General features: G+C 40.1%; 1 protein-coding gene across 24 annotated transcripts; it reads right to left on the bottom strand.

Moving 5' to 3' along the window:
- Positions 1-49,336: 49,336 nt before the first annotated feature.
- Positions 49,337-113,860, bottom strand: USP26 (ubiquitin specific peptidase 26). Of its 24 annotated transcripts, XM_087427133.1 has the most exons (10): positions 113,632-113,860; positions 112,062-112,185; positions 110,615-110,701; positions 109,061-109,078; positions 98,653-98,722; positions 97,641-97,744; positions 96,999-97,043; positions 94,578-94,634; positions 93,615-93,677; positions 49,337-54,642 (listed from the first exon to the last, which is right to left on the bottom strand). In XM_087427133.1, exon 10 carries the CDS (start codon positions 54,349-54,351, stop codon positions 51,583-51,585), a length of 2,769 nt encoding a protein of 922 aa, XP_087283259.1. In that variant the 5' UTR covers positions 54,352-54,642; positions 93,615-93,677; positions 94,578-94,634; positions 96,999-97,043; positions 97,641-97,744; positions 98,653-98,722; positions 109,061-109,078; positions 110,615-110,701; positions 112,062-112,185; positions 113,632-113,860; the 3' UTR covers positions 49,337-51,582. The 24 variants fall into 24 exon arrangements, with proteins under 24 accessions (XP_087283259.1, XP_087283261.1, XP_087283273.1 ...); XM_087427135.1 differs by lacking the exon at positions 110,615-110,701; XM_087427147.1 differs by lacking the exons at positions 98,653-98,722; positions 109,061-109,078; positions 110,615-110,701; positions 112,062-112,185 and adding exons at positions 96,873-96,932; positions 97,128-97,163; positions 101,133-101,242 and having other exon boundaries at positions 97,641-97,748.
- Between the last annotated feature and the right edge of the window lie 30,319 nt (positions 113,861-144,179).

The raw sequence follows: 144,179 nt of genomic DNA, 5'->3' as shown, positions 1-144,179 counted from the left end.
CCTTTTTGACCATCTGGGTCACTGTGAGGACGACCTTTGGTCAATTCCAAATGCGAGGCTGTGTTTAGCTGCCCTCTAAGTTCAGATGTGCCAACTGAGTCACAGGCCAATTAAGGAACGGGCCCTTCTCAGGCGATTTCACAGCTGTGCCCCCTGCCCCGACCTCTGCTCGGACTTCCAAGTCCTAGCTGAACATCCATGTGTTCCCAAACCTACTGGGGACAGTGACCCTTTGTCTGGCTGCAGGCATGAGGGATTTGGGGGAGTCCTGCATTTCAGGTATTTCACCTGCCCCAGGGCTCCAGGGGGACACTCTGACTGATGAACTTGTATTAAAGAGCCCGATGCAGCAACTTACAAGGTAGACCTCTTGACTTCCGCGAGAGCTTCCCTGATCCCCCGAGGCTTGTAGGATATGCTTGCTCCCCCTGGGGGCGGGTGAGGGTGTGAGCCGGGGGACTGAGAAGCCATGGGGGTGGCCCAGGAGCTCAGCTTCCCAGCTGTCTCTGCCTTCTCCTTGGCCACCTGCAGTCAACGTCTTTAGTCTGTCCAGTAGGTGGCTCTCCTCATGGTGCCGTATGAGGAGCCCTCTGCCGTTACACCATTATAATGGCATTTAGTGGGTCCCCAGAAAAACACTTCTGGAACAGGTGGGTCACACATTCATGTCCCCAGCAACTAACTCTGGAGTTTCTACTCTAAGTGGGTTTAGTGGGATTGGAATATGGGAAACGGACTTGGGTGGCGGTGGGGGGTGGTAACCAGTACAGGGAACAATCAGAATGTACTCATTTAGGTCATGAAAAGGAACACATACGCACCTGGGTGTGTACACACCTGCACACACACTCACAGCCCAACTCTCAGAGAAAGGGGCAGTCAGGTTGGTAGTTGCAGAGCAAAAGAAGGTACAAGATGGAGCTGTAAAGTCCAGTTTCTGAGCTCTAATATGTCACTAACATTCTGGTGTGAATACGTCCACCAGCTCACTGGAGGACATTTGCATTTCCAAGCCTTTCTTCTCCCCCGCCCCCGTGCTGTAAGAAAAAGAAAGAAATGAAAGTCTCATGATGTATTTCATGTATCACATTTCCACTTTTAGGGTTCCTAAAAGTGGAAAAAAAACTGTCTTTGGGGAGAGCAGGGGATCCCACAAGTCTCAGAGGAGCCCTGCTTGGGTGAAGAGACGCTAAGAAGAGGGAAAGGGAATTCTTCCTACGCGTGTCCCAAGAGCCATGTTCTCCTGAGGCCAGGCCTGGGCCTTGGCAGGAAGTTCCAAGGCCTCTTGCAGTCCTGCACTGGGCCACCTCCTGGGAGCTGGTTCCTCTCAGGAACTGAGTAACCAAGGTCCTCACACTCTATAAATCAGCCCGATTTTGGAGATTGGGGAAGGGGGCAAAAGAGGAAGAGAACTGGCTGAATTGTCAGGCCTTTGGTTTTCCATCTCCTTATTTCTTAGACCAACCTGAGTTGCTGCTTGTATATATATTTGGGATTCAGTACTTGGAAGATGAGGACTCTGCAGTCTGAGCAGGGCTTCTGGTTGTCTCCAAAGTGTGTTACACTTTTCTTTATTTTTCCAGAACCATCTTTCCATGGTTCCCACAAATGGTTGATGATTCTGGGAGCATAAAGGTCAGCCTGGCTCGCATACTAAGCAGTGTACCCTCAGACACACATTTGGTGCTGTAGTCTGAGGAGAGCAGGAGGTAGCTGAAAAAGCACCAGCGCCAGCCTGCAAGTCCAGAGACCTGGGTTGTTGTCTCGACTCTGCCACTGATGAGACCCTGCATGACTGTGCGGAAGGCATTTGCTCACTCTTGGGCTCAGCGGCCCTATTTGTAAGAAGGCAAAGTTGATGTTGTGATTCAAAGGGTACTTTCCTCTTCTAATATTCTAAGTCACGTGCTTTCTCGTCTTCCTCAAGGGCCAAAGTGCTGCCAAGCCCTCCACACCTCATCGTGGGGGAAAACCATAGGCCTAGTCGTTGATGCTTTCTGTGACACTCACATCGTTGGGTCCCACCAGGCAATCAGCAGCTGAACTTGTTCGGGACCAATGTTACAGGGGTGACAGCAGGGTCCCCTGTTCAAACTGGAACAGAAACAGTGAAAACTTGATGTCAAAGAAAGTGCTGGCACTCTTTATATAAAGCATAAAACACTAAGGAAATATGCTCTTCTGCTTATCCTGAGCATTCTCCGCAACCCTGTCTTTCCAGCTGTTGCTAATTTTTTTTAAATGCCCATACTCTCAATAATAGGTGAGTTTTATCACAAAGATTGAAGGCATGCAAACTATCGAGTAAATTCGTTTCTGTTTTTATGTGTCTCTAAACTGAATGAGCAGAAGTATTTAATGAAAGCACAGTTCTGAAATGCAAGCTTTAATATTATAAACAGGTGGAGTGTGTTATACATATCACTCTCAACAGTCATCTATTTTCCTCCCACAAAACATTGAGTTTTATTTGTTTAACCTTACAAAACATGGGGCTCAAGAAATTGAAAGAGGAGAATAACATCGGGGTGATGTGTATACTAAATGAATGTATGCTGCAAAGGCAAGATAAGCCCTTCTCCTGATGAGGGACTCCCACCATTTCACTGACAGGGAACCTCCCACTTCTCGCTGCTGGTGAAAGGAGGGATTTTCAAGCGATGGTAAGCCGAGACCTGGCAACCATAAGCAGCAGGCCAGACTCTGGTCCTGTGACAGTCACTTCAGTTTCTGCTCTTATAAAATTGCCTGACTGGGTACCTTCCAAAAGCTGGTTTAGGGGTAAAGAGGAATCCAGGCTCCAATGAGTTTTTTGAAAAAGGAGAGAGCATAGGTTTGGAAAGCACATCACTCTGGGATTTAAACAGGGCTCTGTGAGTTCTCTCAGACCCTCAGTTTTCTCATCCATGAAAATGGGTCTAATGATAGCTACCTCATGGCTTGTGATGCGAGTTAACTAAAATAATCTACTGAGAGCGCTTAGTCTAGTTGCTGGAAAAGTAGACCTTTGGTAAATGTTCATTTTTCTTCCCTTTTGAATTGAATATCTTTGATTTGAGCTTTGTTATGTTTCCCACAATAGCAACATACACATATTTAATGAGAGGTGGCTGGCCACGGGCCTAATTGTGAGCTAGGCTGGCTTTGCCCCCATTCCATTTCTTTATCCACTTTCTTTCCTTACTCTTCCTCCGCACCTCTCCAGTGCTCTCCTGGTGGGGGTCCCTTGGAAGAGGAAAACCTCTGATCCATTTAGTCACATTGAGGAGTGGGACATGTCCACGTGACCTCTCCCAGAAGAAACCTGTAAGAGAGGAGGAAGAGGACAGTGTTTAACCCTAACGAATGATACCAGCAATGAGATGCTATGAATCATGTATAACAGGGCAGTGGCGGAGATGCTTGGAGAGCTGAGGTGGAGAGTGGAAGAGAGTTAGAAGCAAGTGGAGAACTTACAGGGCCAGCCCCACTCTAAACTATAGACACTAAATTTCAGCTCCATTCATTACAAACGGTAGTGGTTGATCTGGCCAGAGCACTTTCGGTTTGATCAGCTGGTCAAACCACAGCAGTGGGATTGAAAAACAGGCTCAGTTTTGCATTAATCCTGCATCAGCCAGAGCAGGGCGGGCCCATCTGTCAGCTAAGCCCTGGGCCAGCAGCACCAGTTCACTGTGCCAGAGGAGGAAAAGCACCAAACTGGATGCCAAGAAAACGATGTTTGAGTCTCAATTCTGCCTCTAGCTCACTGTGTGACCCTGAGCTAGTCACTTGACATCTCTGGGATTTAGTTGCTGACCTTGGTGAACTGAGGGGGTGCATTCGATGACCCTGAAGACCCATCCCAGCAGGAGCTTTCTATGATCTAGGTTATGCTAGCTAATGAGAAGAGCTGGGGAGGGACACCACACTTCCTAGCCTTTGTGTCGGCAAAGATGCACTACCAAAGATGACCCTCCAGCTAGGAGCTGAGTGAGAAAAGCAGAACAAAGACTTAAACGAGGAGCAAGCTTTCTTAGCTCACGTGGCTATGACAGAAACTTGAAAATAAGCCTTCTGGGCCTCTGCTGACTTGGATGGTAAAGTCAAAACTGAAAGATTGGGAAAATGGGTTCAGAAGTGACCTCCCACTGACACAAAAGCCCTAGGTAGGTTTTAATAATGATAATAATAAAAATAAGAATGGCCTTGCCTGGCCCACAGTCTCCCATTTGTTTTTGTACTCTGGGATCTTAGCAAGAGAGGAGCACACCTATTGCTGATCTCCTGACTGGTCTCCATGGGAGTTCTAGTTTTGAATAATAAAATACAAAAGCTGGAAATTATATCTCAGAGCAACATGAAGGATTTGGAGGAAGCTAGCCTCGAGGCCAAAGTTGCTCCCAGGAAAAGGGTTTCTTTGTCACTCAAATGAGCTTGAAGGGGAATTGCTTATAACAACCCTGGAAAAGAGAAAATTAGTGTAGAGAAATCATGAATATCACAGTCTAAATAAAAATTAATTTTTAGTAAGAGAACCAGATTAGAGGCTACTAAAGCCCTTAACTGGGCTTGGTAGCAAAACCTGGAAAAGGCCTTAGTTTTTATGTACATGTTTTCAAAATCCACATTTCATTAAATGACGTTAGAAAGCAGAAAGCTACAACATTAGAGCGGCAGGGGGAAATGAACTTGGTAAAAGACACTTTGAACATTCATCTTCACTGAAGGAAGTTGCCGTAGTGGGTATCATCCTGTAAAAGATTTAGCTGAAGCAGAAGACAGTATTCAAATCCCCAATGAGAAGAGACAAAAATGCAGTTGGTAGGGCTGAATGGAAGGTTAGAAATGTAACTGGGGGAAGTTGAGGGGAGGGCAACATGTTGTCAAAGATGCCAACTCCAATGCTCTGCGCAGGGATCAAGGATGTCTGGGCATGAGCTGGAGAATATGAGACATCCTGTCCCAAAACGGAATGTCAAGAGACTTAGATAGTCCTCAGCCTAGGCAGGAGAGCTGGACAGAGACAGATCATGGTGTGTGTGTGTGTGTGTGTGTGTGTGTGCGCGTGTGTGTATGTGCATGTACATGCATGTTCATGCACATGCTCTGAGAGCACTGAAGGAGATACAGGGCAGAGGCAAGAGCCTGAATTTTAGTAGAGAGGGAAGCAGAGATGGAGACATGGATGACTGGACAACCCAACACATGCACAACCTTGGGACGTCACCCACATTATCTGATCTCATTATTTTTTGGAAGTGTCGTAAGCAACTTTGTCTACTCTACTAAGCAAGAACCTCCTGGAAGGCTAGGACCTTGGCTTCCTTCATTTCTAAAAATTCCCCATAGTGCCCAATAACAATAATATTTGGTCTAAGACCTCTCAGTTTCCCAAATACTCTCACAGACAGTGACTGGACCTTCACAACAGCTCTGCAAGGCGCTGTTATTGTCCTCACTTTGTATATGAGGAAATGGAGTCTCTGAGGGCTGGAGGAACTCGGCCAAGACACACAGCTTGTATGGAGTTGCCACTGTTGACCACTCCCTTAATCCCCCCAAGCACACATGCCAACACGAGGTAATGCCAAAGCACCTCACAAAGGATCTGGCACGGAGTAGGTGCTCAAGAGATGTTAGTTTTCCCCTTACTTGACAATTTATGACTAAAAAATGTTGTTTTCTTTCCACTAACTATCCTACTGGGTACCGCAATATCTTCAACAGAGACCGGTCCATGTTCTCAGAGAACTTACTATGGACGTAAGGAAATATAGCTAATATGCATAAACCCAAGGATAGCGAATGACTAACTAATCTGTGGCACTGGCTCTAATGCAATGAAAATTCAGAGGATGCTCCACAGTGGGCTGGAATGGTCAGCAAAGTTTTCCTAGCAAACACTGGAGGGGCCTGGAAAAACCAATCCATCCACTCTCCCCTCCTTTTTGTCTTGGTCCCAGAAAGAAGAACATGTGCTGACAGAAACTGTTTTGATTGCCTATCCTTGTGCTTAGCGCACCAGTTCCCCTCCTTGTTGATGAGGTTGTATAAAAAGTGTCCTAGCTCTCCCCAACTACAAACCCCACCCTCAATCTGCGGCGCCAAGAGCATGACACTGTGGGGTCTTTCATCAAGACAGCAGCGTGTGGCCTCACAAGCACAGTACAGTCTGTGTCAGCATCACAACCCCATTGGAAAACGAATAGTTGATTTTTTAAGGATTTTATTTATTTTATTTTTTCCCCCCAAAGCCCCAGTAGATAGTTGTATGTCATAGCTGCACATCCCTCTAGTTGCTGTATGTGGGACTCGGCCTCAGGATGGACGGAGAAGTGGTGCCTCGATGCGCACCCGGGATCCGAACCCGGGCCACCAGCATTGCAGCGCGCGCACTTAACCACCAAGCCACAGGGCCGGCCCTAGTTGATTTTTTAGACCAAGTCAACAAGCTGCTTTTTGCAGGGAGAAGAGAGAGCAGGAGAGACACAATTTCAGTAAAATAAAAGACACTGCATTTCACCCTAAATGTTTCCATAGTTCCAGATCTTGACGCTGGTTTGGTAGCAAGTCAAAGCAGAAACTGACATTTGGTGTTCCAGAGTCTTCTGGAAGAGAGCCAGATAATGAATTACCAAATGAACAGTTTCTGGCTCTCTTATCAAGGACAAATCTTATACCAGCTTCAATACTACGATGCTGTGGCAATAGCAAACTAACAACAACAACAATTTGCCAGGACAAGGCCAGTCCAGAATGTAGGATCCACTATTTTCTTTGTTGGCTGCAATCTGGAGCTATGTGACTTATCGTCCACATTAGACGCTTGTACCATGACATCCTAAACAGAGACATTTTACGTTGGATAGCAACTGAAAACTTTTTTATTCAACACTAATTTCACCAAAAACTGGATAGCTGAGATAGATTTCGTTGATGAGGGAGAATTAATATGATATAAAACATTCACTGTAAAGAAGTTATTTTATTCTCCAGGCCTCCCTTGTGCTGTGTTATACACTAGAGTTTGTAGCTTAATACTCAGATAAAAAACTGAGAGTAGGAGATTCAGGCTGAATTGTGCACCCCCCTGCCCCACCCCCCACCCCCCGCCAAAACTCCCCAAACTAGTCTGGAATGACAGGGCAGGACTCCCTTTTAGAAATATTTGCAGATCATTCTTCGTGTAAAAGAACATAAGAACTGTCAAAAAGCCACAGAAAGAGAGTGCTCTGAGCAGGTCCTTCTCCTGCCCTCGCCTTCTCAGAAGGCCACTGTAAAGGCTCTCTATCAGTGCTGCAGGCCGCTCTTTCATCTCAGTAATCTGAGTGCCTTTGCAGAGCAGGCCTCAGGTCAGGTGTCAGGCTCACTCTCCGGCATTCAGTGAATTCCGAGTCAAGTCCAGGCTGGAGTCAGCTGCCTCCATTGTAAGTCTTTTGCAATTCGATGGATGTCTTGAGGATTGGAATCTCCTGGGCAGGGATTGGATTTCACTTTCCACGTCTACAGTGCTTGCACCAAGGTTATTAATATAGTCTATACAGGGAATCATATTGAGAGCAAGCTGGAATCCACATAATAAAGCCTGCAGCTTGAAGCTAGGCTGAAGCAAGCCCCCAGGAAGAGACTGGGGCACCCTAGGCAGCCAGCCACCCCTGAGGAACTTTGAGAATTATTCAAGTCAACCCTGTCTGGGACACAGCATCTCTCTTTCTATATCAGCCCCGCTCTCCCAGACTTCCCACACATGCCAGGAGGTGCTCTTCAGCACCTATGGGAAAAGAAAGTAACCCAAGGAACACATCAGGTGTTACCTCCGCCAAGGTGTTAGGGACTCAGAGGATTCCCTTCCCTAAAGCACAGTTTAAAATGAATGAATGAATCATAGTACAGTGACCTATACCAGCCTAAGAATCAATAAGACCACTGGAGGAGCAGACAACTATAGTGGAAAGAACACACTCTCTGAAGCCAGACCAGGATTGGGATCTCAGTCCTGCTCCTTACTAGCTGTGTGGCCTTAGGCAAGTTCTTAGCCTTCTAGAGCCTCACTTCCTCCTCTGTACAATGGGGATGATACTAATCAGCTATCTTGTAAGGTATGTGTGAGAACTGAGAGAGAGAACGTGCATAAAGTGTCTTTTATGAGACCTGGCAGAGATAGGTATCCAGCAAATGGCAGCGATTGTTACTGAACAAGGCAGGAGAGATGGCCGGCTCCTTCAGATCCTGGGTGAATGTCTGTATCCACTCTGGGCAAGAATTACTCTGCTCAAGTAAGTCATTGGATCTCCACATATGCTTTACTATTTCTTCTACCTGCATGTTTTTAATTACCCAAATAATTCATGACTGAAAAGTATAAAAGCTCAAATATCATAGAAAACACAAAAATTCTCTTGGCCCCCATACAATTCCATTCCCTTCCCCTTAGGTAATCACTGTTTTCAGTTCGTTTTGTATGTTGCGGGCTTTTTTGTAAGCAAGTGCACATATGAAAACACATATAAAAATACATAGTCTTGTTTTGTGTGGGTTTTTAAAAAAGCAAAATGTATGTTTTGTATGTCTATTTTAATATTTTATTCAAGTATAATAAGCATATGGGAAAGTGAACACAGGATAAGTGTGCAGCTTGATGAATTTTCACAAACTGAACACACATGTGTAATCAATATCAAGAAACATTGCCATCACCCCAAGAGCCTCTCTTGTGCTCCTTTCCAGTCAAGAAACCCCTAACAGTGCCCACTATTCTGACTTACATCAGCATAGATTGGTTTTGCCTGCTTTTGTACTTTGTGTAAACTGAATCATACAATGTATTAGATTTATATTGCTGTGTAACAAATTACCACAAACACCACAGCTTAAGACAACACAAACCTATCATGCCACAGTTTCTGTAGGTCAAAAATCCAGGCATAGTGTGGCTGGGTTCTCTTCTCAGGGCCTCAGGGGGCTGCAGTCAAGGTGTTAGCCAGGTGGGGTCTCCTCTGGGGCGTGGGGTCCTCTTCGAAGCTCACTGGTTGTTGGCAGAACACATTTCCTTATGAATTCCATAATTCATTTCCTGAGGTTCCCGTTTTCTTGCTGGCTGTCAAAAAGGGATCATTCTCAGCAACTAGACGCCACCTATATTCCTTGTCACAAGGCCTCCTCCACCTCTAAACCGGCAACAGAGACCTTCTCTCATGTCAATCTCCCTCATGCTTCAAGTCTCTCATTTCCTCTTCTGCAAGCCACCAAAGAGCATGCTCTGCTTTTAAAGAACTCATTTGATTAAATCAGTCAGGCCTACCTGGATAATCTCCCTATCTTAAGGTTCACTGATTTGGGACTTTAATTAAATCCACGAAATTCCCTGCAGCAGGACCTAGATTAGTGTTTGACTGAATAACTAAGAGAAAGTATGTGTACACCAGGCTCCAGGAATCTTGGAGGGTCATGTTAGAATTCTCCCTACCACAGGCAATATTTACTCTTTTATGTCTGGCTTTTTTCACTTAACATTATGTTTGTGAAATTCATCTATATTGTGAGGAACAGGTCTTTTGGTGGACATGTGTACCTATAGAAATAAATATTTTTTGTTACAAGGCACGAAGATTTTAGAGTTCTTTGTTACCACAAAATAGCCCAGCTTAACCTCCCTGATATAGAAATCTGGAAGTGGAATTGCCATGACCAAGGGTGATGGACACTGTCATATCACCCTCCAATAAGGCAATCCCACGAACATTGTATGAGAATACTCTGCTTGCCATATCCTTATCAACACATGTTATGACATAAGTGTGTGTGTATAAGTGAATTTTGGCCAACCTGGGTCTTATTTTGTACACCTATAAAATAAGGATTTTACCCTATGTAAGGATCCAGGCAAGCATGCCTAACCCCCCTGCCTGCCCAAACCACTAACATTGTCACCAAGCACTGTGGATGTCCCTTACTGTGCTCTATTTTTTCCTGGGACTTATCACTCCCACATATTCCGTATATTTACAGTACTAACTTATGATGTTCATTGTTTGCTTTCTATCTCCACCCACTAGGATATAAGCTTCTGCAGGGCAAGGACCTTTATTAGTTTGTTGATATATCCCAAAGGCCTAGAAGAGTGCCTGACACATAGCAGGTGCTTAAAAATATTTCTGGAGTGAAAAAATAAATATTAACCCAAGATATGAACTTTGGATTATTATTATTAATCATAATAAATTAATTTTACAGTTATAGTGATTATGTTTTCTAAATTAAACAATTAGGACACTGTCTAAAAAGTGTTTTCTGGATTTAAATGTGGGAAAAGATTTAACTACGCATTTACATCCATTGAAACTCCTTTGTCCCACTTCCTCTACCTCATTTTTTATTTGACTTTATATGGTTGTATTAGACATTTTTTTAGAATACTCTAAATTCTTTCTGGATATGCTTGTAAAATTGAGACTGCTGCAGAAAACCAGAGATGTTAAAGATGCTCTCTTCATAGAGCATTGTACCATACCAAAACCATGAATGTTTGTCCCTGTAAATTCTCTCCTAAAACACCTTCGCTTTTCACTGCAACCAATCGATATGCTGCTCCTCCTTCAAGATCAGATTCAGCTGGGGTCTAGAGCAGAGCTCTCAAAGAGAGCTTTCTGCAATGATGGAAATATTCTTCATCTGCACTCTCTGATACCATAGCCACTAGCTATCTGTGGCTACTAAGCACTTGAAATGTGGCTAGTATGACTGAGGAATTAAGTTTTAATCCAACTTAATTATAAGTCATTTTTGTTAATTTGATTTTAAGTAAGTTAAATTTAAATGGCCACATGTGGCTAGTGGCTACCATATTGAACAGCACAGCTCAAGAGGAAAGAGATAGAAGCGTTGAATCCTTTTTTGATCCTTTGATTATGGCAGCTAGAAGAATCCTGAGACTCAGGTGAGAGAAGAAGGTGCCAGGTCCTTTCTTCACATACCCTCCCCCAAGTGATGGAGAAGAAGGAATAGAGCACTCTTACCCTCTCTTTTTAGGTAGTGAGCTTGGGCTGGGGAGACAGAAGGACTCATTCCCTTGTATTCATTACACATCACTTTGACTAGTTCCTTCATGTGGTCATTGGCTTAGGCTGTGTCTACACAGGCCCACTGACTCAAGCTGGACCTCTGGATGTGAAATGGGAATTGTGGAGGCATGAATTTCACAGCTCACACACAGTTCCCCTGCTCATATTACACTTTGTGCAGCTTACCCTGGGGGCAGAGAGGCACTCAATCTACCTGCTGGAGGATTGGACATTTTAGAGCAGGTGGTAATTACTGAAGCAGGTAATGGATCATAAGGAAGTAAAGTCTAGATAGGTTATCCAATAAGGAAAATAACCAGACCCGGGGTTTCAAAAGAGCAAAGAAAAAGAATATTACCTAATTTGAGTTACTTCTTGGAGCAGAGAATATCTGGCTCTACTACGCTGTTATGAAATTAATTTGAAGTTGAGAAACTGTAATATATTACAGCTATCAGTCTCTCTGGACGGTTTTACAATCAACATGTAGGATATGAAAAAAGAAAGATGCCAATAACATATTAATGTGGTATTCGGTGTTCAATCTTCTTTATGCAGCAGAATATTACAGCTGAGCAAAAAATGATCAAAAAGTTGGTTCTCTTTTATACAAAGAAACAGAAGAAGGAAACTTGAACTTTAAATTATCCCATCTGTCACTTTCCATTGATTGAGTCTTGCTCATTAAGATAAATTCCAAGCTAGAATATCATTTTTATCCTTTGAGCTCTCCAGAATGTATGACTTTCAGCTACCTTAGTTTCTTTCTTTTTTTTCATTCTTTCTTTGTTTTGCTTTTTTCCTCCATATTGGCAGCTGCCAAACAGGAATGGAACACTTTACCTCATGGTGTTTCCCTTCTTATTTGAGTTCTTCTGGAAATATGTGTACCTGCGGTTCAACACCTGACGTCCACCTACAGAGATGCCCAAGCAAAGTCAGACGCCCCCTTTTCTCTCTTTTGCACGCCCTGTTGGTACAAGAAAGGCGTGTGGCTTCTCCCAGATAGAAGAGAACCCAAACTCAGCTCTCATAAACTAGCTGTGGGCTCCTGGGGAGTCGTTCACCCTGATTCTCAGCGTCCACATCTGTTGAAAGGGAGACACTAATGAGGAGGACAGGAGGGCTACACGAGCTTACCTTAGAATCTGGGCTGCTTCTCACTAACTCCCTTCTTCTGACTTAGTTTCTCTTCTCTCCAGCATGCCGTGGCTCTGCTCAGTGAGTTGTATCAGTCCTCTCCCACAGCTAATGCTGATGTGATGTGGACTGTCCTGGTAACTTGCGGCTAGCAGGCGCTCCATAAACATGAGTTCTTCCCCCCTTCCCCTCTGTTTTCAACAAAGCAGGTAGAGCTGGATGTTAAACAGCGGCCCCTTGTTCTTCCCCCTGCCCTTCGTTGCCAGGGATAAAGTCAAGGGACAAAAGAGGAAGCGCTCATGATTGCGACATGCCTATAACTGATAACCCAGTTCCAAATGGACCCTGTGCAAAAGTGGAACATCAGAAGTTAATGTCCAGTTGCCTCACCCCACTCCCCACCTCCACACCCCTCTGGCTCTACTTCCCTACTGCCTCTACTTGTGGGCTCAGTATCTTCCTTTTCTCTTCTCTCGCCCTCCCAAAACCCACTCTCAGATCCTTTGCTCAGACTACAGTATAGGTGAGGGATAATCCTCCTCGCTGCATGTACATTTGCACATGGATCAAATTCTTCAGTTAAAATGGATTGTTCTCTGAGTGTAAAATCTTGGGCATTGAGCAGTTGGAGGATATCCTCCATTTCAAAGGCCTTTTCTGGAGTTCTGGAAATAAAGCCGTGTAATTACATGCCCACAGGGGTGAGCCTACACCACAGTGCCTTCTTGAATCACAGGAACGGCCAACTATTTTCCCCGTGGAGATTGCCCAAGTAATTACCCACACGGAAGAAATCTTCCTAGGTCCCTGTCAGTTTGACAGGGGGCAGCAGAGAGCAGTTTGCCAGAGCCACGGGAGCAGAATAAGCATGGTTGAATAAAACGCTACAGTTTGAAGAGAGGTTTGTGAGAAGGCAGGTTGGAGATGGGAGCAACGTTGATGCCAACAGAACAAACAGAACCAGGGGAATAGGTCTAGGCTTGAACAGACAGCCTTGGGGCTAGAGGTAGAGAATGATGAAGGGATCTGTATCTCCAAATAAAGTCTCCAGGGAGGAAGCAAATGATCTTCAAGAGACTAGAGCAGATTTTCTCAACTTTTTGTGGGTTATGGAAGAACCCAGATTTGAAAATCTGATGAAATCCAAGGGCTTTCTCTGGAGAAAAATAAATACAAACATAAATTTTACAATCAAACTCAAAGAGTTTTCAGCTCCCAGCCCAAACCCGCGCATGGACTCCAGGTCCAAACTTAATCTAGGTTCTCAGAGACAGTAAAAGCGAGGCCATTTGGTCATTCAGGTTTCTTGTCCTCTTGGATGTGTAGACCTGGGACTGCCTTCTCACTCAGGAAGGGGCCTGGGTCTGTTTTCACGTGACTCATGTTTGTATTGGTTCTAAACAATCCCAAAGTAGCCTTGGGCTCTAGAGGTTATTAAGGATCCACATATAAGATTTGGGGGTTCTGCCGCTCGTCTCTACCTCCTTCCACTAGCTAACATATTGAGATATTCCTAAGTGCTACGGACGTTGCATTCCTTGCCTAAATATAGTCTCAACAACAATAAAGTGACTCTTATTATCCCCATTTTATAAATGACAAAACTGAGGTTAAATCACTTGCCAGGTTCACAAAGCCAGCCAGTTACAGAGCTGGGATGGGCATCCAGCACACTCTGAGCCTGCACTCTGGGTGATCAACATTGTCTATGCTGATCATCAGATCCAGCTCAGGCTTCAGAGCCTTTAGAACAACATTTAAACATTGCTCTTGGCAGGAACATTGTTCAAAAGTTTTTGAACTTTTGTTTTTGTTGGAACTTGAGTTTTTGAACTCAAGTCTTTGCTTTTCTGATGGATACTGAAGATCAGATCCCAGTCGTTGGGATTCTTGTCCAATATTTGGTTAGGCAGATGAGCCCCCCCGCCTGGGGGTGAATGGGACCTGTGATACTCACTTTCTCTATACCCTCAGTTCACTTGCTGCTTCTTTAAAGATAGGACCCCCAGATAACTGCATAGGTTTGTGAACGCAAAAACATTTCTGCTCCAGAAATCCATACAACTTGTTGAATTTTGTAGAGATAAGTTGTTTTCTTCCTTTTTATTGTCATGTTCTCTTGGATTTTAGTTGATAAAGTATATCTGTTAAAAGAGGGAATATGTTTTAGCAAGAAGTTGCAGAGCCCCCAGTGGTGTGGGAAGCTTCCTCTCCACTTGATGACAGAGGTTTAGATCTCTTAGGTGATTATGTGAAAAAGTAGCAATAAGACATGGGTTCAATACCTACTGTAGTAGTTGGTCTGTAAAAAAAAAATCAATTTCCTTAAATAATTTTTTTCAAAAACATCACATTTGTTAACTTACTTTCTGAACAACCACACAGAACATAAAATAGATATGATCACAAATAGCAGGCATTTTACAGAATGATGAAGTCAGACACTGCATCATATAAATAACAGATTCCTGTGGGTTTATTCAACTTGTCTTTATACAAAAAATTCAACTACCTTCCCTATTGTTTAATCCGCTGTCATCTTAGATGTATGAGGCTTTTCACCAGCTTTATAAATAAATTGGATCAAAGCTTCCTCCAAGAAAATGCAAAATAATCAAAAATGATGTGTTTCTCAACTTCCCTGCAGTGGCATGGTATTATGGCTGATATCCATGAAATATGCAATGTGCTGGGTTTTGCTCTATTTCCCATAGAGACTTTTCTTTCTTACACCTACCTGGAATAACGAGAGCACCCAGTCACCCACTCTCTGATGTTTTAGCTCTAAGTTATGCTTTTCCAAGGAGGAAAAGAAATTTTAATTAACGTGATCTCCCCCCATGCTTCTGAAGGATACGGCGGTCTCACAAATAACACACTCTGCTTTGACATGCAATATGGTAAAGCACTTACCTGTACAGGGGGTTGCTCCCTGCAAAACGGTAGAAAAGGAGGAAGAGAATTGGGAAGAGCAAGAGAAAGGGGGAAAGAGGAGAGAAGGAAGAAGTGGAGGAGAAGGAGAGAAGGAGGGAGGAAAAGGAGGAGGAGGAGGAGTGCTGGAGAACATTCTTGAGAGTTAAGAGCAGCCCTGCTCTTGAACTTTGAATAGACTGAGTTGAAATGCAGAAGCAAATGAGTAATTAATTACCCAAAAGAGATTAAGTTTTGAACCAGAAAATAGTGAATCATCTTAAAGGGGCAAGGTTTAGTAATTTCCTGCATCAGTGGAAATGAGGGCTCACAAGCAGGTTGAGATCAATTACAGAGAAAAAAAGGAAGTTACATTTCTGCACTGGTGAGTTGCATAAAATCACAAATCTGCTAGAAGGTGCCAACTCCCACAAAATTTCCAAGTGGCACCAAAATGCTTGCATGTTCCTTGGGAAGTTTCTTTTAATCTATAGCTGAACTCCATGGAATGGTAGTTTCACGATACCTTATCAGCTATTACAGGAAAGGAAGTGCTCCATGGTCAAATGAATGTAGGAAAAGCTGAATTAAAGAAAATGAATAGGTATTTGTAATGGCAGGGGCTTCTTAGACTCTCTAAGTGCTGATTGCCACTGTACGTCTCCCATAGATACAGATATACATCCATAGCACATCATAAAGAGTTTCCCAAACGTACTTGTCAGGGAGTGCATTGTTCACAAAATGCCTATTAATATCTCATTGATCTAGAGTTCCCTGAAAGACTTTGGGAAACATAGCTCATTAATTTAAGGTGGTTTCCAGGGTATCTGGGCCTAGGATACAGAAGAGAAAAGATAAGGGTGCCTAAAAGATGGGAGTCTCTAAAGGATGGGCAGAGAAACTCCAAAGACAAACTTGCCCTTCTTCTTAAGTTTGCCTTGACTGGCCCTGGGTTGGCATGATAAGAACTCACTTCTTGGTTTCTCTGAGGGTAGTGGACAAACCTATGGGCCCCACATAAGTACAGCTTCTTTCCAAGCTTCCTCTGTAGGTCTAGCTATGAACAGGGATTATGCTGGGTCTAGCCCAACTTCTAGAATGAATTCAGAGGGCAAACAGCTGGAGTCCTCCAAATCACCAGGGGACTCTAGTCATTTATATAATACGCAAAGACTGCAGCCTGAATCTGTCATAGTGCTGGCATTTCACCAATAATCGATGATTGGTGGCACTGGGGGAAGGGGAGAAACAGAGCCAATGAAAATGGCAAAGAAAGGATTTGTCAATTCTGCAGTTAAGAGGCATGGCTGTTGGAATATTTTATTTTATTTTTACCATAAGAATGATGCCCAGGTTCAAGAATTTCAACAGAGTTCTAAGATGTTGGCTGAGAGATCAAAAACAGAAGAATTCTGCCATTTCACACTTCCATGATCTTAACTCACCCACGTATTATCTGGAAAGTGACATTCACTCTAAAGCCCTTTTATTGCACCTTTCATGAATGTGGAATGTCATGCTTTCCTGGAACAACTAAGTTTCTGTCAAAACTCTAAAAGATGGGAAGTTTGGTAATGGAGTGTTAGGTTAGTGAAATGTAATCTTTCTGCCCTACTTCTGAAGCTCTCTGATGTTTCCCATGTAATTGTCTTTGACATTTAATTGAAAGCACCATGTTTTTTACTAAGCAACCCATTTAAGACCTAGTTCATTGCCGTCTGGCACTCATCCGAAGCCAAGATTGTGTAGTAAATGCATGGTTCAGCTCCATCTGCTGCAGTCATCTATTGATCTTGTGGTTCTTGGGGAAGTGGTGTCTTATTCATATTTTCAAGTAGTATCTTATAATGAAGGTTTTTTGGCTTCCCATGGTTTCATAGCTGTGAAATCAATTATGACTTCAGCAGCACTGACAATGTATTATATTTGTGAAAAGAAAATTGAAAAATTATTACCTGATGGATGAGAAATGGTTTTGACATTTAAAAATAGAAAATGCTTCTCCATATCTCTTCTAAATGATGTCTGATGTTGACATTAGCATTTATGTAATTCATCCAATTATGGGAACCATCATGTACTAATTGTTAATAGCAGTAAAACCTATTACAATTGGGAATAATGTTCCTTCAGAAGGCTTCATTCCAGCCTTCTTCTTCTAGGCCCATCATATCAACTCCATAACAATTAACTTATTTTGCTGTAATTCTGCTGCAGCAAACCATGAGGAAGTCATAATGAGGCACCTAGAATTAAAGTTGAAGTGGATGGGCAATAGGCCTTAGTCCAAACAAAGGTTTGCATTCATTCAGGAAAGACTTAGTGGGCAAGATTAAAGATTGAAAGGTATCAGCTCTTTCTTTTTCTCGTTTATTTTTTTTTTGTAATGAGGGCCAAATCTTCCCTTAATTATCCGAAGGCAGTTTTGATAACAAGAGAAACAAAATGTAGGGCTTATATTTGGGGCAATCTTAATAGAAAATTATAATCTGCCTACCTATGATGTGGAAATATCATTCTCCCTCAGTTTCCCCAGAGTGGTTGGCTTTGGAAGGCTGAAAACAAAGGGGTTCAAAATTTCTACAGATGGAAGTGAGTACATGTTTAGGAGCCATCTCTCCAGGGAAAAGTCCTAGGCATCAGGACCACATGGCATCAGGTCAGTCAGAAGACAGAGTATGGGCCATGCTCACTGAGCTCACCAACCTGTGTCTGTGGCCGGGGGACATAGTGGCAGCTCCAGAGTGCTTCGTGGGTGGTTGCTAAGCTGTCCTCTCTTGCTCTGGGTACTAGATTGACAAGGCTCCCCTTGCCAAGCTGAAAACAGAGAGATGAGCATTGCAGGTGATGGGAACAGTACATGCAAAGGAAAAGAACTGTGAAAGAATATGTTCTGGAAATACTAAGAGAAGTTCAGTGAGGCAAAGAGTATGTGACTAAAAGGGTCCCATAGGCAGTCTGGGACCATATTTTAAAGAGCTTCTTGTGCCGCACTGAATTTGGACTTGATTTTAGAGAAAGATAAATCCTAGGGCAGTGAGAACAGTCTATAAATGGGGAAGGATTGACAAAGTGTCCTTCTTCCTCTTCTTTCCTTGGGGACTCCAATTCATCAGTACAGACTTAGCTCAAACACCACCACCACACAATCTCTGTGAGACTCTCCCACCAATCCTACTCTATACACACACACACACACCATAGGTAATACTTCCTCCTCAATTCCCCCATTTCACCTTGTAATTGCCTTTATCCTGGCCCCAGCATCATCTAGTGAATGAACTTCTATACATATCTGCTTCCTCAACTCAAACATGCCATCTTCTCAAGAGCAGACAATGTGTTTTATCCATCTCTGTACATTGCCTGACACATAGTGGGAATTCAATATATGTTTGCTGGATGAAAGAAATTGCTATTCTATTCAGAAAACACAGCAGGCTCAGAGTTTGATTCTGCTCCTATAAAGAGGGTGTGGTGTTAAGATTTTCCTCCTTAACATGTTGGGAGGATATCACACTTGCTGCTCACAACCATTGATTTATCTTCAATTGAGATTTGTACAAAACCTACTAAGGGGGAGTTATGCTTATTGTTTACAGTACATTACAGCTAATGCTTTGGTATTGAAAATGCACTATACTTTTGTCTCATTTACTTCTGAAGGAGAAGTCAAGAGATATTCTTTCCCCTTTAAGTAATGGACATGGTAAGCCAACAAAAATACATTTAAAGACACATGCTTTCACTTTTCATTTGTCTTAGATCAAAATTAGATGTTTCTCCTCCATTATCTCATAAAAGTGCATGATTTATGAAAGAAACTGAAGCGAGTGTCATTAAAACTGATTGCTCCAAGTGAATAGCGATGTATATGTGGGTATGCAATTGTGATTATGATGTTAGAGAAAGTAATCTAATGATCAGTGGGATAATGTGATTTTGTGGTGTTGGTAAAAGAATAAAAGCAGAAGCACTTGGTGAAATCGCACCTGCTAATATGAAATAGGCCCTGAATGATGACCAAGAGGATATTTGTCTTTGACTCCACCCACTGACACCTGATGGACAGTGCCCTCGGGCTGCCCCAGACCTCAGTGACAGTTCTGAGCCCTGCTGTCTTATCCAGAACCCGGGAGACCTAAGGAAGCGCACAGCAGGAAGGGGAAGGAGCGTTCTCGCAGGGAGGAAGAGCTCCGTCGGGCACACCTTTCCACAGATGCTCCCAGTCCCCACCCGAATAACTGCTTGCTCCTTCCTCTGCTCGGCGTGCCCTGATCTCTCCCTGTCCCACCTGCTCTGGGTCTTGCATCAAGGATCCTCCTCCTTCTTGCACATCATCTCTTTCTCACTCAACAGTCGATCCTCCACCCCTCAGAGCTTCTCAACCTTGAGAAATCCTTCCTCTCTCCCTACATTCCCCAACCGAATGGCTGGGAAATGCACCGTCATTGCTCCCTTTCCTTCCTCACTGCCCCCTGACTCCTCACTCCTCTGAGCCTGGATCTGATCCCCGCACTGTACTGGCCTGCACTCAAATAACAAGCGAACATCTCACTATTAAATGCCACTGCTTCTTAATTCTCCATCACATCTGACCTCTCAGGAGCAGTTGATGACTTCTTGAAATGCTCTCTGCACTTAGCGTCCCCAATATTTACCTCTCCTGGCCTCCTCTTACTCTCTAACAAACCCTTCTCCATCTCCTGCTGCCTACAGGTGGGCATCTTCAAGACTCTGTCCTCACCTTTCCTCTCCTCTCCTTCAGAGCTGTCTTCTTTTCCCATGACTTAGATAACCACCACTCTGTGGCTGATTCTCAAATCTATGACTCTAGCCAACCATGCTGCCCCTTGCTCCCTGCTCCCACTGGCACACAGACAAACTTCCCTCTTCTCCATTTGCCGTCTGCCCCTGTGGCATGGTTCACCGTAGTGCTAGGCATTTTACCGTTACAGTCCAAAGTCAGAGAGTCAGATAAAACCAGGCTCAACATCCAGCTCTGCCACATACTTCCTGTCTGACCTTAGACAGTTTTTCAAACAGTCTGAGCCTTAGTTTCCCCCTCTAGAATCCCCCTTTAGAATCAAAGATAATAAGTCATCCTTGCCTCATTTGGTTGTTGTGAGAATTAAAAGAATTCATGCAAATCACCTGGCCCATAATAATTATTCCTTAGGTTTTAGCTGTTACTATTAACATACCCAGTAAATGTTTGTTGACTGAAGGGATGAATTGTGAGGATGCTTCAGGCACTGTAGCAGAAAGGTGGGAAGGGGACATGAGGTTTGAAAACTTTTGAGTCCCCTCGCATCCTACAACATGGAGTGCAGCCCAATGAAGATGACTAACTTTTACAAAATATCACTTATTTTGTTTTATATTTGCTGCTAAAGAAAGCATATCGGTAACATAGTTATCTTTCAGCTGAAGTTGTTTATCCACTTTAGCCTACTGTATATAAACACCACTGTGAGGTTACTCCAGTTTCTGTTGATTACTTAAATGGAAAACAATTGCCTCAGTGAAAATTGTACAAACAGAATGTGCTATCAAAGAAGAAAATCACCATTTGATTATCCTGAAATTAAAGCACCCTCTCCTCCCCAACTCAGCCAGGTTACCTTCTGGAATATAACAGGCTTTTCCTCCCAAGTAACTTTCTCACACAAATCAAGCAGTCATCTTCCTAAAGGATTTTTCCCCCAGGGTGAGAAGGAATCAGTACTTTGATTAGCAATTTGTCTTTGCTTCATTGACTGCTCTGGTTTGTTCTTAACTATTTTTTCTTTTTTTTTTTTTTTTTGAAGTGCCACATGTTGTTTTTTATTTCTGAATATTTTAATTCCCAATAGAAAAGTAACAATCTTCTTGAGTTTGTCTTCATAATTCTCTGTTCCAAATAGACCACTGCTCTTTGTTTATTTTTTTTAAGAGTACTTTTTAAGTAAACTTCTCATTTTGGAATAATTTTAGATTTACAGAGAAGTTGCAGAGATCCTGGACACCTGTCATCTAGTTCTCCCTAATGTTAGCATCTTACACAACAATGGTACATTTGTCAAACCAAGAAATTAACACTGGTAAATTACTATTAATTAAACTACAGACCTTATTCAGATTTCACTAACTTTTCCACTAGTATCTTTCTTCTATTCCAGGATCCAATTCAGGATACCATATTGCATTTAGTCATCATGTCATTTTAATAAATATTCCATTGATATTGAATAATGCCGGATAATTACTGTCAAAAGGTTCTCTGTCCCACAAAAGTATATAAAACCTGTGAAATTCAGTGTAGGATAGGAAAAGCTGACTAAAATGGAATTTAGGACAGTCATCCGAATAAGCAAAATTAGTTGGAAAAAAAATTTTTAGATAGTATCATAGCGAAACGTTAAACACTTTGTTTCTTCCTCCTCCCCTCATCTCAGAACTTTCTCTCGTTTTGTCTCTCCTGAAAGGCCGTGCTTCTGACTACACCTTCACATTCAAGGTTTGACTGTTTTGCAACTACCTCATCTATCATCAAATCGGAGAAAACAGAGAATTGTTTTAATCTCCACTGGAAACACAACTGTGTGACCTTGAGCAAGTCCATTCAGCCTCTCTTGGCCTCACTTTCCCCATCTGCACAATTTGTGTGTGGTTTGTCCATGGCTGCCAAGGGCTGGTGTGTGGATCTGTTGTATCAGAATCACCTAGAAAGCTTGTTGCAATGCTAATTTGCAGGTCCTGCCCCACTTATGAAGATGCGGGCAGTTGGGAATGGGGATCTGTATTCTCACACGCACACACACTCACCCAAGGTGGATACAGAGCAGGGTCTGGGACACACTGGGTTAAACAAGCTGCATGCTTCCTTGGGTTCAGAGGCAAAACGTCCCTAGGAAGTGCCCTCTAACAGAAGGCCAGGAAAAGGGATCAGCCTCCAGGTCTAGTGCTTCCTGGGGCTCCCAAGGCTGTCTTGTTAAGAGACAGCTCCCCGCTTTGCCAGGCTTCTGTTGCACTCCACCTAGACATTCATTGGGAAATGTGTATTTAGCCTACATAGTCAAAGGACTGGCTTTCTGTGCAGTCTAGTTAAATCAATTTTGGGGGAAAGTAGCTAAAGAAGACAAGAGAGATGAATGAAAGTTTTACAAAGACATTGGAATTTTAGTAAATGACAACTTATCTTTGTTATATTTGAAGTTTCTACATTTATTACTTTTCATTCCTTACTTGGGAGTGCATAAAAAAGAAAATGAAATGATTTCACATGATATAGTAAGTTAATCCACTTATTTTACCTGCACTCTACTTTTTAAGAAATTCTCTTAAAAATATTCTGATAGCCAAAATGTAGTATGGAAATATTAGCAAGTTGATTTTGTCTGTAATTGCTACAACTTTTTCCATTTTAATTCATAGAACCTCAGAGCTGAAAAAAAGCTTAGAGATCACATAATCAAAACAATTATAGATCAAATAATTCTATTAAACGGGGGAAACTGAAAAAAGTCAAAATGCAGACAAAGGACAATAACATATGACATTTCGACTGAATTAATAATTAGTCAATTCACATCACAACCTTTTAAAGCACCCATTATTTCTATATTTTACAGATGAAGAAACTAAGGCTCAAATACACAAGGTCACACACAGCTAGCAGGCGAAACAGGAATTCAACAATTCTGAGGCCTCCAATGCCATGCTCTGCAGATGTTCATAGCAGCCTTACTTATAGCAAGAATGGGTTGGAAAAAGTAAAGAAGTGCTTAAATGATATATTGTACATCTACTCCATGTATGCAGTCGTCAAAATAGACAATCTTCTATCCTGCAGATGGAAGAATAAATTGATACAACCATTCCTGAAAGCAATTTAGCAATATGCATGAAGTGTCTTTTCAAAGTTCATACTCTTTAGCCCAGTAATTCACTGTCTAGGATCCTATCCTAAGGTAATAATCAGAAACTTAGGACAAGGCTTATTTGAAAAAGTACTTATTGAAATAATACTTTAAAATTTTTTTAAAAACTAGAAGAAAACTAAAGGTTCAAAATTAGATAATGAGTTAACTAAATGATGATTATGTGCTGTAGTGTCACACAAGCATTAAAAATGGTGTTTTAATGACGTAGGAAACTGTTATATTAAGTCAAAGAAAGCATGATCAAAATATTGTATGTACTTTACGAGTCTAAGTTTGTTGAAAGAAAAACGTGTGCATGTGTAAAGAAAAACAAGACTGAAAGGAAATATATCAAAATACTTAAAAGTGTCTTAAAAATGAAAAAAAATTCAAGTGGTTCTCTCTGCATGGTGAAATTACAGTTCATTCTTTATTATAGTCTTTGTACCTTTCTGAGTTTTGATTTCTCTGTAGTAAAAAACAAACCACTTTTATAATCAGAAAGAATACAGTGCTATTTTTTAAAAGAAATGAAAAATTCAGATTACAAAAATAAATAACATAGAGAATGCTACGATATGTTGAGTGAAAACACAGAAAAATTGCATACACGGTAGAGTTTATGAAAGTACATAAATAATTATAACTGCAAAGGAAGGACTAGATGAAAATATAACAAAATATTAAAAGTATTTGGGTTTAGATGACAAAAATAAAGTAGATTTCGTCTATCCCTTTTTATTTTCAAAACTCTCATTAATTAACATGATTTTTAAAATAATGTTTAAAAATTCCTCCATCTACCCCCGCCCCGAGCCGGCCCGGAATACGTCCCATGTCAACCTAAGGGGCTGTGTGAGTCAGAACACACAAGCTGTATAACCGGACACACGTATGCTCCAGTCTGGCTCTGAAATTTACTAGCTCTGTGTCCTTAGGCAATTAGCTTAATTTCTCTGAAAAACAAGATGGCACCTAGCTCCTCAGATTACCATGAGCATGAAGGGAGAAGATGGATGCTAATTATTTATCATAGAGCCCGTCAGAGTCCACCAGAAGGGCTTTCTGGCCATTAGTGTAGGGAACATGACGAGTTTGGGGTTTTCACTAGCGTGTCTTCAGCCTCACTCTTGGTTTTACTTCTCCAGGCCTCAGAAAGGTGGGAGTAAAACTGGCAGGTCTTCTGGACCCTGTGCGTAGCAAGAGGAAAGTACTCAACAGTATGGACAGGGGAACTTGGAGGAAAATGTGTTCTTCCCAGTCCTGCTAATGATCTAACCCACACTGGATGTCTCTGTAGTTGGTAGCTTTCTTGCCAGTAAATTCTCACTTTGGTCAGTGCGCTCAACCTCCAGTTAATAAACTTCAACTCAAAGATGTGCTTGTTTGTTTGTTTTTTATTAGTGTCTGCCCCTCTTCTGTATAAATGTGACTTTAAGGAATAAGGATGGGTGCTCAGACAGGTCATGGAGAAGCACACACACAGACACATACAGGGATACACTCCAATAGCTTCCTGCTGGCCTTCTCTGCTGATGACCCATAATTAAATTCAGTCCTTTGGGTCAACTTCACGCTCTCCTAAAATGGAGTATTTACTGTTATACTCAATCACATGTCAATGTCATAAATTTGTTAGAGACTTCCTCTAATCAGATACCTGGGAACAAGGTCTAAGGTAAAGTGAGTTTTGAAGACAAAAGATAATTTCAAAATTAGGGACACTTGGCTGAGTATAGCCTAAGTGTAGAGTCAAAGGTAGGGAGGTGAGGGACTCAAGGAAACTGCCTAGCTCTGTGATGGGGAAGAACAGCAACCCCGGTATTCATTGCCTTCATCTCTAAAATGGCCCAGAGGTTCAGGTCTTTTCCACCTGCTGAAACCATCATCTTGTTTTTAGAATCAGAAGAAACTAGTGGTTCAGGGCATGGAGACTGGGTCAGTCACACATGGACTCCAAGTTAGAATCTGCGTCTTAGCTGTGAAACCTCAAAGAATATTACTTGAGATGATGATATCTTCTACCAACAGGTGATGTAATGATTAAGTGAGATGCTACAAATAGTGAACAGCACAGAACCTGGCACCAAAAAAAGCCCTCAATAAACGGGAACCATTATTACTCTATACCTTGAGGTCATATTCCTAAAGACTTCTCCAGTTCCAAAATTCCTTGCTCTCATGGAAAACAAAGACGCAAAATTCTGCCTGATCTGTGGAAGTTGACAATGCATAGAAATACTAGCAGGAGCAATTCTCGTCTCATTGTGCCCCTGGCTTTCTCAGACCATGGTTACTTGAACTCACATAACTCTCATGGAGTCAGGCCAAGGGAAGACATCATAACTTGGCCAACTTCCCCTATCTGCTGGGGGCCAGTGGAACTGGGCATTACAAGCTTTATCTGAATTGTGACAAAGATTCATTACCAGGCTCTCGTTACGAACTTGAGAAGGTGTTCTGAAATGGAGTCAGGTTAATCGCAATACCCCAAATGTCACTGGCCATCTGCTCACCTAACCCCTCAGTCCCTCATAAAATCCCCACTACCCAGGACAGAATTTCAGATAATTTCTGGAGAGAGGGGCACGCACTATGGGGATACTATGCTGGGTGGTACATAAGTGAGTGTAGCTGGATAGGAGTGGCTCACAGCCCAATGGGCAGCACATTCTTTAACACAGAAAGGGTAATAATATGGATATAACTAAAGTTCCAGCTGCTATAGGCGACCAGGGGAGGTTCTTTGAGCTCTGCGTGCTGAGGAATCCCTCAGGCAGGACATGAGATGCTACAGCTTGGGCCCCTCTCGACTGGACGGCATGAATAGAGGTGCTGACATCTGCAGCCCAAGATCTTTCTGAAATCCCAGGGGGAGACCTGAGCCCAGCCACCCAGCATGGCACCTCTTCAGATGGGACAGACTGCCACAGTCTTGCTCTCCTTTCCCATGCGGGGAAATTTTAATCACCACGATGGTAAGGCTATTTGATGAATGTTTAAACCATGGTAAGCTGTACAGAGAACATGCAATTTTAGTTCACTGGATATTTTATACAAGCAGTAGAAAGAGTATTAAAGTTTTAAGGAACAAGCAATGCTAAAAATAATCTTTCACTAGCTTGCCTCTTTGGGTTGTGCCCTCGCTATGATTTTACAAGACCAGGTGGTGTGGTATAACGAGAAACGCTTTAGACTCAAGGGACCAACATTTGACTGCAGGCTCGATCAGGAGTTAACTGTGTGCCCATTGCTTCCAGGTTACATTGTCACGACTTCTGGCCTGATCTTCTGCAGTGCCACGTGGATCTGCTATCCCCCTAACAGGGGCAAAAGATGCCACTATCACCCCTGCAATCCCCAAATATGTATTTGTGGCCTTCATGAAGTGACCAAAAAGCTCACTTCTCATAGGGAAGTATTGGATTGCTACTAACTTTTTTACCTTAACAAAGGACATAACTTCAATCCTGGCCTGGAGATCCCACACCTTGCCATCAAATCTCTGTCTACAATGCATCAGTTTATATAACTCAGAGCTCTGCCCTGGAACACTGGATGACGTACTTGGCAGAACCACAAGCTTCCTTGATCATGCTTGAATTCATTGTGAATACTAAAAATCTACAAGTGGGAGCTTCACAACAACAATAAAAAATCATTGGAAAAACATTAGTATTCTATAAAATACAAAAAAACCAAAGCAACAAACATGCTTCACCGGCACAGAAACAAGGGGAGCTCGCGAGAATTCAGCAGGAGGTCTTCTAAATAGTGTTCTCAGTAATAAAAGAGTGTTAATGAGACTTAGTAGGCTATCACTCAATCTTGTGGTCTAGTTCCAAGTTCCAAAATTAATAGGACAAACGCTGAGATTGGTTCTACTAGGATAAGCTGACAAACAGCAAACCAAGTAGCTATGGCCTGGAAACTCAGTGACACAGAAAACAGAAAGGTGTGGGAAGGTCTCAGAGAAAAGGTGCCTGCTGGAGAGACCAATCAGTCTGAGACCACTGCTTTCCACTATGTAGGATACAAATACAGTATATACACATTTTAAAATCTCCCCATAAGTAAGATTCCAAGTTCCTTGTGTAAACAAAAGTTCACATATTATAAACAATGAAAACAACCCCATGTCCAAGCCAAGGGGCACAGCACCCCAAGGATTGATGACATGGGGCCTCTTTGAATTGAAGTCTTCTAGGTGAAGTTCATGGCTTCTGTAGAACTGCTGTGATTCTTCGAGATTCAGAAACCTATGGACTAAAGGTTAACTTTAAACACCACCAATGAACAATATTGCATACAAATTGAAGAATCAAGGCAAAACAATTATGTAGAAGCTGTAATTGGCATATCCCATTTCCTCTAGTAGAAACATTCTTGCCCTTGAGTTCTACAATCTAAAAACATTTGAGGGGGACCGTTCATCCGTAATCATGGGAGGTTCAATTCTCACATCTAACCCCAAGTTCCGAAATCCATCTAGTCTGGGCCCTAGAGCAGAAGCACAGTTATCTGGTTCCTGGCTAACACCATATTCTGCATCCTGTAGCTCAGCACTCTGATTGTACAACCTGTAGTCTCCAAGCTGATACTGGAGTGGAGTCTACGACAGGCCTTTCCAGCATTCCATAAGGCCTGTTGTATCTGACTGATGATGCAGATTGAGAAAATCAGTGAATCTCATGGGCATCAGGCCACTGCTGTTCTTTGGTCAAGGCAATAAGAAGCAGTACAGGACTTCTCAACATTTCAAGTTGATAAGAAGTAGCAAGTTGATGAGAAGTGAATATGAATGTGAAGGAAGAGGAAAGAGAAGCTCAGAAATCCAACCCAAATCCAAAATATTAGGTGGCCCGCCTAGCAGCAGTCAGTAATTCTTATACTGTGATATTGGAATAAGCACAATGGGCTGAGAGGGAAAACCCGAATCCAGAGGCGTCTAGAATAGATCATTCTAATTGCCATTCTATGTCACATGCAGGGAAAGCAATTAAATTATCCCTACATCAGCCATCCTACAGCCCACTAAGGGCCTCAATGATGTTGAATTAGTTCATAAGCCAATAAAATGCACAAATACAACAAATCCTGTCCAGTAGTAACCCATGAAATTACCCCAAAGTCATTTCATCAGTTGAGTCAGAGCTTGAGGTAAATTTGAAGTAGTTCATGAATAGATAAGAGCACATGGAAAAAACAAATTACATATCAAAATCATGGAGGAATCCCACTTATAATTTTTTCCTTTTAACTACTGACACAAGCACTCTGAAATTGGCTCAGGATTGTAGAGATATCTAGGTGCCCCTCCATGGGCAGCCCAGCAGCACAGGCCATGTGACAAAGAAGAAAATTGGTCTCCTCCAAGAAGGAGCATCAAAGTAAACAGAAGACCAGCACACAACATGGTAACGGTCACACTGCCCACTTTAGACGCAGGACCTCTGCTCACATTCAAGAGGGAAAGAGAGCCGCCATGGCTTTTACTTGACCTCCCTATCATGGTGGCCTTTGTTCCATGGGTCAGGAAGCCAGGGAGAATTTTGACAAATGCTTTATATGCACTCACTTGTTTGTTTCTGTTATGCCTTAGATTATATTAATGAACAATAGATTACAATAAATATGAAAAATATTTGGAGGAACCTCAAACTCCCTCCAGGTAAGTGATTCTAAACGTGCTTTGGGTCTTGTATTCCTCGACAGTCAGATATATGTGAAAAGAACTTCAACCCAGAAAAATTCACAAATGCAAACAATTGCATATAGTGTATAAAACTCCAGAATAAGAGCCCAAGATCTACAGATTGTTTACTCAATCACTTCCTATATCTCTCAATGCCATAAATTCTAGGAACAGTGTGTAATATCCTCTTCCTTGCAAAAAAATTAAATAAATAAGAAAACACAAAAAATAGGAGTGACACTTTTTTAACCTCTTTTAATAAACTTCATTTCAGTTTGTGTGCATGGTGTCCAAAGTCTTTGCATGGATTAAACACCATGTGCCAACTTCCCAAATTTTACATTCCTTGCTGCTGCAAACTCTCACCACAGAGAATATGAAAAACTACCTAGTTGCTGATAAAAAATTAAAACCCTCAATTTAAAGCAAAGTGACCAATATAAATTTCTCCACATATAAATTGAGATCATCAAAGACGTATATTCACAAGTTAAGAAATGTATCATAAACTGTAAAACGAGACAAAGAAGGGCATTACATAATGATCAAGGGAACAATCCAACAAGAGGATATAACACTTGTAAATATCTACGCACCCAATGTAGGTGCACCTAAATATATAAAGCAATTATTAACAGACATAAAAACAGAAATAGACAGTAACACAATAATAGTAGGGGACTTTAACACTCCACTTACACCAACGGATAGATCATCCAAACAGAAGATCAATAAGGAAACATTGGCCTTAAACGACACACTAGAACAGATGGACCTAGTAGATATATACAGAGCATTCCATCCAAAAACCGAAGAATACACGTTCTTTTCAAATGCACATGGAACGTTCTCCAGGATTGATCACATATTAGGCCACAAAACAAGTCTCCATAAATTTAAGAAGATTGAAATAATACCAAGCATCTTTTCTGACCACAAAGGTATGAAACTAGAAATCAACTATAGGAAGAAAATCAGAAAAGCCACAAATACATGGAGATTAAACAAAATGCTACTGAACAACGACTGGGTTAATGAAGAAATCAAAGAAGAAATCAAAAATACCTGGAAACAAATGAAAATGAAAATACGACATGCCAGAATTTATGGGATACAGCAAAAGCGGTTCTAAGAGGGAAGTTTATAGCAATACAGGCCTATCTCAACAAACAAGAAAAATCTCAAATAAACAATCTAACAATGCACCTAAAGGAACTGGAAAAAGAAGAACAAACAAAGCCCAAAATCAGTAGAAGAAGGGAAATAATAAAAATCAGAGCAGAAATAAATGAAATAGAGACCAAAAAAACAATAGAAAAAATTAATAAAACCAAGAGCTGGTTCTTTGAAAAGATCAACAAAATAGACAAACCTTTAGCTAGACTCACCAAGAAAAAAAGAGAGAAGGCGCAAATAAGTAAAATCAGAAATGAAAGAGGAGAGGTTACAACAACACCTCAGAAATACAAAAGATTATAAGAGAATACTATGAAAAACTATATGCCAACCAATTCGACAATCTGGAAGAAATGGATAAATTCTTAGAATCATACAACCTTCCAAAACTGGATCAAGAAGAAGTAGAGAATTTGAATAGACCAATCACCAGTAAGGAGATCGAAACAGTAATCAAAAACCTCCCCAAAAATCAAAGTCCAGGACCAGACGGCTTCCCTGGTGAATTCTACCAAACATTCAAAGAAGACTTAATACCTATCTTTCTCAAACTCTTCCAAAAAATTGAGGAGGGGGGAAGCTCCCTAACTCATTCTGTGAAGCCGACATTACCCTGATACCAAAACCAGACAAGGACAACACAAAAAAAGAAAATTACAGGCCAATATCACTGATGAACATCGATGCGAAAATCCTCAACAAAATACTAGCAAATCGCATACAACAATACGTTAAAAAGATTATACACCATGATCAAGTGGGATTTATTCCAGGTATGCAGGGATGGTTTAACATTCGCAAATCAATCAACGTAATACACCACATTAATAAAATGAAGAACAAAAATCACATGATCATCTCAATAGATGCAGAGAAAGCATTTGACAAGATCCAGCATCCATTTATGATAAAAACTCTGAATAAAATGGGTATAGAAGGAAAGTACCTCAACATAATAAAGACCATATATGAGAAACCCACAGCTAATATCATCCTCAATGGTGAAAAACTGAAAGCTATCCCTCTAAGAACAGGAACCAGACAAGGATGCCCACTGTCACCACTCCTATTTAACATAGTATTGGAAGTCCTAGCCAGAGCAATCAGGCAAGAGAAAGAAATAAAAGGGATCCAAATTGGAAAGGAAGAAGTGAAACTGTCACTATTTGCAGATGCCATGATTTTATATATAGAAAACCCTAAAGAATCCACCAGAAAACTTTTAGAAGTAATAAACGAATATGGGAAAGTTGCAGGATACAAAATCAACATACAAAAATCAGTTGCATTTCTGTACACTAACAACGAAGTAGCAGAGAGAGAAATTAAGAATACCATCCCATTTACAATTGCAACAAAAAGAATAAAATACCTAGGAATAAACTTAACCAAAGAGGTGAAAGAGCTGTCCCCCGCAAACTATAAACCATTTCTGAAAGAACTTGAAGAAGACACAAAGAAATGGAAAGATATTCCGTGCTCTTGGATTGGAAGAATTAACATAGTTAAGATGTCCATACTTCCTAAAGCCATCTATAGATTCAATGCAATCCCTATCAAAGTTCCAACAACATTTTTCACAGAAATAGAACAAAGAATCCTAAAATTTATATGGAACAACAAAAGACCCTGAATAGCTAAAGGAATCCTGAGAAAAAGAACAAACCTGGAGGTATCACACTCCCTGATTTCAAAATATACTACAAAGCTATAGTAACCAAAACAGCATGGTACTGGCACAAAAACAGACACACAGATCAATGGAATAGAATCGAAAGCCCAGAAATAAACCCACACATCTATGGACAGCTAATCTTTGACAAAGGAGCCAAGAACATACAATGGGGAAAAGAAAGTCTCTTCAACAAATGGTGTTGGGAAAACTGGATAGCCATATGCAAAAAATGAAAGTAGACTCTTACCTTACACCATACACAAAAATTAACTCCAAATGGATTAAAGACTTGAATGTAAGACCTGAAACTGTGAAAGTTCTAGAAGAAAACATAGGCAGTACGCTCTTCGACATCAGTCTTAGCAACATCTTTTCAAACACCACATCTGACCGGGCAAGAGAAACAATAGAAAAAATAAACAAATGGGACTACATCAAACTAAAAGCTTCTGCACAGCAAAGGAAACCATCAACAAAACGAAAAGACAACCTAACAATTGGGAGAAGATATTTGCAAACCATACATCTGATAAGGGCTTAATCTCCAAAATATATAAAGAACTCATGCATCTCAACAACAAAAAAACTACCAACCCAATTAAAAAATGGGCAAAAGACCTGAACAGACATTTCTCCAAAGAAGATATACAGATGGCCAACAGACACATGAAAAGATGTTCAAAATCACTAACTATCAGGGAAATGCAAATCAAAACTACAATGAGATATCACCTCACGCCCGTCAGAATGGCTATAATTAACAAGACAGGAAACAACATGTGTTGGAGAGGTTGTGGAGAGAAGGGAACTCTCATACACTGCTGGTGGGAGTGCAAACTGGTGCAGCCACTATGGAAAACAGTATGGAGATTCCTCACAAAATCCACGATAGAACTACCATATGATCCAGCTATTCCACTGTTGGGTATTTATCCAAAGAACTTGCAAACACCAATTTGCAAAGGTACATGCACCCCTGTGTTCATTGCAGCCTTATTCACGATAGCCAAGACTTGGAAGCAACCTAAGTGCCCATCAAGGGACGAATGGATAAAAAGCTGTGGTATATATACACAATGGAATACAACTCAGCCATAAGAAACGATGAAATCCAGCCATTTGTGACAACATGGATGGACATTGAGGGCATGATGCAAAGTGAAATAAGTCAGAGGGAGAAGGTCAAATACCGTATGATTTCCTTCATTAAGTAGTAGATAATAACAACAATAAACAAACACATAGGGACAGAGATTGGATTGGTGGTTACCAGAGGGGAAGGGGGAGGGAGGAGGGTGAAAGGGATAATTGGGTACATGTGTGTGGTGATGGGTTGTAATTAGTATTTTGGTGGTGAACATGATGTAATCTATGCAGAAATAGAAGTACAATGATGTACACCTGAAATTTTTACAATGTTATAAACCAATGTTACTGCAATAAAAAAAAATTAAAAGAAAACAAAAAAAAAAAAAAAAAAAAAGAAATGTATCATATTTGAACAATTTATATTTTGATTTTCATATACCCTCCCACAAAGTGAGTCTTTACTTACACTAGATTGTAAAAACTTCAGTTGATGAGTTCCAAGGAAAGAAAGAAAGGACATGAACTGTTTTTTAGCTCATCTTCAATATTTTTAAATTTTTTCAAAGTTTGGAATTTTTCAATACTTTTAAATATTGGGGATCTTCAATATAGCCAAGTTGATTTCCAAATAATACTATGATTTCATAATGGCAATACAAAGTCACATTATCACAAAATGTAGACAGTAGAAAGTAAAAGACTCCTAGAAATGACTACTGTTATTATGTTGCTGTGTTCTTTTCCAGACTGTTTTCTACACATATACTAGATTTTTACTAAAATAGGATCATACTATACTAGCTGTTCTACACCTTCCTGTTTTCATTTGATACTCCTTAAACATTTTTCAGTAACTTTAGGTATAGATTTGCCTCGATCTTACCTGCAAAGTAGTTTTCCATTTTCTGGCTGTACTGAAATTTATGGCTGTACCTATTAAATAATGGCTGCAAGCAGCTAGAGCTCAAGAAGTGCCAATCTCTGGTCTCCATAACCCAACAAGTTTCTTATTTTAGAAGCTCAGTCACTTCTAATGTTGAAGCCAATCAAAGCATTCTACCAGTCTTTGAAAACATCTTCAACTCTCTCCAGTCCCTGGTTGTCACTTGCTCTTTCTCATCCTTCAGATATTTTTGAAACCTAAATTATTATGTTCCTAAGGTCAGCTTCTCCATTCCCTTTTTCCTATAAATCTCAATTATTCTCTTACTCTGAAGTGCTTTACTGTACATGCCAAACACTCTGAATTGAAAGAGACATGGCCAATTTATTTTAAAGAAAAGCATCAGAATTTTTTCTCTTTCCTCTCCTTTTCCACAGTTAGGAGGGAGGATGTTGCTTCTCACCCCAGTGCCTCTATATGTATCCCCTAGTCCCTCCCATCTCTCCATGAAGAGAGGAGGTTGGTAAGCACTTAACAAATGTACTGATGATTGCAAGAATGCCACCAACTGCATAATTTAACCACAACTAGACATAGTACTCCATTCACCTTACTTACTCGAAGAAATTTGACAAATATTTTGTAATAGATGCCTGAGCCAGCCAGATGCCTATAAAACATGCCACCCTACCCACAGCTCAAACTGATTCCTGTTGCTCTGATTTGGCTACTGAACCCAGATTTTAATTACCTGAATCCTGTATCTTGGACAGGTCCCTTCATATTTTTATTATGGATGCACTGTCTATCTGTCTGGCTTCTGATTCGAGTTTCTGGCTTAGGCAGTGCCAATGGGCTTATTCTCATCTCTACACGTAGAGCAGATGGGCCACAGTGCCTTATCCCAGGTATCGACACCAAGTCCCCATGCCCCAACCTGAAGCAGCCTGCCCCTAGAGGGCAGGCTTTTTTTGGAGGACAACTAGGATGCCATTTACCATGTACAAAATACTGTTTTAGTACCATCTGATAAACCATTCAGTCTCTGCTTCGAGGAGTTCATAGTTGAGTAAAATCAAACTATGAAGTGTATGTATAGCTCTAATCATAAAACAGATAAGAAGGTATCTATTTAGTATTTTCTCTGTTCTCTTAGCTATGTCTACATAACCATAATCTCAATCATTAATGATGGTCAAAAGACACTATTAAGCCCCTCCCCTTGACTAAGCTTTTCTAGTTTTATCAATTATCTTTGAGAAAGATAGTTACTACGCTTCATGCTTCTAGAGAAGAAGTGTCACAACACTTCTCACTAGGAAAGACCTGGCAGGTGGTTTCATTTTCAGTGAACATGGACCCTTTTCCTTTCTTTACTTGCTTCAGTAAAGCATTGCTGGCAGTGAAACAGCTACATTCGTGAACTGGTTGCAAAGCCAAGAACAGCCTGCTCCTGGTAACCTAGGCAGCCAACTGATCAGCCTTCAAATGGGAAGCTGGAGTAAGACTTTCAGTTGTACCTGGACAAGAGCTGGGTTGTTAGACAGGGTCATTAGAAAGGAAATAGGAAAGAGCTGCACAACACGAAAAAGCCTCGAATCCAACTGTTGCTACGGCACTTGAACTCACATTGGCACGTACATGTCTTGAGTAGAAAACAGGTACACAAATGGGAATGAGTTGCTGGGAGAGAAAGAAGAAAAGGAGGGAACAGGTTCCAGTGCCATCCTCTGAGATAAGATCCTCTGGTTGCTTTCTGGCAATAAACCATATATGTCAGTAGCTGGCCTGTTACTATCTATTTCATTTTGGAATAGAGCAGAAAGTCTTAATGCTGCAAAGAAATATTAGAGTCAATCTAGTTCAACACCCTTATTTGACACGAGAAGAAATAAGCCCAAAGGGGCTGGGTGGTTCAGCCAAGGGCCCACTACTTAGTGAAAATCAGAACCAGATCTGAATGGGGTTCAAGTCTCCTGACATCTACTCTAGAGCACTTTCTCTGTAAAATTCTATCTTTCAAGAAAATCATTTGGTTCATGTAATCTATAGAATAATTAGAAAGAAATATCAATTCAAAGATTTTTTCTTTTTAGATACAACTCTTCTGGCAGCAAATCTTTTACCTTCTGAAACTAAATAGCATCGACTTTCATTTAACTGAAATCAAATCACCAGAGAACTCATATTTGCATATGCATATTGCATATATAATTTAAATAGATTTCTATCTTCCTGTTTTTGTTTTAGCTTGACGTTTCAACTTGGCTGTACTTATCTGTAAGCACCAACTAGCAGGAAATGCTGGACTGATGGACAGGATACACCATGTACTACAAGCAGTCTGGAGCCATGGCATCCTAGGTACCTAACTCCATACCAAGCACAAAGAGGCTCTAAATAAAATTCTATTTCTCATTCGTGATTACCTTGGCAGCCACAGCAGACAGAGGCCCCTCATCTCTTACTGTGTCATCAAATCAGACCTTACCTAAAGACTGCTCTATTCTAGAAACTCCTCTGGATGAGAATGTGATCAAGTATCAACATAAGTAACTCAAGACAAAGAAAAAGGGAGCTACTGCAAAACAGATAATTGTCCCTCCCAAGTATGCACGCTGCGAAAGTGCCAAATGTCCTTCCCTCACGTAGGCAGTTTTCTATGGGTAAATGAACTCAGTTCCAGTTTTGTAAATGGTGTAGTATACTCCAAAATACAAAAGCCATGACAGACCACAGCTGAAGTGTAAGGAAAATGGCATCATGGGTACATGGGCATTTGTGAACTTGTCTGAGTGCAGAAGCCCTAGGTGAACAATGTGTTTGTGGAAATAGGAATCTTCTGTTGAGCAGCAATAAGGTATAAACACCTGCCCTCACTGGCCTCCTTCTTAACTCCCATTCTTAACTCGGGCTGCAAGTCCCCGAGACCACTGTACACACAGGAAAATGAAATTATCTCTCACCCTCCAGGAGAGCTGCATCCCCCATTCCCAAGAGCAGGATAGGCTGACCATTTTGAATGCTGGGTGTTTGTATGTCAGAAAGTACCTATATTCATTTCAGCTTCCTGAAGCGTTTATGAACATAGGTTAGTCATATTTTAGCCACAATATGGGAAATAAGACAGGCAGGAGATCTCATAAGTAGGTTGTGAGCAATAAATAATGAAAAAGCACTTTGCAAACTATGAAGTAAAATCCTAACGCTCACTAGCATAAGATCCTTTACTTGACCGTTAGCCTACTTCATCACAAGCTGCCTGGGAGGAAGGCAAACGCTAGGCGTCATCAGCACGGCCTCCAGTTACGGCTTAGGACAGAGAACGAAGGAACTGGCTGGAGCCGTTTCATCTCAAATGAAACCAGGTCACTGCATTTTTCCAGAAGACACCCAGTTCTTGGGGTCTTATGACCCCCATTCACTGTTCAAAGCTAAACTTTGTAATAAGGTAAAAGCTGATTTAATCCATTCATTTCATCTGAAAAAACACTACCAACAATGTATTGATTTTTTTCCTTCATAAAGAGGGCAACTTCTTACCAGATACTCGAGCTTAGGGTAGTCTAATAAAAGAGGCAGAATACAGAGTCAGAATTATAAATAAAGGCCCCATACTTGCAATTCATTTTTCAATACCAAAGCCCAGAAACGAACACCATTTTGAAACATTGGTATATAACAGATAGCTGAGAATAAACTATGTATATGAGGCTGACACCATAGAAAAACTGAATAAACAAGAAACGGTACAGGCTTGGAGTTTCTGCAAAACAATCAAACCTGGTAAAGCCGAAGATACAACGTGAATATGATAAGCACTCTCTCTCCTTAGATATTCTATAATCAAGATGAGATGACAAATATGTATGATATAAAGAAAGGACAGAGCTTTCTGTAAAATATTACAGGAAGAACCTGTCACCAGTCTTCTTTCTGCACCTCCACCCACCCTACCCCACAAAGAAGGAAAAAAATTCTGCCTTAAGCAGCTACTCACTGTAAATTTCATATTTAATGAAAGTCATTCATAAAAGTTGTGGTTCCTTCTTTTAAAAAGCAAGCTCCCGTGCATATTCACATATATTCAAGCAAAATGTTATGATATCTGGAATTTGCTTCAAAATAATCCCGTGGTGGTAGGAAGGAGGAAAGGACAGAGATCAAACCCAATGGACCACGGGTTGATACTTATTGTACATGATGATGGGAACATGAAGTTTCTTTGTACTGCTTATCAACTTTTGTGTGTTTGAACACTTCCGTGATAAGTTTATAAATTGCAATTTGCCTCGGAGAGCAACTTCAAAGGCTGGTCATTGTATTAAGTGTTTTCTCGCACTTGCTCTTCTCTGAAGAGCATGAAACCAAACCAACCCTGCACACTGTGCATTGGAAGGTGGAGTCAGAGAGAAGGGGTCAGAGCTCTGGAGATGTGGCTCACCAGACTTGTCACCATCTGGCCAGGACTGTAGATGTCAGGATCTAAGGACATTTGATTCCTTACAGGAGACCTCATACCAAGGATCCCACAGAGGGTTTTCAAAGCATCTGGATATGAGTAACACAGGCAGCTCTAGTGGCTCTGTGATGATCTCTACAAAGGTTCACATCCCCAGTCACAAACGTGAAACAAAATCATCACGTGCAACTAAGGCCATACAAGGGAGTATGGCATTAGAGGAAATAAAGGTATATTCTGTGGAACCAATATGGGACTACAACTGTTTCTAGAAGAAACAATAAAAGCATCTGCCCAATTCATGCTTTAACTCATTCTTTGTACTAACTCTGAATCTTGCTAATATCAGGAGACAATCACGAATGGATTTGGGGCTGATTTCTCCCCCCAAATCCAATCTCATCCGTCTTTTCGCTTGCTGTTCTCTACTGCAGAGGTTGAAAAGCCAAACACACTTTTGCCAGGATATCTTGCAGCTATGTGCAAAATGTATTGTCTCGGGGTGCAATACCTGGATTGAAAGGGGGAACCACCAGGCCAACGTGCTAAGGAAGGCAAAGCTGAATGACCCTCAATGATACCTGCTATGACACAGATCTCTTTACACTATTGTTCGGTTGGGTTATATGCAGCCAAAAACACTCTTGTCTGGTTCAGGAAGAGAATCAATGTCTCTCTAAGCAAATGAGAACCCAAAAGGGATATGTGTGCTGGAAAATGTTTAATAACCAACTCTCTGAAAGGCAAAAAGAAAAGAACTGATTTGTAGTGTTTGCCAATTTCTATGGAGTAAATAATCCCAGCATGGCCAATTCAAGCTACCAATGGATGTCATTAACTGTGGAGTTGGGAAGGAATGTGCATAAACATCTCGTACCAGCACAAACTGGCTCCAACACACCACTGGCCACGTCTTATCTAGACTTCCCAGGAAACCAGACTCAAGCAAAGAGCTTAGGAACTGCTAAGCACTTTATCTAACCTCATAGAGAAATGGTATTGGAAGCAGGAGTGGGCACAGGAAAGAGGGATGGGGAGGAGGAGAGAAACGGAAAGAGAGTGGATTTGTTTAGAATTGGTAATTACTTACCAAACTGGAAAACATTACTTTCAATTCCTCACTTTCCTTAGGGAGCAAGAGCTTTAAAATTCTAAGATATCAACAGCTCGTGGTGGAAATGTTTTGTGCTACTTGGTTATTTGACATGACTCTTAAATTTAGTTTTATAACCATCATGTGACAGTAAAGTGTGGGTGCCTCCATGTTTAACGCTTAAGTGTATACATGGTATTTTCACACAGGTTATCTCATTTAACCCCCACAATCATCCAGGGATAAAAAAATTATTTTTTGTGTGTTTTACAGATTAGGAAACTGAATCACAGACATTAAATAACTTGTTCAAAGTAAGCCAGCTTCAGAATTTACCCCTTATGGAAGTAAAAATCTGTGATGACTCTTCTCACTGCAACCCCAACCAGTTTGGGGTAGAGTTACAGACAGAGGGAAGGTTTCTCTTAGTGGCTGTTGGACCCCAATTTATGAAAAGAATGGTTAGTATGGTAGTTTATAATTAATACAAACACAGTAGCTTGTTTTCCTTCTTTACAGAAATTGCGCCTCTAACACAAACAAGAACAAAACCCACAGAGATGGCATATGAATGGTATTATCAATTTTCACATTTATTCCTTAGATTTGGTAGCTTTCAAGTTTAAGAATAACAGCTCAGATCCCTGGCACCTCAGTTGCACTTATAGATAGTTGCTTGTAAAATGAAAAGGGCAGAAAGAAAATTAGAAGCTTCTAAAAGAGGAAACTGAAAATCCTGTAGAGAAGATAATCATTTTCAATAATGGTCATAATTATTGCTACAGGATAGTCTCTGCTTAGCAAACTTTTTGTTTTCTACTTGTATTTCTCTCTGCTGAACTCCAACTTCTCCCTCAGAATTATTAATATGACAGTGTAATTGTTATTATCTCAACGCTTGGAAGGGACCAGCTGACTGAGAAAAGGGAAGTTTTCATGTGCTATAGGGGAAGATTGAGAGGAGGGGGAGAGACATAAGAGAGAATAAAGCAATTAGAATGTGGTACCATGGGGACAGGTGGTCTTGGGGGTGATACTGAATGGAGGTTGCTAATAAATGCAGAGGCTTTGAAGTCTGAATGAGGTGAGAGTAGACATAAAGGTGGGCTGTGAAAGATGGGAGGAATTAATTCAAAGCAAAAATGGTCTATTACATAATGGTACCCATGAACCAGGCTGCTGCATACAGAGGGGCTGAGGAACAATGGGCTTGCATTTTTGATTAGGCAGAGTGGAAAACTACCTGCCTCAAAACCACACAGAGGCTTATGGGAATTGGGGGCAGTCTTATGGACATTTTGCTGCCAACCTAGGCCCTCTGGGTAGACCCTGATAAAAGGATATCAACCATGCACAAGAATACCCACTATGTACTAGAGGATCTACTGATGGCCTGAGCCATCACAGAAGCTGCTGTTCCCATGATGCCCAAGGCCCCGTAGCAGCAGTAAAATCGAAGGTGTAGGAAGTAATTGTTGCATCAGGCGGGCTGCTGGCACTTGCATTAGCTCCAGCTATTCTTTCCTAATGCAAATCAGCCAAGCCTTCTCTGCACCAAAAAGACTGGGAGCGAAGGGGAGTGGCATGTTAGTGTAAAAACTCTCAATGTTTTTCTTTCTTGGGGAGAACCTTAAAGCCATAGGTTTGCAGATGAGCTCTCCTAATTGCCTTTCTGGAGCATCCATGACTGTAGAATTAATGTATAACTTTTTAAAACATTTTTAAGTGAAGCAAGTGTTCTGTGGGGTAGAAAAAGGAGGGATCAAGGATTTCAGGCAAGATTCTAAACGGACCCATTTATTTTCAAGTATTTGAGAAATATGTTGCTGAAAACATACAAGTATTAAGCCCTTAACATTACAGATGGATCCAGGGTTGGGGAATATACCCTTTGAGCTATGTTCCAAGGGTCAGAAAACTGAGGCTCAAAAATTTACTGGTTCAACAGTCACACAAGATTCTAATCCAAATAATCAGAGGTCTGATGATACTGAAGTGAGGAATCCGTGCTAGCTATCAATGCATTGTCTCTTAGCTCCAAATTCATCCCTCAATACACGCTCTGCAATAATGGACAGAATTCATTTAAACATTTCTCCTTTACAGCGAGCACAATGTTAGGCTTTGCCAGTAGAGGGCGTCGGAGGGACATTGCAGGAGGAAAGGGGCTCTCCGCTGTTTCCGGCACAGCGGGTCAGCGGTGTGGATGTGAGGAAGTTTGGCGAAGAGGTGTGTGGATAGACGACTCCAAATGGGCACAGAATGTGAAGATATCAGGTGGACAAAATGATGCACTCTGTAAATGTCAATCAGCTTCTTTCTCCAGCTGCCTGACTGCTTACTCAATGAGCTTCTGAACCAAGAGGAGGCAGGGACGGAGGCTGTGCATGGGTAAAGCAACACAGACTTCCCCTCAGGAAGGCTAACCTGGCCACCCCTACTGCTGAGTGTGTAACCTGCTGATGGCAGAGATCAACACTAGCCCCGGACATGGCACTGTTCCTCTGCAGGACCAGCCAGCCACCTGTTGCTAGATTGATTACATTGGACCTCTTCCACCACAGAGGGGGCAAATATTTGTCCCCACTGAAATAGGTATATATTCTGGGCATGGGTTTGTCTTCCCTGACGGGAAGATTCTGACGGTAATGCTTCTGCCAGCACCACCATCCATGGGCTCATAGAACGCCTTATCTAACGTCATGGCAATCCACACAGCCTTGCGTCTCGTCAGGGAACTCATCTCACAGCAAGGAAGTGCCACAATGGCCTCGTACCCATGGAAATAACTGGTCTTACGACATCCGCCATTACTCACAAGCAGCTGGCCTAACTGAAAGGTGGAATGGCTTACTGAGGACTCAGTTATAGTGCCAATTGGGAGAAAATAGCTTGCTAGGATGGGATTCAGTCTCACAGGATACAGTTTATGCTTTAAATCACAGACCATAATGTGGTGCTGTGCCCCCATACCCAGAATACATGGGTCCAGGAATCAAGGGGTAGGATGTAGGTGTAGGTGTAATCACTATTACACCTAATAACACACTTCCTGAATCTTTGCTTTCCATTCCAGGAATTTTGAGCTCTACTAGTTTGGAAATATGAGTTACCAAGGGAGGAATGCTTCCACCTGGGACCACACAAATGTTTCCCCTGAACTGGAAGTTGAGAGTGCCACCTGGACATTTGGTCTCTTTGTGCCACTGAACACGCTGGCATAAAGAGGGGTTAGTTTACTAACTGGAGTGATGGATCCTGATTACCAAGGAGAAATTAGTTTGCTGCTATGCATTGGAGGCAAGGAAGACTTCGTGTCAAATAAAAAAAAATTCTGACCTCGGTAAGGAGCGACTTTATTCGAGGGGACTTCTGCAATAGGAGGAGAGGGACTATTGCCACAGGGAGAACCTTCCAACCATAAGATCTGCAAGTGTCTCAAAGGTCAGGTGGGAAGGGTTTTTCTTTTATAAGAAGGAGTAAATAAGGCTAGAAAGAACCAGGTGAGGGGCAGTGGGACGAACAAGTGGCATCATTGGACAGTTGATTAAGGAATGGCTTTCTCTGTGGGCAACCGATTTTTGGGAAGGATTGTTAAGGAGGGGCCATTCTGCATTCTGATGCTTGCTCAAGCTGAGAGTGAGTCAAATTTCAGGGACCTATGGGGAGAGGCAAAGCTGGACTAAAGTTTGGTCAAGTCAAGTTAGCTGGTGTTATGTCCGGATTGGTTAATGGGAACAAACAATTCAGTTCAATTGATAAGACAAAGAATGAGAATTTGGAGGGTCCGTGTCTGGCCTTGTCATAGGTGAACGAGGGGGTCATGCACAAGTCTTACCTAAGTCATACGGGGAAGGGAGATTCTTTGCAATAAGCCATTTCCTGGAACACGAATGGGTGGGGGGATTTCTTTCTTTTTCTTCAGCTTTATTGAGATAAAATTGACATATAACATTGTGTAAGTTTAAGGTGTGCAACATGTTGATTTGATACACATATATATTGCAAAATGATTACCATCATAGAGTTCATAGAGTTAGCTAACACCTCTTTCCTGTCACATAATTCCCATTTCTTTTTTGTGATGAGAACATTTATGATCTCCTCTCTTAGCAACTTACAAGTTCGTGATACAGTATTATTAGTATTATTAGCTGTAATCAACATGCTCTACATTAGATCCCCAGAACTTGTAACTGGAAGTTTGTACACTTTGACCAATATCTCCCCATTTCCTCCACCCGCCAGCCTCTGGTAACCACCAACTCTCTACTTTTTTCTCCCTCTTCCACTTTTAAGGATCATTGTGATTACATTGGGCCTACTCAGAATAATCCAGGATAATCTCCCACTTTAAGGTCAGATGATTAGCAACCTTAATTGCATCTGCAACCTTAATTCCCCTTTGCCATGTATCATAACATATTCACAGGTTCTGGGGATTAGGATGTGGACATCTTTGAGGGGCCATTTATTCTACTGCCCACATTCAGGGTATCATGTGTATTGGGAATTGGGATGGGTTTCATTCATTCAAAGGAAAAATATGTCTTTTGGTGGTGGCTGGCCACATGAACAACTGGGTGAGCAGTGCGGGATAAGTTGCAGAGAGACCGAAGAAAAGACCCGAAGACGGCGAATGAGACATAGAGGTTTACTGGGAGCTACTTACAGGGAGGGCCCGTGGTGGCCGGCTGGACAGCAACCTGCACCCACAACCACGAGCAGGGAGGGGGTTTCTTATATAGGCAGGGGACACAAAGGCTATATGCTTGCCAAGAGGCTGTCCCTGGTACGACCATCATTCCCAGGAACAGTAGCTCACGTGGAGGGGCTCTGTGTCCCTTTAAGACATGATGTTCTTTGAGTGAGATAAGGTAGGATCCGGGCTGGCCAGGCCCTGGATCGTTACAAATCCCAGCAGCTGGGTGTCCTGCCCAGAAAGGGGCCAGAAGGACACCTGGTTGCAATGGGCTTGCGGGCTCTTGTTGAGCAAGCAAGGCCCAGGCCCTAGAGGTGGGGACACAGGATAGTCATTGTGGGAACGCAAGAGGGTGTTTATCCTAACGGTTGGATGATAGGTTGAGATGTGGCTGTAGCGGTTTGTTCCTGCATGTTTTGTTAGGTCTGTAATCACCCCTGTTCTAGGCAATACTGCCCAATTGCCAGCCTTTCTCCTGTTAAAGGCTCTTCAGCAGGAATGGCGTCATTCATGCACTGACCAGTGTCTCAAGTACACGGTGTTGTCTCTTGTGGGGACAGATTGTGAATGGAAGCCAGCATTGCTGTGAAAGAGTAATCAGTGTAGGTGAGCACAACATGTTGTTTTAAAATTTCAAATGACCTCAATGCATCTGTATTGATCCAAGAACCTGTTGACATACTTAATGAGACCACTGTACGGTTTGTAGAGGTTATTGGACACGTGATAAGGCATGTGGTAATACGGGCAGACCTCACAGATATTGTGGTTCACTTCCACACCACCGCAATGAAGGGAATGTCTCAATAAAGCGAGTCACATGAATTTTTTGGTTTCCCAATGCATATAAGAGTTAAGTTTATACTATACTGTAATCTATTAAGTGTGCAATAGCATTATGTCTAAAAAAACAATGTACATACCTTAATTTAAAAATACTTTATTGCTAAAAACTGCTAACCATCGTCTGAGCCTTCAGTGAGTCGGAATTTATTTGCTGGTGGAGGGTCTTGTAAAAAATACATCTGCAAAGTCAATAACATGAAGGACAATAAACGAGGTACGCCTGTACAAAGAGATAATTACCAGTGGGGAAAGAGTTTATCAGTGTACATTTCCTTCATGTTGGTTACCCGTCATGAAGATGACTATGCTGGGGTGAGGAAGAATGTCACATCTGGATAGGAAAGTGCAGAATTGTATGTATATTCAATAGTGGCTTTTTAGATTGAATTAGTTTCTAAAAGATATAGTAAAAGAGAGATTTTCCAAGACTTAGCTTGCATATTTGTCCTGCAGAACATTTCGTGATTTGTGGTAGATAAGTTGGTGCAGATTTGGTAAACAAACCAGAAATGAATAACATCATATTAATTTCTTAAGAATTTCACAAAGGCATGAGTGAAGTGTAAAATCTCTTACTATGGTCTCAATATGGACATGGATGCCACCTTTATTTCTTCATGTTGGATTTGTTTCACTAGGATGCTATTTTGGGGATGTGAGTATGGGGTGTCACTTACTCCCCTCCCATACACGTGATTATGTTATCTCTAGCATAAGTAACAGTCTCCCTGGATACAAGAGACCATCAAGCAGCATATCCTTTCACATTAATTAAATGTAAGTGAGCAATCTAAAGATGCTCAGCCAGCTTTTAGTGATCACACAGCTTGAGAAGAAGTTTTGTCACCGTTCTTGATGGCCCACCTTATCTTTAGGGGGCAGAGTTTTAGATTCCACTTTAGTGCCACTGTGTGTTGAAATATAAGAATGAGGTATTCCATAAGGTATGCCATCGCTAGGCTCATTCCTTCACTTGAGATGCCTCCTTTTCCACATGTCTGAATTCTGTGCAACTTTTCAAGGCTCAGCTCAGTTGCCTTGTCTGACTTTAAGCTTTCTCTAATCAACTCGGACCACAGCAATCCCCCTTCTCTGAAATTTTATCCCTCTTAATGTCTCGTTGCTTTCTTTGGCATTGTATGGTTTCATCAGTTATATTTCATATATACATCATAGACTCAAAAGATTATTAGTTGACTGGGTTGATTGATTACAGTCTGGTCTAGGCTGGTAGCCATGGGAATGGATGAAAAGGAAAAGATAGATGATTGATTGGGTATACGGTGGTTGAGGGAGAGGGTAGAGTTAAACTCGATGCTATTATTTCAAGGTTGGTAGCCCCACTGACGGAAATAGATCAAGTTCTCTGTTCTCAGCTAGATTATCCACCTTTATCTGCTAGAATAGATGAAGTACTCAATTAATCCTTGTTGAGGTTAATTGAATTCACTTCAACTGGAACCTTTTCTCTATCTTTTTTGGTATTTGTCCAAAGTCTCTGTAGTACTCTCCATGCCATTCTTCCATGTTTGGGCTTGTCTTGTCAGATGTTGCAGGGAATGATATCCATTCAAGTCTGTCACCCCATGCTCCCTAGACTCTGCATGTATCCCATATGGGTAAATTTTTAAACTGTGTTCTCAACCACATCCTCCCTTACTCATCTACACTGCCCTGCAGCACCTCTCAATGCTTCAGCTTCCTCTCTCCTTCCTCCTATCCCTGTGGTCATTTGTGCCCTGGGCTAAAATTTGGGAGAGAAAGGCATCTGACCTCATGGACACTGGAGTATTGTATCTGTCTTGTGGTAATCTCAGGTATGAAATATTCATATTTTTTTTGAGCAGAGTACCTGGTTTATTTCTGACACAGGTGAACCTCAGGACAGTTGCAGATTCTGGGATGAGGGGTGGGTGTTGGGGCCAGAACTCCACCTTGCAGGCAGGGAGAGCCTCATCCTGCATGGACACAGTGCTGTTGCTGCCCAGCACAGTGATGCCCAGCGCCTGGTGCCAGGTGTGAGTCTCCTTGTACTACTCATGCACCACCACCGAATCCAAGTGGTGATCAACGTCACCTGAAGGTCACGGTCCTACTGCTGCTGGCCTGCCACTCAAACTTTCAGAGTGGGAAACAATGCATTCTGCTAGGTCACAGAACTGTACTTCCCTATAACTTCTCTTCTGAAATATTTTTACTGGGTAGGGTCAACATGGGGAGCAGAAGTATAACCAGGTAGACAGGAGAAGAGTGTAGACACGAGAGAGGGATGTTATGGCCCAAGGCCCCTGTCATTGACATGCATGAAACTGTCTGAACGGCAATCACCCGATAAAAACCATCTAGTGGTCCTTATTATTATCCACATAGCAGATGAAGCATGAAAACAAGGGGTGCTTGCTTGATAGCCATCTCTTGCCAGAGGTTGCACCAGCAACTGGAGTATTATGGTTCTCCATCCAGCATTCTTTGCACTGTTTTACACCAATAAGCAACACTAAATATAATCAAAACAAAGAATCTCATATTAAAATCTTTATTTAATTGGAATTTAATTGGATTTAATTGGAATATTAGAGCTGGAATACCTCACATGCTCAGCCTTTGTATCAGTCTGTGTCCAATCATGAGATAGAAACTACATAGAACATGAATATAAAGAATTATTAACCTATGATAAGAGTAACTATAGGATATAAGAAAAATCTATATTGTAATCTACATTGTATTCTAGGGCTGAGGGAGAGTATCCAAAAAAGGACGAATTTGGAAAGGGGCCCTGATCTCCAGGCCTAGGGTTCAGATCTTGTTGAAGATGTAGTCGCAGCCTACTGGATGGCAGAGAATTTTGCTGGTTGGCCTGGGTCAGACATGGTCTGCAGTCAGTGGGCAAGCAGGAAGCAACCATCTGGAGAGTAGGTGGAGTGCAGTCAGGATGCAGACAAGCCTCAGCCAGAGCATGGATGCACGGGCACGCAGAGGGAGTGGGGTCCCCAATGGTAACCCCCCAGGGCACAAGTAGATCTACAACCCATGGCCAGGTACGCAGTCATGCAGAGGGACTGAGGGTGCTGGTGTGGCAGGAGGCCTGGAGTGTGTGGATTCCTGGCAGGAGGGCTGGGCATTAGAAGGACCATGGAATACAAACCTGGGAAGGGCACGTGATCAAAGGGAGTCAGGGCCCTGGTGCAGGCCAGAGCCCTAGAGTTCATGGTGTCCAAGTTGAGATGGCAGCAGGAAAGTCATTGCCAGGCCAGGCTGGAGCTGTGAAACCATCAGGGACCACCCATTCTGGTTCTGTGGCTGGGTTAGTGCGCCACCAGATAGTCTCACGATCACATCTCGTACTGCTAACCCACCTCAACAACTGGAAACAGCAAGAGAGCCCCTTCCACTTCCAACGTACTGCTTGCACCTTCTACTGAGAAAGCTCAACATGTGATTACTGTAAAGGAGAAATGACTAAAGGAATTCCGTCCATTATTGCAGAGCATGTATTGAAGGGTGAATTCGAGCTGAGAGGCAATACATTGATAACTGGAACAGCCCATCCCTTTGGTTTCTCAGCTTCCAAATGCACCCTTCTACATACATTTGCACTCTCTTACAGCAGCAAAACAACTCTACATTTCTACCTAGGAGCCATCCCAGTCCTTTTATACATTATCACCCTTCCCCCAAATTAGATGACTCAGAGTCCCAAGTCATTGCCTCTGTCGTGGGCTTTATTAATTACTCCTCAAATTCAGTCAGGCACCCGTTGAATATTCTGTTACCTAAAGACTAAATTGTAGAGTCAACCTCCAATAACTTGTGCATAAAATAAAAAATAGAAAGCAGGATAGAGAAAAAGAAAATGGCGAGTATATACAAATAGACACATACATATAATAAATGTAGAGAAAATATGCAAAGCTACTATAGCCCTTGTTTCTGTAATTGATCTCAAGGTCTTAGTTCTTCGATTACCAATTACAATTTTCCCTCACCCCCGGCTAAAACCTCAGATGCTTTGGGTTCTCTACCTGGTGGGGTGACCAAAACCATTCCCCAAGGGTCTGAATCCTGAATCATTCTGCTTTTGTTGTTGTTGTGATAATTTTCCATTAATTTTTACTACTGTGTGGTAGGCAGAGTAAGGACCCCACAAAGATGTCCACATCCTAATCCTCGGAACCTGTGAATTTATTGTTACAAGACAAATGGGAATTAAGGTTGCAAATCAACTGATCTTAAAAATAGGGAGATTATCCTGGATTATTTGGCTAGGCCAAGTCTCACTAGGGTTCTTAAAAGTGGAAGAGGAAGGCAGAAGAGGGAGAACCAGAGATGGCAGTGTGAGGACTCAGTCCGACATTGCTGGCTTTTGAGGTGGAGGAATGAAGCCATGAGCCAAGGAATGTGAGCAGCCTCTAGAAGCTGGGAAAGGTGAGGAGACAGATGATAGTCCCCTTAGAGCATCCAGAAGGATTGTAGCCCTGCCAACATCTTGCTTTTAGCCCAGTGATACCCATCTCAGGCTCCTCACCTCCAGAACTGTAGGAAAATAAAATTGTGTTGTTTTAAGCTATTAAGTTTGTTGTAGTTTGTTACAGAAGCAATAGAAAACTAATACACTGAGTGTCAAAGAAAGTTTTCATATCCATGGATTACCTGGAAACCTGATCCGTAAATTAGAGAACCAATTAAAATCCATAATAAATAACAGCCACTGAGTCACTGAAGAATTATTTTTATCTTTTATTTGAAATAACAATATAACAGGGTAGATGGCATATAGCCACTCATTGTGCACTCAGAATTTCTTCTCACAGGGCGATGATGGATTACACTCAAGCCCTCTTGTCCAGGAGGACAGGTCCTCCCTGTCAGGGCTACCCCAACCATCTTCTTCACCTTTTGATTCGCCCTGCATTTGGAAGCGCTACATGCTAAAGAGCAGCATATTCAGGATGTCTAATACTCCATACTTCACACTCCAAATTTTAAAATCTTGTAAAACTATTAGCATCTTTATTTTCCTTTCAAAACTAACTAACTTTCCCACACTCTTACCAAAACTCCTGCTTCGATGCCTATGTAACTGGGCTTAGATTTAACTATTCTAGAGAAGTCAAAAGCCTGAAATTGGGAAACCGAACTATCACTCCCCTCTTCTAAATCTAACTCCACCCTTATCCTTCAAGCTCTCCAGCTGCTGAAGTACTACAAAAGTTGAACAAATCTTTCATTATTATGTATGCAACACCTTCTTTCATAAGAGTGATTAATTCAATCTGGGAAACTCTTATCTACCTTAGCAATCTTCAGGTCCCATTCAAGCCTCCTTCTAGATGCACTGTGTTCTGAACAATAGAATTCCCAAACTTCGGAGTCGGGTTTTCCCCATAGAGGGCATCTTTCTAATTTCCCACAGCACTAAATTCCAGTTTATCTCTGTAAAGGCCTCTGGGATTAAGAGGATCGACAATCTCTTGGATTAATACAGCTGTACTAAGACCATACCCCATACACAAGGGGAAACACCATTATTGGTAAAAGTGGGACCGAAAATTCAATCCCTCTATGTGATGTGGGGAAGCCTTTTAGTACAAGTCATTTGTTTATAACAAAGGTACAACGCGTTACAGATTCATTGCCTCAAAGGCAGGAAAAGGCTAGGTTACAGAGATGGCATGTGCATAACATCAGAATTATCAAGTCCCTGAATAATATTGAGCTCCTACAGAATATGACCAGGATCCAGGAGACTTTTACCCAGAAGTACATCATATTCAGGCACAAGTTTTTTGACACGGTATCAAATCAGTAACAAGTTTGACTTTCAAATCCTACAGTCCACTTTAAAGCATATATTGTTTACTTGTTAAAGGAATAAGACCACCATGCTATAAGGCACAGAGAAACAAAAGAAATCTGGAATTAGTCTTGTAATGTTGAATGAAGAGGATTGTTCAAGGCTTCAGATAAAGTTCTGCTAATCAATGTACCTTTGTGGCAATGCATGCGTTTCTCTGAGAAGACCAAAATGGCACGGTGGCCTCAGATCACTAGGAACAGCTTGCTAGCAGAGGAACAGGAAAAATGGGTCAACTTCTTGAAGGCAAATCAACTCTATCCTCAAGGTTTAAGCTTAAGAGTATATAGCCCCTTTGGCCTTGGGGAAAAGAAGGCAGTATGGCAAACAATTTAGAGACTTGACTTGGCGTTCAGTCTCATCTTTATCTGCCCAAGAGGATTCATAAGTTACCAGCTTCATTTACCATTTATTGCCAGAACCCCAGCAACTATTTTTTTTATTGCCAGGAACTCAGCAAATGGTTGTGGGTTTTTTTCTTTGCCAGGACTCCAGAAACTATTTTTTCACCATCAAATTGCTGAGTATGATCAGCAGAAGAATGACTTTGTGTGTGTGTGTGTGCTTTGACTTTAATAAATTTACAATGGAAAGGCATACGTGAATATAAGAAGCAAAAAACGTAATCATCCCTGTTTACAAAATATAAACAATTCAAATGTACAATAGCAAAATACACCAAGATACTCTATACACTACAGTAGTGGCTCTCCAACTTTTTCAAGCATCAGACTCTCCATCAAATTGCTGACCCCGACCCTGGGGTTCTGAATTGCAGGTCTGTGGTAGAATGCAAGGAGTTTTTATTCCTAACAAGTTCCTCCACGCTCCTGACGTTGCAATTAAAAGCCATTGCATTAGAATATGGAAAGCACAATTCTAGTCTAATGGGAGAGAATTAATGCTTATCAGCTGTAACTGTGGGACTGAGGTGTCTGTATCAGGGTTAGAAAGGAGATTTCTCCATAAGTGTTTCTGCTTAAACTTTGGTCCTGGAAGCTAACTGCCTCTTCATCTTTGGCTAGAGTTCAGAGTTCCTTCCACGGAGGAAGTGGTAGCCAGTGAGGCAGTCAAGCAGATCTGTGCAAGCAGAAGTCTGTTCCTCTTACTCCCCCTGAGGGGTCTCCCCAGCCTTTGTGTTAAAAGGCTGGGACTTCCCTTCCCTTCCCAACAGCTCTTCAAAGATCTCATTGTGCATGTAAAAGAAGATGTACCCCGTGCAAAGCCTAGCCTCCTGCATCACAGCCTCTTGGATACTTGCTACCTGCAGATCATTATAAGTGAACCAGACTTGCCTCTCAAAGTCATAGGCATCGCTGATATAATGGCCTGAATCTGGGGTCTTCCCAAGGTGGCTGACAACAGCAATGAGCCGATAGGCATGACTATCTCCCATCTCGGCATTTCTTTTTGGTTTCTTGGCTTTAGCTTCTGTCTTCTCCATATCGAAAAGGTCTTTGTTTCCAGGGTTTTTATTGGAACCCAATGCACCTAGGGAATTCACATTGGCCTCCTGGAGACTTAATTCTGTGGGTCTTCTGAGGCTCTCTGTGTACCACTGGGCATCTGGCTTCGGAAGGCTTTGAAGCAGTGCTTGCTGAAGGGCTTGTTCGTAGAGTCTCATCCTTTTACACTGCTGGATCTGTTGAGCCACTCTTCGGAATCCTTCTGGAATTCTGGGTTTTTTGTCTCCATAAAAATCTTCAGTAGTCTCAGTGACATTCTCAAAATGTACAAGCATATGGGTTTTCTCATATTTGTTTAGTTTTAGATGTTCAAGCACTTCTTGAGAATGAACTGCAAGACAAGTACCCGGACTGCTGGTGGACTTACGTTCACCTCCACGGGTCTGAGAAAGGGAGGCGTCTTTCAGACCCGTCATCAAGCCAGCTGCTAACAGCTCTTTTTCAATGATTCTTCCATGTCCTGAGTTTACCAATTTGGATTCTATTATATTCAGTTTAGAATATTTTTCCAGCTCTTTTTTCTGCTGTTCTCTGCCTGTTCCTTTATTGACAATTTGGTATTTTTGTGGTTCGGGTTCTTTGTCTGATCCAGTGTGTGGAGTCACGGAATTCCTGGATTCCGAGGCCAAATTCGTTGAAGCAGTCAATGAACTGATGGCTTCAGAATGCATCTTTTGAAGGATCTTTAAGATTTGGAAATCCCTAGTACGTATATTCTTGCTCAAGGGAAGAGCTGGTTTGGTACTTTCATTGCAATGAGAAGACAATTTCAAATATTTGGAAATAACGACTTCCTGGTCATCCTTCGTTAAAGACCATGACTCATTAAAGCTATAGCGTTTCAGATGAACAATAAGGACCCTGGGCAGCCTGCTGAATTTGTGCACTGCAACAGAACTCTTGTGCTTACACTTCTCACATTTATACTCAAGCTCTTCCACTCCAAAGTAAAGATCAAAAGTAGATTGAATAGACAAAGGAAGTGCTTTCATTCCTTGGGGAAGGTTGATGGAGAGATAATTACTCACTTCTCTCTTGAGAACAACCTTACCACAGGCTTTACAAATAATAGAGCACAGCAACTCAAACTCAAAATTAGTGATGACAGGACAAACCGGGACTTCGGTGGCAGCATTGCTAGCAAAAATCGGTTGAGGTGAATTTTCTTCCTCAGATTCAATTTTAGTCTTCCAAATACTGTTTATTTTGCCTTTGTGCTCTTTTATCTGATCTAAACAGTGACCTAAAAACTCATGAGCATCATTCTGTTTGTTGCCAGAGAATATCCCTGCAACTGCTGAAATGGTCTTTTTAATCTTCACAAGTAACTTTTCCTTGAGTTTTACGTTATAAATATCTTTCAAAACAAGCAGCTGTGCCAAGCACGTGCTAACATCAAAGGGAATTTTCCCCCATGGGAAACCCTGATTGAGTAAATCATCAGCAAATGATGGAATCGAAAATAGGGACTGTAAAACTGCATTCATGTAACAGGTGTTGCCCAAATTGGGGAGGCCTTCCCATAGTTTTTCTGGGTAACTGTCAAAGGTCATCTTGAGTTTCTTCCACTCTGGGTCATCCTCACTAAACTTTGGTTCCAACAGAAATGCCAAATACATTTTCTCATACAGAATTTGGGAAAGAGCAGTGCCATCTAGGAAAGGGTTTCCAGTAAAATCGGTCTTGAATTTACGTCCAAATTGTAATTTCTCACTCTCTCTCAACTCTTTTATCTTCAATTTTTTCTTCTCATTGTGGCTTGCATACTTCAAGGGATTTCTCTTGGATTTCTTGTTTCTGACAGAGTTATTCTCCTTTGGGAAGTTCTCATTCATCTCTGAATCAGATGATAGCATCTTTTTCCTCTTCTCACATTGCTTTTCTAATAACTCTTTGCAGGTAAGTGTTGATAATTTTGATGTAAACAAAGGCATCTTCTTGAGGTCAGGTATACCGTTTCCTTCTCCTGTCTCATAAGCTGCACTACTTGACCTCTTACACACTTTGTGAAATGAAGTTTTGTTGATTTCCTTCTGTGTTGTTGTGCCAGCAAAGACACCTCCATCCCTACAAGGTCTCATGGGTGGTTGAAGATTATTTTGATGGACTCTATCCAGGAACATCTTCAACTGTTCAGCATCTCTGGAAGATAATCTTTCAATAAACAAGAAGTTATCATTTTGGAAAGTTAAATGCAGGTGATTTTGGTTTTCTCCATAAGATCTAAAAACCACATTTTTAATATTATTAATTAGCTGAAAAGTTGTATACTCTCCAGTGTTGAAACAGACCACCAGTCTAAGTTTCTTCTTCTCTTCCACTGTTTGAATGAATGCTTCTTTCGACTTAGACATCCCAATATTCCTGTCCCATATTTGGGCAAAACCACGTACAATTAGAGGAGCCATGCTTTTTTTACAAATAAAATACACGTATCCGGAATTATTGAAATATACGTATCCGGAATTATTGACAATCTCGAAGTTCCAACTTGTTTTGCAAGTTCACTTGTGGAGACAATACCAAAGAAATGGTTCTTTAATTCTCTATACAGAATGATCCTGTTTCTAATGTTGGTTTTCTACCAGAGCCTCTTCAGATTCCGGATATCCAGCTCTTCAGTGATAAAACCAATATCCTTCAAGAGCTGTCCGTGGTTGCATGAGGGCAGAGTCTTGATTCCCAAGGCAAGGTGGCTACTGGAAAAAATCAAGAAAACTTACTTAGGTTATCAGAGAAATGCTTGGATAGAACTCATACTCTACTCCCATACCCTAAATCTCCTTTCCACTGCAATACTAGATTCCATTCTGATTAATTTCCCCACTTCAACTGAAATCATTAAACACGTGGAAGACTTTCAATACATAGCCGAAGAGCATAATGAACAGTGTCTCAAGTGTATGCATATTATATACTAATCCTCCTGTCATAGAATTACCCCACAGGGCAACCACAATAAGTGAATAAGAAAGTGAGAGACACTATCTGGCCCTTGACCCAATAACAGATGAATAGCTCTTGATGTCCAGAAATCTAGAAGACTTCATACTCAGGCCACTAAAAGTAAATCAATCTACCTCACTCCACATGTAGTTATGTTCCTTCTTTCACGTGGCACTGGTTTCCACCAGTGCCTTCACATTCTACCCCATGTGGGGGCCTAAACTAACACAGTTTAAAGCAGATACCAAAGAACTGGCTACCCCCAGCTCCAACAAGCCAAGATGACCTGGTATGTTCTAAGCAATCCCAATTCTTATTATAAGTGCAGGGTAATTGAAAATTTAAAGCCATGCTGAACCAGACCATAAAAAACTCATCATAATTTTTGAAAGTTGGTTAAAATGATGACTGAGACTCAGTTCAAGATTGTATTTACTATGCTTTACTATTGAACAAGCAAACACATAGTATAAAAGATATACAAGAAACAGGATATGATGAATGGAGAGGTTTCTGTTGGCTCCATTGTTGGCTTCACAGTTCCTATGGAGGCATGCTCAAAGTTTCAAGGTCAGTATAATCCACCCAGAGTGAAGAAAGCCCCACATTAAAAAATGAAAGAAACCAATGGCCTGGTGACCTTTTGGCCATTGTACCAGCAGTAAAACCAAGTCAACATTCAAGGGTCTGTTATTAACATATATAAATTTCTTATTAAGTCCCAATTAACATATTTCTACTTTCTATTTCTTAATGCATCATCACATGGTTTATAGAAAAACTGGTTAAGGTCAACATGGGTGAATTATATACTGAACAACACCATCGCTAGGATCTTTAGTCCTGCTTTCCTCATACCTGCAATTATGTTCTTATTCACCTGTCTAAAGTAGAATCACCAGCAGATTCCTTGGGTCAGCTGGACTGAGGAGAATTGTCATGAGGCCTTACAGTATAACTGGACAACCAACATAGGCAATGCGAAAATCACATGCAATAACTTCGAGCAGGCCTTAGATCTTATGTTCTCTTTTCCAGAAAATACTATCTGAACACCTTCTTCAGGACATACCTAGCCATCTATGGACAAGTATTTTCATCCAGGGCTAATTATGAAACTGTACAAGTGAGTGTGAGATGTTTGTGTTCCCGACTACATGGAATTCAGATGGTAAAGAAACCATTTTTATAATCACAGTCTAGCACTATCCTTCTTCTGATTGGCTAGAATTGCTTCCACATTCTCCTCCTATTGATTACATTTTACAGCTAACATGAAGTGCCTGCTATTTACCTTACACAAGCTAAATTAGGTAGGGTCGTTTCTGGCTTGAAAACTTCACAGCCATCCATTCTGAACTTCAGTCCAAGAACTCCCCAAACAAGTTCTGAGGCTTTGCAAACACACCGTTCATGAAGAAGACACCTTAGCACCTTTTAATTAGTCTCACAAAGTGATAAATCTGTAACCCCAATTCTTTACATGTTAACACTTCCAAGTACACACTGTCTGCTTTGGGGCAAACCAGATGCCTCCAGAGATTCTGCTAGCAGAAAGTAAGTAAAAAGAGACAGTAAGACAGCAAATCACTGATGTAGGGAAAGAGAAAGTCATGTCATGAGGAATAGCACCAGGACAGTGCACTGAGATCACCACAGCCTACATGTAAGAAGTCAAGGTAGAACTGAAAACTTAACCTACCACTAAGTGCTCCAAAAATATGACAGAAAAAGATCAACAAAAAAAGCCCACCATGGGTAACTCTGCTTGTCATCCTATATCAACTACAAATGGTCAAAAAATACAGACAACTTCCAGCCAAATGTCCCACCTTTCCAAAAACATCTTGAACATCCTATGTGAACATTCACGAAACTTGTGGTAATGTATTCAAGGCAAGGACAAACTCTTGAGTACCAAGTAAGTAAAGGAACCATTCCCAAAGCCCTAACTGCTCTAACATGACATTTGGGTTTCAGATACACTGCTGCTCCCTAACAACCAAGATATCATCCTGTTGGTAATGAATATGTCTCCCTAAAATAGAATGGCTCCTTCCAATGGCCAACAGTATAAGCCCATTGGTATTGAGCAGTGTACAAATATGTTCAAAAAGACAATGTTTAGTGGTCCTCCTGACAAATATTTACCATTAAGCCAAGCCTAAACCTTAGTCTATATGGTATCAGAGATTAATGCCCCTGCCACCTGCTTCTCTCATACTTAGCCCTCCAAAGGACACACTGGTGACTCCAAAGAAGTTATATTAGTGACTAGCATCCCACTGACACCATGGTCAACTCTAGAGTATCTTGCTCACTGACAAAATTAAGTATAAGAATAACAATTTCTTGCCCATCATGTATAGGCTAGACAGGCTCCCACAGCCAGCTCTGGCCACAGGGCCCACATAACCTGAGCTAGCTCCCTGTACTCAAAACCAGTGGAGAAGATTCAGATGTACTTAATCACGCAAAATTAAAAATTTCTGAATAACTCTGTAGTGGACCAATCTGAATTAATGAATAGGTTAGCACTTAGCACTACTACAAATGTTTGTATCAGAAAGCATGTGTCCAAGAACTCACTGCAAGTTATGTTTTCTGCTACATAGTTAAATATTCTTCCTGAATCTTGTCTTTGTTATTAACTTGCTCAGCAAGCCCTATCTTTATGGATAATACTAAAGGAAATTGCTGCTAGGTCCCTGTCCAAATTATCAAAAACTCAAAATTTGTGGAGCATACATTAAGATTTTTGTTTTATAAAGTATTTTATCTATCAACCTACGTTCAGTGAATATCTGATCGCACCTATTCATATACAAAAATGTGTGTGCATTCAAGTGAGAGAATAATCATATTTGTCATGGTAGAAACAGGGCCATAAAAACATTCAAGCACAACAGCAAATTCAAGTCGTCTGGATTATTTATAGCTCACTGTCCTATTGTAGATGCTAAGTAAGAGTTTAAACTATTTCCTCTCCACAAAAAAAGACAAAGTCTTAACTGTTCCTATTTCAACCACTTGAGAGAACCTACAAGCCTGGAACCACTTCCAGTCGGCATTCAAAAACTTTGCAATCCCAGCTGATCTGTATTTATCAAAAATTGTCTGTCCTTTCTAATGATAGCTGAAAATCTGAGACCCTCATGGCATTTCCACTCTCTGCCTTCAAAACACAGTTAAGATGTGTTTCCAAAACTATGTCTCTATTCACCATTCCTTCTTCACGTTTCAACCTGTTTACATTTCATTCCAGAATCAAGGAGACTTCCTTGAGCCCACTGAGCAGGAAAAGTGAAGATTAAGAACCATGTTGCTAATGCACAGCTAAGAACCATCTTGCTGATGCACAGTTGAAAGGTCTAACCATTGCTCACTTTCCTAGGACATCTTAAGCTTAAATCACCTTCTTGATTCTGTCTCATCTCTCAAAGGCTTTTAGGGCTTCCTTTGATTGCTGGTTTGTAGAAGATTTTAAACTAAAATGTATCAGTTTTCTAAGACTCTGCTGAAGAACACTACGTAACTATTCTATGCAGCCAAAAATAAATGTTAGCAGTAGTGCTATTCCTCCTCCCTTGCCACTCCCACATCAGATTCAAAACATATGGATGACAACTACATTCAAAAGTTATAGGGGCCAACCAGGTGTCATAGTGGTTAAGTTTGCGTGCTCCACTTCGGCGGCCCGGGGTTCGCAGGTTTGGATCCTGGGCACGGACCAACGCATGGCTTCTCAAGACATGCTGTGGCGGCATCCCATATAAAGTAGAGGAAGATGGGCACAGATGTTAGCCCAGGGCCAATATTCCTCAGCAAAAAGAGGAGGATTGGCATCTGATGTTAGCTCAGGGCTAATCTTCCTCACACACACACACACACACACACACACACACACACACAAGTTATGAAAGCCAAAGTGCTTTTCTCTCATTATACCCACAAACGCAGTTCATTCAATTTGACTGATCACCTACCAGTGCAACACACTGGGCTAGCTGCTGATCTCAAAGCATAGCCAGAAACATAAAGGTGCACTACTCCTGTCACATTTGGAGGCATGACCTATGGTGTCAAGAAGCTGGCCGTAAGGTTAAGAAACTCCTGGCAGAAATGTCTGCTTCCTTGTTAATTTACTAATTCACTTTACATTGATCTCCTTGGTCACTGAGTATTTGCTGAGCATCTGCTCTATGCTGCATATTATGACTTCCTGAGTGTCTGCTCCATGCTGGGTATTGCAGCCAGCGCTCTCAGGGGCACAAAGAATGTTAGCATTTAGACTCTAAACATCACTGTATAAACATCACAATCGAAAAGAGTCTTGCTTCCAGTAGGGATAAAGTATTTGGGAAAATATCTTTTCACTGCCATTTTCTGGAGCTTGACACATACCCAGAGTGGGAGCAGTGTTTTGTAAAAGAAAGGATTTCCCGGAGTGACATTGCTCAGGCCCTACCTCAACTCTGCAAAATGCCTAGCTTAGCCTCATCCCTTGCAGAACAAATAAGAAATTGGCCCTTGGGAAGAATGCCTGCAAGCCTGAGGACCCAGAAGCCCAGGTTACTAATTCTATATTAAGATAATTTAATGAGGACTGGTGAGGCTTTTGCAGTATTTGCCTTCTGTATCCTACAGTTATATTTCCTACCATTCATGCTTTCGTTATTTCAAGAGCAAGAAAAACTTGAAAACCAGTGAGAATACACCTTTCAAATTGGAATATGCATTTCTCATTCACAGAGCATTCATTACATCCCTAAAAGAGAAAATCTGGAGGTAGTTACAGCTTGAAGGCAGATGAACAAACCCTAGAAGGCCTTTCAGGCTCAATGACTATGAGAAAGTAACATCTCTGTCAGATGTCTTCCATTGACATCTGATTACATCTGTGATCACCTATATAAATTCAAATATGTGTTTATTTCACTGAATAGGTGAGGGTCAAGGTATAGAAGGTGGTTTAGTACAGGTGGTGAGTTTTAATTATCATTTTATTCCATAACTTCTTATGTTTGAAAACATGTGGAGTCAGCGAACAAAGACATATCTATCATCTGATGAGAAATCCTGCTCGGTTACCCAAGCAAGCCTCTCTGGATAGAAATGATAAAGGACCCACGAGGTAGTGTGCTAGCCCCTGTATGCAGTAAGTAGAGAAGGCAGGGCCTGACAATTCCATAGAGGTTTCCAATAATTTCTGGGTATCTCCAATAATCCAAAGCAAGAGCTCTGAAAGACCAAATAACTTCGACTCACATTTACTTTAAACTAAACATAGCTGAGTGACCTTGGATAAGCCAATTCCACTATCAGGGCCCATTAAAATAACCGGAAAATGATCACCTAAGCTTCCTTCGAGGACTCCATTGTATGAGACTATGATTCTAGGTAGAATATACTTAATAAGCACACTGGATTTTCCAAGACAGTCCAAAGAAAAGACATTTTCTCACCAATTAGATGATGTGCATTAAATCTGGGCTTGGACACTATGGTCACCATACAAAAAATATCAGAGGGTGAGTAGGTGAATATGCTGAGTTTGGCAAATGGGAAGAGGGGATTCTCAAAACCCAATAGGTATTCATCTATCCACTCATTCCTTAAACAAATAAGTATGGCATACTAGCAAGCATTGTATTAAGCTCTAGGTATAGAATAATGAAAAGAAGAAAAAAATCCATGCTATCATAAAACTTTCATTCTAGCAGGGGGATAGACAATATATACACATAAAATACATGCAATACCAGATGGTGGTAACTCCTAAAGATAACATAAAGTTAGGGGAACAGAGTGTGCCAGTGATGGTGGGGATGTGCTTTGCTGCCTTATATAGAGTGGCCGGGGAAGGCCTGACTGATAATGATGATGCTATGTAGCAGGGTCTTGAAGGAAGTAAGGGAGGAAATAGATAGATGCAGGGTGCTCCAGGGAGGAGGAGAAATAAACACAAAGGACCTCAGGTGGGAGTGTGCTTGGCACGTCAGAAACAGAAAGCAGATCAGTGTGGCTGGAGAACAGTGAAGAAATTTGAAGAGCAAGAGGTGTGCAAGTTTCAAGAAAGAGCAGGAGAGTGAATGGACTAGTAACCTTGCTGAGCAGCACAAAGGGCCGACTTAAGGTTAGTGGTCATGAATTTACAGCGAGACCAATCAGCATATTTGTGTTTTTCTCCAGCTATATTCAGCTGCCCAGCTGCCGTGCTGCAGATGTGTAACAAGCAGAGCCTTGAATTTAACTTTGCTCGAGATTTTACCATTCATAAATAACCAAGTAAGAGGAGAAAGGGAGCCGAAAGTGTAGAGAAGAGAGTGATTATAAATATGGACCAGAAAGGGTAAAATGGGGACAGAAAGCAGAAACATGGAGAGCCCTAAATCTCAGGAAATATTAGGGGGTGGAGTGGAAGCATCAGGGGACCAGGAGTTCAGCTCTCGTTTCAGTGGCTATAATTCTGCCTCCTGCTTCTAAGCAGCTGTCAACTGCTTGTAGACTTCCTTCTCCTATTCTCCTCCTGCCTTCCTTTCTGTTCTTCTATTCATTCTCACCCGGGGCCCCAAAGCTGGAAGTAGCTAATGGCAATGGGGGTGGAGAGTTGAATGTTAGGGGTATGTGGACAGGGTTAGAGGCAGGCATGATCAGATGGGAGAGGGGGAAGGGAAACCATCCCCTCTCTTTTTTCACCCTCCCAAGTCCAGGTTAAAGGTCAACACATCAAGAGGCGCATTGCCTCTAGGGCATTAGCAATTAAATCCTGTCATTATGTTTGGTCCCAGCTTCAGTGCCCATGGCTTTTCAAAATGATTGGATCAGGGCAGATTCTGCTTCTTTCTCTGGTTTAAAGGTGCATTTCTGCACTGAGCAAATGTCCAAGTCATTGTATAGCAGAGCAATGCCATTATTTTGCCTCTTGACACACACTGCACATAAATCTCTCCATAGGAGGCCCTGACCAAAATGGGAAGAAATCTCTAGACTAGCAAATTGTTCCCATGAACTATTCAAGCTTTGAACTTTTTCTGAGAGACAGATTTGGCAGAGCTCTTTTTTTGTTTTTCATTCTTTTAAAATGCTTATGTTAGTGCTATTAATAAGACATAGTTGATTAGGAAAACAGAATGTAGATTATTTTCCAGAAGTTAAATATGATTTCATTAAGAAAGAGTGCTCTTTCGTGAGAAAGTGCATACTTGTTACATTGAAATCATGACAAATGAGGCTTTCTGGAAATTAATTTCTTTTCTCCTATTGCAACCCTCCTAGTATTTTGCAGCCCTTTCTGCTAAGTATTGCATTCATTTGTTTACTCACTTACTAACCAATATATTGCTTGATACCTAGTCAACTATGGGCATCGACTATGGACAAGATCCGAAGATGAAGCAATAAAACATTCCTGACCTCAGATAGGTTGTTAGACAAATATACAAAAAAATGGCAGTATGAGGGAAAATGTAGTAAGATAAGTAAAATTCAGTTAGTGTTACCTAAGGGTCCATGTGTTTTCTGCCATCTCAGTTTCTTGTACCATTTCCTCTCTGCCTGGAATTCCCTAACAATCTCCCTACTTTTCTCTTAGGTCTACCCTTCCTTTTAAGACCCTGCCTGAGTCTTACCTCATTCAGAAGATTGCCAGGCCTGATTTTTCCTGCCTCAGAATTCACAAAGCATTCACTTTTTGTCAGACTGTCACTTAGCCTTTGCTACCCTGCACTGCTGCTTCACATGACCCAACCGCAAAGTTAACAGGTATCAGAGAACCATGAGTTTGTCTTCAGTCTGTGCGCAGTGAAACTTCCCTTTGCCGAGGGAAATCATAAAGCTGGATGAGTCAGAGCCCTTTAAGGATTGGGACCAAAGAATTCTAACTTTCCTTAAGAAAACAGTGTCCAAAATTTTAAAATAAGGGCCAGCAAGGCAGAGAGGGGTGTAATTAAATGGGTTCGAACTGTTACTGGAACATCAAGCTGACTAAGGCATGAAGGACAAGTTAAATGAGATGGGAGACTGAACAGGTGAAGACTACTATCTATCGAATTAAAAATGCATACACACTTTAATGAAGCAATTCTAGGTTTTGTCCTATAGATATAATTGCAAAACTGTGTAAATCTTTTTACCAATCAGCATCTTTTACTCATATTAATTTTTAAAATGACCTCTAAAATGAGACTTTTTCCTCTTGTTTTGTAATATTGGCAAAGGAACAAAATCAGTAACAAGAACCACATCATATAAGAATTGCTACACATGTGAAGAATATCAATAGTCATCAAAGATTATTTGAAGTAAGGAAATTCATTAATAGGGAGCACTGTGGTATTTCCCCTACTCCTATGTCCAAGTCAAGTGTGGGGTGGGGACTAGGATTGGGGAATTGTTTCCAAACGAAGTATGTGATTGCATCTCATACCCTGGCCACATACTTATTGAGCAGTCAAAATGCTTAAGTCCAGGGGCCGGCTCGGTGGTGTAGTGGTAAGTTCGCGCGCTCCACTGTGGTGGCCCAGGGTGTGCAGGTTGGGATCCCGGGCATGGACCGACACACCGCTTGTCAGACCGTGCTGTGGCAGTGTCCCATATAAAGTAGAAGAAGATGGGCTCGGATGTTAGCCCAGGGCCAATCTTCCTCAGCAAAAAGAGGAGGATTGGCAATGGATGTTAGCTCCATCCTCATACACACACACACACACACACACACACACACAAATGTTTAAGTCCAAACTCATGCAACTAGAGCGTGTGAGTCTTGGAAAACTTGACAGGTTTACTCTGGAGGTGGAGGGACAAAGGGACTGGTGCCTGACTCAAACTGAGAAGTCATGATACAGAATGAAGTGGCCCCTATGACAGGGCAAGAGAAGGCAATAGTGGAGCAAGTTTCTCTCTCTCAATTTCAAGAGGAAATGGTACAAGATTCGACGTACTGAGTGGAAGATAACTGGACTACACCTCATAAGGAAAATCATCCCAAAGGAATTGTTTGCCAGAAAAAGGTGACACTCCAAGAAAGAGGCTCATGGATACACTACAGGAGAGTAGGAAATAAAGGGGAAATCACAAAAAATTAGCTGGATCTCCTGGTACTTTCCTGTACAGCAACGTACCCGTCCAAAAAAATCTTTGAGGAGATACTTTCAGGATACTAATGGAGTGGGTTCTGCTACTGTGGATCTATCAGGGCTGTTTATGGCCTCACATGACACAAGGGGGAGCTATAGCATTTTCCTTTCTAAGGTGAGGAGGGCAGCAATTCAATGCGTCTTCAGCTTGGTTACGGACACATGTGACACAGTCAGGCCTAGTAAGAGCTATGAGAGAACTTTACATAGCCATTTTTGGGGAAATGAACTTGAAAATGTGTTAAATGCCGCAAATGCTGGAATGAAAATCCCTCATAATGCCTTCAAAACACCAATCTGAAGAATCAGCTCCCTAAACAGGGGAAATGCAAAGTTGTTCATTTTTTTAAAACTTGTCCTGAAACATCCTTAAGAATGGATTCTCAAAACCCAAGTCATACCTCTAACCCCTAAAAAGGTGATTTTCATTCATCTCCCTATTTAAGTGGTCCCTCATTCTGCATATCAGATCATTTTCCTCCTTGCTGCCACTAAAAAAAAAAAATGTGTGTGTGTGAGTGTGTGTGTCAGAGAGAGAGAGAGAGAGAGAGAGAGAGAACACTCTCCAAAATCCAAGCAAGTCAGTACTTCCACATTTATCCGGAGCTTTGCAGCTCCTGTTTCTGGAGTCTCTAACCCACTGTTTGACAAAAACAATGCTCTGCTCTCAGCTTGATCATTTTGGAAGAAAAGGAACTCACAAAGCTCAAATGAGAAAATGAGCAGCTGCTCTGGACTTGCATCCTTGAACAGAGTCCCTAAGAGTCCAACAAACCACCTCACCCTTCCTTTCCCTACTGATATTTTAGTGATGTTTATGTGGTGCTAGTGGAGGCCATCCCGCAAAGTAAGGAAGGCAGAGAGCTAAGAAGCTCTTCTGTAAGTTCTGAATGACACTTATAAAAAAGCAGACAAGGCAACATGCAACCATGCTTCAGAGGACCTGGGAGCCTTCAAAAACAGGGCGCTGAACCTCACCCAATGACCCTGCTTCCATTTTCCCTCCACAGGACTATGGCAAAATGGGAAAGTCTTTGCTTGCCCCAAATGAACCCTCAAAGAAAGAAAGCCATGACTAGCCAAGCAGTAGTAGCCTTAAGCATGAAACACTAGGTTACCACTCAAACTTGCTAAACTTATAACAAGTGATCAGAGCCTAGCTCAAACGTTACGTCCTTCATGAATTTGTCCATCATTCTCCCCACCTAGTGGTATCCCTCTTCCCTCAATTCTTGCTTTTTATCTCTGTGAACTTTAAAACACATAAGCACCTGGAGAGCAGCAGGGCACGTTATTTCCCCAGTACATAGGTGCTCAGAACCAAAATCATGTACCCCACACAGCTTACTGTCTACATTAACATGAGTCTATTATTCCACTATTTTCATCAACATGACTTTACTATTTGAAAAGACTCTTGCCCAGGAAGATACAAGTTGCAAATAGCTTTTCTGTACATTCCAGCAACTCTTCAATAGAAAGCATCAACTGACAGTTTATACCCTAAGACTTTCTGAACCTCTTGCCTCCAAATCCCTGTTTTGCTGTGTCCACCTATTCTAAACCATTATATCATGATTTTTACCCAATCCTAATAAAGTCCCCTCTCCCATTAGGACAGACTTCACAGTCTCAACATCCCAGCCTTTCCCTTTCTCTCCGAAAACACTATTAGACTCTGTCAATTTGGAGTTCTCCCTTACAGTGGTAAGCAATAAACTCAGCTAAGCTTTTTCCTGGCACCAAGTTGTCCTGGTGCTATTTTGGGGAGCCAGTATTCAACATGCCCATTTGATAAATGTTAAATCAAGTAATTAATTCAGGGGGTAAAATGACGGCTTGGTTTGGCTTTGGCAGGCAGAGGGTAACTGTAAAAAGAGTTCTTACTTTGGAGTTGACTTTGAAGCCATTGAAAGGGATTTAGATTTGATTGATTTTCTATCCCTATTTTTATAATTATACCTTTATGGGTTTTACTTTTCCATGCCTTTGACTGGACACATAAGAACATATGTGATAGAGCTCACATACCTTAGAGCAGGGGCTAATTTAAAGCCAACACAACAATGGAACAGTTGCTTTCTTTCTTTAGAGCCTACTTGTTTCCCCTTGATAAGCGAAATACTTTTGGAATTTAGGGAACCACCTATGCTTACTTCTCTCAGGAGCTGCTGGGTAACTGTGCAGGCTTCTGCTGGACGTGTCACCAACCATATAGGTACAGAGACTGAAAGAAGGAAAGAAAAATAGATTCATGACAGCAGGTCAATCAATAATACATTGATTTATTTAGTGCCTCCTGATGAAGGTCAGAATTCATGAGAATTTCCTTGAGAACTTGCAATTTTCTCACTGAAAGAGACTATGAGTTGTATTGGGTATTTTCTACTGCAGCTGTTTTCAGCAATTTTCAGCGCATATTTTCATTTGTGCTGAGGGGCGACATACTTAACGATTTCCAAACACTGAGGGGCAGGGATATTTCCCATACACAATCAAGAAATTTGTGCCACAAAAAACTTGTCCAAGCTCATTTCCAAATAAGGAAAATAAGCCTATGGATAAATGACTTACTTAAGAGCACAAATTCCCTTATATTCTTTAAATATCAGTATGCTGTTGTTGGGGCCCAGGGAAGGCCACACCAAAACATCCCACAATGCATACTGATTATTTTGAATTAAATTTACTTGTTTTGACTTAATGTAAAGTTTTGACCTTTCTCTCTCTGTTCCCCCTGAAAGCAGGAAATAAATCTCCCATGTGAAAGGTACCCTCCCTGCACCAGAAGATAGAGACATCCCTATCACCAGAACTAGGGAATTCCGGGCCGAGAAGCCTATATAAACAAACCTTGTTACTTTTACTAATTTACTACCTCGAGCCTAAACTCTGCTCAAATTCCTCGCTAATTACGTACCCAAACCTAAGTTTCTGTGTCCTGTCATTTCTTCACAAATTTATTGTTGCTTGTGTAAAAAGATATATAAACTGCTTTGTTTTGTTCACTCTTGGAGCATCATTAATATGATCTCCAACATGTATGTATTAAATTGCTTTTTATCGTGTTAATTTGGTCTTGTGTCAGTTTTATTTTTAGTCCAGCCATAAGAACTCAAGAAGGGTAGAAGGAGGAATTTCCCTCTCCCCAACACTGTCAAAGCACACATCCTTATAGCTAAGACCTGAACTCAGATTCTCCACTGATTACCTGTGTGGTATTTTTCCAAGATACAATGAGGATTTACTTTTATGTCTTCCAGACACGTGAAAACAAACAAGCATATATCTAGAAGGAACCAGTATGTTCTCAACCCACAGATGCTTATGTTGGTTGCTTACTTCCCTGCTGGGGGCTTGAAAAACATGCACAGAGACTGAATGGACCAGGGAAGTGAGTTATGGGAAAAGTTGGATTTCTCCGGTATGAAAAAAATGAGGCCAGTGACCAAGAATACTGGACATGTCCTAATTAATGCGTTAGAGTGGGTTGCTGCCAAGTATTTGATTTTCAGTGTTATGTTCTTTTCATTACAAAAAGGGGGTTAGAAACGAAGGCCAGCTACCAGAGGGCAATGCTGATTCTTCTGAGATGCTAACTTGCACCTCTGGCTATAGCCACAAGATGATTAATGACAGCTAATTGAGGCAGCAGGGGCAAACCAAAACCAACTGAATTTATATTAAGAAATCAAGAATGACAGCAATAAACCAGATAATGTGCTCATATACTTTTAGATAGATAATAAAACAATCAGTTTAATATTTTCTATTTACTACTTGTGGAATAGCCCAGTTAAATAAATTATAACTACAAAAAAGAAGAAACTCAAAGGCTTCGCTACGCTATATCTTCATTACTTCTAATAGCCCCTATTTGTCTAATGCCTTTTCTTTTGTCCCCCTCTATCACCCCAGGCTATTTACATGTGCTTTCAACCAGGTGTCTCCATTTATATCTAGCTACTATGTGGAATCTAGGTGATAACAGCCTATCTCCTCTTTGTTACTCTTATAACATCTTAGCTCCTACACTTGGCTCTTCCACTCGAGCCCTTCTCCAGCTGAGGATCTAAAAAGCTTTTTAAAGGGTATGCACCATTTTGTGCCTCTAGCTATTCCTCATTTACTCACTTAAACCTCAGAAGCACAAGATTTTACCATCTGGTTTCTTAAAGGGGCAATGCCTTTCGGCCATTACAGAAAGTACAACAGAATTTAACCTAAAACAGCCTTCTTCAACAACGCCGCAATTCTTACCTACTCTCAACTGACTTCTATACCGTCATTTAGGCCCTTGCTATATTGTAATGTTAACCAGCTCAGTGCATTACGAGTGAAAACACCACCGGTTACCCATGTCAGCATTTTCAGCTACTCATATACACTAGAGCATAGAAGAACAGCAAAATATAGGTATAATTTCTTGAAAATAAGCAGTATTAAGCATAAAGACAGAAATGTATAGAAAGCCATGCTATCTACTTAAAAGAATATCGATCTGAAAATTAGAAGACCAGGTGTCTGGTCTCTGCTTCGCTATTAGCTAACTCTGAGAACTGGGAACTAACCCTGTCCCTTCACTGATCCTATTTCACCTAGCACAGCACTGTGCAATAGAACTTTCTGCAGAGATGGAAATTTACTATATCTGTGCCGTCTAATAAGGTAGCCACCAGACACAGGTTGCTATTGAACACCTGAGTGTGGCGAATGAGGCTGAGATCTTGAACTTTTAATTGTATTCATTTTTAATTTAAATAGCTATAAGTGGCTATTCGCTACCATATTGGACAGCATAGATCTATAAAATAAGGTGACTGCAGGCATAACTTAATACCTTGCCAGTTCCAGAAATTCTATTGTGATATTTACTTCCATACAGCACATACTGTAGGTTGGCTGACCCAACCCCCATCCATACTTCCATCCCTTTCCACCCCCCTTCCAGAGTGCTGAGGACATCTGACACAGCTGTCAATAAACAGCATCAGGAATCTACTGAGTTTGTGTACTTGATAAAGAACAGAGATGCCTAGAAAGACCTGTTTTGCCATTCCACATTCACTCTTTCCCTTTTCACCAACTGAATACAAATATGACAGCTAGAATAAGGAAGCCTTCCTATCTCATGAGACAACAACATGAAGATGAACACTGCAATAAAGAAGCCTTATTACTTCCAGGAGACAACAAGTATGAAGATGAAATACAACCAGAATCGAAGAGTGAACAGATTTCTTAAGAACATGGTTCCTTGAAGATGTCATTGAGCCACTGCAATAACCATCACATTTATTTAAACTACTGTAGTTCTGGTTTGTCACTTGCAGTTGAAAACCCAGGACCACTGGATATAGAATATCATGAGATTTAAGTCCAAAGGTTGGGAGAGGAAAAGTCTTTTTATATTGGTTGAATTGAAAGTTCAGGACGGCAGACTAAAATGAAAGGTCATAAAAGCATCCATCCTTAATGATCCGGAGCTACTACAAAGGAGTGAATTTACTACCAACACACTTTCTGTGATGTGACCCTGTAGTTGGGGTTACATGCAGTCAAACTTTTTGTTACATGCAGTCAAACATGCCTGTATGATATCTAGTTTTAATCACTAATTCCATATTCATGTTGGGAAGAGCCTTAAATAGAAATTTTGACAGCCCAAGATATAGTTGTTATGTGAAAAATAATTAAAATAATTAAACTCCTACTTATTTAAGCCACTAGAGTTAACTTCCAATGAACAGTTTCCTGACGTTCTATTTGTCTCCATTCCGCATTCATGTTTGCTTTTAGCATGAAACAGATGGGATTTTTACAGTCCATGACAGAGTGGTAAAAAATAGAGAGATGAAATTGTAGAAATGAGTGATCAGCATCAACAAGGGTAAGGCAGTGGGAAAGCATGAAGCCCGTTGCAAGAGCAGTTAATATCCCCTTTGGTTGGAGAGTTTGGTGCTATGAGTCACTAGGATGTGGAATTCAGTGAGTTCAAGGTGTGGTCCTAGAGATGAAGGATGAATAAATGTCTTACGACAGCAAAGTCTGAGTTCAAGAGAGATTGCAGTAGACAACCGGTTATACATTTAGGGAGCTCAGACAGCACACTTAGGTGGGAATGAAGATGACATTCAGATCGCAAGTGGCATCTGATGCCATATTTGTGACCAACTGAACACAGTGGGTCCAAATATTTATAGGGCTTCAGAACCACTTGAAGGGCTGATTTTAAAATGCAGAAAAAGGAGTGAATGTGTCTGTGACCAAAAAGGTAAAAAGAATGTAAAATCTGATTCTTATTCCTGTTAAAGACTTTACAAAATTAACTTCACAATTGGGGAAAGAAATCCCTCCACAGATATCACTGGAAACATCAACTTGATTGTCTTTTGGTTATTTTCAGTTAGAAAGAAAGTGTGTTCGCGATTCCAGTCAGGAGGCTGTTTGTACAAAGATTCCCAGGAAAAGGAGGGAGACTGCCCTGTGCATTTCAGTGAGTGTGAGAGTGCTGAGCAGACTCGGAATAGAATGCAGTGGACTGCTGTTGATTTTGTCAGTCAGCAGGCAATCAGAGCACTGCCTGCCCATCATGGTAACCCATGACCCCTGTCCACCAAGATTGGTACAGGGGATGCACATGATCCATGTGGGGACAGTCAGATCCCCTTGAATCTAAGCATCTCTTCTTACCACGTAGACAAGGAGGAGCACTGGTAGCTGTCTCCTCTTGCCACATGGAGAGGGCCTTTTTGTGTCAGGAAAGAGCCAAGACTCAGAGAACAAGAGAAAGCAGAGTTGAGAAACAGAATGAAAGAGAATACTACATGTGAAACTAAATGCCACCCACAGGATTTCTCAGTAACATGCCATAAATTTCTTTTCTTGCTTAAAAGCTACTTTGAATGGCTTTTATTTCTGACACCTTCAACTGAAAGTAACTCCACTAATATACTATGTGTACAGTACTTCGTTCAGAATATACAGTCACTATAAGAAGCCCATGACACGGATATGTTAAGAAAGCAGGATATCAACCAAGAATATAGTATGTGCTCATGTCTTCTTAAAAATATGCATAGAAAAAAATGTAGAGGGCTAATATTCTTTCCTACTGATATAAAACAGATTCATACTTGAGACAGGAAAGAATAAGTAGGATTAATCTTTTAAAGTGAAATTCAGGATCCAGGTCAATGCTCTTTTCTAGATAGATGTAAGTAAATCCAACCTCCCTCTGCATGCCAATGGGCCACAGGACAGGAACCTCTCTGAGGTTGGTAAATTCACAGACTTAGGAACTCTTGGTGCTGATGAGACATAAAAGATCCTTAGCCTCAGATCTCACAGAATGTCAGATAAGTACATTCAGGTCAGAGCAGTAAGTGTCTAAGCCAAGACTAGAACCCAAAGCTCCTACCTAAGTCCCTACCTAAGTGCAGAGTCTCTTCCTTTCCAGTCTACTCATTAAGTAAAAGGAGTGGGCACATTCCAGGAATGAGGAGCAGCACAAAGGTCCAAAGTACAATAAGCCATGTTAGGTTGGAAGAGAGAGGTAGGGGAATGAGGACATTCGTTATTTCAGTAACTAAATTCTCCTGGATAAACCCCAAGAACTTCTGCCTTATCTTGATTTCTATTTTCTAGTGTACAGTTAGAGTCTGTTCCAGGGGATACTCTTCCTACATGTAGGCAAGAGGTTAACGGCCTTCCAGAGATTCGAAAGAAGTGACTCATTCAGAGTTCTCTAGACAGCATTTAATTCTTTAACTATAGATAGGGTTGATCGAGTGAGAGTGTTATTGGTCTCACAGCTCCAATTAATTTTTTCCACCTTCCTCTTTTCCACTCACTTATATTTTCTCTCCTGAGTTTTAATGATGCAGACAGCACTGAGGCACCATCATCTTCCATACCTAAACTGAAATGGATTCACATAATAGTTTTACAGTACTGAGCATTCAAGTCACAATTGCTGTCTGGTTTGCCTTACTCTGTCTTAATGGCCAACAGAAAATACTCTCAGAGACCTTTATAGGAAAGCAGAGAAATTCTTAACATAATAATAGCATCTTAACAATTCACTGGAATGCATTATGAGCTTAGCTGGTTTTAAGATTCCGTTCTTTTCCAAGCTTCTGATGTACTTTTTTCTTCTCACTGCCCATAATGAACTTCATTCTCTTAATTTATCAGTCATTCAAAATCTGAGTGACTTGAAAATTGAAGACCATCCACTTGGATAAATTATTTGGTATAATAATGCCTAATGATACAACCTAAATAATCATATCAAATCCTACCCTCGAAATCCTAGTCCCACATTCTATTACCCCAATCAACCTAGCCCACAGAATAAGTGGTTCTTAGGTACTGTCATTGAACTGCAATGTTGACAATAAAATTACAGGTGTTATTTATCAGCTAAAACGTCTGTTACAGTCCTAGAAGACAATCACAGAGATGGCTGCTGCTTACACACAGATGGCTGAAACTCCAGCTTCAAAGATAGTCCTGAAGTATAGTAGCTAGTTAGGGAGCTCAGGTACTAATGACACTTTTAAAAGAATGCATTTGAAACTTTCAACAGAGACATGCTTATGAATACTTGAAACGAAGAAAAAGCCTAAAGTTTCAATGATTGATTGCACAGCCAAGTTTGCATTTACTGAAAAAAGGAGGGGGGGAGTAAGGGAAAAATATTGCTTTCACTAAGTTTTTAAGAGAAGTGATGTGTAGCAGTTGGTGGGGTTGGGGGAAAAGGATGTAATTCATTACACAGCACTAGTTTCTTGATTGAATGGGGGGGTACCCCAGCTCTCAGAAAGTTGCCAGTGACAGATTGGAGCTGCACAGATGCAGCAATGGCCCTTGCAGTGGAAGTCATTACATTAGGTGTCAGGTGATGTAAATCACAAGCAAAGAATGCAAACCCCCACCCGCAGACCTAGATTCGAGTCAGCCACAGCGTTGAATTATTATGTGAAATGCCTTTCTGCTATTAAAACACAAAGAGGCAAGCCAAATTGCCCTTTAAACAATTGTAAACGCCAAACTTCCACACAGGAATTTCTCTATCTGTGTTTTACATATAGGCAATATTCTAGCTATTGCCCCCACTGATCCTCTATGGCTAGAGAAAGAAGGATGGAGGATATCTGAGTAGGCCTGGGCTGCCATAGACTGGGTGGCTTAAAAAACAGAAATCTAGTAAACAGTATGGAGATTTCTCAAAAAATTAAAAACAGAAATACCACATGATGCAGCTACTCCACTACTGGGTATTTATCCAAAGAACACGAAATCAATAATTCAAAAAGATACATGCACCCCTGTGTTCATTGCTGTGTCATTCACAATAGCCGAGACGTGGAAGCAACCCAAGTGCCCATCAACGGATGAATGGATAAAGAAGATGTGGTATATAGACAATGGAATACTACTCAGCCATAAAAAAGAAAATCGGGCCATTTGTGACAACATGGATGGACCTTGAGGGTATTATGCTAAGCAAAATAAGTCAGACAAAGACAAGTACCATATGATTTCACTCATATGTGGAAGATAAATAAACAAACACATAGATAAGGAGAACAGATTAGTGGTTATCAGAGGGGAAGAGGGTGGGAGGAGGGCAAATGGGGTAAAGGGGCACACATGTATGGTAATGGATGAAAACTGGACTGTTGGTGGTGAACACAATGCAGTCTATACAGAAACCGAAATATAGTGATGTACACCTGAAATTTACACAATGTTGTAAGCCAATATGACCTCAATAAATAGTTTAAAAAAGAGAGAGAAGAAAATTTTAAAAAATTTAAAAAGCCAGAGACAAAAAAAAAAAAAAAAAAAAAAAAACACGCAGAAATTTATTTCCTCACAGTTCCAGATGCAGGGCTTGGCTTCTTCTGAGGCCTCTCTGCCTGGCTGGCAGATGGCCACCTACTCCCTGTGTGCTCACATGGCCTTTCCTCAGTGCATGTGTGTGGAGGGAGATCTCGCTCATTCTCTCTCTTCTTATAAGGCCACCAATCCTATCTGATTAGGACCCCACCTTTATAACTTCATTTAAACTTAATTACCTCCTAAAAGCCCTATCTTCTAATACAGTCACCAACATAGGGTTAAGCCTTCAACATATGAATTTAGGGGGGATATAATTCAGTCCATAGCAGAGGTAATGCCCTTTGGGGCTATGAGCAGGATTATTTTGTTCCAATGAGACCTGTTCCCTCCACATGGGAATAATCCACAGAATCTAATCAAAAAAAGGGTTGTAATCAGGGTCTTGCAGCCATCTATTAAAGATACTGTCCATGCAGAACAGAAACGAGGAAGTACTCAATAGTATTTGGTAGCAATTTTTAAAAGACTATGAGTCGAATGAATCTTGACAGTAGAGTTCAGGTGCCATCAAACTATGGACACGAGGGCTCTCCTTCCCAACCATCTGAGCACTCCCATTTTCTACCTCTTCTCTCCCACAGTCTTTTGCTGCCAACAGGGAAGGTGTGGTAGCAATTGGCTTGGGCCTTTTCTTTTCCTTCTGTCTGAACCTCTTGACATTCCTCACCCTCACTCATTTCTAACCCATACGAACTTATTTTCTGAAAACAGAGAGCTAGTGATTCCTAAGAAGAGCCAATTAAGGGATTTCTCTTTGTCAGGAGCTAGATTAGCAGCCCAGTGATTCAGAGGCAGAGAGTTGGGATAGGAATGTAGCATTTGAAATTGCATATAATCATTAAGTTTGCCTCAGGTGAGTCATTCTTAACATAAATTTAAAAAGTGATTCAAAGTGATTTTATTTTTTGCACTTGGGATGTGCTGAGAGGACCCTGGCTTAAGGCGGTTTAAAAAACAATAGCTATGCAGTTATTTTTATCTGCTATTATGATTGTTATCATTATATTCAATCTTTCTGCCTTTTACTGACCACCAAGGCCCATTTCCCTTAAGGGAAAATAAAAAGCAAGTCAGGTCTTAACCTGGAGAAATTTTGCCTCAGTTCTTATGAACACCCATATTAATTCAACAATGTTCCTGAGATTAGTGAGCGACAATTAAGTATGGCCCCCAAATGCATTCACAGGCCTGGCCAAGCCACGCTCTCTAGCATCTTTGGCCCATTACCCACTGCAGCCATTAGGAGATTAGAAACTGATCCCTAAATTCAACAAGACCTCTTGTGAGCTGTCTTTGCATGCACTCCATCATCTGCATAGAAGCCCATATCCTTCAGGAAACCCCTAATCATTACTCATTTTTAAAATTTTTATTTTAAACAGACTTTGTTATTTTAGAAAGTTTTGGATTTAATGCCCATTGGATCAGTAGTGATACTCCTCTTTCATTTCTGATATTAGTAATTTGTGTCTTTTTTTGTCTTCATTACATCCGGATAGAGGTTTACCAATTTATTGCTCTTTTCAAAGAACCAGGTTTTGGTTTCCTTGATTTTCTCTATTATTTTCCTGTTTTTAGTTTCACTGATTCCTCCTCTAATTTTTATTGTCTCTATTTCTTTTCTCATGTTTGCTTTAGGGTCAAATTGTTCTTCTTTCTAATAAGGTATATGCTTAGATTAATTGATCTGAAATCTTTCTTCTTTTCTAATATATGCATTTAATGCTATAAATTTTCCTTTAAGCACTGCTTTTGCTGCATACCTACACATTTTTTAAGTTCTATTTCCCTTTTTGTTTAGGTCAAAATATTTTTTTAATTTCTCTTGAGACTTCTCTTTTGATCCATGTGTTATTTAGAAATGTGTACATTAATCTCTAAATATTTTGGGACTTTCTAGCTATTTTTCTATTGATTTTTAGTTTAATCTTATTGTGGATCAAGTATATACTTTACATGACTTCTATTCTTTTAAACTTGTTTAGGTGTTTTTTATGGCCCAGAATGTGATCTACGTTGGTGAATGTTCCATGTGAGTTTGAGAATATGTAGTCTGCTATTGCTGGATGGAGTAATCTATAAATGTCAATTAGATCAAATTGATGGATGGTGTTTTTCAGGTCAACTATACCCTTAGTGATTTTCTGCCTGCTTAATCTATCAATTAATGAAAAAGGAGCATTGAAGCCGCCAACTGTAATAGTGGATTTGTCTATTTCTCCTTGAAGTTTTATCAGCTTTTGCCTTACACATTTTGACAAACTGTTGTCAGGTGCAAGCACATTAAGCATTGTTATGTCTTCTTGGAGAATTGATTCCTTTTTATCATTATGTAATGCTCCCTTTTGTCCCTCATAATTTTCCTTGTTCTGAAGTCTACTTTGTCTAAAAATAATACACCTACTCCAGCTCTCTTTTGTATAGCATTAGCATCTTTCTCCATCCCCTTACTTATGAACTACCTGAATATTTGTATTTAAAGTGGGTCCTACTTTTTTATCCACTCTGAACGTCTGTTTTTTAATTGATATATTTAGATGATTTACATTTCAAGTGATTATTTATATGGATGGATTAATATTTACTATGTTAGTAACCATTTTTTATCTCCTTATTCTTTTTTCTTTCCCTCTCTTTCTGCCTTCTCTGGTTTTAATTGAGCATTTTATATAATTCCATTTTATCTCTTCTCTTAGCATATCAACAAAATTTTAATAGAAAATTTAGTGATTTCCCTAGAGTTTACAATATACATTTACAACTAATCCAATTCCACCTTCTAATAACACCATACTGCTTCATGGGTACTGCTAGCACCTTATCACAGAGGTATATTCCAAATCCCAAACTCCCAGCCTTCACAATATTGCTATCAATAGCTTCACTTATCCAGATGCTATAATCACCCAATACTCTGTTACTATTATTTGAACAATTACCTATTAAATAAATTAATAATAATTAAACTAAAAGATTTTATTTTACCTTCATTATTCCTTCTCCAATACTCTTCCTGTTTTATGTAGATCTAATTTTTCACTCAAATCATTTTCTTTCTCCCTGAAGAACTTCTTCTAATATTCCTTGCAGGGTAGGTCAGCTAGCAATCTAAGACTAAAAAGTTCAGAAACTCCTCAGACTTATAAAAGTTGAGTCTCTCTCAAGCACTGCACTGTGGCAGGAGACACCACGACACACCTAGCAGTTAAGAGCATCTGCTCTAGAGTCCAATTGCTTGGGTTTGAATTCAAGCTCCACTGGGCAAGCAAGAACTGAACTACTGTAAGGCTGAGTATCTTTATCTCACATTTATACAGTGAGAGATAGTGCTCATCTCACCAGGTAGCTGTTAGAATTTAATGCTATTCACACTTTGGCTGGCATATACTAAGCACTCAACAAACACTAAGTGTTATTGTTTTGGGTGCCACTATTCACAGAACGGAAATCTGGGAACAAAGTTGACAATGAAAAACGTAATAATCCAAGCATCGTAAATTTGGAGGCTCCCTGTGATCACCAGGCTAGTTGCAGTCGAAAAATAGCCCACTACGTTAGTCCCTGTAACTTCTCTCCCCCTAAAGCAAAGCTCTGAGACTGACACTCTTCTGAGTGCCATCAAGCCACAAGAGCCAAGACTGCTCCACAAACAGGTCCAGGACCTAGCTAAGGACTTCTCTCAACAGAAGCATATGGTACATCTGCTTGCTTGCCCTCCACAACTCCTCTTCTTTAAAAGCACTGACAACAGTCTCCAAGAGATTGTTAAAAAGCAAAGAATGATCCAAGATGTGAGATACACAAAAGAGGGAAGTACGGGAGTCCTAATCATTCCTAATACTCTATCATTCTGCTCTGTTGAAATGCATTCTGTTCAGCAGATTAGCGTAAGCACAAAAGAATGACAACAGGCCATCGCCAATTCCCTCTTTGTGACCCTGCTTTTCCCAAGTCCAAGATGTTGAATGTTGAATGACAGAAAGGAGTAATAACCAAAATGGAAATCCACATTGCAATGAAATGGAGATTTACTGTATGAGAGGTTTTGGGTTTTATGCAACCATTTCTCTAAGAGCCTGAAGCGCTCTTCTGCTGTGGCAAGAGACAGAGTGATACACGGAAGTCCTAATCATTCCTAATACTCTATCATTCTGCTCTGTTGAAATGCATTCTATTCAGAAGATTAGTGTAAGAGCACAGAAATCTCACAACAGTCCAAATATTGGTCTTGCCTTGATCAGACAATTAAAAAATACATTATTCACCACAATATGAACATTTTACATAAATGTTCTTTTCCTAATGCTAATGATCTAATAATTTACTTTTTCTTCCTGGATTGTAAATATCTTTCTTCTTACAGTTGCTTTGACTGCTTAAAAACATTATGTAGATTATCACTGCACTTACAGTTAGAACAAAAATTAATGATGTTTTAAAAGTTGCATCAATTCATGTAAAAAATTCACTAATAAATGTACAGGGGTAATATCAAAGGTAAACCATGTCCAAACTCTATACAAGCTAAGCTTATTTTAACATCGCTAGGATGGTTTAATATCCACCTTCAGAACATGGTAAAAATAATTATTGTATGTTTTTCTAAATATTAAGCATAACAAAAAGTTTGCTCTATTTAACCTTGACACACATTAAAAAGAGACTATAGAAAAAATTTTTGAATTGATTGGAGTTAATGGTTTCTCAAGTCCTAAGTTATTGTCCTCTGGAATGCTGTCTTTGCTTCTTTTTTTTTTTTTTGTGAGGAAGATCAGCCCTGAGCTAACATCCATGCCAATCCTCCTCTTTTTTTTTTTTTTTTTTTTTTTGCTGAGGAAGACTGGCCCTGGGCTAACATCCATGCCCATCTTCCTCCACTTTATATGGGACACCGCCACAGCATGGCCTGACAAGCGGTGCACTGGTGCATGCCCGGGATCTGAACCCGGGCCGCCAGCAGCAGAGCGTGTGCACTTAACCGCTACGCCATGGGGCCGGCCCCCCTCTTTGCTTCTTAAATCCAGATATAGAGAAGTATATTCTTTGAGAGTCTTTCATGAATGCTCCAGTGAGACAGAATGAACAGCAATGTGTGTTGAGGGTCTTACTTCCCTCAGTCACTTCTAAGTATGAAAGACATGGCCCCACCTGTCTCTTCCCAAATTACAATCTGTATATGCTTTCATGGGCTATGAAGTAAGGAATGGCATGTGAAACTTTTGCCCTAATAAAAGCAGCTTAAGCGAACAATGAAAGGGAAAGAAGATATAGGAAGCAGAAACAGTGCCTTCTAGCTTCAAATTCTAAGACCAAGCTTTAAGATCAGAAGCCTCACTCTTATCTCTTGCTTTGGGCATCTCCAGATTAGTATAAGCATTGAAAAAAAACCTTTTTTCATTTACCCATTGCCTGTACCCACTGACAGTATGGACTCTCTGCTCAAGCAGAAGGATTTGATTGATTACCAGGCAGGAGAAACTGGTAGAGCTAAGTGTGCCAGGAATCTTGCAGCAAGTAGGAGGCTGGATGAGCCCAGCATCTGGAAAGTTTCCATTTAGCACAAAACATAACATCATTACAGGAAAATTCTCAAGCATTTCTGTGACAGAAGGGATGCTATATATTTCAAGGAGTAAAGTTAAGTGCAGAGCTTAAATTAAGTGACTTGTTGATATATATTAAAGCAAAAACTATTTGGATTATCAAGGCAGTATTTTGGGAGCGTTTTGCCAATGAAGAATGAGCTAATTAATAACTCATGAATAGAGTGCTTACTGTAGATTTTTAAATTTATGATTTTCTGCATAGGGAGACTCCTTCACAAGCAACCTCTGCTCTTCCTCCATTTGTTACTTGAGATGCTTTTAAATGACTTATTTAATGCATGACCCCGTACTATTTTTTTTAACTCAGATTCCAGAGGAAAGGGTGTAGAAATCAGCTGTGGAAGAAGTTCACCAAATAAATTCTATTCAAACCCCAGGCATGGCATTGTGAAAGGCAACCTTCATAATGTTCTGACAAATAGAGAAGTCTATAATTGGTGCCTTATGCTACATAATGACATTGCAAGAGCAGCAGAAGGTATATTTTCATGAGAAATTAAGGAGGAGGACAGGGAGTAAAAGAGGACTATTTTTTATTTATTGAGAACACAAATGAAGATTAGGAATAACGATGTCTGTGTCTAATATCACCATAGTTGGAGTCACAACTACGAGTGAGAAGCTTAAGAGGGCCTATCAAGAATGAGACCTAGGAAAGACCCAGGAAATGGGGGAGGGAGTGCACTGTGGCCTAGAAGAAGGTGTCCAATGAATCATGAGTTTCACAATATTGAGAATGGGTTCCCAGAACACCAAGCAAAAAGTCAAAGAGACAGATGTAAGAAGACATATAAATGTTACAGAGGATTGGTCCAGGAGACCCAATATCTATCTGACCAAGAAAAGATCCAAAAAGATAGAAGAAAAAAAAAGAAAATAAACAATCCTGGGCCGATGGTTTTGAACCTAGAATTCTACACCAAGTATCAATCAAGTGTGAGTTCCAAATAAAGATATTTTCAAATAATTAACAGTTCAAAAAGTCTGCCTTACACACACCTTTCTTAGGAGCTTACTTAATGATTTACTCCAGCAAAATAAGGTGATTAGAAAAAAGAAAGAGTGCTTTTAACAACCTTGATAATGTAAAAGCAAAAGTATGTTTCACAGAGTGCAGAATGTAAAAGGGAAAGAAATGAAGGGAAGGACAGAAGTGCAAAAAAATGTCCTTGTGAAGCATGGAGGCTTGATGCAACAAGAGTTGGCTGTTGAAGAGCAGTGGCTGGGGCCGGCCCCGTGGCTTAGCAGTTAAGTGCACGCGCTCCGCTGCTGGCGGCCCGGGTTCGGATCCCGGGCGCTCACCGACGCACCGCTTCTCCAGCCATGCTGAGGCCGCATCCCACGTACAGCAACTAGAAGGATGTGCAGCTATGATATACAACTATCTACTGGGGCTTTGGGGGCAAAAATAAATAAAGAAATAAAAATTTAAAACATCAGTAGACATTAAGTGATGTAAATTTTGGGGAAAAAGACAAGAGAAAAGATGAGGGTGGAGTAAATGAGCTATGAGAGCAGAGCAGAAGACAATAGACAATCTCCTAAGATAAAATTTTAAATACAGTCATGCGCCACCTAATGACATTTCGACTGACTTCATATACGACGGTGGTCCATAAGATTAGAACTATAAAGCCTAGGTATGTAGTAGGCTACACCATCTAGGTTTATGTAAGCACACTCTAGCATGTTCGCACAATGACGAAATCACCTAACAAAGCACTTCTCAGAACATATCCCTGTCGTTAAGCGACACATAACTGTAATGGCTATTAAGATAGTAGGGATGTAGATAGGGAAATAGCCAGAACTAAAAGCAGATATTAGGGAGGGGTGCAGAGAAACATGAGAGAGAAGGCTCTTGATCTTCATCACAACCCATTCACATGTTTTAAAGTATTTCTATCTTTTACTTCAAAATGTTTTTAATTTAAATAAAAAGTAAGAAGTTCAACCTTTATGGTATCTGCCCTCTTCTCCAGTGTGCTGGCACATTCTAGGCCTAGCCGACCACTTGTTGTGAATCTGGATACTCTTTACTCCCCAGGACTCCAGGGAACCAACCCATTCATCACACCCTCTAGCCTAGTGTGCCTGTACTTTCTCACCAGTCTTTAGGCTAAGGTCTAGGCAGCACTCTTGGCATGTCAAGAGTGTCTTTGCTGCTCTTCTAATAAAATTTTTTCCCCTATAACATTTAATTACTCTAATTTTCCACTTGATATAATGTGTTTAATCTGAGTTATATAAATTTCTCATATGAATGATAGAATGTTGCTGGTCTGATTTATCGTCCAGACATATTAAAACCACCTAATTTTCTCTTCTCAGAAAATTGTGAGTGTTTGGGTGGTATTTGATTATTATTGGCTGACATATTTAAGCTCCAGGGTGAGTATAAAGATATTTTCAATTTAATAGGTTTAATATGTCATTATTCAATGTTGATGAATTTCTACTTGTTAGGAGAAAATCTGCCAGAATTAATGAGCTTTTTTGGACATCCTAATACAAGCTTAAAGTCTCAGTTATACAAAACTTGAGTATAAAATTAAATCGTACTGGATAAAAACTAAAACAAACACACATCTCGACATGAGCAAATGAATATTTGAAGGCTCAATAAATAAAGACACAAGCAGCCTAGGGACAAGTTTACTAAGAGCTTTTTAAATGTTTTCAGTAGAGCCCGTAATAACCTAAAAATTTTAAATATAATTTACTTGAAAGGGTTTGTATGACACTCCACTCATAGCTTCCTCACACAGGGTACCATCTTCCTGACCTCCAGCAGTCCAATAATAGTAACTCAACCCATTAAATACTTGGTTGAAAAGGATTCAGTTAAAATAAGATTAAAAGCAACCCAACAATAAAGTAAAATAATCATGCAATAGCCCAAAAGGCTTAATGACATGAGAATTAATTATTATTCTAATATCAAGTGCCACATATAGAGGCAGACTTGATGCTGCCGTACCTTCACACGAGCGAGACACAGTTGCTTTGCCTGTGTGTCTGGGCTACAAATGACCTAATAGGAGCCTTTGTTCTCTTTGTTTCTTGCTTTTGCCTGGTTCTGGTCATTGTCCTACCTTATTGGATGCTTAAACTGTGCATTCCTTTCTGTGCCTAGAACAAAGCTGAGTAAATAAAGCACTGTAAGGGACTTTAGGGATCATCCCATTAGAACGCTCTAATTTGACACTATAGGAAACTTAGACTTGAAGATGTTAAGGGATGGCCCAAGGTCCTGTGGCTGGTCAGTTGGGAAATGCCACTAGATACACACAGCACAGGGCCCAAAGTACATGGTAGGCAATCAAACGTCATATGACCAAAGCAAGAAATAATTGTTTAGATAACATTAACAGGAATTCTCAGCCTGAGTAATATGGTGGACTCCTGAGGTAGTCCTTGAACCCCTAAAAAGTTGTAAAAGCCTATGGGTATGTGCACAAGCTGATTCTTCTGAGAAGATGGTGTACAATGTCCACAGGTTGTCAAGTTGATCTGTGACCAAAAACACGTTAAGAACCACTACTTTAGAACAAATAAAATGCATCCCTACGAAGATAACTCTTGGCCTTACAGGTGGTATAGGCTGCCACATGGTCACCCTGCTGTGTGTGCACATGTGTGCACTGGGTGGGGAAGAGCAGTCCCCACAAACAGGCACACTCTCACCGCTCCTTTCGCTCTCCATGCAGCCATTTCAAAGCTACAGTCACGGCTATAGAACCTCTGTGAAATCCTGTGTACTTCTGCCCTTCAGGAACACAAGGGTTAGGTATAATAGAGCATTCCCTAAATGGTACATAAAGAAAAATTTATTACAATTTAAAGTGATAACATCGTGAATTGAACATAATGCTCGATTATTTCAAATCGTGTGACAAGTGAATAATGGCTACCATAAACAGGAAGGTAAGCTGTGCCCTTTGGCAAGAAGAATTTTGGTCCTTATCAGCTCTAAGAAAAAAATCCAAAACCCTTTAATTGTCATTTGCAGATGGTTTCTATCTGATCTACCACCAATTTAGCCTTTCACCAAATCAAATACTCATGAGCTGGAAGAGACCTCATAGGTCATCTGGGCTAACTTCCCACTCTCTTCAGGAGACCCTTTCACAGCATTCTTGACAGCCTGTGAACACAAACTGACCTGAATTAGAACATCAGTCAGAACGACAGACAGCCAACTTGGTCAAATGACTGTTTTCACAACACTTCATAAAATGATTTGGAATATAGTTTTCTGAAAAAAGTACTACAAGCATTTATTACACTGTCGATTTGCATAGAATTCCTTCAAAACTAGGATGAATAATTCAAATGGAAACACTGTCAAAGAAATTGCAATTAAGAGAGGGTGATATTTTACTGCAAGCAGTATGGTAATCAGTGTACGACAACATTCAAACTAATTGTAGGTTTTAGTGGGAAAGCTGAGATTGGAAACTATTTCCAAATAGCAAACTGGTAGTCCATCCACAGAGTTAACACTGGCTTTGTACTTCACTCTCATTGCTCATTTGAATACATAAGCTAAATAGTGAGTTATTCAATGCCCCCAATCTATTCTATTAATATAATAGAACATAATACTTGTTTGCTGAGTTAATGAAGGAAGGAACGATGGTTGTCTAACTCTGCTTTGCGGGATCTAAAGAAATAAATAATATACTTTTTTCTAAGGGCATCTAATGGTTCTATTTATTTCCTATCTTGCCCAATGAGTCCTCCAACTTCATAGAAAACATGTGCCTAAAAAAGACACTCCCTTGTGTCTATGCCTGATAGTAAAACTTCTGAGTGCTGATTTAAAGCATTAGATCCAGATCCAGACCTCAACTGTAACGCTTACTACTTTCTACTTTCTAATTACATGCTTATAAAGAAACGAGAAGTATGTAATTATAAAGCATGCTTATTCCATGCTAAGGAGCTCCTGGAAAGCTAAACTCCTATGGGATTCAACTATGAACACTACATCACCATCCCCTTTCCACTCCTAATGCCTCAACTTTAACCCTAATCTAACTCTAGACAAAAGCATAAGAAATCCCTGTAAAACTATTGATTCTAGAAGGATGGCAAAGCCTTTCTAATGGCTGAATGTCCCATGCAGTATATACCAGTTGGTCTAAGTAATGAAAAATTAACCACCTAATTACATGACATTTCTTCCTAAACCTTGATGCAGTTATCAGAGGGGTGTGGCCAGAGCATGGGGACACAGATTCTTGACCTAGTCCTCTCTCTGGCCTGTGACTATGGATAAATCATTTAAGGTCACTGTATTCAATTCTTCCATCTGAAAAAGGGGCTAATTTACTGCCTTTGTTGAACTATCAACTTCCTAGAAATGTAAGTTTTGAGTTCTCCAGAGAGGAAAGGTGTGCAGCGGAATGCAAGCAACAACACAAAACAGGGGACAACACTGCAGCGTCAGCTCAATCACAATCTGTGTGGTCGTTATCTCACCAAGTCATCATTTCTTCACTTATCCAGTGAAGAGTGATCTCCCAGGGCCGGCCTGTTTCTGACAGTCTGAGACTACGGACTAAGTATTAGGGAAGAGTACTGAGAAGCCCCTGAATGTGGCCTAAGTGATCTTACAAGGATGTCATATGAACAACAACATAAATGGTCCTGTGTGTTCATTTCCCAGTATTAGATGCCATACCTCTTCTTTACATGAATACACCTCCTTAACCTCTAGGCACCCTGAACCTTTTCCATTTCCAGAGTGCACTGGAATAGTTCATTAAATACTCTGTTGAGGAATCAAGTGCACACACACACACACACACACACACAGATCTCTAAGAAAATCTCTCTGAGGAGCTTGGATGAAGTAGCCAGTTTCCTTTCTATACTCAGAAAAGCAACTAGTATGTGACACAAAACAGCCATTCCTTTTCCAACCTTGCAAAATCATTACTGTTAAAACTGTGTGTGCATATATGTGCAAGCATCAGTTTGATAGCCTTGAACCATATTCACATGCTCTTATCAGATATTTTTCTCACCAGTTCCTCTGGGGAGGAGTGCAAAGTTTAATGCAAAATTCAGCCCAAACTCCAAATGCAAAGTGTTTCTACACAACTCTGGAGATTTATAGCCTGAATGTAGAATTATTCCCTGTTCGTTTACTTTTTGTCCAAATGCAAAGAAATTAATTCTACGGTCATAATTTCAGTACTTCTGGGACATTATCAGGACAAAAGTAGAAATAGAACATCATTATATTGTCAGGTCCTATGGCTGAGCGTGACTAATAGCTGTAGTGTCACAGATGTAATAATCCAATAAAGCCTCTGTGAACTCAGGGCCAAGTCACACCAGTGCCGGATAAGACGGAAGTCTGGTGGCAGGAGCAGATTTCAATCAGCAATTCAGCTTTAAAGATCACAGGTCTATCTGTGTCCTCCCACTCTTGTCTCCTTACCTCACACCTTTCTCTTGAGTACTCTCCCCTCTCCTCTGGGGATTCTTACTTTTGCTCCATCCCTGGTAAAGCCAAAACAAGTTGCCCCCTACCATTAAGTTTTTCTAAGACTTCTCTACCTAAATGGCAATGCTTCCTTCCCCTCAACTCGTTATATGGATTAAGTGAATTTAAGTTAGTTTTGCCTCTCTAAAAACTAACCTAACCTAACCTAACCTCACCTAACCTAGAGTGTAAGATCCTTTAGGAAAAGGATCATTTATTTGTCGTGTTTTTTTTCATATTCCCTTTAGGATCTGGCCTTGTCCTGAGTTTATTTCAAGTATGTGATGCAGTCTTTAAATCCTGAGCAAATCTATTTTCTTCATTCTTTTCATCTCCCAAAAGAGATACAAAAATTACTCTATAGCCTCTGAGGCCACTTCCAGTTCTCCTGTTTCATGATGGTCCACATTTGTACTGCAATGGTCAAATGCCACACTGCAAAGAGACTATAGATAGCCAGACATCAGCAGGCCAGGGATGGCTAAAACCAGCACTCCAGGAAGAGGAAACAGCAAGAGCAAAAGCCCTGAGATGAGAAAGTATTAGGCATGTGTATGGAACAAAAAAGAGGCCCAGAGTTACAGGAGAGGGTAGGAATCAGAAAAAATTGTCAAGACAGGTTGGCAGACATTCACTAGCACTAAACAGAAGTACGATTAACAGCTGTTACCTTTTAAGCACAGCTGTTTTATCCACAGCCCCACAGCTACAGGAGAAAGAGAAATGAGGAGAAAAGGAGAAAATCCTATAGTGGAAGGGAGTTTTCTTTTTTTTTTTAATCATAATAGGCAATCAAGACTATTGGAGTGCCTTTCCTTATGTTATCCCTCCTTTTTTGAGTTGTGTTAATCTATTGAATTATCTGTGAAATCAGAAGCAAAGGTAGACTAGGTTGAGGATTATTTATATTGCCCAAGTCTGACAGTTTAATATAAACATGTGCAATAACATGAATACAGCCACAGGGAAAGGTAGAAAGGCAGGAATTTATCAACTCAGTGGATTAAAATAGGCTATCAGAAGCCCTAATTAATAATTTCCAATGCCAAAGATTTCTACGTGATGAGGAACCAAATTAACACTATTAAGTGTTATTACTATTATTAAATGTGGCTTATTTGGCTCATACAATCTTTTCAAACATGCAATCCATGGGGATTAAATGGTTTCTTGGTATTCTAGATGCTGGGGAGCATTAAATTAGGTGATACCTATAGTTCTTATAGCAAAAGAAAAAAAGGATGAATTTATGATTCTATGAATTTCCTTCTTTCACAATAGTGACAGTCTCATACAAAGGCTAACTCCTCAAGTTTACAAGATTTCATAATGAAGACAGTACTGATAACTGCTGGTCCTTTGAAGTAACTGCAAGACTAAGTCAGGCATTGTGGTAAGCAGCCTCAAAGATGGCCCCCAAGAATCCTCATTTCCTGGTATTCACAACCTTGTCTAATCCTCTCCCCTTGAGCGTGGGCTGGACTTGCTGACTAGCTTGTAACAAAGACAACAATGCACAAGTGGTGGGATGTCACTTCCGACATTGGGTACCAAAAAAACGTGGCTTCCATCTTGGGCATCTTCTCTTGTTCTCATTCACTCTGAGAGAAATCAGCTGCCATTTTGTGAGCTACCCTATGGAGAGGCCCAAGTGGCAAGAAACTGAGGTCTCCAGCCAACAGCTATTGAGGCTCTGAGACCAGCCAACAACCACATGAGTGAGCTTGGAAGCAGATCTTTCTCCAGTTGAGCCTTGGAGACAATACAGCTTCAGCCAACAACTTGATCACTGCTTTGTGAAAGACCCTGAGCCAGAACAATCCAGAGAAGCCATACCTATATTTCTCACCCACAGAAACTTTGAAATAATAAACGTTTTTTGTTTTAAGCTAAGTTTTCAAGTGATTTCATATATATATATATATATATATATAATATATATATATGATATTGCTAATACAGGCATCCATTTGGAACAGTAACCAATACTAATAAGCACTGGGAATAGCTTCCTATAGCCATTTCCTCCTCCACTCCAAACACCCAAGAGCTCTTCAAAGTTAATAAACTAATACACAAGCTCTAGGTTACTAAGAAGCCATAACATATGCCAAAGGACAATGCTCCTTCCTCTGTGTCTGTTTATTTTCTACAATAGTGTCAGAACCACCATTAGGAGGAAATCACACCTGACTATCAAATTAAAGGAGGATTAATCAATAATACTGATTTGATGTTTATGTAGCCTAGAGATAACGTACTCCGCAGTAACTATTTATCTTGGGAGAACCCAATTTTAACTGTTGGTCCAATGTTAAATATAATCTTCCTATGATATTTTCCCTATATTGGTTTATGGGTTAAGTAATCTATTCTCCAGTTTGTGGCCAATAAGTTTTAAAAAACAGTCTATATACCATGTATCTGGAGTTAACTAGTGAGCCAGCATTAAGGCCAGAATGGAAGCTAGAAAGGAAAGACCTACCAAGATTTCATTTTCAGATAAAGAAGGCAGAAGGCTGCCTCTGGTGGACTAGGTGAGGAGTTTGGTTTCACTCAGGATGTTGGATACTGCCCCCAAGTATTTTGTCTCATTTTGAAGGGTTAATCTGAATTAAAACCCACTGAATTTGCCCTTCATTATCTCTCGTGATTAGTCACTTTCTAAAGGAGCGGAGGAAAACTGTGCAATGGTTATGCACTTGACTTTTTCAAGCTAGGTTGGGTCCAGGCACTGAAGAGAGCTAAATGACATTTCAGAAGCTTAGTCATTTTGAATAAAGATTCCCTTTCCTACTAATTTTAAGCAGAAGAATATTGCATTTAGGTATAAAGGTGTAAGAATCAAAAACAAGCGAAATGCTTGCCTTATTAATACCACCACCACCATTTGTGTAGTACTTATCATTTACAAAGTGCTTTTGCATACTGAGAACTAAAAGCATCTACCCTCTCACAGCTCACTGCCTACATTAACATGATTTTACTCTTTGGCTGCCTTATCAAATATAATTTTACTATTCTACTGCATTCATCAACATGACTTTACTATTCCAAGTAATTCTTGCTCATGAAGAAAAACATTGCAAATAACTCTGTTGTTCATTCCAGAAACTTCCAGAAAAAAATATTCAAATGAGCAGCAGACTTTCAACAGATTGGATTAAAGTCAAAGCCCTTGTCTCAAAAACCTCCCCTTGTCGTGTCCACCGATCCTAAACTATTATATCATAATCCTTACTCAACCCTAATCAAGCTCCCACACTCAAACAGCCACCTTCAATCAAAATCACAAACCTCACAATTATTTTCATTTTGCCTTTCCCACCGACACACTACTAAGACTCTGTCAAGGTAGTGCTCTTCTTGACCACAGTAACGAGAAACTCAACTTTGCCTTAGCAACAAGTTATTCTGGTGGTATTTTTGAGGATCCAGCATTCAACAGTGCTTTTTACTTCCGCCCTCATAACAGCCCCTTTAAGAAGCTGGGGCAGATCTTATCATCTCCATTTTACACTAATGGAAACTAAAGGTCAGAGAAGTTGAACATGAGCAGTGGAAGAATTAAAACAGATTAAGTTCAAAGAAAGAGTTCTTAATATTAAGTATGAGATTTTAGAAGTCAGCCTGTGCAGATAGAGGAATATGAGATCTTGAAGACCAGGAGGGACAGATAAAGACAGAAAAGGAAATACACCCAGGTCTACATTCTCTTCATGAGTGTATTATATAATGAAGGCTGTCTAAGTTGTTAAAGATCACAAAGGGTGACCAGGATCCAAGAACCTAAGATGACACAAGATGAGATGAGACAAGATGAGACACGAACTTAATAATCAGAGTGGGATGACCCCCCCATCCCTACCCACTGAAGGAGCCAAGAGACAGGAAATGATTAAGAAGCACAAAGTGTGCGGTATTAGCAATTAGGAAACTACCTCTTGAAGATTAAAACAAAAAAATCTAGATGGATTAGAAGAAAAGCCCAGTAATATCAGCAAAAATACTAACAGACTTACTAGATGATTTTCTAGTGACAGTTACTGTAGGTGGGTTGGCATATAGTAACTGCATGTTTCCTGAGGGCACATGACCAAAAAATTTATGGAATTAGGAAAGGCACATCAAAGATGAAACATGATAAAGTATAGCCAAGCAGGACAAGGACAGAGAAAACTAAAGCTTGGAGTAGATTTTAGACGTCCTGATGGTATTCATGGGAAAGAGACAGGATTTAGTTAAAGAATGGATACTCTTTGACAGACACAAAACACATCAGTTTCAGAAGTGTTATTACACTGAGACCCCACAAGCAAGAATATGTTAGGAAAACAAAGGGCTGGGCCAGAAAACAAGGAGAAATCAGAGAAAAAAAAAAGGCACTGAAACCCAGCACACAAAACTAGCCCAAAATAAGAAATAAAAAGAAACTGACCAATGTAAGGAGTTAAAACTTAGAAATTTAGCTGAGCCTTCCTGAAAATCATTGAGGGACCACAAGAGGGAAATGAAATATTACAGGCAGCAACCACGACTGCAGATTGGTACAGCAGAAAGATATGGAATATGGAAAAGCTGAAGGACAACAGTGTCTTGAGGAATATATTGGAACGACTTCACCCTCAAACAGCAGCTCATGTGCAAAAGTCTGTCCCAGATAACTCTCCAAACAAATGAGAAGTTAAGAGGCCACCTATCCCCAGAGCCATTTTTCATAGGCCCAAGAAAAATCCACAAGAGGCGGGGCAGGAAAGCCTACACCAACTCAGAAATACAGAATTCACAGGGAAAATGGTAAATAAAGAGCTGTCGTCATCACCAATTTCTCAACTTTGCAAAAGGGCAGTGTACTCTCTCATATACTCAAAATGGGCATTGGTATCTGCTTCTTACTTACACATATTTGGAGCATTGTATCAAGGACCCTTAAATCTCTACAATTCTTAGATGTTCTTGTTAATGCAGGTTTGAATAGACAGTCCAATCCAATTCCAAACTACTCATTTTCCATTGAGCTCAGGGTATTCGGAAAGAAATGAATCAAATATATAAACTAATTCTGAGAGGTTAAAGGTTCTCAGATGGTGGTCTCCTTACAAGTGGGCTGATTGTGAAGTGCCTGAGTACTTTCCAGTTCACACACTTTCCCCTCGCTCCTTTCCATACTGCCTAATTTGCCTGTCTCCTGGCCTTCTGTAGACTCATGCAGCATATTTATATGCGAAAGACTTTGAACTATCATATCATAGGTTGAGAAACTACCACCAAGAAATTAGTATTTAAAACACCTAAGTGGAGCCCAAATATCCTTCTGCATATTTGGAATAAACATGTGAATGTCCTGTGAATAAAATAACTTTTCAGGGATAAAAAGAACCATTCTCAAGCTCTAAATGATAAAAAGATGATGATGAACACTACTTACCTTCCTTTCCTCACGTATCAAGAGCAATCAGTCTTTCTGTCACGTTAATAACAGACCAAGAAAGATGATAGTGTTAGGAGCATGGGGATACAAGCTCCTTGCCTAAGTGTTTAAAAAATAGATCATAGCTGGAATACATATTTAAATGAAGCATTTAAAGCAATTGATGCATTTCAAACTGAGATTGCCTTCAAGGATACTAAAATTTAAAGTCTGATCTATACTGATATCTTTGCCCACTAAAACCCATCTTTAGGTATTACTCATTATTAGTTAAAGAAAACCAGAAGGCAGAAGACACATGAAAGTTTAAAAAAATCAAGTGGCAACAGTGCTAGACATTTCTTTTGAATGCCTGTATTCTGAAGCTGAAACCTGTAGGGAAGGTGGTGTTTGCAGACTGTCATAGTTTTTGTCTTTTGATATATATCTCCTTCCATATTTGCTGGCTACATCTCAGGCCACAGTAATAAAACTCTCAGATCTGTGATATCCCTTAGATTGCTCGTCCAGTTGGAGAGATGTTGAAGCACAGGGAAGAGTGGGAAAGGAGAAGAGAGCAGGAGACACTCCCCTGAACACACAATGCCCACGATACCTTTCACACCAAAAGCCCTTGTCCTTCTATGTGCTTTATACTCATCCTCGGGCACAGCTCTACACAGTGCTGCTGTTCCCAGCCCTCTCCCCACCTCTGGGCTGTAGGCCCCTAATGGTAACAGACCATTTCCTAATTGTCATTCCACCTCTCCTGATCCCCTTTCTGAGGATTTATCCTCTGTAATTCTTCTCCCCTTAGGAAGACAGACAACGCAAGTGGCCAAAGAACCCCATCTTAAATCCCTTTAGTGCTCTCATGTGTTTCTGAGCACTTTTCAGCACCACTTATTTCTACATTTGCAAAATCACATGGTGTCGCTGTGTCGCTTCTGGATAAACATAGTGAGCAGGAAAGGGGTGAATGGTGGTAGGCTGGGGGAACTACTGTTTCTATGAGTAAACCTCATGGAATTATTTGATTCTTTAAATGTCATACTTGCATAAGTTTGATAGAAACAAAAACAAAACACAAACTTCTCTTTCCTGACTGGTTTGTACAGCCAGTGAGTAGCCAGTTAACCTCTACTTGGAAGAGTCCCGCACAGAGAGAACATAGGGCGTGCACGTCAGCCTCACAGCTGGACAGTCAGTGACCAAGGAATAGTCTTTTCTGGATCACTTTTGACTCATTAGAACACCATGAAAAATACGAGTTCCAACAAATGCCTACATGCGATGAGCAGAGTTTGTCATAAAATGAGATAGTAGGGTCAATGTACTATTAAGAGAACCCCTCATTTTAATAAAATATTATATCTCTTGATCCTGCTAAGAAATGACAAAACAATATAGCAGGAAGGGAGAAAAAGCTTTTCAGGATAAGGGTAGTATTTACATCATTAAGATGCACCAAGTTACTTTCCATTCTGGGTATATATATAATGAATCCAGCCAAACTACTGACAAGCAACATTTGGAAATTTAGACAAAATTGATTCCTAGACTCAAGCAAAAGTTCAAGGTGAGGGGGAGGGAGCGAGGAGCAGACTCAGATGGAAAAGAAGTCATTACCATCTCCTCTGGAATACCAATAAACCTCAGTTTTGTGAAAGCATATTTTTATGGAATTTCATAAACATCCCCCTGTGGTCCCTTGACATTTACAACCTACTACATGTGTAGATGGAGGACAGGTTTATAGAATAGCCACAAATGAGAGATGCTGACAATAGGTAGCTGGAAAGTGTTTTTGCTTATTAGAGGAATCAAAATTTCCACTGGGTTGAAGTACAAAAGTAATCTATGCTTATATTAACTAGGTATGTGGGGGTGACTTTGTTTTGGTCAAAAGTCCAAGGGAACAGCTGGGTTTTGGGGTTTCCTGATGGCTGGGTGCCAGCCATGGCTTTAACTGATAAGGACCAGTTTCTCTGCACAGGTATTTAAATTAAACAAGCGCCTCTCACAGGCAAGGCTTCTAACTGGTTCTAATTAACACTTATGCAAGCTGTGAAAATCTTCACCTGCAGACATTTTGTTTGTTTTGTGAATCAAAACACTATATTATTAAAAATGTTTCTCTTCTGTGACTCTTATATATCCTCACCTCCACAAGGATCCTGAGACAGGCAGGCACTTAACAGCTCAGGTGGAAACAGCGAAACTGGATCTGTTGAGAAGAGGTCCACTTGAGAGAAGTTACTCTTTGAGTAGCAGACTACACATGTCCCTTTGCGCACTATGAACAATCCTTCTCTCTATGCTCTCTTCACACCATGCTTCCAGCTGTCATCTCTTGCCCTGCCTCCTCTAGCGAAGTATTTCCCAAGATATCAATCACTGCATCATCAGCTAGAGCAAGACCCAAGCAAGGGGAGGAGAACCTCCCGTCTTAACTCTGGAAGAAGAGCTCCAGCAGAAGCTCACGGGTCTGCTCTTTGGGGATCTAGCAGTCACGAGGCTCCAGCCACAGTGTGGCAACCTCATCAGCTCCTTCTAGGCCTCGGACAGAACTTCTTAAATTGTATATTTACACATAGACACATAGCAATGCTTCTTGTCCCTTCTGACACCTCACCTAGACCTGAGGTCCTCCACTAGGAGGCAGTTTATTCCTAGAACCAATTCTAGACACCAGGAATGCAAATATGAACAGGACAAGGAAAGCCTCCCTCTCTTTGTGTTTATACTCCCATGGGCCAGACCCATAATTAGTATAAACTAATTATAATTAGTCTGCATATAATTAGTATAAACTAATTATAATTAGTCTGCATCAAGCCACAGAAATGAACTGCAACTTTCTTCCTGGAAGGATCATGATCTTCTCACTACTCCTATATATGCTGTTATTGCAGAGAGACAGGCAATAAATCTGCATCAACCATACAACTTTTTAAATGCCACAGTGTACAATGCTTTTCAGAGCATTAGGCTAAACAAAAATGAGCATATTTAAAATAAGTTCACTGAATTATTATGCCCTTCCTAAGTGTGTACATAATATTTATTTGAGTTTGGAAACAAAATGGAGTCAAATATCTGAATGAGCAAGCATAGATTTACTTACTAAAAACCAATAACAAGATTCTTCATCAGAACCAATATGGATATTTTCATAGAAAGACTAGTTGGAAAAACACAGAAATGTTAGCAGCAGTCATAACTCTATGTAATTGGATTGTCAGTGATTTTAAAATTCATTCAGTGCTGTGTAAGAGTCGGCTCATATGAGCCGATAGTGCACATCTCTTCCTAAATTTGAATTCAGTGATGTCACATTTGTTGCTTAAAATTGGCCATAATGGGAGTATTTTCATCTTAGAAATTGGTAAATGCTATATATCAGGGTGTTTTCCCTTCTATTTGAGAGCCAGTTGTTAAACATTTACTAGCATACCACTTTTTGTAGTCTCTAGACCTTCTTTGTGAGCACATATTATAATTACAATTTGATGTTGTTTTTAAGGAAAATAAAATTTGAGCTTACCTTTGTGTACATGATGCTTTTTCATCATGTACTAAGAAAACTGATTTTTCCTACATAAAAGATCCATAATCCATATATGCTTACCCTTAAGTTTCCATTACAATCCAATCTCTCTGCAGTATCCATAGAAATAAGAAGTATGGGAACACATTTCATTCAAACATGAGTTTGAGGTAGAAAAATCAAACTGAGAATTTTTAGCCAATTAAAATTCCAAATAATCAGTAACCATTCACAGAGAAGACCCCAGATGAGTCAAAAGGCAAAGGACTGAACTGTCTAGGATTCGAGAAGCCAGGCTCCACCTTAAGTTCTGAATAGGGTCACTTTCACTTTGCTAGGTTTCTGAATTCTGAGGATATCCTTCCAAATAGATATTAACCCTTCTGGATTCCTCTGCCTTGTGACCACTTTTAAAATGCCAATACTTAGTGAAACTACTCACTATACCATTCATTTAGGCCTTCCCCATACCTCCCCAGGAGACCCGAGATGACAGCAATGGGCAGTGGGTACAAGTGTGTGTGGAAGAGGGAGGAGGTGGCAGAGTTATAGTTAAGTTTCATACCTTTTTTGGACTAGCAAATAAGTTAAGGTCTCCGTCATGTTACTTGGTGAAGGAACGTGGCTGGCACAGCTCCACTAAGTGGTTTTGGGTAAAGTTTTTTCTAAATACCTCCAGATTCAGTTTGTCACTTAATGGAAAATAACAATGACCCCCACTGTCCAGGGCTTTAAAGCAATTTAACCAATTACAGGGAGAAATCAAAAAGCTTTGAAATGTCAATGTCCTATGTCACAGCTAGACACTTTAGTTTCTAATCAAAAAGAAACGTGAATTTTTTTGACCTCGGGTGGGTGAACTTTAGGTTCCATGATCCTACCAGAATAAAACCTGCGCTAACATAAAAGTAGAGGAACCAGAGGTATCTTCTGAGACTAAAGGTTAAAAGTCTCTTTGAGAACACCTTAGGATAGTGCCTATTTATATTTAGCATTTTTTCCATCTTTCACATTGTCAATGTTTCCACCTAATCTGAAATGAACTAATCACAGCCCAGAAGTGACTTGTTATAGGTGAAGAAAGAGAGGAGAACTTTCTAGGACTGCCAGTTAGGCACCCTCCAGCTAGGATTTCACAGCTTGACGAATCCTAGAATGGCCATGTCAGCCTCAGTATAAGATGTCCAAGTTTTCCAGAACAGAACCTAGATCAGAACAAGGAAAAATCACGGGTCCCTGGGCCACCTCTTTCTTCACAGCAAGATTATAGAGGTGTGGTTTCTAAAGAGAAGGCACTATAACCTATGAGGAATGTGCTGTACCCGAGACGGGGCAGGGAGGAAGCTAAACCAAGCACTATACTGTCCTGCTCCTATATGTGCGTTCAGGAAATGAGGGACTAATTCCTTGAGTACTTCCTGTGTACTGGGTGCATTACAAAGATTATCACACTTAATTCTCACAACATCCCTGATAGCAAAGTATGTTCCTGTTTTGCAGATAAGGAAACTGAGGCTCAAAGAGTTAGTTAGGAACTAAGGGTAGACGGTTACAGGTGGAATCAGGTTTGAACTGAGGTCTGACTGACTCCAAAACAACCCAAGAGGCAAGTCATAAAGCACCAATCATTAGAGCTACATAATGCTTGGCATTTACTCTACAGATGATAATAATAAGTACAACTCATAAGGCTTACTGCTACATGGCTGCAGGGGAAGACCACATTCCAAAGGGAGCAATAACTCCAAAAGTGTAAACTGTGGTTAGAAGATTCCCCACTCTGAGATTTGGTATCCCCATGTTCTGAAAGCTTAAATCCCAAATTAATGTGAAATATCATCCCTCATCAGAAGGGAATCCTGACCCACTTACCACATACTCTGCCAGAGAATTGACACTTAGCAAAGGTGAAATCGGGTTCAGGCACAGGACCTGTTTGAAAGAAACACACCAGATAGCAGTCTGGGGAAAACAGCACCAAATATGAGGAACGCTTACCAATCAAGCTTGTGGTTTGTCCGCTGGGCTGACAGAGACTATGACCTGGACAGGGACAAGAGAGAACATTTTACACAGGAGCCTTGAATGTAACCCAATTGACATTAGCATTTTTTGTCATCAACTCACCCAAATCCATTCATCCCACTGTACTTCTTTTGTGTGCTGGGACAGAAAACACAGGGGTCAGGGAGCCTTAGCATGCAAATCTCAAACCTTGCCCCCAGCTTCCAATACCTGAATTCATTGCAAATTTTTAACAGTGGCACAAAGTGGTGAAAATAATATGTTAGGAGCCAGCCGAGTTGTCAGACATTGCCTTAGAGTGAAAATGAGCTGAGTGTCAGTCAGACTCAGAGACTGGAGGCTTACTATGTACTAAACATGGTGTGGTCCCAGCGATGTCTGCAGAGGAAGGAAATGGCCAACACTGTATGGAAACGTAAAGATTTGGAGGAGTGTACATATTACTTTAATTGCTGGCCTGTGCCTTCAGGACCCCTACCAATTAAACGCCACAGGGAGGGTAGGCTAACAGACTGCCATTCCCTTCCCCCCACTCGGTCCATGGGTCTCATGTGTCCCCCATTTTCATAGAAAGAGTTGGACTGTAAAATTACATTCAGATCCACATTCTCATACCTGTTGAAACAAAAGAACATAAGCAGAGCCCCACACTCCTTCGACTCCCAAAGTTTGTTTTCGTTTTCTACAATCTGGTCCATTCCATCCTTCTGCGTCTGCTACTGGCTTTCCAAAAAGAATAAAAAGAAAGATCAAAACTTTGGTGTTAAAAAGTCAAAGTGAGGGGGCTGGCCTGGTTGCCTAGTGGTTAAGTTCGCACGCTCCGCTTCCGTGGCCTGAGGTTAGCGGGTTCGGAACCCCGGGCGGGTGCGGACCTACACACTGCTTGTCAAGCCATGCTGTGGTGACGTCCCATTTACAAAATAGAGGAGGAGTGGCACAGATGTTAGCTCAGGGACAATCTTCCTCATCAAAAAAAAAAAGTCAAAGTGAGGTTTCTTCGAAATCAAAACAGTCTAATTATGCCAATGTGTCTGTAACAGTGGCACCCACAGTGTACAGAGGAACACAAATAAGGACTGGAAAAAGTTGCCCCTGCTTAATTAAAGGAACAGGTTGTAGAAACAGGGTCTCTACCATGGAGCTAGTCAGCAGTGCCCAAGAGTGACTGTGCCACTGCTGGGAGTTCCGGTCTCTAGAGACCCAGGCAAGGGGTTTTAACACCATCTTTGATGCTGAAACAAAGGATAGCAGAGGGGGGATGCCCTCTGCCCAACACCCCTAACCTCATACTACATAGAGATGCACTTATTCATCTGGCTGGTTCTGACTATTGGTTCTGGTTCCATCTCCTTCATCTTACAGGCCCACAGACTCATCAATACTGGACTTTCCCATCCCAAGTCCTAAAGGAGGTGGTGACAGTACAAATCTACAAGGAGACCTGCCTGTAGGTGGACAGCTCTGTACCACTGCAGGAAAGTCACTTAACTTGGAAAGTCATTTAGGTGGGTGGCTGAGACAAACGTCCTCTTTCCCTTATCCAGAGGAACTCCAAAAAATGGTTGGTGGGGCCAGGGCACCCAATCACACAGAGTGAAAGATAATGTAAGACAGTGACTGCGCTTACCTTGTGGCTACAAGATCAGACGAGACTGCTGCTTCAGAGGTTTGCCTTTTCAAAATGAACCCAGTTCAGTCTGCATTAATCAAATATCACAAGGGCATTATGGAATATTAGGCTGATAGGCAATGTCTCTTAATTTCTATAAGGGGGAGTCTCAAACAAATCCCTTTATTCTATTCAACACCATAGCTAAAGACTCAGGTAGGATTATGAGTAACAAACCTTGGAAATGGGAGGTTGAGTTGTACACCAGATAATACAACTGCATTTCATGGTGTATTAGCGTCAGTAACACAGTAAGTCAGAAAATCATGGACATCAGAAGGAAGCTAATTTCATTTAGGGTAATTTCATGAATAATTCCAACCACTAAATAATATTGCTACTGTTTAACACTGAGCATAGATCTTCAAGGAAATAACAACGAAAGAAATTTGACAGTTGCTAGTATTGGCTTATATGGATGTGGTCTTTGGAAAATATCCCCTCTAGGATTTTATGAGCAAAGTGGATGCAATAAAGATGTTTTCAAGCCTGACACCTGGACCTAAATCCCACATTGAGAAATTGTTCAAGATTTAGGGCTTTGCCTGAAACAGTAGTATTTGTGAGGCTAGTTAATGTCCAGATTCCTAAAACCTTGGTACCTTATAGTAACAAATGCAGAGGCAGCTTTCAATCCTACCAACAATTGATCTTTCTGATTTCTCAATATAATCCAGGGATATAATATTTGGAGAACATCAATGTTCTACCAACAAAGGTGTCAATAAGCCATTTAGATACTAAACGATATTCATAATTCAAGTCAAAATCAAGAATAAACAAAGTTCAACCAGCACCATTTTACCTCAAAGCAAGAATCAGGTTCCTCTCAGTGATTATGGTCTTCAGGTTTTTAAGACAAGAATCTTCCGTTAATTTAATTATCTCCTTGAATACACGTTACACGTCACGTAAGGGAGTCATGAATATAAATACGCAATCCCTGCGATTTTCAAAAGGCTGTACTTGATCAGTAACTGGTACCGGCACAGTCACGTGGCCAAAGGGGCGGGGCCAGCACGCGCAGGGGTGGGGTAGGGACATCGTATTCCCGCCCTTTTCTGTCCTCACTAATTCAGTCCTGGACCACTGCTCTGCTTCTTGTTTGCAAATAGAAACTATACAAATAATTTTTTATGTGGACTAACACCTGGGAAAGAGGACCCAAGCCAAAAATTTTAAATTACTATTACCTTAAATACACAACTATACTGTAAAATAAAATTCAAAACTATGCCACATGACTTCCAATAACTTACTCACTGTCAGAAAACACTAAGCACTCAATCTCACTGTTACTTTCCTAATTTATACATTGAAATGTCCCACACTTTTCAAAGGAAATGTATGCCAAAGACTAGGGACAGAATCGAATTAAATAATGTGATATTCAACATCAATTTTTTGTGTGTGTGAGGAAGATTAGCCCTGAGCTAACATCTGCCAATCCTCCTCTTTTTGCTGAGGAAGACTGGCCCTGGGCTAACATTCGTGCCCATCTTCCTCCACTTTATATGGGATGCCACCACAGCGTGGCTTGATGAGCGGTGCGTAGATCTGCGCCCAGGATCCTAACCTGTGAACCCTGGGCCAGGGAAGCCGAGCGCGTGAACTGCACCGCTATGCCACTGGGCTGGTCTCCAACATCAGATTTTTACAGGAAATGAAATCCGAAACGACGTTCAGTGGTGGCCAGTGACGGGCATTTTTGGCCATTCACTGCCCTAAAGCATACTCTCGGCCACTCAGATTGTCAATGTGTGCATTTTTACACTGAAAATAGAAAACTTTCTTTCAATCAGAAAACTCTTTTCTTTATTTGTGAGTTGAAGATAACACGAAACTTTTTTTACACAAAGCTTATGAAAAGGAGCAGGATCTACATTTAATGGAATAAAATGATATCAAACACACAATTCCTCTGTAAAAATAAAGTGCCAAACTGCGCTAAATGGCAGTCTGCGACAGGCACTTAAGTGCATTCACTGTCATAAAGCATTAAGAACTCAGCCAGATGATTAAATTCTGCATTTGTAAATCCTGAGTACCACAAAATGCTTATTTTTAAGTAAATTTATTAAGTGGGAACAGGACCAGAATTTAGCCAAATTTATACCAAAAACACAATTTTATTATCAAATGAAAGGCACTCAATCCGAACGTTAATTTCCTCCACTGTCAACTGAAATCCCCAACACCATATGAAATCCCCAACACCAAAATTTAATTGAACACAATGAGGATGAACAAACAATTGTTTTGTAAAATTAAATGCGAAATTGCATCCGATAGCGGCTGAAGAGCCGCTTAGGGGCATCTACAGTGTTTGTAAAACGTCAAGTGCAAATAAGACCAAACTTTTAAATTAAAAGGCATGAAAAGTGTCAGGACCATGTTCGGTTGAATACAATGATAGTAAATATACAAGTATATCGTACCAAAATGCAGAACGGCGCCTTTAAGGTCGTCAATAAACAAATCCTGCGGCGATCAGATCGTCAGTTTCCTCATTTTCAAGTTGAAAATACCAGAATAGTTTTTTTTTTTTCTGTTTAAATTAAGTCAGCACATGAGAAGTTTGATTCTAAAATTTTACCACACAAATAATATTTAAGAAAAAAAACTATGCTCAAAAGCAGCCAACAGCCACTAACTGTCCTAATCCATGCATGATTCCTGAGCGTGTGAAATTTCTCCTTTTCAGGTTGAAAATAACAAACAGAGGGGCCACGACCAAGAATTAAACAAATACACAATAATCATCCAAAGATTTAAAATAAATGGCAAAATCAGTTCCCTGGCAGCCACAGCGCTGTCCCACACTGGCTGAGACAACAGCGCCATCCACTTTCTCATTTTTAAGTTGAAAATACCATAGCACCTTAACACCACATACAACAGGGGACCAAGAACAATATTTAAACAAATAAACTATTAAAGAGTCATCATGTTATAACATAAGGCACGATACTGTGCCCAAATTCGGCTAATGGACCCACATTGTCACAAATCCTATCCTCTTCACACCATTAAAGTATATTATTAATTATAATATTATTAAAGTATATTATCACATTTCACATACCCATATATAAAAAGCATACTACAAATAGCCAACTATCAATGACAATTGAGAATTAAATTAACCTTACGCTTTTGTGATTACTTGTGATTACACGCGGGAGCAGCCAACACGTGTCCTCGTACCCGAGGAGCACGCCACTCTACGGGACTCGCATGAAATGGCTCCACTGCGCAGGCCGTTGGGCTCCTTTTATAGCCAGTCTATGGCTCTGCCTTCAAAGATCCTGATTGGTTGGGGAGAGAATGATTGACAGGAATACTATCTACTCCTGTTCTCTGTAAGTGGAAAACCCGCCCATACTGAGGTGTTTGCTTGCATTTGGTGGGAAGGATTTGGTTTGTACTTGAGTTGGGGTTGCAGGAACTGTTCCAGAATAAAAGAACCGCAAAGTAACTCGCATCGGGCTCCGTGATAGGTTCCAGCAATGATTTCAAACAATCCCTCAACCGTCGTTTTCAGCTTTGCTTATCATTGTCCCCTTCTAGAAAGTTCTTCCCTGCCATTTCTGCTTTTGGATCAAACTCAAGCCAGATACCTGACTGGTCTTAGCAGGAACTTTAACTCCTCCACAGCAACTATATTTAGGAGTGCTTGCTTTGGCAGCACATATACTAAAATTAGGAAAGAGAAATGGAAGTGGTAACAGGACAGGGTAGGGACCTATCTGGACTGGAAAGTGAGCCTTAAATAGCTGACAATTGCACATATGCATTAGGGGCATTAAATGAGGATGAATCCAGCCATTGAAGACTAGATACACAGAATGGGCAGCTATCTAACTGAGCATGGGCAGTTAGGAGAGTGTTTATTAAACAGGGGGGATGGGTGTGGGGTGAGAGAGGACTGAGGGATGGGATCATGAAAAGAACTAGGAAATGGCCAGCCTAGAGTTTGAACCCGATGTCTATGCTTTAGGCATCTATACTAATCACGCCTTTTGTGTGATTGCCTCTTACCGGAATGTCCTTTCCCTGCCATGCTCACCCCTCAGGGCCCAGCTCACATGCAGCCCCCTGCACGAAGCCTCCCTGATCCTCTCTTCCCACTTCAACAGGTAGTAGGCTCTCTCCTGCTGCTATGGGGTGGGGAATATGGGAAGACTTCAGAGCCAGGGTGCAGGGGAGTGTTGGGGGCTCTGGGATCAGTTAGCTGGGCTAGATGTGGTAAGAAGGCCCCAAGGCTTGTACTTAGAAGTTTGCACTTGTGTTGAGGTTGCAGAAATTCTGGAAAGTTCAGGATAAACAACAAAGTAACCCATACTTGTCTCCTGATTGGTCAGAGTAGGCTAACTGCAAACTGCAAGTTGAAAGCAAACTTGGTAAAAAACAAACTTGATAAAGAAAGTAATGGACAGCAGCCACCTGGATTGGTCAGAATCAGGAATTCAACCTACATGGTAATCATATTTCAGGATGGGCAGGAAGATACTATCAAGACAGGAAACTGGAGAGGTGGAAGGTGTGAGATAAAGGACTGAACTAGACAAGTGAACTTGTGCAATTAGGGTCTGTGGTGGGGATAGTATGGTCTGCTATTTCAGTTCTTTCTACATGACTCCTCAGAGGCCTTCAAGTGGAGAGAACACAGAAGAATTACAATCCTCATCCTTTGGAGATCCAAATTATATGAAGTAAGATTGGTTGACCAAAATGTGATTCCTAAATCCTCTACATCCATATTACTCAAGGAGTTGCTTTTGTTCGTTATTGAGGTGAGATTCACATAAATAAAGTTAACACTTCAAAGTGAACAATTCAGTGGCATTTAGTATATTCACAATGTTGTGCAACTACCACTTCTATGTACCTCCTAAACATTTTCATCACCCCAAAAGGAAATCCAGTACTTTTAAGCAGTTGATCTCCATTCTGCATCCCCCCAGCCCCTGGCAACCACCAATCTGCTTTCTGTCTCTGTGCATTTGCCTATTCTAAACATTTCATATAGTATTGCATTTTTTACAAGACCCTCCACCAGCAAAAAGATTATGGCTCACTGAAGGCTCAGATGATGGTTAGCATTTTTAGCAATAAAGTATTTTTTAATTAAGGTATGTACATTTTTTTAGACGTAAGTGTTGTACTGCACACTTAATAGACTACAGTACAATCGAAACATAACTTTTATATGCACTGGGAAAACAAAAAAACCGTGTTACTTGCTTTATTGCAATATTCACTTTGTTGCAGTGGTCTGGAACAGGATCCTCGGTATCTCTGAGGCATGCCTGTATCTGTGAAGCACAATAAAATGAAGTATGCCTGTAAATGGAATCACACAATATGTGACCTTTTGTGTCTGGCTTCTTTCACTTAGCCCACTGTTTTTGAAGTTCAGCCGCATTGTAGACATCAACACATATTTATAATTATTAGTTTATGCATATGTCTTCTAAATCAGATAGAAAAATAGAGTTACAAACAAAAAAAGTACATTTATACTTTCTTTTATATCTATATGGCTACCTTTACCAATGCTTTTATTTCTTCAAGTGGATTCAAGTTACTGTCCAGTGTCTTTTAATTTTAGCATAAAGAATTGCCTTTAGTATTTCTTGTAGGGCAACTTTGCTAGCGACAAATTCTTTCTTTTTGTTTGTCTGGGAATGTCTTAATTTCCCTTCTTTTTTTGTTGTAGTAAAATAAACATAGTGTAAATTTATTATTTTAGCCATTTAAAAGTATACAATTCAGTGGCATTAAGCACATTCATAATGTTGTGCAATCATCATCACTATCAAGTTCCAAACTTTTTTTATCATCCCAAACAGAAACCCTGTACCTATTAAGAAATGACTCCCCATTATATATTATTGAAATTTAGTGGGTATTAATCAGAACTATACTGTTATAAGTTAAGTGGTTAATTGTAATCTTCAGGGCAACCACCAAAAAAATAACTAAAAATATATGTACTAAAAGAAATGCAAGTGATTTAAATGACATACTAGAAAATATCTATTTAATACAAAAGAAGGCAGTAATGGAGAAATAGAAAAGCAAGAAGTCTATAAGACATACAAAAAGTAAATATAAAAATGACAAACATATATCTTAACTTATAAATAATTAAATCAATTGCAAATGGATTAAACACTGCAATGAAAAGGCAAAGACTAGCAGAATGAATTAAATAAATGATCTGACCATATATTAACTAGTAACAGACACACTTTAGATTCAGACAGAAATAACTTGAAAGTAAAACAAAGGAAAAAGATATACCGTGCAAACAGTAACCAAAGAGAGGTGGAGTGGCTATATTAATATAAAACAAAATAGACTTTAAGACAAAAATTGTTACTAGAGACAAAGAACGTTTTATAATGGGAAAAGGTGAAATCACTCCAGAAATTATAACATTTATAAACATGTATACACAACAGAGTCCCAAAATACATGAAGCAGAAACTTACAGAATTGAAGGGAAAAATAAACAATTCAGAATTACTAGCTGGAGATGTTAACACTTCACTTTCAATAATGGATTGAATAACTAGACAGAAGATCAACAGAGAAATAGAACACTTGAACAACATTATAAACCAATTAGACTTAACAAACTATAGAACACTCCACTCAAAAACAGCAGAAAACACATTATTTTGAAGTCCATATGGAACAAACTACAGGATAGACCATATGTCAGGCCATAAATCAAGTCTCAATAAATTTAAAGAGATTAAAATTAGACAAAGTACCTTCGCAAAACGACAATGGGATGAAATTAGAAATTCATAAAATAAAGAAATTTGGTAAATTCACAAATACGTAAAATTTAAACAACACGCACCTTAATGACCAATGGGCCAAAGAAAAAAATCATAAGGGAAATTAGAAAATATTTTGAGATGAATTAAAACTAAGTTACAAGATATCAAAATTTATAGGATGAAGGAAAAGCAGTGCTTAGAAATTTATAGATGTAAATGCCTGTATTTTAAAATAGAAATATCTCGACTCAATAACCTACACTTCCACCTTAAGAAAGTAAAAAAAGACGAACCAACTAAACTGAAAATAAGCAGAAGGAAAGATGTAATAAAGATTAAAGCAGAAATCAATAAAAGAGAATAGAAAAATAATAGAGAATATCAACAAAATATAAAGTTGGTTATTTGAAAGATTAGCAAAATTGACAAACTTTTAGCTAAACTGACCAAGAGAAAAAAGAGAGGATTTACTAAAATCAAGGAGAGGACTTTACTACTGACATTACAGGAATAAATGGGATTATAAGGGAATGTTATGAAAAATTGTATGTCACCAAATTAGTCCACCTAGATGAAATGGATAAATTCATAGAAATACACAAACTACCAAAAATGACTCGAGAAAAAATAATCTGAATAGATCAATAATAATAAGATTGATTTAGTAATCAAAGAACTTCCCACAAAGAAAAGCCTAGGATCAAATGGCTTCACTGGTCTCTTTTTCAAAATGTTTAAAGAATAGCTAACACCAATCCTTCACAAACTCTTTCCAAAAAGTAGAAGAGGAAAGAACACTTCCTAACTCATTCTGCGAGGCCAGTATTGCTCTGATATCAAAACCAAATAAAGTCATCACAGAAGAACAAAACTACAGACCAATATCTCATAAGCATAAGTGAAAAACCTTCAGCAAAATACTACCAAGCCTAGTACAGCAATATATAAAAAAGATTATAACCAAGCATTTTTCCCAAGAATGCATTTGCACTTGAAATGATTTTGTATATAGGAAAATCCAAAAGAATTCCCCCAAAAAAACAAAAAGGAAAAAGAAAAGAGCTATCACAATAAACAAATTTGAACATTTGTAGGATACAAAAATCAATTTTATTTCTATAAACTAGCAAATAATAATCCAAAAATGAAAGAAGAAAATTTTATTTAAAATAGCATTAAAAAAGAATAAAATACCTAGGAATAAATTTAACAAAAAAGTATGATGCTTGTATACTGAAAACTAAAATATTTTTTAGAGAAATTAAAGAAGATCTAAATAAATGGAAACACATTCCATGTTCATGGATTGGAAGACTTAATATTTTTAAGATGGCAATACTCCCCAAATTGATCTACAGATTCAATGCACTAACTATCAAATTCCCAGCAGGCTATTTTTTTCTCAGAAATTGACAAGCTGATTCCAAAATTCACATGGAAACACAAAGGACCCAAAATATTCTTGAAAAAGAAGAGCAAAGTTAGAGGACTGACACTTACTGATTTCAAAACTTAATGAAAACTACAGTTATCAAGACTATGTGGTACTGACATAAGGATAGACATATAGGTTAATGGAATGAAATTGAGAGTACAGAGATAAATCCATATAACTATAGTCAATTGGTTTTTGAAAAGGGGGCTAAGACCATTCAAGGAAGAAAGAATAGTCTCTTCAACAAATGGTACTGGAACAACTGCATATTCGCATTCAAAATAATGAATTTGGCCTCCTACTTCACATCATATACAAAAGATTAAACCAATCTAGATCAGTGCCCTGAAAGTAAGAGCTAAAATGATAAAACTCCTAGAAGAAAACATAGACGTAAATCTTTGTGACCTTGGATTAGGCAATGGTTTCTTAGACATGATACCTAAAGCACAAACCTGCAAGAATTAGATAAACTGGACTTTATCAAAATTTAAAACTTGTGTTTCAAAGGACACTATTAATAAAATGAAAATATAACACAGAATGACAGAAAGTATTTGCAAATCATATATGTGTTAAATGACTTGATTCAGAATATATAAAGAACTCTTACAACTCAACAATAAAAAGAGAAATAACCATGTTAAAAAATGGGCAGAGGGGCTGGCCCGGTGGTGTAGCAGTTAAGTTCGCGTGCTCTGCTTCAGCGGCCTGGGGTTCACCGGTTCGGATCCTGGGCGCAGACCTATGCTCTGCTTGTCAAGCCATGCTAAGGCGGCGTCCCACATAGAGCAACTAGAAGGATGTGCAACTATGATATACAACTATCTACTGGGGCTTTGGGGAGAAAAAGGGAAAAAAGGAGGAAGATTGGCAACAGATGTTAGCTCAGGGCCAATCTTCCTCAAAAAAAAAAAAGCTCTCTCATAAAAAAAAAAATGGGCAGAGGATTTGAATAGACATCTCTTCAAAGAAGATATACAAATGGGCAATAAGCACATGAAAAGATGCTCCACACCATTAGTCGTTAGGGAAATATAAATCAAAACCATAATGAGGTATGACTTCACACCCACTAGGATGGCTGGAATCAAAAAGACATGGAAAATAACAAGTGTTGGTGAGAATGTGGAGAAGTTGGAAACCTTATACATTGATGGTGGGAATGTAAAATGGTGCAGCCGATGTGGTGAATTTTATGTTATGTGAACTTCAACCTAATAAGTAAATGAATAAATATACAAATACAACACACACACACACACACACACACACGCACACTCTCCATTATTTTCCTGAGAATAAGGTTAATGATCTCAGGATGAGAGATTCCTACTTGTTCCTGTCTTTCAATAGAGGGCAGGCAAGATTTGATCTCCAAGTTCTGGCTCAACCATGGAGCAGCTATCTCAGTGGCCACAACTTACTAGAGCAGTTAACCATGCCTCACCACTTATCTACTTAAGAGAATGTTGTGGCTGGTTTGATCCTCTGTCCGGACTACTAAAACTTTCTCCATATGAGCAATAAGGCTTTTCACTTTCTTAACATTCGTGTGTTCACTGGAGTAGCACTTTTAATTTCCTTCAAGAACTTTTCCTTTGCATTCACAACTTGTCTGTTTGGCACAAGAGGCCTAGAACAGTTAACTATGTCTCACTAGTTATCTGCTTTCTGAATCTTCGTTAATTTGCTGTCAACCTGGTGGCCTTGGCCTATAGCCTTTGGTGTAATCTAGACAAAGGTTTGATCCATACTCAGTTGCTAATCAGCTTAGTAACTTTGGGTTGATTAATTCTCTTAAGGCAGAAAGGAAAGAAACACGTTCTGAGCAGTCCATGTCTTCAGTGGTTTACATATACGTTTGTTTTTTTTTTTGTGAGGAAGATCAGCCCTGAGCTAACATCCATGCCAATCCTCCTCTTTTTGCTGAGGGAGACTGGCCCTGGGCTAACATCCGTGCCCATCTTCCTCCGCTTTATGTGGGATGCCGCCACAGCATGGCCTGACAAGCGGTATGTCATTGCATGCCCGGGATCCAAACCCAGGCGGCCAGCAGCGGAGCACGTGCACTTAACCGCTACACCACGGGGCCAGCCCCCTACATACACGTTCTTTTTAACTGTGTACATACCTCTAGTCCGTACAGTGCCTGGTGCAAAAAAAAAAAAAAAAAGAATATGATAAATGTCTACTGAATGAAATAACTTAATCCACAAAAAAGCCTAATGATTTATTATTACTTCTATATTACAGATGAGGTTTTTATTTCTTCATTGGTAAAATGTGAATTTATTAATATCCACTTCCCTGGGTTTTGTTGCATCTTTTAATTGTAGCCATTGTAAGAGGCAGTATGATGCTGTAGAAAGGATGCTAGTTTTGAATCAGAAAGTTGTGAGTTTGTGTATCAGCTTAACCATATACTATGAACTTTGGGAAAATTACTTCTCTGAATTTCAGTTTCCTCAGCTATTACAAATGGATAATATCTACTTGTGTGCTTTTTTAAGATTATAAATTAAATATGTTATGTATAATACTAAATTATATATTATATACAATGAAGCATTATAATATATAATATAAAATATATTATATAATTATATTTATTTATGTATACATATATATTTATTCTTCAGCAACTAGCTGTTCCTTTTTAGGGCTTCCTGTAGTTCTCTCTCTCACTTCTAAACAATGGAGTGCCCAGGACTCAGGCCTTGAGACTCTTCTCTATCTACTCTTATCCATGTGTTAATTTTATAGCTTAAATACTATGCATAAAAATATATATTTATATACTGTATATAATGTATATTTGTATATATATATTTATATACATGTATATAAACATTTAGCAACCTAGTACAATACCTAACACATAGTAACTAATTGAAAAACATTATTCATTTTTACCTAAATGGAAGTTATTATTACAGATAAAGTATCTGGCTCAAAATTAGTGCCACAAAGTTCCTTCCCTACTTTACTGGTCTTAGTTTGGATCCCGTGCAGTTATAGTTTCTTTCCCTGCTTGTGCTCCAGAATAGCCCTTATTTCTCTCTGGATCATCCTCCACTCCCTCCCACTCTCATCTAATCCTTGCAACCTTGGCCTTCCTAAAAAGATGTTGGATGGGGCAAGCATGTCTTTGCATCTGCCTTCTGGGCTAATTATTTGATACTGGACACCAATCATGATTCATGATCGCCCTTTACTGCCCTCACCTGGCCTATTCCAGTGTCTGTTAATGTTGACTAGATGACCCCTGGCCAGCAGAGCCTCAGCTCTGACCTACTCCTGACAAGGAGTTCGCAGAAATAATTCCCCGGGGAATTCAGGCTAATTCATCCCTTTCTCTGGGAGATAAGGATGAAGAGGCAATGGCCAGCTCAATCTGATGCCACGAAAAGGGAAAATTCGGCAACTTCAGAACAGCCTATTTCAGAATTGTTCAGGACTGCTCATGGCTATGGTAGCATTATATGGAGAGAAAGCAAAAATTATACGGGAACCCGAGGCCTCATATGATTGCCTTTCTGAGCTCAGTTCAGCTCTGGACCTCTAAATGCTGGGACCTAGCGAGGCCATAACTCTATTTCTGAACATCAAAGATCTCTCCTTATTCTAGAATCACACACTACTCTAAAGGAGATGGGCAGTGAGAGCACCATCCCGTTTACTTTACCGTGTGTTACATAAGATGCCAGCTTGGTCTTGCCAAGGGAAATTCATTTTCATGGAGGCAGATAGCCAGAACCATCTCCATCAACAACTGTCAAAAGAGCAAGCATAAATTGGGGTGGGGGGTGGGAGAAATAGGTGAAGGGGATCAAAAAGTAAAAAGAAAAATAAACCCACCACCTTCTCATACCTTACGACTCCCAGCAACCTGTTCCAGAATTTCTCAAGTGGGCAAACATAAAACATTTTCCTTTTCGTTTATTAAACAAATATTTACAGATAGAAAAGAAAAATGAGAGATGGTTTTTTTGGGGAAAAATTAGGCCCTCCATTAACTATCTACTTAAAAAAGTGTATGTATGTTTGTGTGTGTTGGCGGGGTGACAGGAAAAAGACAATATTTATACCAAAACCAGACAATTAGGACAAAATAGAAGAATGCAGATATATCCCATCTCTGAATATTGATATAAAAACCCTAATTTCTTAGCAAATAGAATACATCTTCACATGAATACGTTAACACATTATAACCAAGTGGAATTTTTTTTTTCCCTAGAAAGGAAAGAACTATTCAAGATTAAGTGTTAAATTAATATTCTTCAATATCTTAATAAATCAAAGGAAAAAAGACTCAGCATGTGGTTATCTCAATAAATACCAAAACAGATAAATGATAAAATTTATCTATACCTAATTTTTTTTTTTTTGTGAGGAAGATCAGCCCTGAGCTAACATCTGCCAATCCTCCTCTTTTTTGCTGAGGAAGACTGGCCCTGGACTAACAGCCACGCCCATCTTCCTCCACTTCATATGGGACACTGCCACAGCATGGCTTGCCAAGCAGTGCATCAGTGCACGCCCAGGATCTGAACCAGCGAACCCCAGGCCGCTGCAGCGGAGCGCGTGCACTTAATCGCTTGCGCCACCAGGCCGGCCCCTATACCTAATTTTTTTGATGCTTAATAAAATATGAAATAGATACTTTCTTAACCCTATGTCAAACAAAAGGTTGTTAATTTTGAAACAATAGAAGCATTTCCCGTTAACATCAAGAACAAGGCAAGGAAAATACTATGTTGACCATTATTTAACATTGTTCTGGAAGCATTAGCCATTGCATTTAGAGAAGAAAATAAGATATATAAAAAGGAATGATGGAAAATTATTATCAACACATAAAGTAACTATCATTAAAAACTCAGAGAAGTAATTTAAATTATTAGAAGTAATATAATTTCTAAGTTAATTGGTTAGAATTGTTACTACAAAGTCAATAACACTTATATTAAAATAAATTTAATATAATGTAATTTATAAAAGTAATAATAAAAATTAATTACCCAGAAATAAACTTAACAAGATATGTATAAGGCTTATATGAAAAAAACAAAATTGTAAAACTCTACTGCTAACCATAAAAGATCTCCTCAGTAAATGAAAAGACATACCTTATTCTTGTGTAAATTGTTAAAAAAAATCAATTATATGAATCTAAATATTCCATGTAATCCCAACAAATATATTAATTTAATATTTCACATTGGAACTTGAATATATAACTCCAAAATTCATCTGGAAAATAAGCATGAGGAAATTGTCAGAATGATTTTGAGCAAGAAAGGAATTGAGAGGGGCCTAGCACCATCAGATATTAAAATGCATTACAAGGATATAGTAATAAAAACTATGTAGTACTATAGCAAGAAGAGACTAACAAAATAATGCAATATAATAAAACTTCTACAAATAGGTCCAAGTGTACATTGAACAAATGGATTATTATAGAGTTTTAAATGGGAGGGAGAAACATGGTTTATTCAATAGATTTCCTTGGACAACAGACGAAACATTGGGTGTCAGTAGAGGAGTGAACGCTAAACCCCTATTTTATTTTTCACACCAAAATTAAATAAATAAATAAAAAACAACAAGCATAAGTTGACACTGTCATTCACAGACGATTTCTTAGCATACAATGTCATCTAATCAGGTGACCTAGAAACCATTTAACATCATAAGATCTCAATGAATTAGTGATTACAAAATTTCTGAGGGAAATAGGAGCTCACCGTAGCATTGAAACGCAGGCTCTGACCTTTTCTAAGACTAAGCCTGCCTTTACACACTAATATGTGATATCTGGAGAGCAAAACATAGGTCTTTTTAATTAATTGGCTAGAAACAGATTTATAAAAAGGAAATGGAAACACCAACTGGTAATCTTCCTCTCTGATGTCATATTTCTTTTATTTACCTCACCTCTTGAAACGGAGAGGAAATCTTTATTTGTTGCCTACTCAAAGTTTGCATCTCTGAACATTCTCACCCACGGTGCTCTGAGGGAACTAGCTGTGTTACTGAAGAGCACGTGCCAGAATGTGAAGAGACCTCAGCTTGAGCTCCAGTTGTGCCCCAACAGCCCTGTGACTTTAACCTTAGTTTTCCCGTGTTCACATTGAAGGAGTTGAACTAGATGATCTCTAAGGTCCCTTTGAGTTCAAACATTCTATAATTTTAGTGTTTTAAATACAAAGAATAATTTCGCTTCCTTTCTTTCATTTCCCTTCCATTAGAGGGTCTTTGTTACAGCATCAGTTTGATTTACCAAGAGACTCTAGTCATAAACACTTTCGTCCATGCACAGGTGGTGACATTCAAACAGCTGCAAATAGCTGCACTGTTTTGGACTCCTTGCTAGTTTCTCATTCTCCCTTACTTAGAGTGCACAGGGCTCAGGCCTTGAGTCTCTTTTCTGTCCACCTTTACCCTTGGAGTGATCTCTGCTTTCATGGCTTAAATGCCATCTACACAATGATGACTCCATAATATATCTCCCCAGGCCAGATCTCTCCCCTATGCTCTGGTCATATATACCCAACAGCTTACTAGATATCTCTTCTTGAGAGGCTAACAGGCACCTCACACTTAACATGTCTGAAAAGAACCTCCTTATCTTTTTACCAAAACTAGCTCCTACATCAGTCTTCCTGTCTTAGCAAACACTAACGCCATACTTACATTTAGTTGCTCAGGCCAAAATCTTGGAGTCATCCTTGACTTCTCTTTCTCTCACACCCTCCATCCAATCTGTCAGCAAATCCTGCAGTTCTTACCCATAAAACATATACAGAATGCCACTGCTTCTCATCACATCCACTGCTACCACCTTGGTCCAAACCACCATCATCTCTCACCTAGATTATTGCAGTAGCTTCCTAATTAGTCTCCCTGCTACTGATCTTACTGCACTGTAGTAAATTCTCAGTACAGCAAACAATGATTCTGTTAAAATGTAAGATTATAATCAGCCTTTGGCTTTAAACCCTCTAATGGCTTCTCACTCATCTAAATGACAAAGCCCTTAGAGTGGCCTATAAGAACCTAAATAGTATCCCTGCCCATGAGCTATGTGACCTTATCTCCTACTCTTCTTCCCCTCTCTCACTCCATTCCGGACACAGGACTTCTTTATTGTTCCTCAAACACTCCCAGGCATACTCCTGCCTCAGGGTCTTTGTATTTGCTATTCTCCCTTCCTGGGCAGCTCTTTTCCAAGTATCCACATAGCTTATTGCCTCCCTCACATCCTTCAGATCTTTGTTCAAATGCCATCATATCAGTAGGCATTCCTCAATAACCCTACTTAAAATTACACCCATCTCCTGCCAAACACTCCTTTCCCCCTTCTCTATTTAGCCTTTCTATAGTACTTTTTACCCTCCTACACACCATGAATTTACTTCTTTATTTGTTTATTGCCTGTCCCTCCTCTCTAGCATATAAGTTCCATGAGGACAAGGATTCTTGTTTTTCCAGTGCCTAAGACATAGTAGGTAGCCAATAAATATTTGTTGAATAAAAAATGAACTGTCCGCATTGACCAGATGCCTCAGAGATTCCCCTTCTTGTTAGAGAATGATAAAATGGCTTTATAGAGTGAATTAGACTGTGAAGAACAAGTGTAAAATACTGTAGAGATGCACAAATGATTATTTCATTATCTGGTCAATGTACAAGGGACACATACAAATTGTTCTAATCACAGAGTGATGAAAGAATAATAAACAATGAGTTCTTGAATAAGTATAGGAAGAAAATAGTGAATTGTAGTTTAAATGAAATTGAGATGCAATAGCCTGCATCACGGGCTTGCTTTATCCGTTCTTTGAGCACTGTCATTTGGGGAAAATGTCCTTTAGAGAAAAAGAAGTAGGTCAGAGAGACAGGCCAAATGAAGAAATAGTTGGGCCCAGGGCTTGCACTGAGTATGGTCAGTATTTGAATGCCTTTTCATTGTGGCTCCTTTACTTTCCAGTACAATTTTGTAATTATTTATTTGCAACAATGGATCACCTGAGCATTTGCTCCTTTGCCTTGAAAACAAATTTACTCTTATTTAGATTTTTTTTGTGTGTGTGAGGAAGATCAGCCCTGAGCTAACATCCACGCCAATCCTACTCTTTTTGCTGAGGAAGACCGGCCCTGAGCTAACATCTATTGCCAATCCTCCTCCTTTTTTCCCCAAAGCCCCAGTAGATAGTTGTATGTCATAGTTGCACATCCTTCTAGTTGCTGTATGTGGGATGCAGCCTCAGCATGGCTGGACAAGCTGTGTGTCAGTGCACGCCCGGGATCCGAACCCGGCCGCCAGTAGCGGAGCACACGCACTTAACTGCTAAATCACGGGGCCAGCCCCCCCAGATGTACTCTTATTTAGAATTTGTTAGCAGCAATTGAAACTTCTGGCTACCTCTGATCAGATACTTTCCCCATCCAGGTACAATGAACTGAACAGTAATTGGTGATTAGGGTTGCGTTTTCCAAGAGAAGATGTTCATTTAGGGTAGGTCTGCAAGATACTATTTCCATGTCCCTTCATGCATCTTAGTTGCTGGATGCAGAATTAGAGCTTTAGGCAGGTGGATGCTGTTGCTAAGGAGAAGTCCTCTCATCTAGGTCAACACAGGGTTCAGTGTAAATGATGATTTCTAGTTGGGCACACTGTGGAATGTCTTACCTTAATTGTGCAAGATGCTGGATTACATTTGCACAATCATAGATTCAAGACAACGAAACCATGAGCTGAGGCCTCCCAGAATGGCGGAGCAAGAAAGAAATATCTAGTCTTACTACAGTATATTAAAGTTTTGGAGTTTTCACACCAAAAAAACACTTGCGCACTGAGAGAGGGAGAACTCGTTTGGCGTTTGAAGGCAGGGCCTGGCACCAGTTGGAGGCAATGACTTTTGAATGAATAAAGGAAGAATTACATTTCACACATGCCATTTATGTTAGGATTCTTGTATGTATGTTTCTTTGACGGGCCTCATATTCTTAGCCATACCCAAAACAGAACAGGAAATAATATTTTGATGCAAAGATTATGAAAATCAATTATAGCATCCAAAGTCATGGCACAAAAAGGCATACATTGTCCCCCAGCAGGTCTCTATCCATCAATATGAACGTCACACAGGGAGCTCAATTATACCCACCTCTATCAGCAGCAGACTTTTTTGTTAATGGTTAACAATTCAAAACAGAATTAGGAACTAGATGTATGTTCTTCACACTGACCACTATGCATATCTGTTCAAAACATTAAAATAAAGAAGCAAAAAATTCACTTCTATAGATATGAAGAACGGGTCTACGTGCTATTAATACAGAAGTGCAATTAATTTTTCTAAGAGGATCTCCTCTCAAATCTGTTACAAGGAAATATGATATGTTTCCTTCGCCCTGTGTTTTTATCATTGAAAGATGCTTTCAGGTAAATAGTGTACATGGACACAACATGATTACTAAATATTTCAGTGTCAGTTGCCTAGTGCTGAATAACAAACAACTCTAAATCTTCATGGCTTAAAACAACATCATCTATTATTTCTTATGTGGATTGATTGGATGGTTCTTCTACTTCATGTGGTGTTGGCTGGGTGTCTGGGATGGCTGGAAGGTCCAAAACGGTCTTCTTCACAGGCCTGGTAATTGGTGCTGGCTCCTGGCTGGGTGCTGAGCTGAGGCTGTTGGTTGGGGGTCTTGATTTTCCTTCATGTGATGCTCTCTAGGAGCCTTCTTGGGCTTTCTCAAACTATGATGGCTGGGTTCCAAGAAGCGTTCCGTACAGGAAGGCAGAAACTGAAGATCTCTCAAGGTTTAACTGTCAACTTCTGCCACATTCTGTTGGTCAAAATAGGTCACAGGACCAGTCCAAATTCGCCTGTCAATGGGAGGAATGGCAAGATCACATTGCAAAAGGGCATGTGGGATGGGAGACAATGTTGTAGCCAGCTTTGGAAAAGTATGCTACCACAGTCAAGAAATGTGTCTTTTTATTATTATTATTATTATTTTATTTTTATTTTTTGTGAGGAAGATCAGCCCTCAGCTAACATCCATGCCAATCCTCGTCTTTTTGCTGAGGAAGACTGGCCCTGGGCTAATATCCGTGCCCATCTTCCTCCACTTTATATGGGACGCCGCCACAGCATGGCTTGACAAGTGGTGCTTCAGTGCACGCCCAGCATCCGAACCCGAGCTGCCAGCAGCGGAGCGCCTTCACTTAACTGCTACGCCACGGGACCGGCCCCAAGAAATGTGTCTTTTACTTTCCCCTTTGCTGCTTTCCTTCTCATTTCCCCCATAAATTTTATTTTGAACCAGATCACATAGATGTACCAGATTAGAATATGCTAAGGGCACAAGATATTCTGATCCTAATTTACAAACTATGTCAGTGTAGATCAATGAAGGGGGATGGGACTAGGCAATATTCATCTGAGAATTTTAAGGAATTCAAGGGAGAAATTGTGATGGTGTTTGTTAAAATGTGTAGTGTGTGATTCTAGAAGGTTGTTATGCAAAAAGAAGCTCAAGTTTCCTGAAGTGTCTAGGTGCCAGGTACCCTTCTGGATATTTTACATTTATCACCTCATTTAATTTTCCCAACACTTTGAAGTCTGTTTTATTGTTTCCATTCTCCAGTTGAGGAAACTGAGGGCCAGAAAGATTAGGTGAACTTGCCCAACTATCCACAGCTATCAAACAGATGAAGTTGGTCTTAAAATTTAGGCATGTCCAACTCCAAAACCCCTGCTACATCCACTATACTCTGGCTACTCAAAGAGTGGCCGCACAGAAGCCTTATACCACTAGGAGAGGTGGTGTCTGAGGGGGGCCAGAGAGGGGTTCTCTAAAGTTCAGGGCCCAGAGTAGGGGTCCCAATTTCTGATGTCTAAGATAAGTAAGGATTCATAGGTCCACAATGAAAGTTGGGAGTGAGGAGCAGCAGCGGGGATTATATAGGTTGATAAAAGCTCTGATGAGCCTGTAATTAAATGTAATCTGCTTGAGGAAGACAATATGGTTTCTCTGAGAAGATATCAGATCAGATTCAACTACCCAAGTTCTTTTATGGGATAAGAAAGCATATAGTGAATTCATTTATGTGTGTCTATGATGGGAACTTAGAGCTTTCCAGAAGCATGTCCCTAAAATGAGAAGTAAAAAAACCAGAGACTAAACTATTCTGAGCTATGTGACAGCTGGAGGTCCCTGCAGCCACTGCTCCAGGGGAACTGGAAATGCTAGTATCAGGAGAAGCTTGTTCAAGGTCCACATCCTTCAAGATAGTGGGGAGTAAAATCTCACGGAACTACAAAGGGAAAGCTATTGGGGTGTGTTGGAAGGAGTCTTCACTTTTGAATGAGGCACACTTGATTTTGAATCTTAATCTGAAACATACAAGCTGTGTGACCTTGGGGAAGTCATGTAACCTGTCTGAGGCTCAATTTCCATATCAGCAAATGGGTGACAACAATACCTACATTTCAGTGTAGTTGTGTGGAACAAAAGAAAAAATCTACATCATAAGATCTAGCAGGCAGTGAATAAATATTAGTTTATTTCTTTTATACTTACATACTGCTTATTATGTGCCAGGCACTATTCTAAACACTTTACAAATTTTAACTCACTGAATCCTCATAACAACCCTATGGGTGTAGGTACTGTTTTTATCTTCATAATACAGATGAAAAAACTGGGGCACAGAGAGGTTGAGTGACTTGCCCATGGTCACATCGCTAGTGAATGGCAGACTTGAATCCAGACTCTCTAGCTTGAGAGTCCACATTCCTAACCATTATGTGACTTAACCATTATGCTAGGTTGGAATTTCTGAATTCTCTATCATTAAAACCTTCTAGTGATTCATCCAAATAGGACTTTCCATTGCACTTTATTTTCCCCCATTAAATGTAAACCCTCAAGCTATTTTGACATGAGAAGAAAAAGCAGAGAGCATATTCAGAAACTTCATATTCAGAAACAAGGTAACTTGCTGCAGCAAGTTACCTTGCCTCTCAGGGGTAATTCACCCAGGCACCATTGATAACTCAATGGAGGTGGGGCCCCAGAGCCCAACCCCTGTCCCCCAAACCCCAGTGTGCTGCCGGAATGCATTGTCAGCCTACACATCCTCTTTTGTGTCTGCAGGCTGGGTCAAGGAGGTTGACAGAGTTTTCATTCTCTCCCAGGTGATGGTTAAAGACATAAATTTTTATTTCTCTCCATTAAAGTGTTGATTCTGTTCAATAAAAGTGAAAATGTATTTTCCAAGGGTGGAACAAAGTAGGCAGGTTGCCATGATTCTGATTTGCTATTTAATTTAGATAGAAAAGGGTTGAGAGATCACAATCCATGATTTAGCCCTATATCTTTCTGTGTACCAGAACCTACCACTTCACGGGAAAGTAATAAAAAGTCAGAATACACCTTGCTCTTTGATATGGGATTATACCTGGTAGAGAAATAAAAGGATGACTTATAGAGCAAAGTGTCAGGACTAAGCCAGTCCAGTTCAGGCCTAATAAGGATTTACTTTGATTCCGTCCGTTCTGTGAGGGAGTTGATAATTTAATGAATAAGAAACTGTCACTCTCGGGCATGTTCTGCTTCACTGCCTTTCTCACCCAACTCCCTCCCACCATCCATACCAGCCTGACCCCTACTACTTGTCTTTCTACTTGGAAATTCCAAACATGGAAGGGGCATTGTCTAGCCAAGGCAGATAAAGAATGGATGTAAGGGAGATGGTGCCTGCCAGTCACTGCCTGGGGCAAGAGAGGGCGGAGGAATTCCACATTGAGTCTTCTAATTCCTTGTTAGAGCTTTTCAGTATTCTCCCTCCCACTGCTCCTGGCTGGCTGTGCTGAGCTTTGGTTCTACCAATACGCCTTTCACGCTCTGGGGAGATGCCAGGTTTGAGAAAGAGCTGCAATAATTGTCTGGTCTTTTTTTCCCTAGACCCATGGTACTTAAACCTCAAATATGAACCTTGAAAGAAAAGGAAATTCTAAATATAACCAGTTAAGCCTTGAAAATTAGTTTCCTCTCCTTTACTCTCTCTTCTGTCTCTCTCTTTTAGAAAGACAGTACTACATAGGGGTTACTGAATACACTCTGGGGCCAGACTGATGTTACTTAACTCTCTGAATCTCATCTGCCTCATCCATATAATGGGAAAAATAAAAGGACCTACCCCATAGTGTTGTTGTGAGAATCTAAAACATATAAATCATTTAGAACAATATCTGGCACAAGTAAATGCTATGTAAACATTAGCTATTATTATGTAATGAAGAATTTAGGGATGGATAAAGATGGAAAGAAACAGATGATTTAGAATTTCAGAATTTTAAAGATGAAACAGACCTTAGACATCAGCTGGTTTATGCCACTCATTTTATAGAGAAGGAAACTGAGACCCAGACAGATGCAACTCCGGATTCTCATGTTAAAACTCTTTCTATAATGCTACACCACGATTAATTTCGTTCCTAAGCTGGCCTAACTCTGGTTTATTTATGCTTTCAGCCAGTAAACATTTACTGAGCACCTAGTAAAGGATTGTCATCATGTACAACTCCAGGAAGTTTTGCGATATGGTAGCTCTAAGTCTAGATGGTGAGATACTGTGGCCCCCATGATCCCCACCTCCTCGTGTTCAAACCTCTGTGTGACCTCCTCCCCTCAAATGTTGGCAGGACCTGTGACTGCTTCTAACTAACAGAATCCAGCAAGGGTGACAGAATGTGTGTGATTATGTATACATGATTATGTTACATAAGATTTTAATGCTCATATTGCTAAGAGAGGTGCTTTCCCTTGTTGGATTTGAAGAGGAAAACTACTATGCTAGGAGCTGCTATATGGAAAAGGAGCTGACGATTGCCTCTGGCTGACAACCAACAGGAAACTGAGGCCCTCAGTCTGGCAGCCTACAGGAACTTAATCCTGTCAACAACTACATGAACTTGGAAGCAAATCCTTTCCGGATCAAACCACAGGTAAAACAGAAGTCCCGGGTGACACCTTGACTGCAGTCTTGTGAGACGAAGCAGAGCATTCTGCTAAGCTACGCCCAGACTCCTGGCCCACAGAAACTGTGAGATAATACGTGTGTGTTCCATTAAGTGGCTATTTTGTGGTAATGTTGCTATGCGGCAATAGATAACTAATATAGATTTAAGGGTGAATAAGACAATGGTTTCTGATTGAAAGAATTTCACAGTCAAGTGGGAAGACAAAAAGCTACTTGGGGGCTGGCCCAGTGGTGTAGTGGCTGAGTTCGCATGCTCAACTTAGGTGGCCCAGGGCTTGAGGGTTGGGATCCCAGGCACGGACCTACACACCGCACATCAAGCCATGCTATGGCAGTGTCCCACATACAAAATAGAGGAGGATTGGCACAGATGTTAGCTCAGGGACAATCTTCCTCAAGCAAAAGGAGGAGGTTTGGCAACAGATGTTAGCTCAGGGCCAATCTTTCTCCGTTAAAAAAAAAAAAGCTTGCGGCCAGCCAGGTGGTGCAGCGGTTAAGCATGCGTGCTCCGCTTCAGCGGCTCAGGGTTCGCAGGTTCAGATCCTGATCGCACACCGACACGGTGCTTGTCAAGCCATGCTGTGGTGGTGTCCCATATAAAGTAGAGGAAGATGGGCACGGATGTTAGCCCAGGGCCAGTCTTCCTCAGTAAAAAAGAGGAGGATTGGCATTGGATGTTAGCTCAGGGCTGATCTTCCTCACACACACACAAAAAAGCCACTTACATGACAGTGTGAGCAAAGACATAAGGCATAGGGTATGGGAGAAAACTAGGCAGTTTGGTGTTGTTAGAGAGCAAAGTGGGGGCAGACACAGCAGGAAATGAAGCTGGAGAGACAGCAAGTATAGGTGTGGGGGTTATGGCTATGGGCTTTGGCATCAGGGAGATCTGGGTTCAGATTCCAAGTCTGCCAATTCTTGGTCTTGTGACATTGGGCAAGGAGATTAAGGATTCTATGGCTCAGTTTTCCCATCTGTAAAATAGTAGTAATAATTATACTCACTTCTTAGGGTTGTTATGAAGCTTAAAATTAAATGATGCTCATAAAGCAGTTAGTGTGCTACTGGCACATAGTATGTGCTCAATAAAAATGTGAGCTATTGGTAGGGGTCAAAACATGGAGACCCAGGTCAGACATGTCAAGGAACTTTATCCTGTAGGCAAATGGGATTTAAGGACAGGAATGACATTGTCAAGTTTGTGATACAGAAACATTTATCTGGGGAAGTTGGCAGGAAAGATTCAAGGGGGATGAGACTGATGACAGGAAGACTGATTAGGAGACTATTCTAGTGGTCCAGGAGAAGACTGAGAAATAGTTGAGCTGGTAGGATGGACATCATAAATAGTTAAGTAGGTATATTATGTTCTTGATTGGAACAACAACAACAAACCATGGCATAAACATATCCTTTCTGTTACCCATACATACCCCTATCAGGGGTCAGACAATAAGGCTACTTGATCACTTGGTATTAAAATTCATGGTGGTCTCCAGCCCTTTCTGTAATCTAGTGTGAAATTTATCATCTTGGCCATTTTCTTTCTGATGTGCAGTTTCAAGAAAGTTTTTTGAGATACTCACTTGTCCACAACAGCGCTCAGACTTGCTTTCTTCAGAGTTCTAGAATAATTATTCATATATGAAAATGAAAAAAAATGTAACCCAAGGTAAATGATTCGTCATGATGGCACTAGAGTCAGGGACCACTTACTGTACTTACAACTCACTCAGGTCGTCAGGCCAAGAATTCTAGTATGGAAGGTACGAGTTACCTTGCTACCAGATTTCTCAGCAAACAAAGCTTCATCTCCTACAGGGCCCCTGACAGGGCTGCAGATTGGTGTTTCTTCACCCATCAAGGCAGGAGCTTTGTGACAGTCTAGCTCATTAGCACACAGCTGTAGACGGAGTCTAACACTGCAACAGAACAAAAAATTGCCAAGTTTGTGAAGTTTTTCTCATGTGTTCTTTCTGTCCACCATCCCCTCTATTGCCTCCTCCTTCTTTATCCTTGTCCCTACTTTGAGTATTCATTTCCATCAATCTTAAATTCAGCATTCTCATGCTATTCTAAATCATGCCACCAGGGAGAGAGATACTATAATTAAATTAACTCACATTAAGGTGCCGAAGATTTTGTGTTTTGCACCTTCCAATGTGAAAAGCAGCTTAATATCAGGCCTGAGACTGAATTATGAGTAGCAGATCTCCAGAGAAGGTTGAATCCTCATCCCCAGCAGGTCTGGAATGCTGCGGCTGGGGCCCTGATTAGGAAAGAGTGGGGCCCTAAGACTTGGGCGGTTGAATCTGGGTTGATGTACTCAAAAATTTTGACTCTCCAGATTCCTCCGAACCCTCCAGTCCTTCAGAAGTAGCCCACTCCTCCCTGCAAAAACCTAGTGCCCCCCTCTCTTGCTCGCAGACAATGAAGAGGCCTTTGTCTTATAAGATAACATGCACTACTGAAACTGTCTTCTAACCCTCAGAAGTATGATAAATGAAAATTCTCTGGATGAATGGCAGAGATCATGCCACCCTTAGACAGCTAAATGATGTAGAGGTGGTTGTTCCGATCATATCCCCATTTTAATTCACCAGACTGGACACTACAAACACCAGACAAATCCTGAAGAATGACAGTAGATTACTGCAAACTCAACCAAGTAGTAGCCCTAATTGTATCTGCTGTGATAGATATAGTATCTTTTCTAGAGTAAATTAACACAACCTCAGGTTTGTGGTATGTGGTCACTGAGATCTGGAAAATAAGTTCTTTTCCATCCTATCAGGAAAGATTACCAGATATATTTCACATTCACATGGAACCAACAAGACAATAGAATGCATTTATGATCTTGCCCCAAGGCTGTATTAACTTTCAAGCCCTCTGTCTTAATATAGTCCAAAGGGATCTGGACATTCCTCAGAACATCACGTTAGTCTATTGTAGTGATGACGTCACGTTAATTGAACCAGGTAAGCAAGAAGTAGCAAGTGCATTGGAGGCCTTGGGAAGACATATGCATATCCAGAGGGTAAGAATGAAGATTCAGAGAACATGCCACTTCAATTAAGTTTTTAAATGTCCAGTGGTTTGTGGCATGCCAGGATATTCCCTCCAAAGTAAAGGATAAATCATTTGTACCTCCTGCCACTAAGAAGGAAGCACAACACCTGGGCAGCGTATCTCCCTCCAATGGATACAATGGGTGCTAGTTCAGTGGCCGTTTCACTCCTCTCCAAGGCTCCTTTAAGATTCCTAAATTTAAAGGGAGAAGGGAGAAGAGAGGATAAGAGAGGGAAAGGGAAAGGGGAGAAGAGACTGGGAAGGGGAGTAGATAAAAAGGCAATGGAGATGATAAAAGGAGAGAGAGAGGAGAGAAAAGGAGAGATAGAGAGAAAAAAGAAAAAAGAGAAAGAATGAAAGGAGATACGCCAAAAAAGAAAAATGGAGAAAAAAATCATATGGAGAGAGAAAAGAAAAGAAAAAAATTAAAATGAAGAAAGGAAGGATATTGCAGAAAAGGAGAAAGAGCAGGAGAGAGAGAAGCAGTTTCTGGTTTCCTAAATTGAGGTTGAAGATCCAATGGAGTGAAGGAGTATAACTATTTCAAATCATTTTAAGGAACTAATATCATGGTGAGGAAAGCCACAAAGGCCTTACTTGCATTTAACATTACTTACCACATTCTCCGTGAGATATAGACCCAGGCCTCTTTCAGGCAAATACATAGTTGAAAAGCAGAAACATAATAAACTTCCCCTTCTTTCTCTAGAACAAAACACAGAGTAAAAAGAGAAGAGAGTAGTGTGCAGAGCTGCTCTAGTGCACACTAGCAGAGAAGAGGGAAATGGAACCCCAACTTTGCAAGCCCTGATGCTATTCATGGTGCTATATGTCACTGTTGGAAATCAGAACAGTTTGGCAGCTTTGGGGTAATTTCTATGCACACCTTTTGCCTGAATTTTCTGAAAGCCAGGTCTTCAGAAGGCACACGAAGAAGTCATCTGCCAGGCCACACCTGACTCAGGGACATAGGAACAGAGTGCAAATACCTTAAGGAGCTACTCCCACTATCAACCCAATCAGCACCTTGGGCAGAGCCCATCTTCTAACGTTCCTGCTAACACGATGATAGCACACTGCAGGAGTCTTGAAAACAAAACCAACACTAAGACCCACACGAAAACATAAACTCATAGTGCAGCTCTATTTTTATTTTTAATAGATTTAAAAATTGCAATTGTGGTAAAAACCACAGTTTAACCACATGTTAAATTTACCATCTTATCCATTTTAATTGTACAGTTGTGTAGTGTTATGTACACATTGTTGTGCAACAGATCTTCAGAAATTTTCATCTTGCAAATCTGAAACTCTAAATCCATTAAGCAACTCCCCATTTCCCCCTCCCCCAACCACTGGAAACCATCCTTCTACTTTCTGTTTCTATGAGTTTGACTACTTTAGGTATCTCATACAAGTGGAATCATACGGTATTTCTCTTTTTCTGACTGGCTTATTTCACTTAGCATATTGTCCTGAAGTTTCATCCATATTGTAGCATGTAACAGGATTTCCTTCTTTCGTAAGGCTGAATAATTTTCCATTTGATGCAAATATCACATTTTATTTATCCATTCATTCATCCATCAGTGGACATTTGAGTTGCTTTACCTCTTGGCTATTGTGAATAGTGCTGCAATGAACATAGGTGTGCAAATATCTCTTTGAGATTCTGCTTTCAATTCCTTTGGGTATATACCCAGAAGTTGGATTGCTGGATCACATGGAAATTCTATTTTTAAATTTTGGGGGAACCTTCATACTGTTTTCCATAGTGGCTGTGCCATTTTACATTCCCACCAACAATCATAGTGCAGCTCTATTAAACCAAAACAACCATTGGGAAAACCTGCAGAGGCAGCCAGGGATAAATATAGCCACAGTGAGCACGCTGGGGTTCTCTGAAAGGTTTCTTTGTTAATGATCACTAGCAGGGGAGCACTCACTCATCAAATCAAGAACATATGAAATACCAAGGAGGAGGTCACCTGCTATTTATACAACCGTTAGTGCTTTTGATCTATCCAATTTCCATTGGCGCAGACACTGGGAACTAAAGGAACCACATAAAACAAGACATTTTAATAAAAGCCCATTATAGCGGGCTTCTGCAGAATAGAAATTCTCATTTTGGTGTTGCTCTGTATGCTTTGGAGAACAAGAAGAAATCAAAATCTGCTTTAAAAACCACTGGCATATTTTAAGATACATTTCTAGACTCCTTGCCAGCCAGAAAAGTAGTTTATAGTATTTCTCTCCTGTTGATGTCAGAGACAAATTCTAGACAGAATTTGTACTCCAGCTATGCTGCTGCTGCTGCTGCCTTAAACCCCTTTAATGTTCTTAGTCATGGATTTGGCCTTGTGGCTTGGTATTTTCTTTGCATGTTTCCAAAGCCCACAGAGAACAGCGAATGGCTTTCTGAAGCCAGCCCTCTGCTGTTTTGCAGGGTGTCACGCACTGAAGACTCATTGTTTCCAGCAGTCAACTGAAGCCACATGGACAGTTGTGATAAACCACAAAGAAAATCTGTCTGTGCACTCCCTCTGCCCCAACTCGCTCCCCTCTCCCAAAGGTAGGATGAATAAGTAGGCCTGGATAATATCGCATGGCTGCCTGCGAGTGAAATACACACTGGAAATACAGGCACAAGCAACAACATAGGCCTTGAGGGAAGAGATGGAGGGAGAAAAGGAAGGAGGGAGACATAGGCAGACAAGGACAGACAGACAGTCAGAAGCAGAGAGAAAGAGACCTAGCCTCTTTCTAGTTGACTAGCCTCCAATTTGGAGAGAGTTTGAGAAGAAAACCATCCAATCTTTCAAAGACTCTTGGAAGCCAGGTATGAGGATGCTCGCCCTGCCTTGGGACAGATGTGCAATGCCCCATTGTCCTTCTCTTCTTTAACATTTGTCACTATAGTGACTCTTTACCTGATTTCTATGAATAAATTATTAGAGTCAAATTAGCTTTTTGCTTCCATTCCATTTCTTTCTATTCCTTCCCCAGCACAGGTATTGCCAGAATACAACGAATCTCATTAAGGCTAACTGGGAACCAAGTGACACCATTGTCCACTGATACCACACTGTCACATTATCTTCTACTAAAATGAAATAATAAGTGCCATGAAAAATTTGAAGGGAAAATGTGTTCCACATTATCAAGTTGCTTATTCATGCATATAGATGTCACTAATTATTTCCAGCAGTTTTGCTGGGTTCCAATAACCCTAGAAAGCAGTGGCAAAGGCCATTTGGGTTTCTCCTCCTTTTCCAGCTGGTAATTCTCTACTATGGCTGCAGTGTTTTCCTGTCTAGAAATCTTGCTTTGAGAATCCCCACCAAGGGAATCTTAAAAGTCCTCTAAAAAGGTGTCTCCTCATATAGTGTTTTGTTTTTCTTTTTGTGAGAACATTTAGAAAGGGCAGGTATTTGGCATTTCAAATACTTGGCTTCTACTTGTCATCCTCTTTAATGAGAGAATGAGACACAGAGACAGACAGAGATTGACACTGATTGTCAATGTCTGAGGACTTACTATCTGAGGTAGAGGGAGAAGAGTCAAATGTAATGTTCAAGAATGAAAATCACTTCTCTAATTCTTTTCACAGGGAAATGCCTGAGGCTCTGGTAGCCCCAATTCCATTGTGCAGGGAGTGCCTAGGACGTACAGAAGTGTATATTGGCAGGGGAATGGGGGATGGGTACGGATATGAGGAAAGGGAAGGTGAGAGAAAGAGATTTGAAAGAGAAATGTTTTGGTTCTTTCTATTAAAATACGCTGCGTAAGACTTTTTATTCACAATAGCCGAGACATGGAAGCAACCCAAGTGCCCATCAACTGATGAATGGATAAACAAGATGTGGTGTATATATATACAATGGAATACTACTCAGCCATAATAAAGACAAAATAGTCCCATTTGCAACAACATGGATGGACCTTGAGGGTATAATGTTAAGTGAAATAAGCCAGACAGAGAAAGACAAACACTGCATGATTTCACTCATATGTGGAAGATAAACAAACACATGGATAAAGAGAACAGATTAATGGTTACCAGAGGGGAAGGGGGTTGAGGGGTGGGCGAAAGGGGCAAAGGGGCACATATGTATGGTTACAGACAAAAATTAGACTATTGGTGTTGAGCACGATGCAGTCTATACAGAAACTGATAAATAATAATGTACACCTGAAATTACACAGTGTTATAAACCATTATGACCTCAATAAAATAATTGAAGAAAATAAAATAAAATAAAATATGCTGTGTAAGACTTTAAAATGGTTGTGCCAGCAGTGAACATGGTGTGGGAGCTTGGAAGAAGCAGAGCCTGGGAGTAGCAGTTTCAACGTGCCAGGGAGCTTTGAGGAGGATTGACGAGTTGCTTTCATAGACTACTGAGTGCCGTCCCAGCACCAAGGTCCTCCGAATAGCCCGCTGGCTGGCAAAGAGATATAGCCTGGCTCAAATAGCCCCATGATCAGCACCATCATCATCATAGCTGCATCTTACCGAGCAAGTGTTATGTTTGCGGCACTGTATGTGCACTAACTCACTTTATCCTCACAACTACCCCCATGAGGTAAGTCCTATTATTACTCCATTAAAAATGCAGAAACAGAAGCTCAGAGGCTTGATGAAAGCTTTCCAAGGGCACATAACTAGTAATGGCCAGAGCCAGGAGAGAACCTAGGTCTGTTTCATTCTCAGGCCAGTGGATCTTGACTACCTCACACTACTGCTTCTCAAACATAAAAATGTAACCTTAGTGATTGTTTCCCAAGTTTTTTTTTTTTTAATTAAAAAGTGCATAAATAGGTTTTAGAAAGATGTTCAACAAAGCAGAGGCAGTGCAGTACGGGAGCTGATCTGGAAACCAGGAGACCTGTGTTGTTGTTCCACCCTCGTGTTATGAAATGCCCACTCCATTTTGGGCCTTGGTTTCCTTGTCTGTAAAATGAAGGGCTAAAAATAATCTCTAGTAAGACCTCTGGCTCTCTGAGGCAAACAATTTACAATTCTTTCAGTGGTGGGAGAACAGAAACAATTTAAAAAAAAAAGCCCCAACACTGAGTATTAATATTAGTTGAATGTGAACACTAGTCTTAGACCATTCACAAGATTCAGTATGTAGCAGAACCTCCCCTATCCACGAGCACTGGAAATAGATGCTATCTGCGGAAAACAGCGTTCAGACACCATCTATTCACGCTGCCTCCAGCCCTCCTCACAGAGCTGAGGGCCGCAGACCAATAGAGCTTTGCTCTTGCCACCACTTCCTCCACTTTTTTTGTAACTTCTCTAGAATATAATGTCTGGAAGTGAGCTCAGAATCAAAGCTGAAGATAGTGCGGCATTGGGGCCGGCCCCGTGGCCTAGTGGTTAAATGCGTGCACTCAGCTGCTGGCAGCCCAGGTTCGGATCCTGGGCGTGCACCGATGCACTGCTTGTCAGGCCATGCTGTGGTGGCGTCCCATATAAAGTGGAGGAAGATGGGCACAGATATTAGCCCAGGGTCAGTCTTCCTCAGCAAAAAGAGGAGGATTGGCATGGATGTTAGCTCAAGGCTGATCTTTCTCACACACACACAAAAAAAGATAGTGTGGCATTGAGCAGGAGGTGACTAAAGTTTCCTAACACAAAAGTCTGAAACAAGATGGAGACAAGGGTGGCGCAAGTGAGGCATTCACCTCAGGCACAAAATTTGAGGGGATGCCAAAACCTCAGTAATCAAGATAAATACTATTTGAATGCAATACTGCTAAAATATCAAAATTAATGCAAAAAAACATGATGGACAAAATGTCAAAATTTTAACTAAATATAGGATCCAACCCATCGCTTGCAAGACTTGCCTTCATTCACCTTACCCTAGTTCTGGCCCTCTTGAAATCTGGTTCAGCCCACACTGCACTAAATGACAAACATGATGACTTTGTATTTGGGAGACATGCTTTCTAGGAGTATTTGGACAAAAGATTATTTACCTTCATCTGTGGTAACAACTATATTTTGTTTCATTGTGATGATTGCAACTAGATCCAAAGTGTGTGTATGTGTGTGTGTATATATATATATATATTTGAAATAAGATTGCACAAGTCAATGGAGAGTATCTGGCCAAAATGCACTTCTCATAAGAGTCCGTCTGTCTGGGCGTACATCTAATAAAATTTTCATTATCCCAGATTTAAGTCCCATGTCTAGCATCTTATCGACTTCAAATAAGATCAAGTAGGTTAGGCTTTCAGATTGACAGTTATTCATTTACTTTCAGGATCATCACCCAGTCTCTCAGGAGTTTCAATACTAATTTCTATGCCTCTGGTAAAGTGTTAATTTTTTCCTTCTCTGTTTCCATAACCATACATACAAACACTTTTAAGGCCTTCAGGTGAATACTTAGAACATTCAGTTTCCACTTCAAGGGCTAATTTTCTAGTGGGTGTAAGGACTAGAATGCCAAGTCCATTCCTTTTCGCATTCAAGACGAATGAATCTAGGCATGAAATAGGATAATGTATTCCTCTTCTAGTTCGGGCTGCCCTAATAAGATCTGTTGGCTATGCCTGTGACAAAGTTGGAGTTGGCTTTACAAAACATGCCCTTTTTAATATATTTCATAACTTCTGGATAACATTTAAAGACATCGTAAAATTTACAAGTGCAATAGGGATGAGATGTTTTTCACCATCTTTCAAGTCATCACACATTATGTTATAATTTTCCCGTCTGCAATTGTCTGCTTGCACTTCTGACATTGAACTTTTTGTTTCTGACTATATACATAAATGCTTTTCTTAATTTGAGGTAAATCTTCCCACTTTTATTTTTCCCATTCCACAATCTGTGCTAGAATTCGGACCCAAATTATCAATGGCTAACTTTATTTATCAATGTTGTAATCTGCATTAAATTTCTTCCAACAGAAAGTGGGAATGCGACAATATCAACTCTGGATTCTGAATTGTACTTTTTTCTAGGTTTTTTTTTTAACAATATTGTCTATTACTGTTTTATAACAGCTTTATTAAGATCTAGTGGACATTCCACAAAATTCACCCATTCAGAGTCTACATTTCAGTGTTTTTTAGCATATTACCAAATTATGAAACAATCATCACTATTTAATTTTAGAATATTTTCATCACTCCCAAAACAAACCCTTTACCTGTTAGCAGTCAGCCCCCCTTTCCCTTTCTAGCCAGGCCCTGGCAAACACTAGTTTATTTTGTGACTCTAAGATTTGCCTATACTGGAAATTTCATATAAATGGAATCATACAATATGTGGTCTTTTCGACTGGCTTCTTCCACTTAGCATAATGTTTTCAATATTCATCCATATTGTATCATGTATCAGTACTTCATTCCTTTTTATGGCAAATAATCCACTGTCTGCATACACTGTGTTTTGATTATCCATTTATCAGCCGATGAGCATTTAGGTTGCTTCCATTTTTTTGGCTGTTAGGAATAATGCTGTTATAAAACCTTCACATACAGGTTGTGTAGATATATGTTTTCAATTATTTTGTGTATATACCAAGGAGGGGAACTGCTAGGTCATATGGTAGCTATATGTTTAACTTTGTGAGGAACTGCCAGATTATTTTTTTAAATGGCTATACAATTTTACAATCCCAGCAGCAAGGTATGACGGTTCCACTTTCTCCATATCCTTGTCAACATTTGTTTTTGTCTGTTTCTGATTTTAGCCATCCTATTTGGTGTGAACTTGTATCTCATTATGACTTTGTATGCACTTCCGTAATGACTAATTATGTTGAGTGTCTTTTATGTGTTTGTTAGCCACTTGTGTATCTTTTTTGGATAAGTGTATATTCAGATACTTTGCTCATTTTTTACAAATATTTTTAAGTGTACAAGTCAGTGACATTGAGTGTATTCACACTGTTGTGCAACTATCACCACTGTCCATTTCCAGAACTTCTTTTTTATCTTCCAAAACTGAAACTCTGTACCCATTAAACAATAACTCCTCATCTTCCTCTCCCCTCAGCCTTTGGCAACTATAATTCTTTCTGTCTCTATGAATTTGACTATTCTAGGTACCTCATATAAGTGGAATCATATAGTATTTGTCCTTTTGTGATTACCTTATTTCATTTAGCATAATATCTTCAAGGTTCATCCATATGGTAGCTTGTGTCAGAATTCCCTTCTTCATACCCACTGATGCGCTTCATTCTAGGTCTTTTCCTCGACAGCAGGGTTTTTCAGCTTTGGCACCATTGACATTTGGGGCTGGCTAATTCTTTTGTTGTTGTTGTTTTTTGTTTTGTTTTCTGGTTTTATTGAGATACAATTGACATATAACATTGTGTAAGTTTAAGGTGTACAGCATAATGACTTGATATACATATACACTGAAATGATTACCACAATGAGTTTAGTTAATATCCATCACCTCATATAGTTACATTTTTTTTCTTGTGATGAAAAATTTTAAAATGTACTCTCTTAGCAAATTTCAAGTATACAATATGGCATTAACTACAGTCACCATGCTGTACATTACATCCCCCAGAGCTTATTCATCTGATAACTGGAAGTTTGTACCTTTTGAACAGCTTCACCTAATTCCCCCATCCTCCAATCCCCCCTCCCTCACCTCTGGCAACCACAAATCTGATCTCTGTTTCTATGAGTTTGTTTCTTTTAGATTCCACATATAATAAGAACATATAATATTTGTCCTTCTCTGTTTGACTTGCTTCATTTAGCATAATGCCCTCAAGGTCCACCCACATTGTTGCAAATGGCAGAATTTCCTTCTTTTTTATGGCTGAATAATATTCTATTGTATATAAATGTACAACATTTTCTTTATTCACCTATTGATGGACACTTAGGTTGTTTCCACATCTTGGCTATTGTAAACAATGCTGCAATGAAGGGGCTGGCTAATTTTTGTTGCGGGTGGTGTCCTGTGCATTATAGGATGTTTAGCAGTACCTCTGGCCTCTACCCTGCTGTATGCTAGTAGCATTCCCCCAATTGTGACAACAAAAAATGTGCATAGATATCGCCAAAATCCCTGGGGAGCAAAATCAGCCTAGTTAAGAACCATTCCCCTAAAATGGGGAGTCCAGAATGGTAGGGCTGGGATCAGGATTGGTCCTCAGGAAAATTGTAGATTTGCAGTGGCTTGAGTGCCAAAAGCCTCATGACTTAAAGGATTGATACCCCAATGCTGAAATTCTAGGCTCTAGGTGGCCTTGAAGCATGGCAATCATATACACCCCTTTTCAGAAAAAGTCCTTATTTCCCATCATTTTATTCCTACAGTGATAGTGATTTGTTAAACATATAAAAATTTTCTATTTCTATTATATGTCTAGTGCTCTTATTTTAACACAATCATGAATCAGAAAAATGATCCTTTGGCGAACCACATGCCCTGATTCTTGGTTGGAAATAAGTCGTCTTAGATTTCAAGGTCCTTTCCAAGCCCGAATATACTTTAACGTCAGGTATGAAAGACCAACTTGGCTAAAGAGCACTTTATCAGGACTCCTTTAAGGACATTATACAGGTGATGAGAGCTCACTGGACCTTTTTATTTGATCTTCTTTGATTCTTTTCTACGTTCTCCTTATCACAGAGGCCAGGCCAGCCTTTCTACACTCTTCTGAAATGCTCAATCTTTTTCTCAATTAGATAGACTATATCACCTGCCTCTTTCATTCACTTCATTCATTGGACATATATTTATTGAGGGCCCAGCATGTGTTAGGCACTAGGCTAAATACTACTGATACAATGGTAAAAAGAAACATTCCCTGACTTTATGGAACTTTTGTTCTAGTCCTATAATCAAGAGCAATCAATAAACACATAAATAATACAACTACAAAATGAGATAAGTACTTGAAAAAAGAAAAACATGGATTTTAGATAAAGAATAACAGGGCAGGCTGGTAGGAAGACCTCTCAGAAAAGATAATAAGCTGAGATCTGAAAGATGAGAAAAACCAGCCATGGGAAGAGTGAAGAAAAGAGAGTTCCAGGAAAAGAGACCAGCATGTTCTAGGACCCTGAGGTGGCTCTTTGCAGCTGGTTGCAAAAATGACCACCTCGTAAAAAATTTCCTTATTCTCTTGCAATGTGACTTTAGTGCCTCCCACCAAGACATACAGTCTATTTTTACACCCCTTGAATATCGGCTGGGATGTGCCTTGCTTTAGCCAATAGAACATGGCAAAAGTGGGAGTGTGTCAGTTCAGAGACTAGGCCTCAAAAGACTCTGCCCACTTCTCCTTGTCTTGGAACATTCTCAGTTGCCATGTGACCAGCCCAGATTAGCTTGCTGGAGGATGCGAGACCACAGAACAGAGTCATGCCGTTCCAGCTGAGGCAAATCATCTTAGACCAGCCAGCCTGCAGCTGACCCAGCAACTGACCACTGTTCTTTTTCTTTTTTTTTTTGTGAGGAAGATCAGGCCTGAGTTAACATCCATGCTAATCCTCCTCTTTTTGCTGAGGAAGACCAGCTCTGAGCTAACATCTATTGCCAATCCTCCTCCTTTTTTTCCCCCAAAGCCCCAGTAAGTAGTTGTATGTCATAGTTGCACGTCCTGCTAGTTGCTATATGTGGGACGCAGCCTCAGCATGGCCGGACAAGCGATGCGTAGGTGCGTGCCCAGGATCTGAACCCGGGCCCCCAGTAGCGGAGCACGTGCGCACTTAACCGCTAAGCCACGGGGCTGGCCCAGACCACTGTTCTAGGAGAAAACCCAATCAAGACCAGAAGAACCACTACCTGAGCTCTGCCCAATTGCCAGCCCAGGTCATTTTGAGCTAAACTGTTTTAAGTCACTTATTTTGGGATAGTTTCTTACATATCAAAAGACAGTTGACATACCCTTTAAAGAAAACAGGGTCTTTACCAGAGTAAACTCCTTCACTTACCCTGCTCCAAACCTCAAAAATATGCTGTGCTTTTAGAATCAGTGGATGATCAACTTTGTATATAACAACGTACACCAATTATTTATAAACCTGGCCCTTTCAAAGACCAACTGGTAAAGTTTTTTGCCCAGTTTCACATTGAAGGGCTTGATTAGAATCAACTTAAGCAGAGTGGCATCACCATAAGCTTCTAGTACAAGAAGGCAGAAAAGAGCTCAGGTGCAAGGCTCACTTCAGTAAGACATTGAGAGGAGACACGCTCAAGGAAATTCAAAAGTTCAAAATCACATCGTAGAGAGATGCTCCCAGAAATTGACCTGTTTCTGCAAGAAGAGTCACAGAAAGGCAGCTTTCCTCCAAAAGATGTTTTATTTCAGAATTCAGAGAACTATAGAAAGAGAAGTCTAGGGGTTCTGAAACTACAGAGAAAAAAGACCAGGGGCACAGGTGATTGTGTGGCTTTCAGCTGGGTAATACGTAATAAAGGCCAGGTTCACCTGTGATTATCAGTGGATTCAATTTAATAACTCCCTTTGAGAACACTCTATACATAAAAACTACAAAAACCTGGGCAGGGGTGGGGTGGTCATCTTGAATATCACCATTGATCCCGGCAAAGCCAGAAACCCAGAACAGGTCCCATTCACTGAGAAAGACCCAGCAAATCCCAGGTCGACACATCAAGACCTTCACATCCCTGGATCACAACCACTAACAAGCAGGTCGGCCTGGCTCATAGTAGCAAAGTAAGGCCAGGCCACATATTATCCTTGAAACCTCAGCAAATTTCCTAGCAAGAAAGGTAAATTGCAGCCAGGCCATTCTCACCCTCTAGAAGGTTAGTGATCTGATGAATTTCCCCGATGGACTGAAGCCTTTTGACCTGGGCAGATAGTTCCAAAAGTGTGGTCCCCAGACCAGCAGCACCAGCATTATCTGAAAACGTGTTAGAAATGCAAATTTTGGGGCCTCTCTCATGTCTACTGAATTGGAAACTCTGCAGGTGAGGCCCAGCAAAGTGTGTTTTAAGAAGCCCTCCAAGTGATTCTGATGCATGCTCAAGTTTGAAAACCTGTTGTAGGCAGTTGTGGTTGGCCCCATTCCTAGAGCAGAACTCGAGGTCTTAAATGGCCAGTTAGAGCACGCCTAGCATTCCTTAGAGTGAGCAGGGTTCTCCATTTCTCTAAAAAGCCTTCATTTGATACCTATATCTGAAAGTTGAACCATAGCCTTAGGGAACCTTTTTCCAGTAACATAGAGAGTTGCTAGTTAATTATCCTTAAGTAACACAGTTACTCGATGCAGCACCAAGAGATCACGAGATCTTAGTTTCTCAGGGTTACAAGAGACGTCAAAGATCATGATATGTACTGCTTCTCAAACTTTAAGGTGCACAGAATCATCTAGGAATCTTCTTAAAATGCAGATTCTGATTCAGCAGGTCTGGGGTGAGGCCTGAGAGTCTGTGGTCCTTAAAAGCCTCCAGGTGATATACCAATGCTGCTGCTTTGTTGACCACACTTTGAGTTGCTAAGCTATAGTCCAAACCCCTGTCTGATGCTCGAATCCCCTACCAGTGGCTTTGCCTCAGAATCACGTGAGAAGCTTTAAAACACAGACACCTAAGTTCCACCCCAAACCTCCTGCATCAGAATCTCTTAGAGTGAAGCCTGTATGTCTACATTTTTAAAAAGCTCCTCAGGTGATGCTGATGTAGCCCGATTTTTAGCTCTTTGATTTGGCATTTGTGAGTCACTGGCCTATGTTGCAGCCCTATCAAGTCACATGGTCTTGCAGACTCTGCTTAAGCCATTCTAGGGAAAGGGACAATACTCTTGAGAGGGCTGGATGTATTTGCAGACAAGAGCTAATCATAGCCCTTAAGTTTAGGTCTTCGATCCATTTTGAGTTAATTTTTGTGTATGGTAAAGGTAAGGGTTCAACTTCATTCTTTTGCATGTAGATTTTCAGTTTTCCCAGCACCATTTGCTGAAAAGACTATCTTTCCGCCATTGAAAGGTCTTGGCACCATTGTCAAATATAACTTGATCATATATGTGGGGGCTTATCTATGGGCTCTCTATTCTGTTCCATTGGTCTATGTCTGTCTTTATGCCAGTACCATATCATTTTGATTACCACAGCTTTGTAGTAAGTTTTTAAATCAGAAAGTGAGTCTTCCAACTTTGTTCTTTTTCAAGATTGTTTTGGCTATTCAGAGTCCCTTGAGATTCCATATGAATTTTAGGATGGATTTTTTTTATATTTCTGCAAAATATGTCGTTGGGATTTTGCTAGGAATTGCGTTGAATCCGTACATCTCCTTGGGTAGTATGGGCGTTTTAACATTTAGTCTTCCAATTCATGAACATGGGATGTCTTTCCATTTATTTTTGTCTTCTTTAATTTCTTTCAGCAATGATTTTTAGTTTTCAGTTTAGAAGTCTTTCATCTCCTTGGTTAAGATTATTCCTATTTTATTCTTTTCAATGCTATTGTAAGTATAATTTTCTTAATTTTCTTTTCAGATTGTTCATTGTTAGTGTATAGAAATGCAACTAATTTTTGTATCCTGCAACTTTGCTGAATTCATTTCTTAGTTCTAAGAAATTTTGTGGTATCTTTACTGTTGTCTACATATAAGATGACATCATCTGTGAACAGAGATAATTCTACTTCTTCCTTTACAATTTGAATGCTTTTTATTTATTTTTCTTGTCTAATTGTACCAGTTAGAACTTCCAATACTACATTGATTAGAAGTGGCAAAAGGGAGGAAAAGCTTTGAGTCTTTCACTATTGAATATGATGTTAGCTGTGTTTTTTTCATATATGGCCTTTATTATGTTATTATGTTGAACCATCCTTGCATTACAGGAATAAATCCCACTTCGTCATAGTGTATAATCCTTTTAACAGGCTGCTGAATTCGGTTTGCTACTATTTTGTTGAGGATTTTTACATCAATATTCATAAGGGATATTGATCTGTAGTTTTGTTTTCTTGTAGTGTCTTTGTCTGGCTTTGGTATCAGGGTAATGATAGCCTCATATTATGAGTTAGGAAGTGTTTCTCCTCTTGAATTTTTTGGAAGAGTTTGAGAACAATTGGAGTTAGTTCTTCAAATGTTTGGTAAAATCTACCAGTGAAGCCAACGTGTCCAGAAGTTTTCTTTGTTGCAAGGTTTTGATTACTGATTCAATCTCCTTACTAGTTTTGGTCTGTCAGATTATTGAATGTTTCTAGGAACTTGTCCGTTTCATCTAGATTATCCAATTTGTTAGCATACAATTATTCATAGTACTCTCTTATAATCCTTTCTGTTTCTGTGAAAATAATAGTAATGTCCCCACTTTCTCATTTTACTAATTCGAGTCTTCTGTCTCTTTTTTCTTAGTCAATCTAGCTAAAGTTCTGTCAATTTTGTTGATCTTTTCGAAGAATCAAATTTTGGTTTGTGATTTTTCTCTATTGTTTTTGTATTCTCTATTTTATTTATCTCTGCTCTAATCTCTATTATTTATTATCTTATGCTAGCTTTAGGGTTAATTTGCTCTTCTTCTACTTCCTTAAGGTATAAAATTAGGTTATTGATTTGAGTTCTTTCTTCTTTTTTGATGTAAGCATTTATAGCTATGAATTTTTCTCTTAGCACCACCTTCACTGCATCCCACAAGTTTTTTATGCTGTGTTTTTATTTTCATTTGTCTCAAGATACTTTAATTTCTCTTGTTATTCGTTCTTTGACTCATTGATTGTTTAAGAATGTGTTGTTTAATTTCCATACATTTGTGAATTTTCCAGTTTTCCCTCTGCTGTTGATTTCCATTTTCATTACATTACATTGTAATTGGAAAAGATACTTTGTCTGATTTCAATCTTTTAAATGTATTAAGACTTGTTTTATGGACTAACATATGGTTTATCTTGGGAAATTTTCCACACGTACTTGAGAAAAATGTCTATTCTGCTGTTGTTGGGTCGTGTGTTCTGTATATGTCTATTATGTCCAATCAGTTTATGGTATTTTTTCAAGTCCTCTATTTCCTTATTGATCTTCTATCTGGTTGTTCTATCCATTACAGAGAGTGGGGTTTGGGGGAATTGAAGTCTCCAACTATTATTGTACAGCAGTCTATTTCTCCCTTCAATTCTGTCAATGTTTACTTCAAATATTTTGAAGCTCTGATGTTCAGTGCATACATGTTTATAGTTACGTCTTCTTCATGAATTGACCCTTTTATCAATATATAATATCCCTCTTTGTCTCTTGTAACAGTTTTTAATTTAAAATCTACTTTGTCTGATGTTAGTATAGCCACCTCTGCTCTCTTCCAATTACTACTTGCATGGAATCTTTTTCCATCCTTTCATTTCTAACGTATCTGTGTCCTTAGATCTAAAGTCAGTCTCTTGTAGACAGTGTAGTTTGATCATGTTTTTTTTCAATCCTTTCTGCCAATCTATGACTTTTGTTTGGGGAGTTTAATCTATTTATATTTAAAGTAATTACTGATAAAGAAGGGCTTACTTTTACCATTTTGTTATTTGTTTTCTATATGCCTCACAGCATTTTTGTCCCTCATTTCCTCCATTTCTGCTTTCCTTTGTGTTTGGTTGATTTTTTGTAGTGACAGTTCTTGATTGCCTTCTTATTTCCTATTATATATATTCTATAGATATTTTCTCTGTGGTTACCATGGGGATTACATATAATATCCTAAAGTTATAACAATCAATTTTTAATTAATACCAACCTAACCTAAATCACATACAAAAACTGTACTCCTATAGAGTTCTGTCCTCCCATGCACTTCATGTTATTGATGTTACAAATTACATCTTTGTACGTTGTGTATCCGTTAACATAGATTTACAATTATTTTATGCATTTGTCTCTTAAATCCTGTAGAAAATATAAAGTGGAGTTACAAACCAAAATTACAATACTGACTTTTATATTTGTATATTTCCCTTTACTGGAGATCTTTTATATCATCATATGGCTTCATATTATTGTCTAACATCCTTTCATATCAGTCTGAAGGACTCCCTTTAGCATTTCTTATAAGGCAAGTCCAGTGGTAATGAACTCCCTTAGCTTTTGTTTATCTGGGAATGTCTTTATATCTCCCTCATTTTTGAAGGACAGTTTTGCCAGATATAGAATTCTTGGTTGACAGCTTTTTTCTTTTCAGCACTTTAAATATATCATCTCACCTCAAAGGTTTCTGCTGAGAAACTAGCTGAAAATCTTTTTGAGGATCTTTGTACATGATGAGACAGTTCTCTCTTGTTGCTTTCAAGATTCTTTCTTTGTTTTTGCTTTTCAAAAGTTTGATTATAATGTCTCTCTAAACGTAAGTGTAGATCTCTCTAAAGATAAAGTTTATCCTACTTAGGGTTTGTTGAGCTTTTTGGATTTTTAGATTTATATCTTCATCAATTTGGAAAGTTTGGGGCCATTATTTATTCAAATAATCTTTCTGCCCCTTTCTTTCTTTTTCTCAGGCTCCCATTATGTGTACATTGAGCTTCGTGATGGTGCCCCATCAACAGAGTCCCTTGGCTCTGTTTACTTTTCTTCAATCTTTTTTCTTCCTGTTCCTCAGACTTGTTAATTTCAAAAGTCCTATGTTCAACTCCACCGATTCTTTCTTCTGCCTACTCAAATCTGCTATTGAACACCTCTAGTGAATTTTTCAATTCATTTATTGTATTTTTCAGCTCCAGAATTCGTTTGGTTTCTTTTAATAATTTCCATCTCTTTGTTGATATTCTTATTTGGCTCATGTATCATTTTCCTGATTTGCTTTAGTTGTTTGTCCATATTTTCCTCTAGCTCTTTGACCATATTTAAGACAGTTGTTTTAAATTCTTTTCAGTAATTCTGATGCTTGTTTCTTCAGTGACAGTTTCTGCCACTTTATTTTCTTCCTTTGAATGGACCATGCTTTCCTGGTTCTTTGTATGCTTTATGATTTTTTTTTTTTTTGAAGCTTGGGTATTTGAAGAAAAAAAAACCCACCTCCCAGTCTTTGCAGGCTGGCTCTGTGCCAGAGAAGTTCTTTGTTAATTAGCTGAGTGTGCTCTGAGCCTTGGGATCAGCTTGAGGAGAAAGCTTAAGGTTTTCTCAGGTCTTTTCTGAGCATGCATCATATGTGGGCTTGTGTCTGGCTGTTGTGATTCCTCTATATACACAGCTGCTTTTTAAAGTGTCTTAGTTTTTCAAATAGTCTCACCTCATCTTCCTTCCAGAGCCTTAGCTGCTCTATTGTATGTCTGCACCCATAGTTTCTTGCCATAGGGTCTTAGTCTCCCTGCAGCTTTCCTAAGCCCCACCTACTGCTTCTCCTCACCTGAGATCTGAATTAGGTGAAACAGAGACTAGTCTGTCTGGCATCCCCCAGACAGGTGAGAATGTTGCAAATAAGGTCTGCTCTGTTCCCTCTTGTTCTAGGGAGGGAATTGTGAACTGGGCTGCCACCTTCTCCAGACGAAAACCATGCTGCAACAGGGACGAGATGGGGCAAGGACAAGCAAAAATGCCACAAATTTTCCTACTGTTTTGAATGTGGCTTTTTCTTGATCGGGCATTCCTTTGGTTGCTGTCAACCTTTGACTGTTTTCCACAGCTCCTATAAGATTATTTAGCAAGATATTTTGTTTTTTGATGACTCCATGGGGGAATAAGGGTTTGGAGCTTTCTAGTCCACCATTTTGCTGAAGTCACTCAAGGCCAAATTCTTTACTATACAGTGTATACTTGTTTCTTGGGTACTTGCTAGTGGCTTTTAAAAATTATTTCAATTCCTATGGTAAGTTCCTTGAATATTAGAGTCATATTTTCTATATCAGGAGCTCTACCTCTTCCAATCCAGCTAGCACCTAACAAAGGGCAAGACACACAGTCAGCATCTATATGGTCTTTAAGAACAAATGGTCCTCTACCTTTTCCAGAATTCATCAAAGTAAGGACCGTTTTTCATCACTCATTCAATAAATATTCATCGAACACTTACTATCTGTATTAGTCAGGATTCTTCAGAGAAACAGAACCGATAGGCTATATATAGATATATATAAGAAGAGATTTATTATAGGAATTGGCTCACATGGTTGTGGAGGATGAGAAGTCCCATGATCTGCCATCTGCAAGTTGGAGAACAAGGAAAGCCATTTGTGTAATTTAGTCCAAGTCCAAAGGTCTGAGAATTGGGGGACCAATGATCTAAGTTCCAGCCTGTGTCTAAAAGCCCAAGAATCAGGAGTGCCGATGTCTGAGGGCAGAAGAAGACGGATGTCACAGCTTAAGTAGAGAGAGTGAATTCACCTTTCCTCTACCTTTTTGTTCTCTTCAGACCCTCGGTGGATTGGATGATGCCCTCCCACATTGATGAGGGCAATAATCATTACTCAGTCCGCTAATTCAAGTGCTAATCTCTTTCAGAGGCACCATCGCAGACACATCCAGAAATAATGTTGTACCAGCTATCTGGGCACCCCTTAGCCCAGTCAAGTTGACACATAAAATTAACCATTACACTATCTCTCAGGCATTGTACTAAGTGTTGGGAATATAGTAGTGATCTAATAGGCCATATACCTGCCCTCACAAAACTCACAGTTCTTTTTTTCTTAATTTTCCTTAATTATGTGCACAATGAAACCTTCTCTCTTCCTTTAGTTTCAGTAATTATGAACTTCAGAAAAAAAGAACAATAAGTCCATTAATATTGCTTCCTGACTCCATCCTTCAGTATTAGATTTAGATTTGACATGGTTTGGAGAGGTCATTAAAAATCTGAATTCCAGGCCAAACATCCCATGGAATTCAGATTTCTTCTTCTTCTTCACCAAATGAAATAAAGATAGAGTTGAATGGAAATATTTCAGTTCGGATAGGGATATGATGATCAAATGATCACAGTTATAGGAACTGATTGTTTAAGAACCGAAGTGTCTTTGACATCACTCAGGAAAAGCCATGAGTCAAAGGAAAGTCAAAGACTACAGCACTAATTCGCTATGCGTGACCAACACCTTTTCCCTTTGTAGCCTTGGTTACCCAATCTTCTGAACGAAGGTGTTAGACTGGATCAGTACTTTTTTTAAATTGTGTTTTGCAAAGGCCTAGGTCTCCAGGATCCCCATCCCCACTGCAAACAAACTAACATATTCTGTTTGAAGAAAAGTTTCCATGGCTTTAAAAATTGAAAACACTTAATTACATGATCCCAATGGTCTTATCAAGCTCTGAAGATCTATGATTCTATAATTCATTGTTATAACCTCTCACAAAAAATAATGCAGTGCCCTCTCAAACTTCATTATTCTTAAGTGATCTGTCAATGAGGGGATTTCTTGGATAAAATTCTATAGATCTAAGTTCCTGATAGACCCTGTGGTGGATACCAAAGTAGTTCAAGATGTGGTCTTACACTTTTTACAATGCAGATCAATCAATCATTAAAAATTCCCCCAAGGTAGCTCATTTGTAGTTGTCCCTTCTGTGAATCCTTTAAAATAGTTTCCTCAGGCCTAGAATCACAGGGTCTTAAGGCTGGAAGGGACCTTAGGGACTTCCACAAAGATATCATTAAAATAAAGTTAAGTATCTATTATTTGCCCTCCTTTTTACAATGTTGTCTCAAGAGAACCTTGAACATTAAATTTACAGTGAAGCATGCTTCCTTGTTCGAGGGTTTTAAAAATATTCTAAATGTATGGGGTTCTTGGCTTTGTGCCCAGTATCTTGTCTTTTAGGATAGAAGTTTAGGGTAAATGACACTTACAGTTATAATTTCTCCCTGAAGAGATCCTCTCCAACTCACTTAAATAATAGAGTAGTTACCTGGGGCATCAGCCTGGGGTTTCACAAAAGGCCTTAAGAACTGAAAACATGCACAGCTGATAATTAAAGTCCTTGTCCATCTGACCTAAATCTTTCTTTGGCCTTTGTGAGATTTGCCTGTACAGGTAGAATCCTATTTTATTTTATTTTATTTTTTTTTTTTAAAGATTTTATTTATTTATTTTTTCTCCCCAAAGCCCCAGTAGATAGTTGTATGTCATAGCTGCACATCCTTCTAGTTGCTGTATGTGGGACGCGGCCTCAGCATGGCCGGAGAAGCAGCGCGCCGGTGGGAGCCCGGGATCCGAACCC

Source organism: Ceratotherium simum, chromosome X (assembly GCF_057802395.1).
Source record: "Ceratotherium simum simum isolate JZ-2026a chromosome X, ASM5780239v1, whole genome shotgun sequence".
Lineage (NCBI taxonomy): Eukaryota > Metazoa > Chordata > Mammalia > Perissodactyla > Rhinocerotidae > Ceratotherium > Ceratotherium simum.
The sequence above is the reverse complement of the archived record's forward strand: the minus strand, read 5'-3'. Positions and strand labels throughout refer to the sequence as shown.

Excerpts from the sequence above, each read along its gene's own strand:
- USP26 (XM_087427133.1), bottom strand. The coding sequence starts at position 54,351 with ATGGCTCCTCTAATTGTACGTGGTTTTGCCCAAATATGGGACAGGAAT.